The following is a 143843-nucleotide window of genomic DNA, read 5'->3' as shown; positions in this document are numbered from 1 at the left end:
ATTCTTATCTGGAATTTATACTCATGGATTTCTTCTTGACCAGTCACTTTTCTGTCAGCCCCTCATCCCTACAGATCCATGTTATTAGTTTCTTCACCTGACTTCACTCTTCAAAGATTGTCTTTTCCTTACTGATGGAATGCATACAGGTGATCACATCTTCCATATAGATGCTGAATCTTATAGAGAGCGTTGCTGTGCTCACAAAGGTTATGCTGAAGATATCTCTGAAGATTTCCCTTTATGAGTCCTGATGTCTAGGATGTTTGTAGAAAGCAAATGCAAGAAGCACCAACATGGCTAAAATAAATACATCTCAACATGCAAAGTCACAAAACACAGTTGTTTAAAGTCTACTCAATGGCACGTGATTTCTGAAACATCAAATCTTTGTAACCAAACCACTGCATTTCATCGTTGAAAAAGTTTCAATTACTTCCCTTGAAGTGTATTTCAATAACCATATTGAACATTTCCCTTGCTAAAGGTCTATCCATAACCTTACCTCTCTGCATTATGCTGTAATCTGTAAGCACATTAAAACATTATTCTACATGTCATCTAATATATTATGCACAAAAATGAAAGAGGCAAAGGTTTACCCTCATCAGTGGAGCCTCGAAGGAGCAGTTATAGTATAAACACATGTAATTCTTTAGACTCCCAGACAAAAAAGCCCAGTGCACTCCAAGCTTTAATTCTCAGTGCTATTGCTGTAGTTTTCAAGTCCATCAAGGAAATTGTTGCCTGAACCAGAAGTAATGAGCCACAAATAACATAAATCAATTATAACTTGTTTTGATGCAAAATACCTCTTATTCTACGATTTCAGTAAAAGTGATTCCATTAAGAACCCCAGCCAACGAGGAAGATTCAATGAGGTACTTTCTCTCAAAAATCAGTTATACTTGTGAAGAAAACTAGATGTGTGAAAAGTAAGCTAGAAGAATAAGGAATGTCTGCCATTGTGGGAGACCAGGGCTTTCTGCCATTCACAATTGTGTTGAGATTAGGAACTGCACTGCCAGCAGCATTATACCAGTTCTCAAGATGAGTGAAATGCAACACATTACATTTCAGTATAAAAATATATCCCTGCTTACCTAGAAAACAACCCCACACTCTTCGCAGGTTTTTGCAGATGACTTTAACTGTAGGTAGAGCAATTCAATTTAAGAGAGGATCTTGCTTACCACTTGGGTCTTCAGTAAATGTAGCTCCATTGACTTCATTTTCAGTAATCAGTTCACTAATGGTCCTCTAAAGTTAATGAATGGTTTTATTTGGGTTGGCTTGGTCTGCAGAGCTCAGTAATCAGTTCTGTATACCCCTGTGGGTAAGATCAAAGTCCTCTCTAGCCAAACAAAGAGTGATTAGGGCTTTGAGCATACAAATAAGCTTACTACAGTAGACATGAAGTCTCTTCCCATAATAGTTGTAGAACCTGGTCATGCATTTGGAATATTTGATAGTGCTCATGTAATCTGCTGCCAGTGGATGAAGTCAAATGTAAATCAAACACTTCCCCATTATGTATAACTTATTTGTAAATATTAGTAATCTAATTACTACCCACTTAATGGCATTAGAGCAGACTATTAGTCTTTGTATAAGGTATCTGTATAGGTATCAAGCAAATCTATTAGCTTTCTTTTTAAAGTGTTTGAAGAAATTAAATTCTTTCTTTGCCAAACATGGCAATCGATCACTGCTGCTCTCCAAAGGTCAGGAAAGATCCTGCTTCTGCCTCTGGCCACATCTCACTGTGCTGATGTGTTTCTGTGGCTGTGTTCCAGGCCCTCCTCAAGAAGGCTGCTCAGCAGGAACCCTCCCATAGCCTGCTTTCAAAAATATTTCACTTTATGTACTCAAAAATATCTTTTTAATATCTGAATAGAGTCAGAAAAAAAGAAAATGTGCATAAGAATTCCCCTTAGTGGTGGTTTTCTTTCAAAGAGCAAAAAACACATGCAATTATAATTCCACACAGAGCTACAGAAAGCTGAGCACCGAGTTGCATAAAACTCTATTTTACACATCCAGAGCATGAAGAGAACCCAAAAAGGAAAAGGACAGAAGAACAGAGGCTGAACTACCTAGCACACAGGCACCCAGAAGGTAGGAAAGTACCACTTCCTCTGGAATGGTCGATTGGTATGAATCCACAGAAAGCTTTCAGATTATTCAGTTACCTAGAGAGCCAGGTTTAATGCAGAGATGTTCTGCCCTGATGGAGAACTGGGAGATGACTCATCTTGCCTCTATACTATGAGCTGTTCGTTCTTCAACTGCAGGAAATACAATAAAAACTATGATGTCCAGATTGCTGACCTCACAAGAAGGAACATCCATGTAATAGCACCAAAAAGCTGCCAACATCTATTAAGGTAATTGTGTATAAGAGAGTAGCACAGTCCCCAATCCACACCAATTTTCCTTTCTGCTTGGGCTGTACAGGATAGCCTGCTTCACCTCATGCCCTGTCCAGTCATTGTACAACAAAAAACACCTGATCCTGGTAGAACAGTATGTTCCCTCTGTTCTACAGAACAACAACAGAATTCTGCGGAACAGTGGAACAACTCAGGGAAATTTTGGCCCAGCTTTTTTTTTAAACTAAATTCCCACAAATGTTCAGTCATTCGTAGCTGGTGCTGCATGCATCAGGATTCACAGGTCTTACTCTCCTTTTCCCAATATGCCCAAGGAATCCTCATCACTTTGGAAAGGCGCTTTCTCACTGTACATATGTTAGCATTATATGAAAGAAATAATTAGCATATCAAATGCTGGAGATCAATTAGCTGCCAAAGCACCAGTCTAGACACAAGCTCCTGACACTTGTAATAAAATCAAAGCCAAGCTGGCCGAATGCTGCTGCTAACACAGTATGGCTTCTCAGAGCAGCAGCAGTAAATGTTCATTCATTACCCTCTGCACCAGCAGTGCAGGAGCTGCTTATCGTCTGCTTCCATTTGCTGCTATTGTCGAGCCAAATGCTAAAGGAGTTCACAGTTACAGTGACGGTGCTTCCCCCATCTATGTCTACTGACTGTTCTTCCACCACAGCTCCTGCAGGTCCTCGTGCAGAGCCCAGGCACTGCTCCTCCAGACAGAGCTCCTGCAGACTGGGCTGCGCCTGGTGCGTGTCACAGCCCGGGTGCAGAAGTTCTGCTGCGTCCAAAACTCTTTGAGGTTTTGAAGGAGTCTGAAGAGGATTTAACTCGTGATGATGAAACAGGGCCAGAACATTGCACTGCACAAAGCAGAGATCAAATACGTTTGCCCTCAAAAGAAATATGAAAAACTGCGAGAGCTGTAATGCCGCGGTGAGTTGAGAACGAACAGCCGGAGGCAATACATGCCCAGAGAACGGCAGATGCAGCAGAACAGCAGCTGAGCACCTCATTCTGCAGTCTAAGTATGATGTATTTCTCAAGAGATTTCCCTATACATAAAAAAGAGATTTTTCTTTAAGTGTAATCAGATCAGAAATCAAATGTCTGCTCTGAATGCACCACATGGCTGCACACCAAATGCGATCTGACAGCAAAGACCCTCCACTCATCACTGACTGCTTTCTCCGAAAACCATCTTGCAGTTCTTCTTTCATCACCAGCTGCAGCGATGGCTCAAATACCCGCTGCCATTATCAAATGCCTGTCTGCAGATGCTATTTACAGCCACGCATTCAGGAAATGAAGGTGACTGTCTCTGACTGGAATTTCATCCACAGGTTAAAGCTCAGACCATTCAGGAGAGAAACTGCAGTCAATACATTCATTGAACATTGAAAATGGAAACACAGGTGAAAGCTGCAGCCTGCTTCCACTTGGTTACCTTGTGAGTGCTACAGAGTGTTCTCCAGCACATAGCATTTCTCTCTCACCTTTCCTCACTCCTCCCAAAGAATAATAAGGAGTCAGAAGCTTGGCACTGGCTTAACACTCCTTGTTCTGAGCTATATCCCAGCAGGTCACTGGTGACAGACAGCAAATACCAGTCAGCAGTGCTCGGCTGAAGCCCTTTTTGAAAAGGCCAGCCACACAAATTCACTACTTCGAGAAAACAATTCTGTTTTAACTCCTTATTGAAATGTCCAGTGCTCATCTTTTTGTTTTTAAATGGCATGCAGAGCAGGCATGTGTTCTGTCACATTCTGACACAGTACCAGGTGCTAACGGCTGTGCTGTGAAATACCAAGACAAGTCTTCTGCCACTGACAAACATGCACACTTTGGCAAAGCACACTGCAAGAGCTGCCCAAGAAAACCCAAACTTCACACAGTCTTTGTTCCCAGAACTTCACTTTGTGGTGTTTGATAGGTATTGTCTTTTCTGGTGGTAGGAAAGTGAGTGTTTCTCTCCTCAGTCATTAGCAGGACCCTTATAAAGGCCCTACAGCACTTTTTGCATGGAGTTCTGAAGGCTCCATAACTTCTGTTCCCTCCTGAGCTGTACCCACGTACAGTAAGGAGGACAAAGCAGAGGGAACAGAAGACTCTTACAGCAATGGCAGTCAGTGCCACAACACATATTCAATTATTGTTGGTTAGAAATATTGTAGAAGCGGAAAACAAAAAATGAAAGATGCTTCTTGGTTCCACAGGTACAGTTTAGACATTTTGAACAAAATAATGTCTGTCAAGAACAGAGAAACTCCTAAGCATCAGCACTGAGCTCATGCAGAACACTACAAATTGCTAAGGATGCTCTGAATATTCATTTGTGTTTAATCTGCAACATACGATGCTTTATGCTAGTAATTATATAAAACTAACAGCTACGAACATGAAGTCCTTCATAGTCTAGCACAGAGCACAGTACAATGTAACAGCGTAATCCATTTAAAAGCAACAAAACAAAAGATCATCCTCCCAAAAAGGCAGCACTCCCAGCGCAGCTGGAAGAAGCATTTATTATTGACACTCCCGAGGGCTTTTCATTCACATCTACCAACATGTTTACCATTTGGAATGAAGATGAATTAGCAAAGCAACACCCAAAGCTATTTTTTTTTTCTCCAAAGAATTTCAAACTTGGTAATCAAGGAAGCCACAGAGATGGGAGAACTTCAGTAAGGTGAGCTTGGAGCAGCCTGAGAGGAGCTGTGTCACTCTGATTTCTGGTTTTGGATACCTACCTGAGGTTAAGTGCTAAAGATACACTGCAGCTTGCCAAGGCGGGCTGCTGTGCCTTGCAACAGGAAAGCCACCACAAAGCATTTCACATCTTTCCACTTAGCCATAGCAGGCTGTTGTGTGAAAGACCTGTGCTCTGTATGTTGGTTTTCTGCCCAGAGAAGTTCATGCTACTTGGGTCAATATTCTGCATCTCGATCTCAAGCTACCATCAAAATGGCCTTGCCACAGTTACATTCCACTTAGCCATGAATCTCTACTTCCCATGCAATTTGATGCCGATCTTACAGCTCTCCAAATGCTTAGAGCTTCTTCTCTGTGCACAGCTCAACGCATCCAACTTAAGCAGCTCTACAATCCAGTTTGCAGAGGGGTCTGGATGTAGCTCAAGGTCAAGATACCCATCAGGACCGGCTGCCTAAGACTGGGTGCTTATTTTGATAATGCGTATTGCAGTAATAACCTGAGATCAGAAAACTCCTCTGAGAGCTGGAGGCTCAGATGCTATTTCCTCATTAGCTGGAAAGGCTGCACAGCGTGTTTCCTCCTGCCCAGGGGAGCCCGCAGGCTGCAGCAGCCCTGCAGGGCCAGCAGCCCCTAACCTTCCTGCACACTACTCATTCTGCTGCATGAAAGTGGATGAAGGACTTGTATGTGAAAGGGAAAAACAAACATGATGCTGCTATTCAGATAAATTATTGAATGGAAATCTAGGACTATTTCACCATTGGGTATTTATTGTGCACAGCCAAATTGCATGCCATTTAGCATCAGCTAGAGAAACAAAACAAATGTTAGAACCCAGCTCCAGCTATCACTGCATGATCAACATCCTGCCAATATACACTAAGAGATCTTTCTAATGTTGTAGAAACTTCTAATTTGTCAGCATTCTGCCTGCACACACACACACAGGCATTTACAAAACATGCTGAGCGGGTATGAGACAGGATTTGTTTACTGACTTATGCCTGAATAAAATGAAAGTACCTGCCCTGTCATGTTCTAGTGCTGATATACTTCAGACATAAAATAATAAATTCAGCCTTCATGCAGGGAAAAAACAATATGTAATAAGATATATTTCTCCAAATCTGATAAACAAAATCCCAGAGCATCTCTCAAAAAAGTCAGAGTTGCACTTTACAGATACCTGTGCTCCTGGCAAAATACCAAATTATACTTATCTAGGAAACAAGATCTGCACTAGGCATCAGGGACTGACTTGGAGATGTAACTGAAATACTTCCTCAGGAAAAAAACACAAAAGCAAGTAAAGGAAAGATAGGTTATAGAGAACACTGTGCTTGACTTCATTAGTGCTCAAAAACAATTCCCCTCCTCACACAAAAAAACCAATTTGCCTTGAATTGCTAGATGCTATCTGAAGGTGGCTGTAGCTCACATTCAATATAAGGGCTGAAGGTGTGGAACAAGGAGTCCTGACACAGCCATTATCCCCACAGTGACGTGGGTGAGCAGGAAGCAGCCAGGGGAGGCATTCAGGACACAAATCTCATCACCAGCATGCCATTACCAGCAGGCAAGCTGCAATGAAGGAGTGACCCGTGTCAGTGAACAGGGCCAGTACACAATGGTTTGCCCTGCACTGTGAGCTGGCAAAAAACTGCAACTGTGAGAGACAAGTTTTCACCTCGAGCCTGCTTCTGGCTTAGCAAACCTGGGTGCATTCCCATACATCAGAGCTGAGCAGACTTGGACTGGTCTTTGGAGCACTAGTTGTGCTCCTCTCCATGAGCATGGGCTTCCCCATGGACATGCTGTCCTTAAGTGTATACAAACATGGATATTCGTTCACTGGAGGAGAAAAGATAGCCTACACAGACACCATGCACTTTAAGTTAGAAAAAGTTCATTCCAGGGAATTAAAGAAAGAGGCTCACAGTGGCTCTGCTCATAGGTCACACTGCACAGAGATAAGGCAGCTCACAATGCTAAGATCATGGCTGCAGGGACTTAATTCAACATAACAGATCTGTCCATGAAAAAGTGTTCCCAGCCCACCTTCCCCAGTGGCAAAACCATTCCCCAGATGCTGCACCTCCATCTCCTGCAATAGAAAGGTGTACAATCACTTCAGGGTGGTGTAAACACCTTGGTAGATGCTAAACAACTAATACAAACCTGGACAGGCACAAATCCCAAGGGCAGGGTCTGGCTGGCTATCTGGGGGCCGCCAGGAGTTTATTTCCAACCTGGGGAACAAGCTATGAGCCAACAACTGAGGGAAGCACTCAGGTTAAAAGATTAAAGACAAGTTTAATTTAGAACACTTAAAATATCTTTGGAAGTAACTACATAAAACAGGACAGTGACAAATCAGAACATGGAAAGCAGCTTCTTTAGATATATTAAAAAGATTACAGCTTAATAAAGCTGAAGTAGTAAACAAAATAGGAATTTTAGCTCCTGTACCTGATTTAAGTAGTACTACAGATCCCTTATGCTGCATTATGCAAACACCTCTCCATTGATCTGACAAAGCAGATTAAACGTTTCCAAGTACTCCTCGAGCTGAAACTGAGGTCACACGTGATCCTATTCTCTGCAGCTCCAGTGGATACTGCGCTGCAATAAAGCAAAGCAGTGCAACACGGTGTGAACACAGGTACACGTTCACTGAGGTTGGATTGAGACATGATTGTTAGGTTTGGTGTTGGTCACAAGTTTCCAGCGATCCCACATCATCACACCTTTGTGAAAAGAAAACCCAGCCTCGAAACTTAGTGACTTCTGCGGCACAGAAACTTAAGAGGAAGATATCTTTGATATTAGACATCACCTGCATTTGCTGTGTCTAGCTCTGTGCAGGGAGTGAAGGTGGACAGGAGAGGGGAAAAGCATTTCTAAAGCCTGCAACCCTTACACGAGACTTCTGACGCTGATACAAATTACAGGTCTTCTAGCAGAGGACAAAGGGTTTAACACTCTAGAATAGCTTAAGGATCACATGCTGTGACTATAATTTGAAACTTCCTGCTGTACTCTCTCAGGACTGCTGAGCAGAGGTCACAGATCAATCCATTCAGGGTCCAGTTGCAGCCATTCTCACGTCTGGCACAATTACAGGTGCCAAGGTTTTAGCAGCTCTATATATAATATCCCTCACCAGCAAGGAAAGGTAGCTGATTTTCCAGCTCAGAGATTCTTATACTCATCTGCAAAAAAGAATACAGTACACCAAGATTTTGGTTTTTTAAACACATACTAAAACAAGGAGGACAGGAGGCGTGGGGAAGGTGGATGTTCTAGGGCAGCCAGAGAAGCCTGACATAGAGTGACAACCAGAACTGTTTTTCAAACCTGGGCTCCAAATGCCATTGATAATGCACAAGTACAATCAGATAAAACCAGTTTTCTTCCCTGTCCTCCACAGATTCACTGCCTACAGAAAGGCACCTGTAACTAAGACTAAGGCAGTAAAAAACTTCAACACTAATATATAAAATCTGTGAATCTATTAATATTCAAACTCACTCAAAACAATTCGGAAGAAACAGCACACTTTGCTCAGAGAGGCCAATTGAACACAGTGCTTTGCTGCATCCCCACTGGGTTGTTACAGCACCAAAGCAGCAGCAAGTTCCAAGCATGAGAGCACAGCTGCTGAACCCTCTGCCAATAATCCTTCCTTTTCAAACTTCCTAACACCAAACCCAATTCAGCTCTCTCAGCTGTTGCAGAATGGCACCGGGAGTTAACATCTCACACATGACTCCAGATACATTTTTTCCTGTTTAGCCAATTTCAAACAGCAGATATACTTCCCCTAGAATGAATCTATCGTGGAAAAGCCCATAGAACAAGAAAATACTGTTAAAATAGATTTTAATAATGTAACTTTTAATGCAATGACTCATCTATCCCAATATTGATTTTCAGTAAAATCATGCAATATAAAGATTATTACTTACTCTTAGAGAATTAATTATATTCAGGATTCAACAGGTTCTGGGGGAAGACAAGTCTTGTCAAATCAAGTACTCCTACCAACAATGACAGCAAATGTTAACATCTTTCTGAACATGTTTTAAGCTTTGAACTCTATCACACAAGCTTCAGCTTCTTGGAAACAGGGATACTCAACAGTTATGTAGCAATAAACTAACAGAAGAGACTTTCTTGATACTAAATTTCTTAAGTAATTATCAGTTATTTAGAGTAAAGAGCTGCCTGGAGAACTGATTCTCAGCTAGTGACACTAGCTAGTATTTTTTTTAACCATGATATAGAAGCTGGTAATGGTTACACAAAGAGCAAGGATAGATAGAATGGAATAGAGTGAAGATATGTAACTCACAGCACCACAGCTTACTTGGTAAACTGGTCTTGAAGTAAGCTGCTCTTCTACAGAGCCAATTACAAGGCTTATAAAACTGAAATTAAGCACCATAATCTGGGATGTGTAAAAAGAACCAAAGGAATTGTCTGCAGAAAATACCCAGATGTGAGCTCCCAATTCTCAAGTTGAACCACTAGCTGAAGTGTATGACCTGTATTTTCACAGGGAAACACATTACATGGTTATTATTCTAAGTGTTACTCTGCAAAATTCACGTGTAACAAGTGCTACAGAAATCATTTGTGCCGAGTTCCCCCCATGTAATCTTACAATATATTACATCAGTAATGATGCTCTGGCTGCCATTATTGACAGATTTGTAAATTGGAGTTCTCTTCTCAGTGCTTTTGCAATTCTAGCTTGGGTATCTGGAGTACAGCAGAAAAAAAAATCCATGGTAGACAGTTATGAACTTGTCAAATATCTCACGTTTGATTTAAAACAAAGCTGCAGCGGGTTTGATCAATGCTGTACTACGTTGGTCCTGGACACAATTATGAACAGCATCTCTGGCATTTATATAAATAAACCTTCACAGCTCAAGTAAACAAACCTGTAATAACAGAAGCTTGTGGGAACCAAATCAAAGCCAGCTTGCTTCACTGTATTTTATGGGCACACAGAGCTCATACATCACTCCTTTGTAAACACTCTGTTGGCCTTGATGCAGTGTGTCTCCTCGCAGTACAAAAATAAAACTCATTTTAATTATCACAAAGAGCAGCAGAAGGAAAAACAATGCTATTCATTAAGACTTCCTCAATTAATTCTTTAGGCAGTTGTTTGTTGTTTTAATGTTTTTTTTTTTTTTTAAATCCAGTTAAGCACAACAGCTCAATATAACTTATTCAATTTTGAGAAGAAAATGTTGCAAAAATTCTATCAAATTGAAGAGAATGCACAGCTTTCTTCTTCTGATGCATTTAATAGAATAAGTAGGAACAGATTAGAAGACCAAGGTACTGCAATTTGTAGTGGTAAACAGAGATGTTTGAAGAATTAGGGAAGAGAAACACTCTAAGTAAGCAATAAGTAAGTTGCAATATTTCCCATCAGAGATGATACCTGTAAGTACGACACTGCAGTCTCGTTTAATTCCTGGACACATGAAGTGCTGCGGCAATGTTCAAGAGGCAGAGCAGCATGTTCTCCATTTCCATTTTAGGAAAAGGCCAAAGGGATTTGCAGTCTCCAATGGCATCTCCAATTTTTCTAATTCTGTTAGCTGTGCTCTGCCAGCAGTGACATACAACACACGCACACTGACGAAGGTAAGAGACTGCTTGTGCAGTAACGCAGCGCACACAACAGGCCAGGTGTTTCCAGAGCATTTTCACAGCCTCACCACTTCCACCCAACGCCGCCTCACCTCTCGCTCCTGCTCAGCGTGTTTCCTGGATCTAAGGCAAAACACGGCTATTTTCTGCACAGTGCACAAAACGGTCTGCATAGCAGCACTGCCTATGGCTACGGAAGAGCATCTTTTCTAGGAGGAAAAGCATGCGGTTTAGATTTATTTTCTCTATAATTGCTTTGTAATGGTCAGTTTCATTAAGAATGCGTTTCTGATTCACTGGCATCATCGTCACTTGAACAAAGATGGGGTGAGGTGGAGAGGAGAGGACAAGGTAACAGCCCTCAGGTTCAGCGATGCTCCGCAGAGCTCAGCAGCCCAAGCAATGGCTGAGTGATGTGTTTGCTGGGTGCAGGAGCACATTTCCCACTCGCTGAGAAGCATGAAGCCTTGCAGCGTGTTTCACACACCCACTCTGCTGAAGGATATTTAAGAAATACTTCTACCGAGTTTTGAAAATAAAGTTCTTATACTCCATGATTACAGCAAAAGAAGGAATGAAAAAACATTTTAAGAAGTGAGTACTACAGCACACTTCCCACTCATTATCATTTTTCAAATTCTGTCGAGTTCCAGAAACGACTGCAGCATTTCTACCATCCAAGTGCTTCAAACTGACTCCTAGCGGCCTGCAACAAGCCGACAAGAGGAGACTCTGATGTGGTCTCCTGATAACAAAAATGATCTTCCACTCAAACAAAAACCAAGCTCCAGGACAGATATAATTACAGATGAAATGTGAATACCAAACCTCAAAGAGAAACCATCATCGAACTACAAAAAAAAAAATGGATTTGATTCTATCACAAAGGATTTTTTGAAGATAGCCAATAAATAACTCAAAATTGAAGAAGAAAAATCACAACAACCACTCATCTGAGGGTATCCCTACCCACAAGAAGCAATTTTTCAACAGAGATGAATAAAAACAGGCTGAGGCTCTATTAGAGGTACACTGAACGCTAACTCCTAGCAACAGAACTGTGGAGCAGATCATGGTTTTTACCAGGATCAGCTGGGATCTTCCAGCAGCCTGGTACTGCTCTGTTATTCTCCCAAGTAAACCAAGGTGCAGAGAACAAGGTAAGAAGTGCCAAACCCCACAGGAGAGGCAGGATGCTGTCTTGTGAGCTGTTTCATTTTAACAAGCAAACTGCAGTGTGCTGCCTTCCAGCTTCTCTTCCAAACAGCAGAGGCCTTCAGGAGCCTTCTGACTCTGAGCAGAGTTCATTGACACAACAGCTTTCATATTTTACAGGTATGAACAGCCAGCAATAGGCTTAATAATACAGAGTGTCTCACAACACTACTGTATTTTTACTGCAGGTGGGTATCTGGGGCTTAGATTGATGGGGTAGAATGGTTCCCCTTCACATATTATTTTCTTCATGCATTTCCACTTCATTACCACAGGGTAACATATGTCTAAAAAGCATCAATTCCTAAATTAAAGACAATGGCAACTGAAGAAATACTGTGTTTTGAGACTCCACACAAAAATTAGTACAGGACCATTTTGTTCCTATAACACAATCCTAAGAATTCGTAAACTCCAAAATCTTACCATTAGTTCCATTGATTACTGTGACTGATAAGGAAACTGTAACCAGTGAAAATACTCATCTCGTGGACTCATACAACCAATTCTGCATGGCATTAACCTCATGAAGAGATTCTAAACCACACACATTATCCCTCTGAGATTTACACTGCCATCATCTCTTACACCCACGTAAGATAAAGCAAGTACAAATCTGCCTCTCCCAATGCAGGCCATTTCATAATGCTGTATTAGAGAGGTGATTATTCTGTCCTCACATTTCATAACACTGTTTTCTTTGCAACCACTGAACACAAAGACAGATGTTTAGATTGAGAGGGACTGTGGAATCATGCAGCTTTTGTAATCCACAGCTGAAGTACAAGCGTTACATTCAATGAGCGCTTTGCAGTGCCATCATCATACCAGGACGTGAAGAAAATGGAATAATCGTGCTTTTAGGACATTGCTACCATTGGATGTTAAGGGATCTAAAAGCACTCAAAAAGAAGCTGATGTTCCTGTTCAGAGCTGCTAAGCCAACTGATTTTCTTTGCCTTTTGCTTGTAAGTGAATGCTCAGAGAGAGAAAAATAATCACTTTCCAGTCAAAACAACCAAAACATAAAACAAAATAGAATAAAAGTAACTCTTTGGGATGAAGCAGCTAGAACTGATGACATAGAGCTTCCTCCTATAGGGTCATCTGTAATGCAATAGTGCAATGGAAAGCACGGCAATGATAGCAAAGTGCTGTGCTCAAACAGCTCCAGAACTGCACAGAAGCAAGTATCATCTTCACAGCCCATATGATTAGACAAATGAATGGGAAAGAAGCAAATTAAAAAAATCTACTAGTTACTGATATATACGAATTGGCCAGAAGTCCATCACTGCAGAACACACTAAATTTATACTAGCTAAAACTGAGCATCACCTCGATGAACAGCACTACAGATGCTAACAGCAGAATGTTGTGCATGCCTCAGTGACATCTGAAAATTCAAATTCAGGCTCACAGAAACCAATAGCAGCTTTTGAATAAGTAAGCAATTTATATAGCTTTACAACACAAAATAAACAAGAGAACTTAAATCAGAAGTTGGATATTGGGAAAAACTGCTTTACAGAAAGGGCTGTTAAGCACTGGAATGGCTGCCCAGGGGGTGGCTGAGTCACCATCCCTGGACGTGGTGAACAACTGTTTGACATGGGGCATGATTGAGCAGAGGGCTGTTAGAGTTGGGTAGCACAGTCAGCTTCTGGTTGGACTTGATGACCCTTTAGGTCTTTTCCAACCTGAGCAGTTCCGTGATTCTATACAAATGATTAGAGGACACCATTTTCACCTAATATAAGATAGTACATTGTTATTTAGCATTCTATAAATATAGGATCCATTATGATATTTTGTTTCTATCCAAAAGAACAGATGTACATCATATGGTAGGCTTTGAGAGTAATGTGACAGATGCACACCAAAACTGAAAACCCATATGAATAAACATTGGACTGTACATTATTTCATATTCTAAGAATGACCTTCTTCCACCAAGTAAGATGTTTGGTCAAGAGATTTAATAGTAAACTAGTTGAACTATTAGAAATTCATTTGAAAGTCTCCCAAAAGCCTTTTTTACTGGTATTAGAAATAGGCGCAGGACTATCGGAATAAAACAGCAACAGACAAAATTTGAAAGACCCTCAGTTTCTTCCAATGGCATTGAAAGGACATTCTTCTTGGTAACTCACGTACTTTGCATAAGTAACTGCAGTGCAATTAACAGCAGTCCACTGCAACGTGGCTGCACGTCCATTTCACAGACACACAACAGAATGTCATGCAAACTAACACTTTCCTGCAACAGAGTGGAATTTAATGAATTGCAAAGCCTCATATTTGAAGCAGTAGTAATACACCTCAGAGAATAGTCTCATCTTAATGCTTGACAAGGTCTGCAAACAAAACAGCACTCCTCAAAATGAAAAATACGAAACTCTAAGCTTTTCACATGAAAATTATAATTCAGACTGAATTTTCCATTTAAGCAGAGATGTACCCCATGCAGCTGGGATAAGAGGGGGCACATACTGTCTTCTATCCAGTAATTCCACGTGCACCTCAGTCCCAGAGCAATGCAGGCCAGCTTTAGGCATACTTGACTGTATGTCAGTCCCCTAGCTGAAAGACCTCGCAGTTTATAATCACCTGTGCACAGCAGGACTCTAGCAAATGCTTTTAAGTAACTCCCCAGTCAAGCAATCCCCTGTTCTAATTCTATGTCTCCCCAGGATAGCCTTCCACAGGGAAATCCCCAAATACCTGATAGCACAGATTTCAACTAGCTTTGATCCAACAAAGTGCCTCAAAGCAGTAAGAGACAAAAAATAAAAAAGAAAAAAGGATTGCATGCTGTACTGCTATATTGAGCCAGGAGAGGATCCCAGTTTGATGAGCATAAATGCAGAGGAACTTCACTGAGGACAGGAAGCCAGGTCAGGGAATGTTGCTTTGTGGCTCTGTCCAATACAAAGCACAGCTGGATTTAAACAAACAAAGGGAAAACAACCACTGTGCAAAAAAACATTCAGCTCTTGTAAATCAGTACAGCTTCACTGAAGTCAACTGAGCTGTGAAAATTTACATCAGCTACAGATTTTCTCTAGTATGTAATGAACAGTGTTCTCTGCTCCCTCGGGTCTCAGCTCAGACTCTATACGAATACAATAGAATTTTTTTTTCCCCCAAAATGAATATCAACACAGTCTCTCAAGATACATACCTACATACCCTTAGCTATCCACTGCACACTGCCAAGACAGCTAAAAAAGCTTTAAAATGGAATTAAATGCTTTAAATGACAAATGAAAACATCAGCATGGATTTCTTACATAACCTAGAAAATCTCCCTCATTTTATTGCCAGTTAGTATAAAATACTAGAGAGAGAGAGAGAGAGAGAGAGAGAGTATATATACACTAAAAAAATACAACACTAAAAAAAGGTGTTTTTTTTTAATAGAGAGCAGATCTGAGGATAATATACAGTATGAATAACGTGGAAAAGGTTTGCAGACAAAACAGTTACTCCTCAAAATGAAAATACAAGACTCTAAGCTCTTCACATAAAAACTATAACTCACAGAGCTACACACTGAGACTGCTTTTAATGCATATAAAATACATGATTCACAACTACTGGAAAGACGTGCACATTTTTAGAAGTTCAGACACCTCTTCCTGGGCCACTGCAGGGAAGGAGAGGCCACTGCTCAATTTCAGACCCCATTTCAGGACACCATCACAAAAAGACCGAGTAGTTCCATGTGCAGTTAAAAACATTGAGAAAAATCAGCTTTTTTTTTTTAGATAATAACTTGAATCTAAGTAAGAACTTAAATAAGAATTTCATTTAATGGAAAACTGATGCTTTTCCTCTACTTCTGCTTCCATTACAACTCCTATTGAAACATTCCTATCCTATTGAAACATTACATAAGAGGCATCTCTCTTCCTAAGAAACAGAACCAAAGCAATACCAGCATCTTTTTTTGTAGAAAAGGGAGGAGATGAGGTGAATAGCATCCCATTAGAAAACTGATGGCATCAGTGCTTATGGGAACCATCATTACAGAACACCTTGCATCAGGACTACTAACTGTATCAGGACTAGTAATGTCGTGCTCCTCTCTGCTTGCTAGTGCAATTAGAGATGCTGGTGTTGATTTGTAAAGTCTGGGCAGAACGTCACAGTTTTTGGCACAGAAACCTCAAACTGGGAGCACTCTCTGACCCAAGCTAGTTATTTTCTCTTTCAGCATCAAGTCTGTCTCCTCAAAGTTTTGCATGAAATGGATTTAGGACTGGAGGCCAAAGTCGTGATAGCTGACAGCAGTGCAGTCATCTTACTGCATCTGTTAAAAATAGTGCTGGAAGAGAGCTGTTCTCACAACCAACACTTGTCACTTCGACACAACACTTTATTATGTGAAAATACTCACAGAATTTTTTTTTTTTTAAGTACATACAGAATCAAGTGGTATTTTCTTTAATTTCTTCTTCAAGAAGACAAAAAAGCATTTCTCAAAAGCACTGAGAAGTAATTTTATTCCCTTTTAAGAGCGCTTTCAAAGAAGGCGTTAACAGCTGATGTATTTCATTCCTCCTACACTCGTCTGTTTGTCTTCATCACCACGCTTTAAGGAAAAGCTGTTCCACTGTTTCCACTTGTGGGCTGTTATTTTTTTAGACTGACTGGTGTTGTCACATCCATTTCTCTGCGAATCACTCCATAAGGCCCTGCAACCTTTCATGCGTTTTCCTTCTTCTGTTCCTGTTACCCATAAAGTCTCTATCAGAACAATGATTCTGTTCCTCCCATTTCAACCCTCGTGCAGTCTTTCAATGATACAGTTCTAAAACGCTTCTCAGCTTGCATTCTAGATAAGGACTCTCACACACGCACTCACAGCAGCCACTGCTTCAAGAATTGCTGCTATGTGGGGTGCTTAGAAGCACTCAGCCTGGCCACAATTGCTGGTGACACACAGGTATTTCCTAATTATTTGGTGTGAAATCCAATGTCACTTCAACCTCCCACCAGCAAGTAAGCGCGCAACTTTAAAACATCTGTTTCCACATGCCCTCCTGCCTTCCACTATACAGAACTGCCTCCATGAGGAATTACTATCAGTTAGGCAAAAGAAAACAATGCAGAATTCAGGAGAGCCTGGAAACTAAAGCAATTAAGCTGAATGGCAAGGCCCACAGCAGCACTTCATTTAAGAGCATCTTTGCAGTAATACACCATCTGAATCAAGCTAAACAAAGATCTGATTGCAGTAGGTTTTACCAGCACACCAGTATTGCTGCGAGGCACATCCTACCTAGGAGTACAGTTCTTATTGCATTATTTCATTTGATCTGGTTCTGCTTTTGAAATAAGACAGTGCTGTCAGTGTGCACTTTCTATCACAACCATGACAATGATTTTTACTATCACTAAGCACTATAAAAAGCTCATGAAAAGTTTTCAGATGGGATAGAAGACACTGTTGAGAATCAGTGATTTGCATTCACTTTGTGGCTCTAACACAAAAGCTGTGCCATATTCAAGTCACTTTAAGTCTCATTAATTCTAGTGAAAATTCTCAATTGGGCTTCTGTGTAGGACATACAAGCACTTCCATTAAGAAACAGCAATTGCTTTTCCCTGCCTGTGTTTTTTCTAACTAGAAGTGCATTATCTACTTGAGCGGGCCTGAAATAAAACAAAGCTCTCCTCGAGTTGTTTCTTACCTGCCCTTTTTAAATGATAGGGAAGAGGGAATACCAACAGAATTATCTGAAGCCCTGGCAGCAGAAAGTGATCTTCCTTCCTGCATCACTTACCAACATACACAAGTTGCCTTTGCTTTTCACATTAGCCTGAGGCTTCTAATACATAGAAACCTGCTGCCTAAAAGGAACTTCACACTTAATAAGAATTCAAAGGTGTCTGAAGAGAATTGGCTCTTATTAACTACATAAGTCTGCAACTCAGACACTGTTCAGAGTTCTGTAAATGTAAGTACATATTTCACCACAGACATGTTCAGAGACGAACAGCAATATAAACAGGGTAATTCCCAGATGAACACATCTTTTTCTCAGAAAAGCCAGTTCTGGTTACTTTATTTCAATATACTTCATTTCTGGCCATGTTCTAGCAGCTTTTTTTTTTTTTTTAAATGGGAAAAGACACTTGAGAAGCAGCAGTAGCCTGAGAATAACAAAGATATTGCTTACATTTTTAACTAATGTCTGAAATCACAATTAGCATACAGACAGTACTGGTACAACATATTGTTTTGGATATTAATAGAACTACGTTTCCGTGCTTGCCTAAAAATAAAATGGAAGAAACTGAAAAGGGAAAAAAATTCCTTTCCTGCTCATATTATGGTTCCACATAATGGCTTGATCTGAGGATAATACACGCCATATCTTATCTCAAAAAAAAGAAAACTTAAGTATGAAGCTTCAGACAACTGCTGCCAATGGCAACAACTGTTGAGGTACGAATTGTTGAACAACTCTCACATTTAGGAACTCCTCACACAAAGTTCCTCTCAGAAACTCCAGGAAAAGCCTGTCATCTAGCACACTGAGCTGGTAGCTCTTCCCTTGGGGAAGCGCTCAGTCTGTCTTCATCTGCAGCAGACACAGCACCTCCACCCACAGCACGAGGCCGAGCACAGGAGGGCCGTGTAGGAAAGCAGCAGGATCAGCTGGGGACAGAAGGAATTCCACCAGGCTCTGCCCCTCCTGCACCCTCTTGGGGAACACGTCCTGCTCTGCCCACACCTCATGCACCACTGTGCCAAGCAGTGATGCTGAAGGAAAGAAGCACTGCCTCGGTCCCAAGTAATCGCTCCCACTCCTGTGCTTCTGGTCTCCCTTTGAGCTGACAGCCATCCCTGGAGCAGCAAAACACAGCCACACAACAGATTCTGAGCAATGAAATGATTCTGCTCCCTGAAATACAGGAGTTTTCACATTAACTGCTGCTAAGCGTTTGACAAGGAGAGCATCCCACCTGAGCCCAGGCATAAACAGATGCTGATGATATTTCATATCACCCATGAACAGGACCGCAAGGACGGCACAGGGACTGCTGAAGGGCTGTAGAGAGCAGAAGTCATCTCCAACAGTTTTACACAATAGGCAAATGTTGATAAACCAACAGAAAAATGACAACGTCAGAATTGTCAGCAGACCCGAAGAGCAGAAAATTACTTCCTCAGTAGACAAATCAATGCGTATATATAAATGGTCAACCCCAAATTTAGTTTTTGTGACTCTGTGGAATTAAGTTTTGCTGGTTATTATGACTGTTTAGCAGAACACATTAATAAAAATCATTTCCAGTACAGATCTATTCTGCTTCACAGACCACGACAAGCTGCCCATTTAAAGCTTTTACCCGTGGGGGGAAAACTTCCCGTTCAGCTTCAAGTCTACAGACTGTGATGACCCCCCTTCAGTCAGGAGCAAAGAACTGAGCCCATGCCTGAAAGGAGGAGCCTCCTCACATTCCTTAAGTCTGCTGTCAGAAGAATGAGCCTCAGAAAATCCATGACCTTAACATGGCTGGAATATTTTTCTTTTCTCTGGGAAAAAAAACTGAAAATTTACATTATCATTTGAGAATTACTTCTAAACCTGCAAACCAGACACCAGCTCATCAATCCGGTCCTTGAGAGCGACACTTGTGTTTGCATCACACACCTGGCAGGGCCCCATGCACCCGGACCACCTTACAGGACCAGCGCAGGCAGCAACTCCACAGCCATCTGAAAATAGCATGCCTCTACTGCTCATTTGAACATAATTAGCTACCAAAGCAAAATGTTGCTTCTCAAACAATCCAGTATAACACATGCATAACACCAAGAATGTAACAACATGGCAACCTCAACAAAATTGGAATCAACTGTTAATTAGCATTTCATTTAATGGAGATGAAAGCCAAAGCATTCTAAGAGGATACTGAACTTATTTTGGTCTGATAAAAATTACATTAAGCTATATATAACTGCATCAAATGGAATATTTAAGCTTTTTAACTTGAGCATTTTATGCATTAGTAATTCACTTAATTATTTTCTCTGGAGAACAAGTAGCATAATATCATGCTTATGCATGGGGAGTTACATGAACAAATCTTAAAGCATCAGGATAGCATTAGATACCCAGGAGCCTCACTTAAATCAATAAAAGCAAGAGGAAGGAGTGGGAAGGATGCTGCTTCCAGCTTATTTCACATCACTGTGTGCAGAGCAGGTATACAAGGAGTGCTGGACACCTAATGCCTTAACTTAATAAAAAATTAACCCAATCTATCTCACCACAACAAAAAATGAAAAGCCACTTATCTATCCCTGAAATGCATCTGCCAGCCCTCCTCCTCCATGATGACTGCTGCAATGAATTTGAGCTATTTAGGTCACGCTGCATTTCTACACAGTCACTAAGATCTTGGAAGAGTGGTGGGCACGAATCGGTAGAAGGAGTGACAGCACATCAGGAAGAAACCTGCCTAACTTCTCTCTGCAGACAGATGAATTAAGTGTCACCACTCTCCAACACATCACTTCACGAATCCAGCTACAGCATCCCTGCTTTAAAGTATTTTCTATTCTGTGGCCTATTTTTATAGCTCTGAATTTGATAGGGGAAATATTACATCTGGTATCAAGTAGTGCAGAGTGAAACTGCAATGGGAAAGAGCCATAAAATAAGCAGAAAAGGCAAGAAGAAAGGGAACGTAACTGCAGCTTGCTAAAAGCAGAAGCCGAATTTCTGTTAATTTTGTGCTTTTGCGACTGGTTTATTCTATAAGGCATTTTCATCTATTCTATTGGTAAAGTAGCTGTAGGAGGGCAGGAGAAACTGAAAATGAAAGAAAAAAAGAGGCAGATTCAATATTGGCACAGAAAAAAGAACTCTGAATTTGCAGTGCAGTTGATGCAAGGTGCGTTGGATCCTCCAGGCTGGGCAGGAGCTCCATCTCCAGCCCTCCAACTCCACGGCAGCCGTGGTAAAACCCAGATCGTGGTGTGAGGCACAGCAACATAGCATCAAACAGAATTCAATACAGCACTGTCCCAGTTCACACATTGCTGCTTTCTCAGTGAACTGTGCTGGTGGCCAGAACTAACTCAGAAGGAGAAACTAACTTCCAGCTCTCACGACTCTGAGAAACTCTGATGGACTGGAGCAAGCTGGATACTTCAAGTGGAATTCCTACCTAGCTGCTCGGTCTGCCTTTTTAACTGCTTTGTGCTGCTGCTGGAAGAGAGACTTGGGTTTGGCCCACAAACACAGAAAGAGTTAACAAAATCTTACGTGATTTCACATTAACCCGTTACCATAAATCAAACAGCACCAATTGTTGGCAGCATTTAGTAAGCTGAATATTTCTGAATATTTTGGGAAAAATATCCAGCTGCTAGCTGGTGAATCACCAAAACAAAGTGTTCATTTCTCTAGGAAGCTATCCATCAATACAAGCAGAGCGTGGATTGAAATCCTCGATCACACAGACCAGAGCACCTGGTCATTTGGACGTCATTGCCGACATGGCACCCAATGCTTGCCCTAAGATATTCATGTCCTGGAAAATTCCCCACAACCAGAAAAAAACCCAAATGATACAAACTATGCCTTTTTGCCTCTTTGCCTGCAGTTCTTGCAGTAGCTCCTTTCACCACAGTCATTAATGACCTCCTTGTCCATTTGCTACTGCACCGCCCATCTCTCGCCTTTTGTGTTCTGTGAGCACAGGGCTTGGACTTCGACTGCCAAGGATGCTTTTATCTTTTACACAGCATTTTTCCATGATGAATACATAGCCCACCATAACAAAGAGACTATTTCAGCTCTCTCCTTAGCTAGTCCTTGTCAAGTTGTCACAGTTGCACTGACTTTCATAGTTCTAATCTTACATGCATAACTTACAGTACTCGTTTTGCCTAAAGAATCATCCATGGGATATAGAGAGATCTAAAGCAGTCACACTCCCTGGAACACAGACCTTGTGGCAAAGGAGTTGTGCTGCAGAAAGGCTGTGGTGCTTTGTGTGATGCACAGCAAAGCTTGGCCAAAAGATGCAGGCTGTTAAGCAGCCATGAATCTCATAGCAAAGACGGAACAAAAGCAAGTGTACTGCATGCCTTCTTCCCCAGTTTGGGCAAGCAGTATTGTACAGGCCTTCTGTAAGAAGAAAAGAGCTTCAAAAGGTAATTCATCACGCATGTTATCATGTTATATTGTTACAGCCTTACAGCTGGAACCAAGCGATGGCCAGCATGGCAGCAGTTGGTGCATCCTGGAGCAAACCACCCAGAACAGGGTGGATTTGGGCCACCCCGCCTCACTTGGCCACAAGGCTAACAATTGTTCCTTGTGATACAGACCACAGGTTTCTACTTTCGTATAAGAAAGCTGAGCAGAAATGATGAAGATCACATCAAGCCCTTTCATGAAATCTACAGGAACTGTACTCACTTCAATGAAGATGGTTAATCAAGACCCAAAAATCCACTGTAACTTTCCTAACCATGCCATTTTCCCCATCCCAGTGCAATTGGAATTGTAGCAGTTTGACCCTGGATCTGCCACCTTTCAGACAACCAGATCGACAACCTTCTCCATCAAAATCTCCAATAAAGCCTTCAGCAGCCTAATCCAATCATCTTCCCATCTTTTGCCTCCAACCTTCTCCATTGCAGGAGAGGAGACAGACACCTATCACCAGCTGTGCAGACTGCTATGGGGACAGGCTCAGCACGTGCCACCAGGCTGTACAACTGCTCAACTATTCAGAACCAGGCCCACCACGTCGCCAGCTGTAAGGGTTGCTCCTGACATTTGTGTTGTTGAGCACCAGCCATCACTGCCCTCACATTTTCTAGAGGGCATTGCCAGCATTGCCACTAGCCAGTGGTATCTAGGAGCAAGGAGAGTGGGCAGGCAGTGCTGCATTCAGCTCCAGCAGCTTTCAGGAATAGCAACAGAACATAAGAGCAGAAGGTAGGCTCATAAAGAGTCCACGCAAAGAAGTTTCAGCATGACTCAATCAGAAAATATCCATGTATGACTTTGGAATAATCACAGTTTTTGTTACCAAAAAATAGAAACGGATTACTTTTTTTGGTATCAGTACAGCTTCTAAATATGTTAGCAGCAAAGTGATAAGTTACAGAAAGAACGTGATGGCATTTTGCTGGAGTTGTTATTAATAGCCTCCCCGGACATATTGCTGGTAATTCCCCCATTATAGCAAGACTGCATAAAAGAGGAGCATTGATGAGCTGCAAGTTTCTTTATAACGTGGAAACGCAGTTCCAGAATTTTTGCCAAAGTATGAGCAAATTCTAGCTGTAGGAAGGAAGAGGTGAGGACAGTACTGAAATGCAAGTTCTCTGAAAACACCCATAATGCTATTTTACACCTGGCATAATTTTAGTTCGTAGCACAGCAATGACATCACACCCCAACTGGGGCCTTCATTTCCACCCCACAACAAATGCTGCTTATCAAACCAAAGGAGAGCTATCAGCCTGCCAGCGTTATTCCCACCAGTGACGTGCACAAGCTCTGCTCAGCTGCAGCATCCACACCCGGCCTCAGGCAAAACCAGCTGATCCATTTGGAACAGAGCACACCTGTTCCCAGCTAATCCTCCATCTGACAAATTACAGCAGGAAGAATAATAAGTACGTCGCCATTTGAAACACCACGTTTTTGGTGTGACTCACCTTATAAAACCCTAGAACATAAACAGATTAGAAGTTTGCAGCAAGCTTCTCGCCAGGATGCTGGCTTGTTACTAGTGCTGACTTCCAGAACAAAGGCATCTTTAGATGTGAACAACATGAACTTCCTAGCAGCACTTACACTCTTAGGAGAGGAACCCAGCCAAGGCCGTGTATGAGCAATACAAAGACTGCTCCCTCTGCTTACTACCGATACCTACCTCGGTATGCTATGAGCCGCTCGGAGGAAGCGCTGAGCACAGATGATGCAAGTCGATTTGTTCCTCAGGCACAGCTCGCTCGCCATCTAATGGACGCAGCCCTGAATTGAAGCAAGCACGTCCACCTCCGGCAAGAGCCGAGCAGTCACAGGATGCCGGCAGTCACAGTTCTGCATTGAACATTTTGGCTAGGAGCAGATCAAGCTCAGCATTGCTAACAGCACCACCTGTTCAATTCCCCTGAACTCTAGATTTGTGTAGCCAAAAAAAATGCATTCTTTTCTACAATACATTCCTCCTAGTCTCCAAACATGAGCCACAAAGAAGAAATCAGGTTATAATTCATCTAATGTACAGCAAGAATAATTCATGAAGGGAGACAGCTGAGATACAAATCACAAACGTCCAGAGCATTCATCTCAAAGACAAAACCATCACCCCATTAACAGTCTGGAGGAGAGTTTATAACACGCCTTTGCAGCTCCTTCGATGCCTTTCCCCCATGAAGTACAGTGAATTACTTACAGGCTTAAATTAACTATTTGATTAAGCACTCTCCTTGATCAGAGAGCTCAGGATCTTACTGAATTGAACTGTAGGTCTGTTACGGCTCATGTGCTTTGAAATCATCTCAGGACAATGAACATTACGGAATAAAATGATTTTGCACTTGCTTGCATCAGTTTAAAAATAGAGCAACTCCATTTGACTAATGGAGCCACATCAGGCAGAGAGGTCCTGTTTTAAAAACTTCTGAATGACACTTTGTCAGTCTGACTCTGCTTTCCTATCAGCTGCACTGATGAAAATACTTGAAGAGCACATGCCAGCAGAGGACCAGAACATCTCGTGTTTAAGGATTTCAATTCAGAGACACACTATTCAAAAGACTGGGAAATATAACACAGATATCAACCAGAAAAAAAGGCTGATGTAATCACTTTAATTTCCTGTTCAGATGATTTTATTCCAATGAAATAACTCTAAATATGTCTTGGCTCCACCAAATAATGCACTGTGTAGATCTTTTTTTCTTAATTGAGTTAAATGCCTGCTAATGACCATGGGGAATGAAGCAGGCCACAGCTGGCTATATCATGCATATGCAATGGGTACTTAGCCACAATTTATGTAATTAGTTACAGTCATATTAAGCTGTTTAAAACACATGTTAAAGATCTAATGATGAGCTGACGTTAATGGGTCATCACAGCATATTTAAATAGTTTCCAAATAACATTTGCATAAGCTGCTGATATGCAAAGAGGACGCTTCAGAAAACAATTATTCATTAAAATCGGTAATATTTTTACGTAATAAATATTTACTCAAAGGAATATTTCCAAGCACGTGCTTTTTCAAGAGATATTTCAGTGGTGCAATTTTCTCATTACAATTTCAGAACTCTAGAAAGCTGACAAGTTAGTTAGGAATTTTTTTGTTGCTGTTACTCAAGTTCTGAAGCTTAAATGCCACAACTGGCCTCCTGCACAGGATAAATACAAGACGCACTCAGCATTAGTCCACAGCAGTTTTGCTAAGAAATCTAAGCAACTGCCTTTGGCCAGTGTGAAATCAACTGCAGGATTGTAGCCAAAAGCACAGACTTTGCAGAACTACACCCAGGAACAGAGGCTCAAGCAGCCTCGGCTCCTGCCTGGCCACCTGTGGGAGTCCACCATCACCTAACCCAGGTGAGGGTCAGATGCACAGACGCAGAACAATCCCAGCTCCCTCCACCCAGTGATCCAACCTGCCCAGACCCCTCTGCAGGGCCTTCCTACCCTCAGGCAGGTCAGTGTTTCCTCCCAGCTTGCTGCCATCTGCAGATCGTATCTCCTATAACACTGCAGCACATTCTCTTCGCTTGCTGAGTTGTTCCAGTCCTGGTCCTCAACCTTTGCTTCCTGGAGATTTTCAAAACTCAAAGTCTAGAGTAACCTAATGCTGAAATCAGCCCTACTGGGACAGAAGATTGGATCAGGTGAGCTACCAGGTTCCCTCCAGTCTAGGTGATTCCAGAGAGGCTTACTGCTTGGGCTGCAGTAAAAGGAGTTCAAAGACCACAGCATGGGCTCATCACCAAGAACAACCCCTTCTTCACCTCTGCTGGCTATTGAATTCATCTCATTAAAAGTAAGCTTCAAAAAAGTAATCAAATCATTTTAATTCCTATCAGTTCAGAAAGCTCAAGTGATAAATAACCACAGCTCGTCTCCTGCTCTGAACTCACCCCCACAGCAGCAGCAAGCACTCTTTAGAGCCTCTAAGAAACAATCCCAAATGCACAGATGTGAGCATTCAAATACAGCAGCACCCAAGTTCATGCTATTGATAAATCTAATAAAACAAACTCCTAATTGAAAAAAGTATCTCACTACATTCATCAGGAGCCCTTGTATGTATGTAGGCATCAAGCATAGAGATGTATTCACTGAGGTTTCCATTCTGAATGCTATTAAATATTCTGCCCTGATCAGACTAAAAACTGGAACGTTCCTAGAGGACTGCTGCACATAAGCTGAAATGCAAGAGCAACCTGAACTAATTTGCAAAAATGGGATCTCATTAAACCATTCTAAATTTTGGTTGTTTACAAACAGCTGTACTACTTCCAACAAACCAGTAACATAACACAATGCTGAACACAGCAGGAGATTGAGAGGCCTCTACTAAGAGAGCAAAACAAAAGCACTTGTATGAGAAGCTCAAGAAGATTGTTTTTTCCTGCATGAATTTGTAAATGTATGATTTATACCAAAGATCAGAATATTTGTAAGTTAAGAGCTGGATTTGTGTGCCAGGATTTAAGTTCTGCAGTCACAGTAAAACTACACAGAACTAAACTACATAGAACAATACTGCTGATAACTATGATTGCAACATTACATCAGCATTACATCGCAACAAAAAGGAAGTACAGAAAATGCTTCTGAGTGCTGTACACACAAAATCCAGGAGAAAAAAGAACACACCACTATGACAACACAAAAACATGAAAACGATTTTCCTTGCCATTGTTTCCAAACTAACAGCTAATTTCAAGGAGGATACGGGTCAGTAGGACACCCTCAGTAAATGTACACCTATTACTTCTGATGTTCATTTCAGAAGTAAGCACTGTTAGACCTCCTAGTTTAAGAGGAACAGCAGTCCTGCCATTTTCCACCCGTTAACATTTTCCCTGTTTTCTCTCAAGCATTTCTGGCCATTTGTATCTGTACAGAAACAAGTCAATAGAAGCAATTGCTGCCACGTTACGGATTCTTCCCAGATACCTACGCCTCAGCACTAAGGATATCCTTAGAATTGCCTCTCCTTGTTTTCTTCCCCCTTTTCTCCACCTCCCTCTACTTCATTCCACAATTCCACTATTCATTTAAGTCTCTATTTTCCTTGCTTTCATAATCTACTGCACTAAAATCTTACAGAAGATCACATAAAAGCACTGAAAATTGTTTGTACTTGAGGACAAGAAGCTAACATGAAAGGTCAAGAATAACAGAACACGATGTTCAGTAGCCCTTTAAGTTGTTATCTACATTTGCTTACAAAGTGAAAGGAACTTTAGAAATATACATTGTGAAATCCTCACAATGCTTGAGAGTGCATTAAATATCATAATAACACTTTTATCCTGCTCTGGTCTATATGAACTAATCCTTATCACTTCTTCCCAACACGCATTAAGTTCAGTAAATAGCAGCGTAAGCATTAATAAAATATGTGCTAGTGCAAAACGAACACACTAAAGCCCAGGTGATCTCCTACAGCTCCACAACATGCAGGGAAAATAAGAGAGATGCTCTGCCCCTTCCAGGAGCGACGCACTGCTGTCACTGCAAGCAGCAGGAAAGGAAAAGCCTTTCCACATCCTCCTCCAGGTACCCGCTCCCTGGAGTTGTCGTGTCAGCCTGCTAGGGAGGTACATCCTTTCACTCATTAGCATACATTAACGCAACAGTAACTGGGCAGTCTGTTTCCAGAGCTGTAAAAAACCTTTCATACATGGGGCTGGGAAACGCAGTGCGATCCTTCACCCTGTGCTCAAACAGCCACAGCACACCGTTTGTATGAGCAAACGCTACCTACCAGAAACACAGACTGCAGACTCGAGCCCAAAATAATTCACTGTAATTGCAAGACAACATTATAAACTGGACTATCACAGAAAGGCGATGAACACAATAAATACCAGAAGTATGCAAAGACTTTACCTGGGAGAGCGAAGTCTCACGAACCCCTCGGCCCAGCATCCCAGCGGTGCTCCAGATAACGCACTGCACACTCACTTTTTCCCTGGAAGGTAAGTTTTGGTTCTGAGCACATAAACGCCTCCACGCACTCAAAGGAATGTATTTTACAGCTCCCAAAGCCCGATACCCCCTCCCTCACCAGAGTCCAACACGGAGGGCTACGGTCCAAGTCCAGTTTCTGTTGCAGATCCCCTGCCATTTTATTGCTGCAATAAAGCGACGGGAACGGAGAGAGACATCCAACGTGCCAGTGTGCGGATCGCGCCCCACGTGCACAGTGCCGAGTTTTAAACACCCGACATTATCACATTCGCACGAAGTCCTTCCAGATAGCGCCGCCCGGCTTTCCTCCGCACCGTTCCCACGCGTCCCTCCCCGAGGAGAGCTGAGCGGGGCACGGCCGTGCTGGAACCGCGCGGAGCGGCACGAAGCCACAGGGCCACGCGGCTCCGACTCGGGACAAAACGTTCCCGCCCTTGGACCCGGTGAGCTCCCACACCTCACAGGCGGGGCTGCAGCCCGGCACAGAGGAAGGCATCCCCGCCCTCACAGCTCAGCCAGCACTGACTGACGTAACTTACAGAGCCTCCCCGTCACGGCCCTAAGGGTTTACCTATAACGGCACGGCCGCCTCTTTCAGGCCACGCTTCGGGACCAGAGCTCTCCGAAGCCCCCGACCTCGAGGCCGAGGAGGAGCGGCCAGAACTCCCGCCGGCGGCGGGCGGTGCCCCAGGTGGAGGTGCTCGCGCCGAGCCCCGCCCCGCCGCGTCACGGAGCTCCGGCCCGCCCCGCAGCGCTGCCCGGCTGGTTCCGCAAGTTTTTGACAGTTTGTGAGCGGCGCAGGGCGAAGTTGGGTCGGTTCCGGCGGTGCGGGTTTGCGGCCGAAGCGCTCCGCGGAGAACGAGGCTGTCCCCGCCGGCACCATGTCGCGGGACCCCGAGGAGGTGAACAAGCTGACGGAGAGCACGTACAAAGTGAGTGCGGCGCGGGCGGGGAGCGCCGCTTCGCCGCGGGACGGGGCGTCTCGCGGGACCGCCGGGCTGCTGCGGGCGGGGGAGGGGGAGCCTCTCCGCAGGGCAGAGCCGGCGGGGACCGAAGGGCAGGCTGGGCAGGGAGCGCGGAAAGGGAGTGAGCCTCTCCTTATCCTCGTTTCATGAGTAATCTCGCCCATCCCAGTGTGCCAGAGCCTGCCCGGCGATCGCTTCCGCGCCGTGAGCTCGGGGCGGTGGCACACGGGGCTGCGGCTGCAGGCTCAGGGCACGGCGGGCAGCGGGACCGCCTGCGTTCGGTGCCGCCCCGAGATCTCCAGAAAGGCTTCCTCAGGGGCGGCTGGGGGCTGGAGGTCGCGGTCCTTCGCCTGAGCTGCGCCCCGGGACGGGACGGCGCCCGGCAGGGCCTGAAGGCTGAGCGAAGGTGCCGGCCTGAGCCCAGGGCTGATCCCCGGCTCTGTGCGGACAAACCAGCGCCTGCTGGAGCGGGCAGCCCGCCTCGCGTCGGCAGGATTCTAAACTTTCTACGAATGCCGAGTTAATAGTAGAATGAGAAGTATTCTGTATGTTGGCAGCAGACACTTGGACTTTTCCTCCCCACAAACAGCCCGAGGCACGCGGATTTTAATCGGGCAAAATGCCCTTAGAAACCTGCCCGTCAAAATCCTACTTTTGGTTGCGTGGCAATTGCAGTCCAGGATCCAAAGTCTTTGTTCTGTGCGGTGCGTTGTGCCACGGAAAGCACTTAATTTTGCAAATGTATTTAATCATGCAAATGAACTTAGAGCTGCATTTGCAGCTTCGAGCCCAGAAGAAAGCTTTGTGGGGATTCATCTATTTTCCTGTTTACCAGACCTTAGTGGCTTACTATCAAATGTTTTCATATTTCTGAGGGTGTCGTTACGGTTTAAAGGTCTCCAAAAGCATTGACCAGAGTACTTTGCTGTTTTGTTGTCCTCCAACACACTAAAGTCAACTTTACTCTTTCGGGAAGTCCAGTTATACTGGGGCCGTGGTGTATTTTCTATTTCATTTCTCTGGACTCAGGGATCCAATTACTGCAAAATTACTTGAAGGAAAAAAAAAAAAGAAAAAAAAAAAGAAAAAAAAAGGATTCCTTGGCTATTAATGTTGTCCTCTAAAATGAGTGAAGGTCTTTTTAAACAATCTGCTGCTTTGTGATATCGGTTACATTCACGGCAAGGCCATAAGCAAACACACATTATATTTTTCTCAGGAAAGCAGGCTGTAAATACAGCCTGCAGAAGAGAAGCTGACTCCTCGGGGCTGTGCTGAAGGAGTGCCCTGCTCTGCCTGTTGGCTTCTAGAATGCAGCTAAAATAGTTTTACAGAGGAAAGAAAAATCTCCTGCTTGAGTGCTATAGAACAGCTTTTAAAGGAACAAAGAACTCTAAACGAACATCACCGTTTCCTAATACTCAGCACTTGCTTCCTCACAAGTATTCCCCTTCTTTCTTTGTTTATTTTTATTTTTATTATTTTTTAAACTAATTCAAAGGGATACTTAAGCAACCATCAAGAACACAGTAATGCAAAGTTCCTATTGAAGTGTGATGGAGTGTCCCCTGTGTGGGTATTTCGAGAGGTCTGGTATGTTGCATCACATAGCCAGTGCTCACAGGCCTGGAAACCCTTCTGCCCTGCCCTCATTACAACATGAAACTTTATCCAGGTAAGGTATGAAGGCTGTTTCAGGCAGAGAATATATCTGGGTCTATTTTAGAATAGTTACTTCTGTACGAAGATTAAAATCTGTAGAATAATTCACGAAGGCAGACAGAACTACCCTGTGTACTCATTGTCTGCTGTGACTACAGTTACACCTCCCTCACTCAGAGAAACGAACGCCTCTGTGCCGTGCTTCCTGCCCGCTGAGCATGCTCCGTGTTGTCCCATACAGTGGGTCACTGCTGCTGCACACTGTCCCAGCAGCACAGCACCAACAGCACCAGGCTCGTACCCGTAAAACCAGCGGCGGTATTTGTTTCTCCTACCAGTAAGAGGCCTTGGTCTGACAAAACCGGTTCAGTGTAGCGCATCCATGTGCCGCAGGACCAAAAGTGGGCTTTCAGCTTCTCAAAAAGATCAACCTGAAAAATAGCAGAAAATGAAATTGAGTGCCTGGCTTGGCGTGTTTGCCATTTCTTTTTTCTTACAATGATAATCCACCGGCTTTATTACATACACAGTAACCCATGTTATACGTAGCTCCAAAATACACCCACAGAAGGCATCGAGTGGCTAAAAGTAACGCCTTTGTATGTTTATCTTAGTCATCCTTTTTGTTGGCAACAACATGGGAAAGTGAATACCTCCACATTTTTTAGCTAACCTGACTGAATAAACAGCATAACCCACAAATATGTGCGCACACCAAAACGAAGGCTGACATTTACTCTTTATGTAATACCCGAAGAATCACTTTAGCGCACGATAGGAATGGCACGTGCCAAATGAAGCCCGAGGGCGCAGGGCAGTGAGTCAGGAGGAGCTGGGCGGGTTGCTGGGCACTGCCCTGCCCTGGGAGCCCCGGCACCGCCGTGCTGCTGGGGCATCGCGGCCTCCGCAGACGCGTCGCTCTGTGACCCGCGGTAGCGGCGCTCCTCGCTGTGTCACCGCACTGCATTTTCCCTGCTGCGTGGTGAGGAAGGCTGGCAGCGGGCGGTGACACGTGCAGAGCAGGGGAAAGGGGGCAGAGGATGGAAGTGCTGAGCTATGGGCCCGTTGTTCTGCCCGTGTGCTCCGAGGGCTGTGCCCAAAGCTGCCGTGTCAGCCCTCTGTGGTGAGCCTTCTGGAATTCTTGGTAATTCACAGGTGTTGATAACCTTGCATTTTAAAGACTTATTTCTCTACACGAATGTAAATTTTAGCCAGAAGTTTTCATTTCCACCCCAAGTGTGTGACTTGCTTGTTCCGTGGGGCACAGTGCTGTTCTGATTGAGCAGAGCCATGTAGAGCCGACTCGGTAAGCTTGCTTCATCGGGATGTTTCTGATCCACTCAGTTTAAAACCTTGACTTCCCCATTTCTGTGTTTAAAAAAGCCTTGCCATTCGACTGCCTTAGGAGAATTGCAGTTCACCCATGGCACGCTGCAGGGAAGGAGCTGCTTTGAATCACTGCAGTATAAATCCAAATTTGGGGGTAGAGGAGCCCCAGGAGGTCGTGTGTTTGTAAAGCCCAACTCCAGCTTAGCACAAATTATCTATCTTGACCTTACTTGTATTCTCTCCCGGGCAACATATTCATAAACTGGAATTATTTGTATTCAAAGCATACTGATGGGAGAGACATAAAGCTGACTAATAACTAGTCATAAGAATTGGCCTTTTTGAATGAACAGTCATCCTGATTTTCTCTCATTCTGCTAGACCTGTTTTAAAACAATATGAAGCTAATGTACGACTGAGGCGGCTTTACATGAGATGTGTTGAGTCCAGCCCTTTTGAAAGCTTTTTTTGTGGATTTCAACACCGAAAGCAGGGAATGAGATGTAATAATGTACAAAAGAGAGCACGTTATGATATGCTTTCTATAGGGCTTCCTGAATCTCCTCAAGAAGGTTTGCAGATTTAATGTAGCAACACAAAATACTTTAAAAAAAAAGCCGTCTTTTCTGAGTGAACAATATGAGCAACACTGTTGGTGTCTATGCAGAGGTTAGCTATGAATAGCTATGCGCTAGTCATACAATTAACATTAGACCGACTTTTCTGCGTTCATGTTGTGATTTTGGATTTCTAGCTGAATACATTGTTACCCACTCTTGGCAAAGTGGCTGCAGGATGTAAGCTTGAAACTCCAGCAGTCTGAGCATTGTTCAGCAGCGCCGTACCTGCTGAGCCATTGTGCTGCGAGGTGTGTCTTCATGTGAAAAGCAAAGCTGCACACTTACAGGAAGGCACTTTTACAATGGCTGTCATTTGTTTTGAAGATTAACGTTGTTTGTACGGCTATCAGAAACTGAGGAAGATACCATACTTATGCACAACTTGTGGAAATATAAAGCTTGCTCCTCTTCAGGCAGCTCCTTTCTGCCAGCTTGGTTAAAAAGCATTGGTTTCTTGTGGCAAAGAGCACACAGCAACTTTCATGTCAGATCATATGATGGCTCAGTGATGCCAGCAATCAGAATACATTCCTCTTCAGCTCTTTTTTCAGACAATTGTGCCAACTCTAATATTGGCTGCATAAGAAGATGTTTCCAGTTGCCCTGTTTAAAAGTGTTCCCCTTCATTTCCATTCATCCTAAATAATAGAAAGCTGTAGGATCTAATCACGTGCCTTCTGTTCTCTTCCAGTTAATTATTCTGTTCACGAGAGCTAGTGTGTCACTAGAATATAGGACACTATGTCAACAGTGAGGAGGCCTGGGCTGTGTTACTGCCTGTGCAGCCAGATGATGCCATGTGAACGACTTCCTCAGCTTTTTTTCTTATTTTGTCATGTCTAGTTGGGTTGAGACAGAGGTTTTGTTTCAGTGTCTCTGTGCACCTCGGCAGATAATAAGATTGTGAAGTTAGCTGACAATTAGGGCAATTTGAAGTTATTGGTTCTGTTGGGCAGAAATCCTTTGTTTCTCTGACTCTGCTTGTTTTCGGATCTGGCTGTGCTGTACGACCAGCAATACTGCCCTGGGGTTCAGCCCCCGTCATTTTTGTGACGTTTTCCTTAGTCAGACATCATTTGAAAATTAACATAAAAATTGATTTCTGAATAGCTTTTTTAACTGTGTAACTTCTGAAGTTCAACAAAATATTACAACCGTTTGAACTGATCATAGAATCATAGAATGGCCCGGGTTGAAAAGCTCTGGTGTAAAATATCTTGGCATTACCAATCTGCTGAACAGGGAGTTGCCAGGCTCCCTGTTCTGAAAAAGTGCTCTGGACATTGCAGCCTGGAATGGCACTGCTTTGAAGACAGCAGCACTCAGCTGTGTAAAGAGTGAGCTCTGGAAGCAAGGTCAGGTTTTGTTTGCTGTCAGAATCCAGCCTCTAGTAAGGACAAAACAATTGTCCTTCCCTGTATTCTTCTCTGTAATGCTGAGGAGAGGAAAAAAATCAACTAAAAATTATTTCATTAGATTGTTTCCAGTGGGGAGAGGGGAGAAAAGGTTTATGTCCGTCAAACACAAACCCTTAGGAGGAAAGAGCTGAGCCCTGTGCAGTGCTGGGAGGGCCAGCTAAGCATGCCCCATGTTAAACCAAGCAATTACCAGAGAAATTTCCATTGCAAAACTTTTCACTGATTCTGAGGCATTCGTGTCTAGAAACTGGTCAGATACTTCTGCTAACAACAAGCCACTGTGGCAGCACAGGGACTGAAAAACTTCCAGAGACCGCCTGGTCTAGTAGAGAAAAGGTCCTTGAGCTGTGTGCTTCCAGCCACCGAAGGCACGGAGCCACACGGCGTTTCTTCGTCGTTCCCAGCAGTTTCACACACAGAGCAGCTGCGATTGCGGAGCTGTGAGCTCTGCTGAGCCGAGCCGTGTTTCCGCAGTGCCGCCAATCTCTGCGCTATGACTGCCTGCCGTGTCTCAGTGCAGCTACTGAAAATAGATCTGCGGGGCTGGGCTGCAGGGCGGGGAGCTGCTGAGGGCATTCTTGCTGGGTTTTTTTCCACTTCCTCCTAAATGAGAACTAATGAGGCATGTGCAGTCACTGCTTGAAGTCTGAATTAGAAGATTTCAAGAACACTTGTATCTTAACCCCGGAATTATTAGGAGACTAATTCAAAAAATCAGTATGTGAAGGCCAGTAATCAGGACATTGCTATTAAAATAATGGGGTTGGTGGCAGCAAGGCTTCTGACTTCTTGCTGTGGGGGTGGGGCAAGGAAGGGCGGATCTGTCTTGCAGGAATATGATTTTCAATACCAGGTGGAGATTTGACGTGGCACTGGGATTCCTACCTGCTGTGTGTATGCACATTTTCCATGTACGCCCTTCTCCTCCCCTGGATCCTCGGAACACAGGGCTCTCTATCCTAAAACAGTTCCATGATTTGTCCATTCTATTCTCGTGATTCATCCGCTCCATGTGCCAGCAGACATCTTCCTTAGCATGCTGCTGGGAAGGAAAAGCAGAAAGGTGGTAAGAGGAAGAAACACCCTATAGAACAGAAGCACCCGGGGTTGGACCAGATGATCTCCAGAGGTCCATTCTGGCACAGCAGCACATTTCCAGTAGCCAGTTAAGCAGCTGGGATGGGAGAAGTGCTCCCAGATGCTGGAGCTTGGAAGTTGTCAGAATGGCCGTTGGCACTGTTGGCCCAACCTGAAACACACATTCCCAAACCATTTCTGGATGTGGTTTGTGAGTTAACACAGACCGAGGGCCTGGGGACAACAGGGAAGTTTGCTTGCAGTGATTGTGTTTGGATAGGTGGGAATTCAGTGGCTTATACAAGAAAGCAATTCCCATTGCTTTAAATTTGTACAAACAAAAGCGACGGAGCTAATTACTGGCACTGCATGTCCACTGCTGATGTCAATATATATTTATCAGCACCTAGCAGCTTTATAACCATTCACAGAATGACAACATATGTTGACAGAACAGCTCTCTAGCTGGGGGAAGCAACACTGTGGGCATTTAATCAATACTGAAGCCCTTCCTTAGGGGATGTTGTCCCTCAGTGCCGTCAGCCTGAGGTGTGTCAATCTGTAACATCATCCAGACCCAGCAATATTACACATGCAGGTGCCAATGAAATACGTAATGTGATTAGGAAGTAAATACTGAAAGCATTATTTCACATAAAGCTCACACCCGGAAAAAATCAGACAAAACCTTTTTTCATTCTAAAAGCATTCAGTACATGTAATTTTCATTGTTTCTTTTGCATTTTCCCCTTTCTGTACATTTCTGATGTGTTTTACTCAACCTGTCAAAACATTACTGGTGGAATCTGAAGCTCACTCTTTGCTTTGCTTTCTAACACTGACAGGAGTTCACCACGTATGGCCCTACAATCAAAACAGTGAAGTTCAATCTGAATGACCTCTCCAAAAATAAAACACGTGTGAAGGCATTCCTGTGCTTTCTGGTTCCACGCATGCAGTAAATAGAAATAATTACGTTCTGTTAGTTGAGGAACAGACAGCATCTTGATACTATTTCACTGGTTGTGTGTCTTATATTTCTTGTAAACAAAATGTTTGTTTTGAATTCCTCAAACTTGAAAGTCCTGCTGTGCGAATGGTGCCAGAGGGACAGGAGCTGTGCCATTACAAAGTGCCATAAGAGCAGCCAGAATGACAGGACGCCTTCTTGAAGGATCTCCTGATCTTACAAAACCCCAGAGTGATTCCATGGCTGCAGTTCTGTTAGGAAAGGTCTGGGAAAAGAAGGTCTAGAATCTTCAGAACCATTTTAAACAGGGCCACATTTTCACTGCATCTCTCCAAGAACTATGGCTCTCCTAATAAAAAGCAGCAGTTCCAAACCAGAGCAGAGAGAACTGCTTCCTTTAAATGCCACCTGTAACTTGGAGGACTTTGCAGTTTGTTTTGATGTGTTAAAACAAAACAAAAAAGTCTTCTTAGCCTTCTCTAATCAGGTATCTGGTTATTTTTCTTCTCCCCCTTTTCCCCACATTTATTTATATGGGGGGAAGGGGCTGCAGCGCTCAAATCTTGCACCGTTATCAGAAAATTCTTGTTACTCTCTGACTTCAGAAAACAATTAGTGGAGAACCCTTTTCTTCCACGGTTCTTTTTCCATCGCCTCTCATACAAGGAAGATCTATGCAAACTTTCCTTTCATACTCAGCATCCTTCTATGTTATAAACAACTGGATTCCTCTTGAGCCCCACTTAAGCCCAATTCTTCTAGACTTCGTTGACCATGAATGCTCCATTTCCATCCACCATGAACTCATTTCTCCCTCCAAGTCTTCTACTTGTCACCCACCCACAGACCTTTCAGACACATGCTGTGCATAACCAAGTGGCACTGAGACAAATGCTTTCCTCCACTGCTGACTTCCTTGGCTGTAACATGAACTTTCTGTTTCCTAGAATGTAATGGAACAATTCAATCCAGGACTGCGGAATTTAATAAATCTCGGGAAGAATTATGAGAAAGCTGTTAATGGTAAGTCTTCAGAATGTTCATTTCAGTAACAGCACTTAATTTTCATTTGATTAATTCTCATATTGGTTATGAGGTTTGTGTTTAAGCTTAAATTCCACACTGAACTTCATGCATTTATTAAAAAAAGGCACAAACATGTCTTTTTTTTTTTATTTGGGAGGGGAAATTGGGTTTTGGCTGAATTCAAGTGGTGTTCTGCAAAAGCTGCATCTCAAAGGCTTTCCACTGAGCTACTGCAAAAAACAAAACCAAACCAAACCAACAAACACGCCAATAACCCTGAACATAAAGTAACCATAAAGTAACCTGTACTAAAATTGTAATAGATCTAAAAAAGAATTCACATCCTTACTTCTGTTCCTCCTCCACTGCACACATTGCACTGCCCAAGTAAATAAGCTCATGAACAGAGGAATTTGAGCAGGCACGAGTTCCAGGAACGGATTAATTTTTCCTTCTGACCCAGCTCCATCTGAAGCTATCTTCCTACTGGAGTCAAAAATCAGAATCCATCCATGTGGATCTAAGGGCATTCATTATACACTTTCATTATTGATTTCTGAGAAGCTGTTTAGATAAAAAAAATGCTTTCCAAGCCTGGGCCCTAGATTCCCAAAGCTTGCACTGTAGGACCTGTTGGAGCTTGCTCTTCCTCACTTCCACAGACCTGTTGAGCTGCTTGATACCATATTAAAGCACTGTGAAATCTCCCCATTTTGCCTCCTTAAAGCCTGTGACGTGTCTTTCCCCTCTGTGTAAGGCAGTACTCTGAGAAATGTGATACTACAGAAGTCATGCATAGCCAAACAGACATTGAAATTTCTCTTCATGCAAATTTTAGACCAGACTTGAGGAAAAGATAAAAACCAAAGCCTGCTGGAGATGAAAATAAGGGAATGTTGATTTGTTTGCAGTAAAACCTAAGCTCATTCATTAGCAAATAAGTTTACCCATTATAAGCAGTACCAGAAATAGCAAGTTTTCATGTTGGGCTGAAAGTTACACCTGTTCTCGAGAGCAGCTACTTTTCATTCTTTTCCATTGATAAGTTATATCGCCTTTTTTTCCTTCCCTTTTTTAATTGGAATCAATTTATCATCAGTAATTCATGGTACAGCAGTGCACAGCAGTCCTGGAGAGAGGCTGATAGGTTTTATGGTCTCCCTCTTTGAGCCTAGTTGAGAAAGCAAATCTAGTATCAATGCTTCATTTTATGTAAGCGATTCCAACAGCTGCTGAGGAAGAGCTCTTGGGGCTCTCATACATGTTAGTATGAATCACATTTTCTTCCTTTCTTAGCACCTATGCTAGGAGATGAGATTGACTCGGGGCTATCTTGAGAAAACATTAGATAGGTGGAGTTGGAATGACATAAGCTCTTTGTGAATGCATGGAGCCCTATCAGCAGCAGCAGCAGCGCAGCTCTGTTCAGAAAGTTTGGACGTGGCATCCCTGAGAGAAGTTACTTTCATCCAATGTAACGGGGCTTCAGGAAGAACCATTTCATTTGGAAGAGTTGGTGGCTTCTCAGCAAACATGCTGTTGGGTAACCAAAAAGGCCACCTCTGCTAGTAAAAAGGTATCTAAAACACTTACATTGGCAATGCCATCCCTCCCCAGAAAAGGCTATTCTAAAGTCAACAGCCAGCATCTGCTTAGCTTGCACTCTGGGTAAAAAATTAACTACTATTCCCCCAAAATTTAAAGATATACTGCCATCAGTATTCTTCACTGCTATTTCCAGTAAAGCCTTGGCAGTTTTTTCCTCATAACGTCTTACATTTGTAGAATGCAGATCGTTTTTAGATACCATGGCCACACAAGGCAGGCACTGCATGGTGCAGGGGAACCTGTTTCTCACTGCTGTCCTCACTGGAGTTAGGGTCATGTTTTGTTCACTCTGGCAAAGCAAGCTTTGCTGTTTAAGTTGGCTATAACTAAGAAATGATTAACTGCAAATAATTGAATCCTCAGCGATATGTAATAAACACCTATTTTTTTTTTTCCTGTAAAGCTGGAATTGAACGATAAACAACAAAATTGTGGGATGGGGGGGAAATTGTCCTGGAGAGAGGAAAAAAAAAAGTGAGAGTCCAAGTGTGAATTCAGGTGTGTCCACCTGAATGGGAAAGCTGGAACTAAGTAACAGGCTGCAGCTTCAGTGCTTTGGAGCCCTGTCTTGCTGACACCTGGTTTCACAACTTAGCAGATAGCACAGGGACTTGAGTAAGTTTTCCCAACAGGAGGATTTCCTTTTTGGCATACTATGTGTCCTGGATTCTAATATTTCATAATGCCATAAATTAATGAAAGAAGAAAATATTTCAGTGTTTGTGTTTTGTTTTTTTCTCCCTTTAAGCTATGGTAGTGGCTGGAAGATCATACTACGACAGCCTTGCAAAGATTGGGGATATATCAGCGGATTCGCCTGTTTCCAAAGAGTTAGGTAAGTGGTTTTCTAATTATTTTTTTTTTTAAACTACATCAAAATACAAACTTTGTTTTGTTTTCCTGGTGACTTTTCATAAAAATGATGTAAAGTAGAGAGGTACTGGGAAAAGAGCATTGTACGTAGCCAGGTGGGATTACACTGCTTTAAAACACGTTATTTCTCAGGCCACTCACACCAGATCAATCAAGAACATCACTAGAAGTTCTCAGATACTAGATATTAATATTCTAGTTCAGTTTTTGAATGAGGAAATAGAGAGTCAAAGATGGATTAATTTTACATGAACACTGTAATGCTGTAACACAATGGGAAGCACAGCAATGACAGCAGGTCCTAGGCCACAGCAAGTGAAGGTTTGCTTAAATGCAACAATGCAACAGCTGTGGGCACAGGCATAAAGAAAGAAGCTGCTTACCTTCAGAAGGCCTCAGGTACGCAGGGAATTCCAGTGAGACCCTCACCTCCACTGCCAGCCCTTAAATGAGGGCGGGGAAGGGGTGGATCCTGGTTCCACCCTTCCATCACTCAGTGCATTGCATTGCATTGCATTGCATTGCATTGCATGCACCTGAGCTCCCTGGGCTGCCCTGCCTTCCCACCAGGTGCTCCATCACTGCTTCAGGCCACAACTCAGCATTTCTGCTATAAACAAGAATGTATTAAAAGTTCCATACTTTCCTGAGAATATATTCTGAATTTCTGAAAAATTTAGCACTTTGTTTTGTACTCCTTTAGCTAGCATTGAAATGATATTGCTCAGTCTACAAAAGTAAAACTGTCACCAAAGTATGAGTAATACTTCTGACAAAAATATAAGTACAAACTGAACTACAAAGAGGAAACGTTGCTTAAAGGCTTCATTTGCTTTTTGACAAAAATAACTGGATAAATTGTCCTTTTACTATGAGCAATCTGCACTTTCAGTTAAGGGTAATGTAGGACATTTTCAATGGTGTGACACTGGCCGCTTCCATTACTCTTAACTTTAAAGGATTGTTTTGAGTAATTTTCTTCTCAGTGTTTCTGCAGGTGATGTGAGGGACAGCCTCTCTTTGAGAGGTGACCACAGCTCTCTGTGCCTGCGTACATTTTTACCATTTGTTCTGAAACCACTTCTGGGAGACTGTTAACATTCTGTGTTCAGCATTGTTTGCTGTTCTGCCGCTCCCAGTGCAAAAGCAAACAGCCTCATGTAGCTTTCTGTGTTTGCTTTGCAAGCTGTTTACAGGAAACAGAGTTGCTGATTTCAAGCGGTAGAACAAAATCAAGAGCAAGTTAAAAGTATTAACCAGTCAACCTAATAAAAACATCAGGAAAAGCATAATTACAATTTCTGTAAGTTGGTAAAATCCATGCAAGTAATCTGTCTGTTGAGATCTGTTTGACTGTGAGATACTGTCTGCGTGTTTGAAAGCATCAGTGAGCAGAGATTAAATCTGTATCTTTCGTACTATGGGGCGACACAAAATTGTGCTTGAAAATTCATGTTGGGGGTTTTAATTATGTTCTCCATACAGCTATAATTCTTCCTAAGTATTTTGTGTTGAGAAAGTCATGCCTTCTCCAGGATCAGGCCTCTAAGACTGCATTTTCATCACCTATTTAAACTGTTACTGTGAGAAAAATCCAGACAGCAAGTCTAGATTTCTTCCTGCAGGCTCTCTGATAGAATACTTCATGTTAAGATAAAGGTGGGATAATGTGGGAGGCATCAGTGAGAGATCATTTACATTTTCTTAAGTGGAATGCTTTCATACTTGAGTACAAGCTGAGGTACCATTGTCTGGATTTCCAGTACTGAGGGCTTTGGACAGCCAGCAAATTTAAGTGTTTTAATTTGTGTAGTAAAAATTGAAACATCCAAAGTACAGAAACTAACACCTGAAGCTAATCTGTGTGAAAGCAAACAAACAAAAAGCCCCACGACTTACCTGTTCTGACCACAATTGGGATGCCTGGCTTGGGGATGGGAAGGCAAGGCTTTACAGTCATCAGAAATCCACAGTGCTGTTTTCTTACCTGTCACCTACAGCAGAAATGTGTCACGAATAATTTGCTGATCTGCTTTTTCTTCGGTTTTTAATATGGATTCTTCTTCCATTGACCCTGTGTTCCGCCCATCAGCCAGCAGCTACTCTTCAGCTGTAAAAGGAGCTATTAGAAGACTTGTCCCTTTTCCCCTTTCCCTGATAGCTAGCATAGCAACCTGTGTTTTTTGCAGATACACTTCTTATTAAAATCAGTCTTCAGAAGACTGAACAGGGCAATAAGGCAAGAATCAGTGTTTCAGCTCTTTCCTGTAGCAATGTCACCTTTAGTGGTGTCAGATGAAAAATAATGTATTATTCTAAATTGAGTTGTGTTGCATTAAAGTTCTTACACTTACTTATGAAAGCCTACGTGCCTAAGATGGCTAAAATACAGTAATCTTTGTAATTTATGAATAGTGCTTGCTGGAAGGTCATTTCCAGACATTCTAAAGTTCAAACCCAAACCTGCTGGGTGACCTACAGTAGGCTTACTGCCAGCGCTACGTAAAGATGTGTATCGAAACCACCACCAGTCCTTCCTTCTCATAAGGAAACACAGAACATGGTCTCCCTGTTAGCAGCAGTAAGAACAAGTGCTTTCTTCCGTAGAATGAGATTGGTGCAGAAGAAGGAGGCGAGAAGGAAATGGAAATCTGGATATTCCAGATATTCAAAACTTCGGTGCCATGTCTGTGTATTTCACACGCGGTGGAAAGCTCCCTGGAACACTGTAATACAGAATAACTTCATATGAGAAAGTAGAAGAATATATTGCATTCACAGCACAATTATTGTAAATAAAAGATAAGTTGCTCTAAATCCACTTTTTTTCCTAATTTTGAAATTCCCCAACTTTCTAAGCTTGTAGTCCTTCAGATTTAGCGACAAGAATTTAGGAACGTGACCTGAATGTACAGTTTGTCATTCTGCAGTGTGGAATTTCCGTATCTTGCTTTCCTAGACACCTATTTTAAATTACACCAGGAAGAAAAGTTAGGAAAAACGAAGCTGTACACTTAAAAACGCAGTTTTATACATTCAAATTGCAGCACATCACAACAGCACAATGGAACTCCTCGTTTCAGTAACGCATTGAAGGTAGATTCACATAAATACTTCAGTGCTGTATCAGTGCCAAAAGGACTAACTTCCCTCCTGCATCCCTGACCGTTTTTGTCTCACCTAAAACACGGGTTTGTGAGGTTTTGTCTAACAGAACATCACTGCTATTAACTGTAACAATCTATCTGTACAGCCTTCACTAGCTGAAGGAATCAGGAAGTTTTCCTGCACATTCATTGAATTCTTCTCATGTTTTCCCAGCTGTCCCCTTGTAGCTACAACAACTGGCAGGTGCTAAGCTCCTTCATAATACTTGGAGTGTAAAGTCCCGATTTGTTTATTGTGTGGCAACTGTACTGATAGCAATTACAATGTCACAGTTACACTGTGGGTCTGTGCATAGAGCTTGTTGCACAAGAACCAAGTGTGACGCTGCTTCTACAACAAAGCCAAATATGGAAGAAATAAATGTGTTGCACGGCATTGATCTGTGCAGCTGAATTGCAGACATCTGTGTTAAAAGGAACATCAGGGAGAGGAACGTCTTCTCTACTCCATCAAAACTGTTAGTTAAAAACTGCTCTGTGTCACAGGCTTATTATTTTCAGTCTCACTCACTTCAGACTTAACATAAAGATATGCTATAATATAAAGATAAAGCTCATCTGCACTTTGAAACTGTAGAATGGGGATTTTTTTTCTTTTTTTTTTTTCTTTTTTTTATTTTCAGGAGAAATTTTCTAGTTAAAAACCCCTGCAGGTGATTATTGAAACAAGTATTGGACAAAACGCTTCTCCTGCCTGGTGCTTGCCACGAGTCAGGGAGGGCTGAGGGCTGGGAGGGAACTTGTGATGGTGCTACCAGTAAATGGAAGGCCTGCTTGGCAGGGGAAGAGCCCAGAACTCGATATCCTGCTGGTGAACAAAGGGTGTGACTGTCCTTCAGGTCCAAAAGAACACGTCCACGTAACGCGAGTTTGCTCATAGGAAAAGTGGTGTGACTTCAAAGGTCTCCAAAACCTCATCATGCTGTAAAATATCCACTGTGAAGAGAGGTAGGAGTGCACTCAGCAATACAGTAATTACACATAATAATGCTACAGTGTGGAGAGGTGGGGAGGGGTTGTCTGTGTGCATTTCCTTCTCTTGAGGCTCCTTAGGCTTCTCATAGAGATGACTGCAGTCGCTGGGATAACGCATCCTAGTGTGAGCATCGCTGTCGACAGGGATTTGTTACTGAGTGGTGAATGTGCCCAGAGCTCACCACACAGTCAGCATTTCCTGTCCAGCTGCATGGACTGAAATCTAACAATCTTTTGATAACTGTTTTCTGGTTCTGCAAAGCAAAATAACAATAACTTGATAATGACAATCTATTATGAATGTAATTAAGTGAAATTAAATCTGTAGAGAGCACAGTTTGATTTCACTTATTTATTTTTAAATGATAACCATTTTACATTTGAAGCTCAAATAAACCCAGTGGACTTTTCTACTGTTTCTCCTTTCTAGCTGTAGAGATTTTCTATACAAGAAACAGTGAGCTTTAAGTGCCCATGCAAAATTATTTGGAATGCAATGAGAACATTTTTATTCTGTTAAAAGAAAATACATTCTTGGTGAAAAAAATGCTAAGCTGACCATAAGGTTACACCATCTTTCAAAAGCAGTGTCTTGCTGGTGTTTGGCACTCAGAACTTTTTCCTTCCTTATTAATAAGCAAAATGGACATCTGAGCCTGTACTTCTCTAAAGCTGGGAACAGCTATCCCTTCTACTTCTGTGACATGGCACTTAAGTGTTGCTCTCACTATTGACAAAGACAAGCAGGAGAACAGGAAATGTAATAGTTTAGGATAAATGAAGCTAGTTGTACTTAAAATAAAAATTAAAAAGTGGGTGAAAACTCATGGGCAGTGGAGAGAAAAGAGTTGTTGGCTTATTTAAGCAGATAAATTGACCCTTTCAGCTGGAATCCTGTTTCACTTGCCTTCGAAAGATGACACCTAGCACCCTGTCCTTCGCTGGCTGCTTTAATCTAAAGAAAGATCTGTCATCTTGTCCCACCTTACTGCATCACTGCCATCTCCTGGATAGCATAAATGTTCTACTTTCAGAAGAGACTGTTGGACAGAAAGCAAGTGAAGTGTGCCAGCAGCTACAGAACCTTTTTAGCACCTCATCTTGTGGAAACTTCTGGGAAACCAGCTTAGAGGTTGCAGCTGAAGCAGTTAGTAGGTCAGGCCAGCTTTTCCTATGGAGCATTAATGAAGTACAGTTATAATGTATTTATAATAAAATGGGATTGAAAAAAGGGACTGAATTCTTATATAACAAAAAGTGATTGAAAATGAAATACAAGGTGCTTTTCACTTCTTCAGGAGTGAGGTTCTGTATTTCCTAATTTTGTGATAACTTTGTTTCGGTGCTACACAGACCTCCAATCTGCCATAAGTAAGGTAGGAGAAGAGCAGCCAGCCTTTCTACACTGCTAGAGATGGAAACAGTAGCTGAGTTAGTGGAAACTTCTGCTATTCATAGTTCTACTTCCCAAGGTCATTTATAAGGTTAAATCAAGCTCAATGTTCACATTGAGAAGATTTTCCTCTAGAATTGGTACTGTGCCTTTTGATGTTCAGTATTCTGCATATAAACTTTTGATGAGTCTGCTGGAGGAAAGAAGGAAAATCAAACCTTCAATCTTTCATTCTTAAGCATGAGCTTCTCTGCAGTTCGTACGTTGCCCCACTGTCTGTCGCAGAGCTCCGTGTGTTCACTGATAGATCAGCTGTTCAGGTTCTCGCTGTGCCTCGTGCTGCATGACCTTCTGCAGCCTGAGACGGGCGCACGTGTCTGTACTGCTGCCCTCAATGCCCACCTGTGTGCGATGGCTCTGGGTTTTCATACAGCACATCCAAACAGTGCGTGTCATTGCAACCCCCTGAAAGACAAATCAGATATGCAGAATGAAGTGGGTGTGCACTTTCTTGATACCATCACGCTCTGCTTCAAGGGCCTAAGAAAATAGAGGGAAATATGACAAAGGGCGTGCTGGCTGTCCTGAAACAGTTACATATCACATGAGCTTCACACACAGCAGACATCTTTCATGTTGCAACAGAAACTCTGGAAAAGATGCCCTGAGTTTCACCTGTGTGTGCATGCAACGTTCACTTGATTGTGACTAGTGTTCAGAAAATAGTAATTAATTCCACAGTGGGGGAACTTGCATTCTGTGCACAGTAGGTGTGTGTTCCCTGGCAGCTCTCCTAACTTACCCAAACACAATGCCATCACTGCTGGTGAGGCTGGGCAGGCATGCAGCCATTCAGCTGATGTTAAGCAATCAGTTTTTCTTCACCATCTCCTCCCCCAGGTACATCTGTTGGGGAAAAAAAAAAAAGGAAGAAAAAAGACCTGCAAGCCTGTGTAGAGGGAAACCTAATCTTATTTGTCTTCTTCAGTAAGACAAACATATGGAAAATGGAAAACAAATGACAGTGTTGCAAAGAAAATCACATGGTGCATGTAACTAGCTTGTAAATCCCCTAACTGAAATTCTAGCTTTGTTTGTCTATACAGTAAGCTCTTACTAATTCATGATTTTTGAGAAAAGGATCAGTTGGAGATGACATTTACATTCTAAGGAGGAAAAAACCAGTTTCTCTTGGAATTCCACAGAAAAGCCTTTAACCAAAACGTTTCACTTTGGATACATGTTTGACACTGCTGATGGCAGCAGTTGCAGATGGCTGTGATTAACAAGGGCAGCAACTCCCTACCGGAATTGTATTCCATGGAGCACTCAGCGCAGCGCCTCACCTTTTCACCCTTATTTAGTACTGGAAACACATCAGGAGCCTCGTTTTGCAGCTGGATGACCCGTGCTTGTTGCAGTCCTGCTCAGACACAGGTGGCTCTGCTGCACCATGGCCCCGAACTGATCGGCCGAAGAGCAGCAGGGCCTCCAGTGTGCGAGTTCAGGCTTGTGCTTGTGTGCTCACTTATTTCCTTGCACCTGCCTGGAAAGGCCCACAAGCTGCCTGTTCAACACCACTGCAGCTCCAGTACCAGAAGCTGTTGTAATTAAGGCTTCCAGGGCCCCACGGAAGATCTGTCACCCTAATGCAGTCTGCTTCATACGTTTGGGTTAAAAAACAGCCTCTGTCAGTCCTTACAGATATTACGAATGGAGTAACAGGTGGAAAAACAAGTTTGCCATTTTTCATGCATTATTTATGTGGCATACACTATTCCTTTCCTTTTTTAATTAACATTAAAATTTAGTTACCATACTTACCAATCATCTGAAACTACGTAAATATTTCATGCTAATCGTCATCTGTTCAATGATACAGTAGGTTTAAAACAATTTAATCTCTGATTTTTTTTTCTTTGAGAGAATAAGATGATGAGAACAGGCTGGGAGAGAAAAGGGAAGGAGACCAGCAGGCTGGAAATTGCTAAAATGGAAAGTCACACCTCTCTTTAAAATAAGCTTTTCTTGTTCTGTTTAAATTGTAAAATAGGAGCATCACACCACAAACAAACTTAGAGGAACTGGAAATTCTCATAGTCTTGATAATTGCTCATGTATTCACTCATGATGCTGTTTGCCTTTGGCACAGAGGGAATGGGCTGTCAGTGTTAATGCTCATATTTGTACGTATTTGTTTGTCTGTGCTATATATGGACATACAAAGATGGATGTACTGCAATATAGCAAACACTTCAGGAAGCACAGAACCTGGTGTACAGCACTGACTCTCAAAGTAAAATGGTAAAAGGTACCTCCAGCAGAAGAAAGTATACCACAGCTAGAACACAGCCTGAGCACAACAGCTCTGGTCTCTTGCTAAAGAACTTTGGCCATGATGTAGCTGGAAAGAAATTATTCAACTGAATAAACACAGAGGCTGTAGGTCCTTCTTTTTTTTTTTTTTTCCTGCCTGATTTTAACATTGAGCAATTGGAATTTTTACTTTGGTCAAACGTACATGAAAAGCACGTGCATGGCTGGAACGTATTCCAGAGAGGAGCCGCACAGCAGCACAGGCAGTGGAGTCTAATGAGGAGGAGAAAGTAGAGCAGTATGAGCTCACTGCCACCTAACACCATTGGAGCTCAACTCTTAAAATTAGCAGCAGTGCCTTGTATAATCCTGTTTACTGCTTATTGGTTTTGTCTGGTCATGAAACCATGATGTTTAGGCATCTTCCAGGCTCTGAGGAACGCTGGAAGGTTTTCTCTTTTCCCTGTACCAATGAGACTTTAACATATCTAAAAACATTTTAAGTAATTGGAAGTAGTGTAACCTACTATGTCCAGGTGGGGAAAAACAGCCTATGAAACACAGCTATGGAGAAAGTGGGTCTTCTCAACAGTGAGCATTACCCTGGTTTGGGATTGTTCCCTAAGTGCTGTGGGTTGTGCAACCTTAGAAGAAAAACAGTGCTTTGAAAGCAACTTCATATCAAATGCTGGAATAGTTAAAGAGGTGCTAAAAGCGTGGCACTGTGTGTTCCGAGGGAAGAGGACTCAAAATGGCTCTGATCCCATGAAAACTACACCATATCTTTAACTGCATAACAGTGTGAGGTGCACTGACTGACCATGGCAGCTCCTATATAAGGAAAGGAGGTAAATCTGCAAGGTGAGGCATGAGCTTTGAATTTTACATGTCTAAATAATAGCAGAATGTTCCATTCCATTCTTCCTGATTCATGAACAGTATTATTTGGATTTCACTGTGTGCTACATGAATGCACAATATTTGGATAAAGGAGGCTTTGTTCATGTTAATCTATGTCTAATTTGTTTCAAGTGAATTAGTTTACTTACAATGCAGAAATATCTACTGCTCACAATTTTAGTGAGAACTTGGTAGATTTTGAAATGCAAATTGATCTGAGAGTCCCATTTAGAAACTGAAAATCTTCTTGCTTCTTTGTTTTATATATGGTAGCACAGAATTCTGCTCAGCAAAACATACCTATCCATTCAGAAGTGCTTCTTCTGGGTAGTGGGGGCCTACCACGTATAGCAGACTTCAAACACTCCATTATCCTCTGAACTCTCTTCCCTTTTGCTCTGCTGTAGGTTTGACTCCTCTTTTTCTTTTTTATTCTTCCTTCACCCTCTGCAGTCACCTTCATAACAAGCACTGACTGGTCGTGTGTCAGTGCCACTTTATAAAGCTCAGCACAGACAGATTTACTCCTTGCTGCTCGCTTCACATTCGCTCATGCAGTAAGGAAAGGCAGGCTTGACCTCGGCCTGTTGATCTATGTGCACAGGAGCATTAACTCCACAGGTTGTCTCCCCCCCCAAGTATTCCGGGCAAATTGCATTAGAAGCAGAGCAGTCAGTGGTTTGGAAACAACACACTGTTTTGCTTTTTCTTATTTTTTCATTTATATTAATTTCCATTAAGACTTTATGCCTTCTTTCAAGTATCTGCTGCACAATTCAATCCTGCAATAAATCTTTCCTACGAGGGAATGGTGAATTGAATGTACTTGAAGCTTAACAGATGTTTAGGTCGGTTATACTTGTGTTGCACTGTATTCTTCTGAGACTTCCCATTTCACCTCCTTTCAGGGCTAATGGCTTCCAATGACTCTGCTTCCAGCTCTTCTTAATCATCGCTGCCTTTATTCTGGGCAAAGGGCAACTGGGAAGAGAGAGCATCCTGACAGAAGTGGGAGCTCGTGATATGCCTGACCTGTCCTGTCTCCATGCTTAGCTGTGACTCAGCCTCTTGCTCTTGTTTAATACAAATAATTACATGGCTTCATCTTGAAGACGTGAGGTTATTAGACCTGCCCTGAATGCAAAATAGGACAGGAGATAAAGGAGTGATTCTAATGGAGCGCTTTGTTCCCAGGCATCTAGTGTCTTTCTAGTGAGACTTGACGTTTTTCCAGTGGCCTCCTCTAAAGATAAACAAAATCCTAACTATATTTCAAGTAGGTGATGAAACCAGTAATTTTATCAATTCATGTTTTAAACGTTGAAGTGATTTTCTTGGTAACTGCTAATATTTGCTTCTCTGACAAAACTGGACCAAGTTCCATTTTTGTTTCTATTTTGAACTAACTCTTCCTATCTTCTGTTCTGAAAAACAGACAGCATTCAGCATAAGCTAGAAAGACAAACAACCACTAAAATTGCTCAGTGTGAACAGCGAGATTGAACTGTAACTGCTGCAGAAGCTCTGTATTCTGGCCTTATAATGAAGATGCTTACTATCTCTTCTATTTTCAAGCGAGGCTTTCTGTTAGAAATCACTTTCCTTGTTTTTCATCTACTGTGAAGACAATTTTTCAGAGATGCAATGCTGTGTGTGGAGGAGTGTTGTGTATTTTGGGTTAGTGGTTCCTATTTATTCTTTCTACAAACAAAACCAACAGACCATTAATGGAATTCTAGCCTGTCTTGCTTTCTTAACAGAAAACACAGGGACAACAACCAACCTTGGGTAAGCCTAAAAACCTCCCTCAAGTTTCTAAGGCTTCAGCTTAAGGGATTGTTCTACTGTGCACTGAACCCACCTGAAACTGAAATAAATCCACCGTGCAATTTGACATCACCATCCATGGCCATATTTCAGGCTGCGGGTAAATTGCACAGCCCAGGTTCACCTGCTCTACATGAGAGGTGTTTGGTATATTTTTAAGGTCACTTTTCTTTTAAGGTGAGATGTTTTCCCAAAATACCCATCTGTAAGAAGTTGTTTCCTCTCTTCCCTGCATTGCAATACTGAGCTGATATTAACAGAACAGAACGTGTGCCTATGCACATCTATGAATACATTTTTAATTTCTAAAATAAATGTGGAAAAGTTAAATATATATTTCTACTGTTCCATCATACAAAGGTTTTGTATTTAGTGTGGGGGAACGCAAAGCAAAAAAAAAAAGGTATATTTGAAAGTGAAGTGCTGTAATAGTTGTGTTTATCATGAAGACTGGTGGTTTGGGTTTGTTAATTCACTGCATAACGTGATGCCTAAAGCTGGTTTGGTTTACAGTATGTCTGTCATAAGCTGGACTGAAGCAGTCTGTTATCATGCAGTCTAGTCATATTCTGTAGTGTATTTGCATGGTTGCTAGCTCTGGGGTTTGACAGTAAATGATGACAAGGTCGAGACTTGGTTACTGTGTATTAAGAGGTCTCATTAAACCTGATCATGAGCAGCCTTAATACATAGCAAAATATCTTTAATTGACGTGAGTAATACACTTGTCCTCACTTCAGGTAGTTTTCTTGACCTTTTTACAAACTGAATAATTACTAAGCACCACAGCCTGGCCCTCGCTGATGTCATTATTAGTCTAGAGACCTACTGTGTTTATTAGAGCTATTTTATAATTCGCAATTGTAATCAAAATCAACTTACTGTCCTGAAGTTGTTTGGTTCCCATCCCACTTGGATGCTGTGACGTGGAGGTCTGGGCTCATTTTACCTTTCCTGAGTTACACTTCCACAAAAACATTTCTCCTGCATAAATCTGAATCAGGAGGGCTGTCCAAACGTGGGTTATCGTTATTTTAAACTGGTGATAAAAGACCACGGCAGACGTCCACTTACAAAGCATTCTCTATTTAAAGAGAAGCATCTGACCTCTAATGTAAACTATAACTTAGATCTTAACAGGGCCATGCACTCACTGTGAGCTCTTTTCAAAGCATGAAAGAGGAGGCGAGGCGGGTGAGCTGCGCGCCCAGTGCCCCTGCGTTACTGGGAGCAGTGAAGAGATCCCAGTACAGAATGGGTTTTGTCTGACGTGCAGTGCATGGGGAGCCTTCGGTGAGGGGAGAAAGAAGATACGATGAGAGAAACGGTCACTGACATTTAAAAACAAGATGTGTTCCAGGGTGTGCAAAGAAAAGAATCCCGGAAAAAGAAGGAAATGTCGATTTCAAAGTTCTCTTCATCTCAGGATACGTTTGGGCAGTAGTCTTTGCAATAAAGGTTAAAAAAAAGGTGGCTAGTGTTCTACCCAAGTATTGAAAGCCGAACGCCTTGAAGGCTGCGGTCAGATGCAGTGTGAGACAGAAATAACAAGCCCTGAGCGCCAGGTTTTCCACCGCACGCTGCGGTGAATGGGCCGCTTCAGCGCCGCAGGGCAGGGCTGCGCTCAATGCCCGCCTTGTGGGCTGCCTGGGGCTGCCTGCCCGAGCAGCGCGCCGTGCTTTGGCAGCAGCTCCTCCCAGCACACATGGGCACGGAGTGCCTGTGCACCTCCTTAAAAAGCAGCAGTAACGCACAGGGCGATTTTCTGGTGGCCGTTCCAGCATTCACCACGAATGTTTATGAACTGCCAAACGGCTCTGTGTTCCGCGGATGTGAAGCCAAGCAAACTTCACAGTCTCACGTGGATTTTTTTCCCCAATTTCTTTTCACTGTATCACTACTTGGTGGCTCTTTTCCTTTTCACAAAACTCCTCTGATTTTGAAATGCCACTACAGTAAAAAACGTAACTTCTCAGTTGATTTGGGTGAAATAAGAACTACAGCCTAAATTGCACTCACTTCTGCAGCCTTACAAACAACCAGGTCGCTTACTGATGGCCATTACTTGAAATGTTTGTGTAACTACGCTGTATTTACTTTTCTACTGCATAGGAAATAATTACTGTAGTGACTCTCACTTCTCACAGTATTTACTTCTATATTTTTAATCACCAGCACCCTATCACTGTAGGTTGTTTGCATGGAACTTCCTATCCTGGTTTTAGTGCCCACTGCCTCTTCTGGGCATCATGAAAGTGCCTACCCCATCCACTTGACTCCCACCCACCAGATATGTGTAACCATCAGTAACGTTACCCTTCAGTCCTCTCTTCTCCAGGCTGAACTGCCCCAGGTCTGCCATCCTTTCTTCATAATGGAGATGCCCCAGGCACAGGGTTACCAGAACCCCAATGTACACCATGGAGGGATGGGTCTTGATGGCTGGGGAAATGTTGAGAAAGGAAAAGATAAGAAGTTCTGCCATTTATTTTATTTAGCTGAATTTGCTAAGGAAAGGAAGCTAAGAAATCTGCCTTTCCTGTCTATGAGTTAATGCCATACAGACAGGCTGTAATCCCTGATAAAACAGCATGAGAAATAAATCAGCATACGTATCAGACCTGCTTTAGCAGGTGTGCTGACAGTGAACTGCAGCGCCGATGCTGTGGTTAGTTAAACATTAAGGCCCAGTTTGCAGGCTGAGTGGACAGCAGTTGTTTGCACAGCAGCAGCTATCTCCAGCCTCCATGTCCTATGCCCCACATCGGCAAGAACAGTCTCTCACTGAATCAGTCACGTTACTTTGGGAGAAGGAAGGAGTTACTTTGCCTGTCACACCAAGTCTTGCCTTCACAATAACACGACTGATTATTTTCCTGTCATTTATGAGCTTCTTGGTTTGTTTGTGGCCAGATACACTTAATTATTTAAACTGCTGTGCTAAGAAACAGCAGGAAGTTTCCTATCTCTCTTAATATAGCTAACAAATGTATTAGTTACATGTATTTTATTGCTGCTTGTTAACCAGCTTCAGAACTATGAAAGAAAGAAATACGGTTGTGTGTTTCCCAACAGGCCAAGTTCTGGTAGAAATTTCAAGAACGCACAAGAAACTCAATGACAGTCTAGAGGAAAGTGTAAGTTCAACCATTTCCTAACCTACCTCAGCTTTTGAAATTAAAAACCACTTTTGCCGATTTTTAATAACCCTTAATTTATTTGCTTTAAAGTTTAAGAAATTTCATAAGGAAATTATATCTGAACTGGAGAGGAAAACAGACCTGGATGTAAAATACATGACCGTAAGTACATTCAGTTCTAATAAAAAAGGGCATCTTTTATTTATCGGTCGGTCCCCAGCAGTTTATTAATCACTGTTAGATCTGAGCTCTACTTAAACACGGCGCAAGCATTTGTGCTTATTTTGAGCTAAAATAGGAACCAGTGCATGACTTCATAGCATCCTTAACCCACAGCTGAGAAAAGCAGTTGGTTGCCTCATTTGACATGCATTAGCAATATCTATGGTAATGCTTTCTAGCTGCTTACACAAGCAGCATTGCGGAGCGCACTGAGATGTTTGTAAATGCTCTGATTGCAGGCAACTTTAAAGAGGTACCAAACCGAACACAGAAGTAAATTGGATTCCCTGGAGAAGTCTCAGGCTGAGCTGAAAAAAATCCGAAGGAAAAGCCAAGGAGCACGAAACATGATGAAATATGAGCATAAAGAAATGGAGGTCAGTGTATTGGCTCTTGGTTTGCTTTTTTCTTTTTTTAAGTTTATTTTGCATGAGAACTGGTCAGCAGAAAACACGAAGCTGTTGCAGGTCCTATCTGGGTCTTTCAAAGCTTGACTTCTGAAGCCTACAACAATTCTTGTGCACGCAGTGTAAATTCACAGCTGCCCAGCGCGTTGTTTGGCAAGTTAAACTAACTTCAAAGAATGCGTATTTTTGATTTCTCAGAGCTGTTGTACATTACAGGCACTCCTACAATAATTACTGCAGCTCAAATTAAATGCTGTCTGCGCTGCTGTACGCCTTCAGAGGCGTTACTTCAGCTTCAGGGTTTCTTAGATGGCCACTGCTTGGAGAGCGGCCTTAAAACACCTCAGGAGCTGCACCTTTGTGCAGCACTTTACTCAGCCACGTTGTGTAAACGCGGCAGTAATTTGCTACTAACGCGTTTCCCGACGAAGCCCTTCGACTGATTCATTGCCTTCGCTGCTGTTCTTACACAGCATTGCCATCTTGAGGCCAAATAAGAAAAGGCAAGGCGGTGCAGACAGAGGACTTGTTATTTCAAATGAAACGGAAACTATTTTCTGACACACAATGTTAGGTTACCTGTTATATTTTTTCCTCTCTATTTTTCTATTTTTTTTTCTTTAAATAAAGCTTTGTTTATAACGAGGCACGTAAACATAAATCACACCAGCTCTTACTTCTTACAGTGTGTTTTAACCCACATTCAGAACAGTTCATTTTTAATGTACCGGACTGAGAATTTAAGAATTAGCCTTTAAGCACATTTTAGCCACAAACTCTCATAAGCTCAGATAAATACATTTCAGTCTCTTTAGTAACTCATTTTTTCCTCTCTAAGATGAAGTATTGATTCATTACAGCTTTGTGAGAGTAAATATAACTGCTATAGAGCAGATGAAGGTAATCAGTCCAATTAGAGAACACCTGCGGCCTTAAAGTTGCTCAGTTGCTGCTGCTTTGAAGTCACATTCTTCTTTGCTACAGCATTTAATTTAGAAGATAGAATTATTTTTCTTGCTTTGCTTCATTGCCTACACACACACACAGAGTAGAATCATAAAATCATTTAGGTTGAAAAATACTCTTAAGACCATCAGGTGCAACCATCAGTGACCTACCAAGTCCAGCCCTACACCATGTGCCACGTCCACACATCTCTTCAGCTCCATAAACAGCAGCTCCACCAGTACCTGTGCAGATTGTCCAGGGAGGCCCAGGCACCATGAAAAAATTCCTCCTGACTTCTGAATCTCCTCTGGTGCTTCACACCCCAATACTGATTGCCTGTAATAGAATACATGTGTGTCTGATGAGATTGGAGAAGTCAGATGTGTGCATAAAGAGAGAATGACTTGGAAGCAGAGCCACTCCACCCCACCTTTCTGATAACTTTCTCTTTTTTTCTTTTTCTTGTCTTTTTGGAACACGCTTCAGTAACTGGATAGAGTATCAAATAAAACTCACAGGCTGTATGTGAATTATTTACCTTTTTCCCTTAGTATTTGGAAACCGTGAGCTCTCGACAGACTGACATTCAGAGATTTATTGCAGAAGGCTGTAGAGAAGCTCTACTTGAAGAAAAAAGAAGATTCTGCTTTCTAGTTGACAAGCACTGCAGTTTTACCCAGCACATGCACTTCTATCACGCTCAGGTTGGTGGCATGCATGTAAATAAAAATGAAGCTCCTGAAATCTAATCATATCAGAGATCTTAAAATCTCTCCTAGTATCTAGATGAGAGTGCCACAAATAGTTCAGATAGCACTGGGAACACTGCAGTGCCAGATGAGTGCTGTGATCTGCTTGTAGAGAATGTCTGCAATGTGATATTCTCATAAAGGTGCTGTTGCAAACGGTCAAAGGTTGCTATGACTTCTTAAAAAATCACACATTAAGAAGTTTGGTATTTCTAACACCTGGCCCTGAAAAAGGACCATCTCTTTCTTCTATATACTTCAAAGAGGTATTACTTAGCCTTGAACATGTTCGAAAAGACTTCCATTTCACTTCATTTACCATGTTCTAACAACAAAAATTAGCAAGTAGTTCTGTGTAATTTTATGCCAAACATATCTTTGATGAGAAACTCTTACATTTGGATGCAGTGTGCAGAATTCCTCAATGCCAAGCTGCCTGGGTGGCAGGAAATCTGTAGTGATGCCACCAAAGTTCCTGAAAAGGTCAAAATGATGATTGATGAAATAAGGACACCTGGTTCCACTCCAATATCAGGAACTCCGCAGCCTTCACCAATGATAGAGAGAAACACCGTGGTATGTCATTCCCTGATGTCATTCCCTCTGATTCTTATTACAGAATATTGAAATAGACATTAAATTCTCAATTCCCCTATTTGCACGTTGTGTTACCATTGGTTATTGAATTTCTAAATTCAATACCTCCAAAAGTTAAGTTAAGAAGTGTACTGATCTGTGCATGAGTGGGCTGTTTGTGAAAACTGGGCTTCCATAGCATTTCCACTAGTTGCTGTGCATCAGGGAACAGGATCCTTGCAAACTATTCTATCAGAAGTTTCATAGCAAGGTAGGCCCAGCAGAAAGGCCTTACATAGGTGTGATCTGGGAAAACCTGAGCATTGCTTTCTAGAGGTTATGTTGCAAACACAGGAAGTCGTGTCACCTCTCTATTAGGACAACATTTTTCTGATTCTAGATTGGAAACAACTTTTATGCTCACAATGAAAATGCATCAAAGGTGCCCCCTGCTCCTGTTGGCAGGGCGTACACCAGCCCACTTGTGGACATGTTTAACAATCCTGCCACGGGCCCAAAGGTGTCTCCTGAAAGAGCAACCAATGCAGCAGGTGAGTGGCATTTCACTGCAAGCCACGTGTGTGCAGGGGTGTGTTAACAACTCGGAATTCTCTTTGGGATTTTGTGACTACTACCAGGATTTGAATTCCAGGATATGTGGGGGAGTATAAAATGGTCTCTGCAGAGTGTTCATGTATCAGTTACCTAACAGGTGAAGTGCATGTCATAAGGAGGAAATAACTGTTCACAATGAAATGAAGCTACCTATCCTAAACTTTCACTTCCATCATCTGCCATGCATCCCTGGTTCGCACAGCTCAACTGTCTCTGTGCCCTCAATCCTACCAGAAGAATACACTCTATGATTTTGGACCAGATATCCACCATTATTTCTGTGCACACTAACAGACAAGAACATTGCAGTCTTGGTATGGTTTCCTTTAAGAGTGTACAGCAGCCAGGAAAAAATGCACGTGGGATAAAACAAGCTGTCCTGTACTTCTGAAATGTAAAATGCTGTTATTTTATTAGTATTTTATTAGTTTGTAAAATATGAGTCTTTGACTTACTCTGCTACAGGGAAAGAACTAAGCCTACATCACAACAAAACAAATGCAGTGCTAGAACAGCAATTCCAGCATTCCCTCCTTAAAACTGCCTTTAATGTGCATTATACTGGTCAAATAACACACATTTTTGAGACATCCTTTAAATCATCTTCTGGAAAACATCCCATACCTGCAGAGTGCCAAGTGTCTGCACTTCTCATTGATCCAGGTGAAGCTCAGTGCTGGACATGAGAACGAAATCAAATCTTGGGCTTGTTTTAAGAACAGAAAATTTTCAGAGTCTTTTGCAGCTGCTTCTGGTTAGCATTTCTTATGCCAAGCAGAAGAAAGCAAATTAACACTTACATAACTTTCTGTGTCTGTTGGTTCAATGTTGCTGTGGTAGCATGTGTGCATGTATACAAATACCAGTGTTATGAAGAACTCTGGTGATAAGAAACATTGGTAGATAACTGAGAGTCTACAACAGAACAAAGTCCCACAACTACACTTCAGTACTGCTTTACCAAACCTGCTTCTCCTGACAGCTAATTGTATTTTGTTAATATGGTTAATTTTGCTTTTAATTTTGCAGAGAATTCAGATGATGCCAGTTTGTCGCGCTCAACTTCAGTTGCCACAGGGCTGAATATAATGAAAAGGCAGAAAGTAAAGACGATCTTTCCGCACACAGCTGGAAATAACAAGACTTTACTTAGCTTTGCACAGGGAGACACCATCATACTTCTTGTATCTGAAGAAAAGGATGGCTGGCTTTATGGGGAACATGAGTCAACCAAAGTGTAAGGCAATCGGTTTATTACCCAATTTGAACATGAAGGAAAAGTGTCTCTAGCAGGAATTAGTACATGGTTTCCACTTTTTCTGCTGTCACTGACTGGGAACTTCTATCAGGTGAATCTCACCGCACGTATTTCAGGGAGATCTTGCATACTAGAACCCAGGCCTTTAAATATTACATCTTCTGGAGTCTGTTTTGTCCAGTGTTGACTTCTGAAAAATCTTTCCAATTTTATAACATATGAAATTGAAATCCTTTTCCATTACAGAAAAGGATGGTTTCCATCATCGTATACTAGACCACTAGAAGAAACAGAAGAAAAAGCCTTTGTTCCAGCGCCAAGGTAATATTTAGTATGGAATCTGCAAAAAATACCCAAATCTTCTTTCTTACATTCTTTCAAATGTATTAGAAATATTAGTTTTCTGCTTACACCATCAGTCGTTCAGCAACATGTAGAGGAAGTACCTCCTAACTGTCTGTACTGCCACACCTAGATCACATTGCCATGTGGCTACAGAGACCTAAGAACGACCATCACTCCAACTTTACAGTCCCACGGACTTCAGAGAGATCATATGCCTTAACTACACATTTTTGTTCTTTCCTGGGACGAAAGACAAGGGGGAAAGGTGTATTATGGAACTGAACATGTTACCTGCTGGGTTCTGTCTTGCAGCACTGCGCCGGTTAGAAGTATCAGTTCAGTCAATCTTGCAGAAAAAGCTGGTGTTGTCCTCCCACCACCAGACTATCTGGGTTCAACTCCAGATAAGAGAACAGAGTCTTCCAAAGGTACTGCTGCTAAAACACCAGCTGAGAAACCAGAAAGTGCAGGTCCGGTAAGTAACCAGTGCCATTAATCTGAATGTTCTGCTTACTCCTCTTGACCAACTTAACTGAGCTCTTCAATGAGCTCCTTGATACTGTTCTATACTCTTCAGTATGATTATGCTTTTCTGGTATCTCAGTCTACCTACAGGAGAAGGGTGACAAATTGTTTGGGGATATAATGAAGAGCACTAGAAGCGCCGTTCTGCACAGCAGAGAAATGGAATCTGTGAATCTTGAGAACACATTCTTATGGAAAGCAGTACTTTCAAATTAAGTGTCTGGGAACTTCTAAAATAATTATGAAGAAAGTCTATATTTTGACACACACATGGTTTTCATTTTTGGATAAGAAAAGCAATAAGCCTTAACAATTATATAATGTCAGATTTCTACCCAGGTTCATTTATTCTGACTATCTGTTGAGAGCTCTGGGGATCAACATGTCCTTCAAGTGTAATTACAATAGTTAAAAGGTGTATCAGCCTGTGAAAGCTGCCAGGCCAGCAGTACAGAGAGTTCTTTGCCCTGTCACAAGTAAGAGGTGACGTACTGTAGACCTCTAATGCCCCACACTGCCTTGGTGTCACCGTGCTGTGCTGCAGCCTGGCCTCAGGTGGCTCTCAAGAGTGGCCAGCCATGAGGACTTTCTTTCTGTAATGTTGGTTCAGGGGGGCTATGAATAAACTTAAGGCTTGTGGACTAACATTCCTGTTGTACTGAAAAACCAAGAGAAAGGTGAGTGATTTTGGCTGATAGGTGAGGATGGAATTAACTAGAACTGCTTGTTCATCCTGGAGGCTTACAGCCTTTCAGCCTTTTAGGAATGGAAGACAAATGCATTCAGGTCTCATAACTGTTGTTGAGGTTCCTCTTAACGTGTAGCAGATAGACATTCACTGTGACCCCTGATTCTTACCTGGTATACACAAGGAAGAGAATTGCACTCACACCACAGGATTTCACTCCAGAATTACTATTTACTTTCGTTCCCTTGGAAAGCCTCAGAATTTCCTTGTTCTCTCTGCTTCTGTGCAAGTCAACAGCCACCGCTCCGCTGCCAGGCCCGAGAATGCTTTGTATGCTGGAACATGTAGTCAAAAGTTCACTTTTGCTTTGAACCTAATTTGACACCTCCTAGAAGCAATGCAATTAGTTTGCCATTTGAAATACTTAAAATTAAATACTATTATACTCAAAGTTTTGTGGAAAAAAGGACAAGTTTAATGTTTGCCAAAGCCTCTACATCGTGCAGCAGGCTTGGCAGCCCGTTACAGCAGCTGAGTTCATGGCACCAAGCACTGCATCCTAAAGGAGCGCTGTGTCAGTGCCACGCTGCCATCTTCTGGGTAATCTCAAATTCACAAAAATCGAGGAAATCTCATCAGAAGTACAGTGCACACCGTAGCTGTAAAAGCATTTTCAGATCGTGCATTCAAACAAACACGACCATTTGATGACAACAAAATGCCAACAATACCTGTACAGTCATTCCTGTTCTCGCCACTCCCACGCAGCTGCTGCTGGTTAAACATGCAGGTGCTGCCAGGGCTCGCTGCTTTGCTTTCCTTTCACCATCGCTGCTCACAGAAGTCACAGGAGATGCCTTCATTCATACGCTGCACATCAACAGTCACGGAGCGCAGGAGGGTTTCTGTGGTGGTGGCACGGGGGGGTTTGGTTGTTTGGTGGGTGCTTGCATGCGTTGTTGGGTTTTTTGGCACTTCTGCAGCGTGCTACAGAAGCTGTATGGCAACACTTTGCTTCTGTCCTTCTTTTGGTTGCCAGTTTTCAGTGATGTTTGATATTTTTACCTATACAGCGCAGAACTTTTTGTAAGTGTAATTGGTGATCTTGGCAAAAAAAACAGAACTGACCCCCCTGGGGAAGAAGACCCCATTCTCTACACTGCATGCACACACAGCTGTCGGTGTCTGGATGTTCTCAGACCATTCTCTTCTGCCCACCTCCCACAGCTCAACTAAACTAGACGGCTATTAGTGCAAGTCACTGCATATTTCATTCTGCTCGAATGGAAGAGCCTCTTTTCTGTAGCAGCACAATGAGGAGATCACCTGGAGCACGTTCTGTTGTTTTTTTTAAATCTGTACCCGTATCCATTCTCTTACAGAAACCCAACATGAATGGCATTGTAAAACCACCCTTTCTAAGGTACGTTTTAAAGCTACTTATTCAATTATAGTTGTGTTGGTTTTCAGTTTGATGTACGTTATTGTATTGACTGTGAGGGGACCTGAGGATGTTTCTTCCTGAGCTGCTCTGACCACTGGCAGCAGCGTTAGCCCCACAGTGCCAGAAGTGCTGTGAGGGGAGCACAGACCCTCCCAGAGCAGCAGGTGCTTCTCCTGTGGTTTGGCACAGAGCAGGGGTTAAATCCAAACTTTCTGGAAGCCTTTTAAAGAACATCCAGAGCAAACCAGGCAGTAACTTACCAAACCTGGGACTGCTGTCAAGACAGCTCTCCTGTGTAAGGCTGTTTTAAACGCTCAGGCTGAGCTAGGAGTTGTGTAGAATCTGCTGGTGTGAAATTGTAATGTATTCTTCCAGCAATGCTCCTTGCAGCACAGCAAACCTCGCAGTAACTTTGTGCATTTCTTTTCAGTGGAGAAAATCCTTTTGCAACTGTGAAACTCAGACCAACAGTGACAAACGACAGATCAGCACCCATTATCCGATGAATAGATGACCCCTATAAATATTTCCTCCTTACAAACATCAATTGCAGTAATGACAATTGCTATCTAAACTTGTTCTAAAAATTATTTAAGTGTAATTACTGTAAAATAGAATCATACTGGTACGGATTTCTGATTTTTAAAAGCATTCCTTCTAATGAGGCTGTTGCTTTGGGCTATGATGGAGCAGCTCAGCTTGGTTCTACAGTACGCCTTCTGCAGGGGATGGAATTGTGGAGATCCTGGAGATTGTTTGGATGCTCCAGGCAATCTGACTAACGAAAAGATCACAGATCTGAGGACTTGGCATTTGTTGTTTGGAAATTGCCACAGTAAGCTGTAGAACGCAGGCCTTGCCTATGCCACTTACTCAATTAGAAAAAGCTGATTGATTTTTTTTTAATACAGCAATGTACCAACTGCCTTATTCCAGCGTAGAGATTTGTCTGTATACAGCAGCAACACATTATTTTGTTTAAAAAGACTTGTGGTTATAAATAAATATTTATCCTCTATGCATATGTAATGCTTTGCTTAATGGCAGATACAAGTTATAAAATGTTAACGTAAACCTATTTTAGGTCTCATATATTGTCAACATTCTTCAACAATATATATATTTTTAAACACACCATCAAGTTTCAGTCATATGAAAGTCTCACAGTACAAGTGCCATGCTTTTCCTTACACCACTACTACTGAAGTGGTTTGTTGCTCTGTTAATGCAGCCTTGTAAGGTTGGCTTTCTTGTGAAGGAGCCGAGCAGTGGCACAAATGGCAGCAGAACGCAGCATCTCACCGGGCAAAATATAACTGATACACCTAACTTCAGTCCCAGGTTGTGCCTCACTACAGGCTTTGATTTCCTGCATCAGATATAGCTTGCCTGAAGAACTCTCTTCCTACTGTAATAATCACCTTAGAAATGAGCCTCGCATCTTACAGCGTCTCTTCATTCTGCACAAGGTTGAGCACATTATGGCTGTACAGCACAGAGCTGCCTCCCAGCTGCTGTACAGCGTGTTTCTCTGACCTGTCCCAGTGCTCAGCCCTCACTCTTGGTCATCCCCACCTTCCATAAGCACAGCGCACACTCCTGCAGCATCCCAGGGCTGCTCCTATGGTGGCTGTGAGTGACAGAAAATGCCTTTGGTTACTGGGTGTGAAAAGCAGCACAGGAACCTGCTGGCTGCAGATCAGTGCCCCTCATTCCACCTCCTCCCCTTGCACTGCCCGCCAGGTTTGTTGGCCATGGAACCTTCTATGAGTGCCTCACAGCCACCTGCAAACACATCTCAAGGGCGTAACTCACACCTGAGCCAGAACATTAGAAAGGCAAGTCAAAGACCATAAGCCTCCAACAGTTCCTTATCAGAATGAAACAATGACATGCCTAAACCTTTATTCTTGGAACTGAGCAGTGCCTCAGCCTCTCTTCTTGGGTAAGCATTCCCTTCTGCAGCCAGAAACTATTGGTGGTGTAGAAACCACTGCTGCAGCAGGTAGGACTTGCTGCTGCAAACCCTTGGAGATAACACTTGTGCCCTCAGCAGCACCTGCCCTCACTAAACCAAGGCTCTGAGCAGCCTTCTGCAGATGGAAGATATGCTCACCCACACCTATTCCATGGTGGTAGCACAGACAGCATTCGCACCGCTTTCCTCAAAAGCCTGCAGATGAAGGGATCCACGTGGGGAGGCAAATACATCCCCTCACCTTACATGTACAACCCAAAAACACCACTATTTTCCATCCCTGTCTGTAGCTAGGATTATTAACTTCACTTGCATACTAAACACGTTATCAGACACGTTTGTCACATATTTAATAATCCAGCCACAAGTTGAGGATTGCAAAAGGAAAAGCAGTTTTATTTAGTTTTCAAGAGGTGCCACTAAACATGGAAAACAAGGTCGGTTTTCATGTTTTGCAATGCACATGCTCATAAAAGATTAAGTTTAAATTACATGCAAGAGACTAAATTTCTTCACACTTTACAAAACAGGTCTGAAGCAAATAAAATGATTGTACATGACATTTACATTAGAAAGAGTACGCTAACAGTTGTAGCTTCCATAGCACGTCCACGTTCAGCCCTCTTAGCCAAAAGCCGCCCCGCAATTTGGGCATCTTCGCTGCCTCAGTGCCAGACAGAACAGAATCCCAATTGGAAAGAACACAATGGCACACAGAACACCGAGGCAGGTGAAGGTGTCCTCCAACACGCCAACCCTGCAGAAATGGAAAACACACTGAGTCAAAGCCCCCCACTGCGTTTAACCCCAGGTTACCTCGTGATCTGACACTCAGTGAAACTCCCCTCCGTGCAGCAGAAGGAAGCGCGGTGCAAAGAGGAGGCTTCCCCCCTTTAAAAGGCTTTTCTGCTCACAGCTTGCAGCAGAAGGCTTTGAACTACACCACTTAAAGAAACCCAAGAAATTCTCGTGTGATAAGAGCAAGGACTGCAGATAAGACACGTGAAAGGTTTAATTCAAACCAGTATCTTAGTTCCAGACAGCAGCTATTTATCAACCACCACAGTCCTGGACTGCTCCAACAGATAGCCACTCAGAGCAGCCGTATTCATGGCAAACACTGCTTAATTCAAGTGCACTGAAGAACGCACACAGGTTGCCACCTGCTCACAGTTTGCCACCCACTACACAGGAATAACAGCTTAACATAAGAAATTGGAGCAGGTACAAGCAGTCAGAACCCAGAGGTGAGCAAAACACTTCAACAGGGAGGGCCCTCCTCTGACTGCCCACGACAGTGAAAGTCAACAGGAGCAGAGCTGAGTGACCTTGCAGTGCTCGCAATGCAGGCAAGGTGCCAAGGCCTGAGGGCTGTTTTTTCCCTACCCAGTGCTCACAGACCTTACTGCACAAGCAAACAGAGCGAAGGAAAGAAGATGCAGACTTTGAGACCATTCCCTTATTGCAATTGTTTAGAACTTCACATCTTGTTCAAACTTCAGTCTCATCTCCCTTTCCTAGCACTGTTCTGACACGGTGCAAGTTTTGCAGAATTCGTTCCAGTGATGTAGGTACCACTTTTGTTGCAAAGCTTCATAGCACTTCTTCCTCTTCAGACACTGGGAAGCACTTAACATCTCCTTCCAGTCCCTTTTAGCTGCTATTCTCATACCTCCATTACCAAATCACAAATCCAGATATCAACATCAGCTTAGAAGTCCAACTTAAACTTCCCATGATGCTGCCAAAGCCCATAAAGCCATCCTTCCTTCTCCAGGATGGCACCTCTGCTGTGCTCTATTCAGCACATGGTGCAGTCAGCACGTCATAGAGCACAGTGATTCTGGCTTGTCCCTCACAGATACTGTTGGTAATACAAGCACCAACAAACATGAACAAAGCACTTCATACGATTGCTGTGGTATCAGTATCTTGTTCTCCAGCTGAAACAAAGGTGCGTGTAAGAATGGGGCAGCACAGCCACGGCTCTGTAAATAGGTGTAAATAGTGTAAATTATCTTCTGCAAAAGCACAGGGCAGGCAGCACTGCTGAGACCTCCACAAAGGCTGCCGAGGCAGAAAGCTGCTCCAGCTTACTGCTGGGCTCCTGGATTTCATTCAGCTGCTCTTGCCATGAGTTGCTGACTGAAAGAATGAATCAACTTAAAGCGCAGAATCCCAATTCCATTTTTAATTCTTCTACTTAGAAGTTTTGACACTGACCATTAACTAGAGATGCAGCAGCAGCAACAAGAGCAGATTTCTTGGAGACAGGACAGCCTCTCATAGAGTTTGCTGGAGCTTTCTTCTGCAGCCAGGTTTGGCAACCCTGCTCTGTCCAGCTGATGCTGCAAATGGCTCCAATGGGGCTGATGAACATCATCACACAGCCCTTTTGTGCCTACAGCCTTGTTGACAAGAATGCCAGTAGGTTTATGAGGGTCTCAGAGAAGGCTTCATGCCTCCCCCACCCGGCACATAAAGCATTTCTACCCCTGCACTGCAAGTGCTGACAAACCACACCGTGTGCCAGCAGACAAAAAGGAGCCAGACCATCTCTGCTGCACTAACGCACCCTCAGTCTGGCACATCGGCCACTGACTCACAGCACTTGCCCTGCATCACCTCACAAAGTACAAGCACTGGAGGCGCTCAGCCTGTTCAGCAGTGCTCTTCAGTCTGCCCTGTGCTCTGCTACGACGAACTCCAGCCCAGGGTTCCCATCACACCACAGCACCAGCGGATGTTTCCCTTCCCCTCTCACCACAGAGAATTCCCCATTAGACTGAAATAGAGGCCAGAAGAACAGCCAGAGGGGCAGATGGTACAGCAGGAGAAAGAAATGTGGAAGGAGTCAACTCAAAAGTTACCAACAGAACAAGTCAGCACTGTCACAACTGGAAGAAAGGCAAATGCACTACAAAGGCAGATATTTTGCTGCATATACTCAGGATTATGAATGCTTTATCCAGACTTTTGTACGCAGATTTGGAAAGCTTCATCACCATTTCTTTGCTAGGGCACATCCAGACACTAGAACTGAACAGTTATGTTGTAAGTGACCCTCAAAATTAGACTGCAATTAAAGACTGTGCTGTGGTCAATTATTGTGTCTGGTATTTGTGGAAAAGCATGACATGCTGCACACCCCAAATAAATCAGTGGCAGAAGCCAGGGAATGTCAGATAAGGCTCTCTGTTTTCCTCTGCACAGTTAACCAGGTAACACACTGCATCAGCAGACAGGTACAGATGCAATGCAGACCTCTCTAAATAATTACAGATTTAGGCAGTTTTCAGTACTACAGATCCTTCCAAGAAAGGCAAAGCCCATTTCCAGGCCTTTCAATGACACAAAAAGCATTGCTTTGAAAAAGGCCCACCAAGCATGCAGCGCAGTACGTGGGGGCTACCAAATCCCTCCCTTGTCTTGCTATTACACTAACGGCAGCATTTCAGTTTGCACACACTGAGAATCCCCTTCCTAGAAGCATTCAGCTCTTGCTTTGTTAGTGTTTGTGTGTCTCTTCCTTGTCTGGCATGAATTTCATGCTAAGCTCCTGCCCTAGAGCCTACCTTTGTGACAAGTAAGTCAGTGCTCAGTGAAGAACACGAGCAGGCTCGCTGGGATTTGGCCTCAAGGAACACAGGCACTGGTTGAACATCAGAGGGCTCATCAGGTATTTCTGCTCAGCCCCACGGAGCTGCAAACCCAGCAGTGAGGACTGCTGTCCAACCTGTTACCGTCAGCCTGCAAGGAGCCGAGTCCTCCACTCAGCAGATGTCTCTGTCACTTTAAATAGAATTTACTTCAAACACTTCCCCCTGAACACGGGGATCTGGGAAGTACTCTTTGGTCACACTGAGTGCCAATTAAAAATAACGCAACTAATTGTGATCAGATCCACCGCCAGCAGCAGACCCAGGCCCTGAGGGACAGAGCAGCGGGGAGCACCGGCAGCACCAGCAGCACCAGCAGCAACTGCAGCCATGGCTTGGGATGCAGCAGAGGCACGATGTGCCCAACGTGCAGCACGGCACTGCACGGCGCCCAGCCACACCACAGCAGTCACTACACGAGCACTTTCTGGTCTGTGGGTTTGTGTCAGCACCTAATTTTAGATGAACGCTTATCCAATCACCGCCCCTGCTTAGGGAGTTACTAAATGGAGGAGGAGGAAAAGAACCTTTTATAAAGGAGAACATGAATATTTTAGTTTGTGCTCGTGTACCTCAGAGACGGGGTGATCAGAGTCCATATTCAAACTGTGGATTCATTAACGTAACCAAACATAAGTTTTGTTCTATGGCATAACCACATGTAAGCTGATTAGAAGTGCACCACTCCCCATCTAAAAGTGGAAAGGTTTATTTATACTGCAAGCAGTGTCTAGGATTTAAGCTACACTGCAGCTGCCAGCTCCATAAAGTAAGGTCAGTTATCCCCACTGACGAGCATTTATTGTCAAATTACTTCTCAGACAAATCTTTTCCTGAAATTAAGTCTCTAAGCATGGAGTCTCACGCTCAGGATCAGGGAGGCAACACTGAGATTTGCAAACTCAACACCAGTGCAATTTAATGTGGGCATTTTTAGACTTAAGGCTACATCACAGCATTTAAATGTATGCTTATCAGCATTTTTCATCCCTTATTAAGTGACAACCAACGGTCATCCCAATCAAAGGCAGCACTCCAGGTGCATGATCAGCACTGCAGGGCACGAAAAGAAACTACACTTCGCTGTCAGGACCCTGCAGCTGTCTCACACGCTGACCAGACCCATAAACAAATGCAGATCTCCGAGCAGTGTCCAATCCCAGCCACAGCGTTGGCGGAGTCTTTAACTTAAGATTTCAGTGGAGGCTGTCAGGTGACAAGCAGGAGAGATTTGCGTGCAACTTCCAAAGTTAACTGTGAATAGGAGAACAGAGACAGCTCCTCTTTGTGCCTATCCTACCCAATGCAGCAAGAGCAGTGAGGTTAAGCAGTTTCACCTGTGAGCAGCAGCAGCAGCAAGTGACAGTAATGCATGCCATTACTTCTGCAAGAGCTGCCAGCTCCTCCAGCCCCAGCTCATGCACACCAATGGTTTCTGATCTGTGTTTTCCCTCACTCACCTGCATACACATCCAAATTACTGCACCTCTGGATCCCTTTTCACCCAGCAAACAAGACCAGGCTCCTCCTCCTTGCCACAAGGACAGCCAGTTGTCAGAATACAGACACCCACACAAATGGGGACAGGAAGACACAGCTATCAGCTCTGAAACAGTGACTGGCTGGGACTTAGGGACCAGATTATTTTATATATTTTTAATTTCTTATTTAAAACAGTGGCTCTTAAGGGAATAGGTTTCTGCTGTACCTTGTTAGCTGCATAAAGCCTCATTTATTAAGAAAAGATGTGTTTTGATTATTTTCCAGAATTCAGTTCAAAACAGTAGCAGAAAAACCCTCAAGAAGTGCAAGAGCTATGCTGTTCTCACGTGGGACCCCTCTGAGGGGCTCAGCACCTCCCCTGCTGGCCTCAGGCAATGGGCTTCCAGCTAAGCACCGAGTGCCTCTACTCCAAGACAGGGACAAGGTTACAGCTACACTAGCCTAGCCAGTAACGCCAAGAGGCACTCGTGGCTTCTGCTCAAGTCTGCTCTGTCACAGTTTTCTTCTTAGCAGTCACATGCAGAAGTCACTGCTGAATTTCATGCCCTAACTGCTGCCATCAAATTACAGCACAGCAGGGAAGAACGCCCCGACGTTCCCGGCAGCAAACCTTCACAGAAAGCTGCACATTACAGAAGGGAGCTCCTTCCATTCTCACCACAGGCCCATCTTCTTTGTGGCACAAAGCAGCGCCACGAGATGCTGCACCATTACAGCTGCCCCTCTTCAGAGCAGCCTTTTAAAAGCTATTTCAAAGCTGCCTTTGCTCACAAGATTCCAAAGGATCTCCGCAGCACTTCAGCCTGCCGCCACAAACCAAAACCCACAGGTTTTCCTTAAGAGGGAACATCTGATCAATAGCTACATCCTTCTGCTTCCTGGGATATTCAGCTGACACATATTGTGCAATTATAAATGGAACGTTTAGTTAACATTTAAATAGATTGAACAACCACGGAAACCCTGTACCTGAAAGAGCTTCTACCAAATCACACACAGCACCTGTGATTGAAATAACCAAAGTGAAACCAGAAGACTGAGATTTTGAAGGAGTTTAGCACTGCAGTGCAATTTTCCTAGAATGTGCTCTGAGCAGCGATGCACCTAGTTGAATTTTAAAAACAAAACCAACAAAATCTCAGAATCTACTCCTTTATCAAGTCAGAACCAAACAAGCCAAGCCCCACAGTCTGGCAGGAAGAAGGCTCCAAGAGATGTGAGAATAAGTGAGGATTTATTCACAGCTGTCTCATTCTCCAATCCCAGTAATAATACTGAAAGTTCTGCTATCTGGAACCCACCATAACCCTTCTCAAGGAGGTGTTTTATAGCTGTCAGAAGACAAAACCACTACAATCCAGAAGCTATGTATTTTCCCCTCATCCTTTCCTTCAAACAACTGAGAACTCATTAAATAGGAACATCAAAACCCACCAGGGCCAACCACAGTTCTGCCCCAGGTTCTGGAAGAACCCCACTGCAAACTTCAGGAAAAGGAATGCTTTCACAGTTTTTAAATAGATTCATCTTCTGTCAAGCAACAGGAAAGCAAGTACCCCACTGCAGTTTGTAACCCCACCACCAAAAGACAGGGAAAAAGAAAATGGAGGCAACCTGAAGGGAAGCTGCTGAACTGCCATCTGCAAGCTAAAAAGACAATGACATGGCTGAACCTCAGGCTGTAATGACTCAAACTGTTCTTGGGAACATAAGATTTAGGGGGGTTGGACTCGATGATCTCTGGAGGTCCCTTCCAACCCCTACAATTCTGTGATTCTGTGAAGATAGTTCCTAGTTTCAAAGCCAGACTTCACCAATCCTTACGTGTCAGCTTCCTGCAGTAAAAGCGACAGCGTTCTGCACCTCAGTTTGATCCTCTGTACGTCAGGGCTGGGTTGGAGGAAGAGCTCACACTGGGCCAACAGCACTACAGCCAGCCCAGACTTCTGAATGACACAGACAGAACACGCAGCAAGGCTGAAGTCTGTAATTAGAAAGCAACGCTGACCAAGGATGAATGAGGATGATCTGTCTAATGAAGAACTACAGGCAAGAGGGACAGATCACAAGACAGGAGAGTCACCCCTCAGAGACACCAGTGCTTCAGAGAGTAAGCTGGTGTTTCAAAAGGCATTAACAGGGTGACCGGGGACACTGCCACCTACCTCCAGAGGAAACTTCTGAAGATGCTTGTACATATTCATTTCTCTTAATTCACAGGACAAGTGGAGCCTGAAGATCACCAGCTAGCCACCATAGGATGATACTTCCAAAGTCACCTGTGACTATGATGAGATGGCCTCTGTCCAAATAACAGAGCAGTACTGCTTGTTTCTCCTCACCAAACGTTTTACATCAGAAATGGTTTTTAGTTCAATCAGCACTATTCACATGCCATAGGGCAGAAGCCTGATTTTTCTGAGGGCATGAACTCTATCAGTGGGCTTTAGCTGTGTCAGTTACACTCTTGGCACAGCCACAACCAAAGAGTTTTCCTCATGTTCAAAAGCAGATGAATTTCTCTAATAACTGTGCACCAAATCAGAGGAGTAACAGAAAGGCTGCCTTCGTAGCTTAATAAAATTTTTTACACACCATTAACAGCTTTTTACGTTACCAATGCCCTCTCAGTATCCTTCTGTTCGGTGTGGCATTTAGAATGCATCTGCATGCTGCACTCTTCATAAAATAGGTTTCCAGGCCAAGAAACGAGCTAGAACTACATTCAAGGTCTTGAGGAGTCAAAGAGGATTTTGAGCTGTAAGAGAATAAGCCAGTGTAACCTTCCAGAACACCAAGCCTGCCTCTTCAGGATCCCGCTAACAGATGGAGCGGCACGCTTCCCACCAAATCCCACCAGCTTCTGCTGCAGCACCACAACATCAACTCCTTATCTAATCAGAACACAACCAAACAGTGCTTCTCTTCCCTCAGTATTATCACCGAGGCTTTGACTCCTCTAAATATCTGGGGAAAAGCATTGTGCAAAGGCTACGACACTGTCGTTACTCAGCGCTGGTCCTTGGGATTCCGACCAACAGCTCTCCAGCAGTGCTGAGAGCCCTGCAGTTGGAGCTGCTCAACACAGCGCCTCACAGGAGTGCCATGAACAGAACTCTGGCTGCCCCCAGCAGCACAAGGAGGATGACTGAAGAAAACTATTGAAATCAGGTCGCTTAAGAATGCCTTACAAATATTCAGACTCGCTCCTTTCCCCAGATTTGGCTAAAAGGACCCTAGGCACAGAAACTTTATTTGCAAATTACCCTTTCAAAAGAATCTCCTACAGCATCTCAGGATCACTACAAGAAAAATAAAGAAACCCTAAAGATACCAGCAGTCTACAACCCCGAGTCATCACAGAAGATACTCCCATATTCATTTTTTTCAGATTTCTTGGGTTTAGGGCAAGGTCTGCACAACCCACTGCCTGCCTTACCAAGCAAGGCATAACATCTCTTCTGTCTCCTGGCTGGGCACATAAACATCCAGCATTAGTGGAAGGACTCCAGCAGCAGGACTGACCACACTGCTCACAGCTCAGGCTACTTTCCCTCACTGTTTAAAACATACATCTTCTAGATTAAGAGCTCCAGCTGGCACCAGATTCTCAGCCTTAACTAGTGGGATTTCAGCAGGCAGGTGCTGACTCTCCAATGGACAGCAGTTTTAACAAAACCAAAAGGCATGTGACACAGCCTCTGCCATCACAGCCATCTCTATCACGTCTGTCACACTGAAACCTGATGCTGTTTAAGCTACTCCAACAAGTCTGCTTCCTACATGTTTTGAAGTGGACCAGACAGAAGGCTCAGACTTGCAGAAGATCACCTTTTCATAAGACACCAGAAGGGCAGTTCTGATACATTCTAACAGAAGCAGGACTCTGTGTTTGAGTTGGGGCTGGCCAGGCACATAAATGCCTCAGCTGCACCAGCAGCAACCAGGCTGCCTTCACCCATTAGTCAATATCCTGGGATGAGCAGAGCTGAGAAGTGCAAAGGAACCATGCAGACTCATAACACTACTGTTATGCCTGCCTTCTTCCTTTTCCTTTTTTCTTAGATCATTTCTTTTACGGCTGTTGATCTCTGAAGTTGTCCTTTTATTGCAATCCCAACCAATAGCTGACTGCTTTTTCTGGTTTTCACCACTTTGTCAGGTCAACACTTGGAACCACATCGATTACCCTTCCTTACTTCTACAGTAAAGGCACTTCTAAAGTAAGAGAACTTCCAAACTCAACAGTACTGATGCTCCCACTCAATACTGCCTGTTGCCCTGCTTGGCTCTGTGCAGCCTGGGCTGGGGAACGAGGAGATTCAGCGCAGGCACTGCTGGAGAACAGAAGTGCCACGGTCAGAAACCACAGCATTTCACAATGAAGTCACGCTCCTCACTTGCAGTGGTCACAAGTGCACCAGAAAGAACTTCCTGGCACCCCTTCTCCAGACAACCCAGCCTCTGCATCCATCACTGAACTTCCTTTTCATTAAGAACACAGCTTGCAGATCTTCCTCCTCCATACAGAACAGATTCACGTTTGCAAGAAGCCTATTGTATCAATTACAGCAGTCGTCTGGAGCCCACTAGGATGCATCGCATTAAAGCACTGCAAAACTTCAGTGCTTTTTTAGTTAGCTCCATTCTAATACACAAACAGAAAACCAAGCAATTATACAGACACTTCTCATCTCAAACATAAAACCCACGGCAGTTAATCTCTCAAGTGGAAGAGGGTTTTACCTGCAGGCGGGACAGCCTCCAACTACAACAACAGAGGTGGTGGCAGCAGGCTGCTGAATGATGGTGTATGTGCTCGAGTAGTTCGGCTGCGAGGCCGGTGGAGGAACAGCATAGCCTAAAATAAAAACCAGAGCTGAATCACTGCATGCAAGGCATGGGGGACAACAATAACTTGGTAGAAGGTATGGAAAGGGAACGCGGAATGAAGGCAGACGCGTCTTGGCAAAGCACTGTAGAAGTCCACCAAAATCAGGGCTGAAACAAAAGTATCAGCAAACGCAACAAGAAAACCACTTCATGAATCCAAGTATCTAGTACAATTTAACCATCTAAAAAGGGCATTAAGCTAATAATTAACTCTGAGTTTGGGTCAGCGCTGCTGGAACAGCAGGGAAAAACAGCTTGAACAAGTGAGGACTGTGGATTTCAGTTCTGGACGTCAAGTGTCAGCAACATCTCACTCCAGAAACAAAGCGGGGGACACAGAACAAACCCTGCTCTGGCTCCCAAAAGGTTATGGCTGCAGAAGTGGGAGGACAGCATAGCAGCAGAAGGGCAGCATGGCACAGAACGAAAATCCTTGCAGAAAATTCGCATTCTTAGTGAGCAAACGCGTTATCTGAACTGTAGTTAGAAGGTTACGTTATTACCACATTAACGCTAAGAACGAAGAAATTAGGGCTATCCGACGGGACGGGCAGGCGCAGCCACAAGTTGAGACGCACTTTCCCCAGCGCAATCTGTCCCGACTGAGGCGGCCCGGCTCGGACTCGTCCCGAACGGCGTTACCCACCGGCCGTTCCCCGGAGCTCGGTGCGGCAAAGCACGGCCGCCAGCCGCCCCACACCGCAGGAGGCCGCCACGAGGCGCGGTACGAGCCGCCCCGTGCCCGAGGGCTCCTCAGCGCCGCCCGCTCCTGCCGGGACTCGCCGACCCCGTGAGGAACCGAGCCGCAGCCCTCCAGAGGAACCGAAGGGGGCCCGAAAAAAACGACGCTAGGCAGGGCGCGTCGCGAGTCGCACCGGTCGTTTCCGCCCGCTCGTATTTCCGCGGAGAAGCCGCGCAGCCGCTCCCGGGCGCACGGAGCCGGCAGGCGGCACCGGCCACGGCCCGCGGCCCTTCCCGAGGCTCCCGGCCCCGCCGTGCCGCCCCCGCCTCGCACCCACCTGCGGCGGCCGCGGCGCCCGGGTAAGGGTACGGCGGGGGCGGCTGGAAGCCGGGCTGCGGGGCGGGGATGGCGCCGTAGTTGCTCTGCCCGTAGTCGTAGCCCGCGCCCGGCGCGGCGGGGCTGTAGGCGGGCGGCCGCTCCTGCAGCAGCGGCTTGCTGTCCATGCTGAGCGCGGAGCGGAGCGACGACCGCCGGCGGGGCGAGGAGGAAGCGGCGCCCTCGCCTCGGCGCCCAACTTGCCGGGCGCCGCCCTCCGCCCCGCCCGGGGGCGCCGGAGCTCGGCGGCAGCGGCGCGAGTTCCCCCGAGGCGGCGGCGCGGCGGGCGGGGGGAGGCGGAGCGGCCCCTGGCGGGCGGGCGGCCCCTGCCCTGCGCCGTGCGCCCCGCCGCGGGAGGGAGGGCGGGCGGCCCCGGCTGCCGAGCGCGCGGCCGGTCACAAGACTGCGCCCCACGTGACTCCGCTTCCCAGCGGCGCGGGTGACTCCGAGGCGCCGCCTTAAAGGGGCCGCGGCACGGAGCCGGGCGGGGCTCCTCCGTATGGCATCGGGTACCGAGCACCGGGTACCGGGCATCGGCCGCGCTCTGCCGGCACCTCCCGCCTACCGCGCGTCGCAGGGGCTCTTGCAGGAAAAGTGAAAAGCACAATTGCAATGCGATGCGGTGCGGTGCGGTGCGGCGCTTCCTCATCTAGGAAAAGACGCTTTCCCGAAACGAATGTCATGCAACGGGGAGAAATCCTCTTTGGAGATTTGGGAAGTGCCGCGGACGCGGGGAGGGGCTCTGAGCGCCGCCTCCCCCCTACGGGTGCTCACAGCCCGGCTCGGACATCAGCGCGGCGGAGTAACGTTGTCCCTCGTTCACGCAGCAACCTCACCGCTCTGCCGGGCACTGAAACCAACGCCTGGCCCAAATCCTTCTGGATTTTACAAAATATCCCTCGTTACCTCCTTACAGAACAGACGTCACTAATGTAACAACAGCCACTGAACGAAGCTCGGCCTCAGGCACCGCTGTACGCGAAGCCCCCGGGCACGGAGGTGCAGCGGAGCCGTCAGCAGGAGCCGGGAGCTGCCGGCCACGGCGCCCGACCTCACGTGGAACCCGACCTCACGTGGAAGTTCCAACACGAGGAAGCTGCTCTGCCTGTAAGCAGCATGTCATGGGAGCCGGGCTCCTTGCACAGCCATTCCTGCCACGCGGGCAGTCGGGCAGGGTCACAGGGCTGTAGTTCAGATCCAAGCCGTGCGAAATTCACAGAAAATACTCCTTAACTTCTTCTGATGCCCAGAAAATAGGTCTTGGTCTCATCCACTTAAAAAGACTTCTGGACTAATAACCACTAACTGTATCAGAAACATGGCTGCCCAAACCCCTGCAGAATGAAATTCTGATCATCAAATGGTGTTTTATAAATAAATTTCACTAAAATGCTCAAATCATCAGAATGGTGCTGGGAGCAGTGCTGCAAAGCGCCCAGTAACATGGCAGGCAGCTCTGCCCCATGGACACCGAGCCCGTGGAGTGGGGCATGGGGCACAGAGCAGGGCATGGGGCACAGAGCAGGGCACAGAGCTTGCTGTGTCCTCCACAGCCACCAGAAGCCCCCGGTCTGATCCCCATCAGCCTGCCCGCTCCCTGTGAGGGAGGCCTGCAATGAAGGACAGCTCTCCATCCTCCTGCACTATCTTTGGTATGCGCAATAATCAGAAATAGTTTTTCTTTGCAGGTCTCCTCGCGTGGCAGTGCGAACTGACAGTCGTGGAAGTTCTCGTCTGTCTCCTGAGATTTCTGACTCCCTTCAGAACGGCTTGGAACGTGGCATCAAAAGTGGACCTCTCCCTGCAAACCCCTGCACCGCAGCTCCCTGTTTGGCAGCGGGCCGCAGGAGGCCAAGCGGCACGTTGGGTGTCCTTCCCTCCCCTCCCCACACCCCGAGCTGTGCCAGGAAGGATCCCCTCGGTCTGATGCTCCAGACAAGGTGTTTACATTTAGGCTAAGCGCAACCCCACGTAAACGCCGTTCGTTCCAACCCGGCCGGCAACCGGCACCCAGCGCACGGAGCCGCCCTCTCCTGCCCCAGCCGCTTTCCCCGGGGAACGGAAGCCTCCCGCAGCCCCGCACAGGGCGCTGCCGTGACGCTGCCCGCCCACCGGCGGCGGGACGGCCATTGGGAGCGCGGCCGTCACCGCCCCGCGCCGCCGCGCTGCGGGGCCGCCGCGCCGGGCCGCGCCGGGGCGAAGCGGACTCCGTTCCGCAGAAGAGGAGCGGCAAGGCCGGCACAGGGCGGGTGAGCGGCGGGAGGGCGCGGAGCCCCGCGGGAAGGGAGCGGCGGACGGGGCGGCGCTGACAGCCGTGGGCGCGGGGCGGCTGCCCGGCCTCGGCGACGGCTCCGCCTCGGCCGCCCTGGGTCTCTCGGCGCTGCTCGTGCGACGCGTTCCGAGATCCGCGCGGATGCGCAGCGGCGAGCCCACGGCCGCGGTGCCGCCGTTAGAACGGCGACGCGCGCTCCTTCCCGATGAATTATCGTCGTCTGCGGCCGTCTCGCGGTCGAAGTCCCGCGGCGGGGCTCTCGGGCTGCGGGCGCTCGGCGGCAGCTGCCGGGCCGAACCGCAGGCGCGGAGCTGCGCGTGGAATTCTCCGTCTCGGTTCCGCCGCATTCATCGCGGCGGCCGTAGCCGTACTGACGGCAGCGCGGCTGAGCTGCGGGGGAGGCGGCGGGGGCCGGGGGCCGCCCCGGGAACGGCAGCAGCACCGCAGGCACCCGGCTTCGCCTGCAGCACGGCCCGCATACCTTCCGTTCCTCTGGGATTTCCCACAGTTCTCCTCCAAACACTCCGTCTCAAAATTTCAAAGGACGATACCCAGAAAGCCGTTTATTTCAGCTGCCTTGAATATCTTAATTCAGCTGTGTGAATTTTCGGAAGCATACAGGTTGTTTAAATGCACATCTCTGACTGAAAGAGCCCTGGCCATCAGCTTCACAGGGGCTCTTTTTAAAATACTGCTCTTCACATTTTTTCCACGTCATTTGACTGGGGCTGGCTCTGAGCAGAACGGAACCCGTTTTTCAAAGCCGACATTTCCATTGATCACCCCTTTTTGCCTTTCAGACATGGCCATGCCCAGTTCCCTTCTGTGGGCTGTTGACATTTTCGGGAGGGTTTACACTCTGCCTACAGTTGGCCAATACTGGGAGCTCTGTAAGGACGCACAGCTGGAATTCAAGCGGGTCTCTGCTGTCAAGCAGTGCTGCTGGGGAATAGCCTGCGACCATCAGGTGTACACCTACGTATTCTCGGGCGACGTTCCCATCAGATACCAGGAAGAAACCTATGAAAATCAGGTATGCGGTGTTATGGGTACTTCTGCCATCTACTCTTCAGAATGAAACAACAGTACATCCTTAGACCAGCTGTCCCTGCACGTTTTTCTCATCCTGTAAGTTGTGCTTCTGAGGAGCACAAACGTGCCAGGTACGTTACTCTTTCAGTGTTTTCATTCCCAAAGGAAAGTCTTTCCTAAAGCAACGGCAGCAGTGCTGCAGCACTCTGCACAGCGCTTCAGATGGGAGCTGATGAGCGCAGTGGGTGACAAGCACACATTCCCTGACAGAAACATCCAGTGTAACTTCCAGCCAACAAAAGCACATTATTCTTAAGAAAATACTATTTTTGTAATGTATCAGTGGATTATCTGATATGGGCACTGACTCTTCATTAAAGTCCATTTCCAGCTTTTTTGTATTAAAAATGTTATTAAGATGATCCTTTCCATGGAAGATACTTGGAAAGAATGTCTTTAAATTAGTATTTTAAAGAAAACTTCTCCGTTTTCTTTTTAACTTAACCAGAAATTATTTGAGAGACAAAACAGGAGGATTCTCTTCAATACATTTCACAGCTTTCTAAGGGGTAAAGGGAGAAATGTAAGCTGAGAACAGACGTTAACTTACCTACATAGGTGAAAATATAACAAACTAATTTAATACATAATTTAACACTTTTTAATTTAACTTTCCACTCCAGAATGTTCCTTCTCCATGGAAACACGTTGTTTAAGAAGTGCAAAACTTTAAAAGCTATTTGGTTTGTTACTGTAAACTTTTGTTTGTTGTAGCCTAAGAAAAATGGAAAACAGGATATTGGAAAATACAAAAAAGTTTTCTGCAAGAGCCAACAACAACAGAATTAAACTCCAGCAGCACCCTGACATGCAGGGCAGCATTACCTGACAAACCTCACCAGTGTTTCTATAATGGGCAACACTGTGGGGGAAAAAAAAAAGAATCACAGCTGTGCTGGTGAGAAGCCAAGCAAGTTATCTGTTCTGCAACTGATTAAAGCCAGATTTAGGAAAAAAAAATCCTCTTTGTAACATAAGGTACAAGAGCATTTCCTGATGTAGTTGTCTTGACGTGGTTTCTGGCATAGAAACAATGCTGTTTTCCTAGTGTAGGCAAGATGCTAATCATCTTTCTCCCATGAGTTACACCAGAAATCCCAGTGCCATCTACGCAGCAGTTATCCTAACACTGCAGTGTCACACATCACCAGTGCACTGCTAGCAGTAAGCTGCATCGCTGGGCATTCCTGTTTATGCAGCTGAAAGCTACTCGGCTGGGACCAGCACTGCAGCCCAGCAACCCTTCTGTGATACTTTAAAAAAGCTGCTTCCAAAGAACACGAACTGCAGTTGCAGCATCAACTCCTGCTCATCCACCCCAAGAACCAATCTCATTCTGATCTAGTCTGAAAATAAACCCATTGCTCATGATTCCGTTGGGGTTTGCAGATTCCACTGTGGCGATGGGACCTCAAGTAAAACATTTCCTTTATTTCCTGGCAGCGCTGGAATCCAGTCGGGGGCTTTTGTGAGAAATTACTGCCCAGTGACCGCTGGCAGTGGAGCGATGTGAGCGGGCTGAAGCATCAGCAGCTTGATAGCTTCACACTGCCTTCACCACACTGGGAGTGGGAGTCTGACTGGTATGTGGATGAAAATATTGGAGGGGAACCAACAGAGAAAGGGGTAGGTGAACAATACTGAAAAGAGATCTGTTCTGGGAACCCTTAGTCTGTAAGCTAGGAGGCATTTGTAGAAGTGGGAGAAAGGTCTGTGAAAATAGAAAGCACTTAACTTGCCATAGCTGCTTCTTTCTGGGAGATAGCTCAACTACAGCACAGCATGAGGAAGAATCTTGTTTGAAGGCTTCTTAAATTTATAGAAGTTGTTTTTTTTCCTTGCATTGGGCCATGAACTGCTGCCAGCTCGGTATCACTGCTTTTCATAATCATTATGAAGAAAGCAAAATGCTTTACTGTGTCTTGTTTGTTCTGTACATATCATGCAGAGGAATTAGGACATGATTCATAAATCCTTCATAGAATTAGCTGGTCTGTTTAATCAGGCTGTTGGGACATGCACAGAAACTTGTGCTGGGTTTGTAAGAATGACTGTGTGCAGAATTCCTCCAAGTAAAGATTTCGGGCTTTTCCTTGCTGCAGATTTTCATGAAAGAAAACTTCTGTTTGCAGGGCTGGACTTACGCCATAGACTTCCCCAGTACGTACACGAAGGATAAGAAATGGAATTCTTGTGTGAGACGCAGGAGGTGGATCAGATACAGGAGATACAAGTCACGGGATGTTTGGGCGAAGGTTCTGGAGATCTTTTTCATATTAACTGAAGTGATTTTTCTGAAATCACAAACTAATATCCCTGTGCTTATAGTTGATTATCGTTGCCCTCCAATTTGGACCTGGATTCCTTGATTTCCAGCCTTGTAATTTGTGTGAGCATAAATGGAAATTGGGATTTTCCATAGGAACCCGTGGCAGTAAGGTGCCACATTTCATGCTAATGCCATAGAGATGCTCAGCTCCTTTACAAATTTCAAACCAACTGTTTAAGTTACCTGGTTATTTCACAAAGCATTCTCTTTCAAGACAGTGCCTGTTTAGCATCATTTACCAGCTCTGTCCTTTATCTGTATGAATAACTGTTCTTTTAATAATTTCTGTTCCGTTCTGAGAACGTGCAGAAATTGTAGTTCATGATGTTCCAGCTCTCCAATTCAAAGAACATTTCCATGGAGTGTTCTGCAGCAGAAATTTCCTTAGCTGGGGGCTGAAACAATGACTCCGTGTTGCTCCAGCTGTTTCTCCACTCTGTATCTAGTAGCCTACAATGACAGGCAGAAGCTCCATGCCTCACCATTTTAGTAAACAATACTTAAAGCCATCCACACTGATCAAACTAAGCCGTCAGCCAGCTCACCAATTCACTGCAGCACTTTCCTTCTGTTCCCAACCATCCTACCCTTGCTTCAGATTGTGTCACACGATGACCCAGACCGGCTGCCAGACCCGTTCAATGACATCTCGACTGGAGGATGGGAAATCACCGATGAGCCTCCCGGCCGCTTATCAGTATGGGCAGTTTCTTTACAAGGAAGGGTGCGTGCATATTACATAAGTTTCCTAATTTGAATTACTACTGAAAAGGAATTAAATACTTTTAAAGCAAGACAGGTTTGTTATCATCTTACACTGGTAAGAAACTATGCTGTTTGTGCATCTGGCAGATGATCTAAGAACTGCTGACTGTAAGACTACATTGTTTGACAACCTGTACTCTAAATGGGGAGGCTTAGTATTTCCTATGGTTGCTGGGCTTTGGAAGCATTAAACCTCTATAAACAGCCGAGTCTTACAAACTTGGGCTGACTGGTCCTGAAAACTGCTCACTGTGGCACCACTTAACAAAGAGAAAGGCCTGCTCCTTAAAGTTCTCTAGAATTGGAGAGATTTGAGGTGCTGTTAGAGTTTCCTAACTTAGCAATGTGGAATCCAGCTCTGGAACATTATCATTTTCTATTGAAAACTATCCATCTTTTTTCTTTGTTTTTAGGCCATCCTAAAGTCTATCATCTTTTGCTCAGTGATGTAAAGATGGCTTCTTTCTTTCCATTATTGTTAGAGCTGAGTAGCCTTCTTTGTCTCTAAACAATTTCTATCTTGTGGTTTCATGAAGAACAACATTCTAACAGGTAGCCTGAGACTTTAAATCACGCTTCACTCTGCCTGGCAAAGTAGAAAATCTTGGTTAAATTGTTTAAAAAAAAAAAAAAAAAAAAAAAAAAAAAAAAAACCAACTTCCTATGCCTCAGACTCCCCAGTAATAAGTGACAAGCATCCCGCTCCTAAGGCTTACTTGACTGACATATAAGACACTTTCATTTCCCAAAGTGAAAGCTTCTGGAGGCAAAGTGTATTTCTAAAAATGCTGCTATGGCACTGAGCAGTTGTGTTTTGAGCATCCATATGCCCACTACACGCTGCTTTCTTTGTTTGATGCTCTTACACCCACTGGGGTCTCAAGATAAGCACGCAGGCAGTGCAAGCAGGCCAGCGGATGGACTGGATGTCTCTTGAGAGCTGCACAGAGAATGGAATTTTTACCCATATTGCAGCAAACTGTGCTCAGTGAAAGTGAGTTTGGGCTCTCATTCTAACAGGAACACATCTGTGCTGGATATTTGTTCCTCCTTGGTTGTTTTTTTTCTTTAAAACACACTGTGACAGACTGAAGTGTTGGTTTTGTTTTAAATCTTGAAATATACACAGAACTTACTGCAACAAGTCACGTGTCCAATCCAGATTCATTTCTATGATAAAAGCTAACCTGTGAAAACACCTCCTCCCTTAATAAATAAAGAAATAATCTTAAATAGCATAAAAATATTTTTAAGGGCCAGAGAGCAAACATGGAACAAAAAGAACAAAAAAGGTGCTTGTTAAAGAAGTGTTCTTTCCAGTCCATCAAGATGTCATCATGCTTGTCTCAACAGTTTCATTGTTGTAGTCACATTTTTCTTTCTTTTAAAACTTGCCTAGGTGTGGTACAGAGAAAATGTTTGCCATCACAATCCAGAAGGTTCCACGTGGTCCTTAATCAGCACTCCTGGTGAAGTTGCACAGATCAGCTGTGGGCCCTATGACCTCCTTTGGGCAACTCTGTGGGAAGGGCAAGCTATTGTGAGAGAAGGAATTGACAGGAATAACCCTCAAGGTATTTTATATTCACTGGGAAACTCCTTTGGTTTTTGTAGCGTTTAACAAGAAAAATCACATACAATGGCTTCTGTGTTTTATTTCTTGCAGGAATTTCCTGGAGCACTGTGGAGTCCCCAAGCTCTGAAAATGGGATCATGCACGTCTCTGTGGGTGTTGATGTGGTGTGGTGTGTCACAAAGGATCGGAAAGTAAGAGCTTAATGCCCTGGGCCTGTTTTTTTTACTTCCTTTTTGTATCTGCTTTTCTGAAATGGGCAAGTAACTTTCATAGGAAACACTGGTGATTTGGTCTTCCTATACCTACAGTTTGGGGAATTCCATTCCCTCTTGCTATAGGAATGCTCTCTGGTTTGTGATACACATAGTTGAGTGCAACTTGACAGATCTCTTGATATTGAATCTTCCCAGGGAAGAAAGTACGTTTGATGTCAAACACTAAGACACTGTAATACTTCTGGATCCCTTACTTTCACACTGTAACTTCCAGAACTTAAAGTTTCATAGAAGATAGGCAATGTGAATGAGATTCTTTCGTTGGCTGTATCCTTCATGGGCTTCCCATGATGTTATGTGACTGAAGCACAGGAACTGCTATAAGTCAAGACAGTCACACCACGATAGAGTAGCTCTTGCTTTAGACATGCATTTTGGGATAAACGAATGCCTAGTGGTTTAAAATAATTGAGTTACTCTGGATTAATGAGGCACTGTTTGTCAACTGTGCCATTGTACCCAACTGCATCCTGTCTGCTCCATGTGCCAATAAAGCCACTATATAAAAATAGAAAAGCTAATATGTTGTAAGGCTATAATGCAATGAAAAGCACAACAACAACAACAGTAAGAAAATCCTAGGCTGCAGCAAGTGAGGATACGCCCAAATGCAACAAACATGAACACAGAAATGGGGCAGGGGGGAAAAGCTGCTTGCCTTCAGAAGGCCTCAGGTATGCAGGGAGGATCTCCAAATGAGATCCCTTTGCCTCCACTGCCAGCCCTTAAATGAGGGCTGGGAAGGGGTGGATCCTGGTTCCACCCTTCCATCACTCAGTGCATTGCATTGCATTGCATTGCATGCACCTGAGCTCCCCTGGGCTGCCCTCCTTCCCACCAGGTGCTCCATCACTGCTTCAGGCCACGACTCAGCATTTCCACTACACGTTTTTCTTCAAATCTGCCCAAAACACTCAAATGCTGGGTCTGCCACACATTTCAACCAACAAGTTCTAACATAGCTGCTTGCCATTATAAGTCCAGATCCTAAATATAAACTTCCAGCTGGAAATTCTTCCAGGTACCCAGCCCACACACACTTTCTGATTGGTAAAAACTAATCTAAGAGTAGGCAATTTATAGAGCAGTATCTCTGAAAAGATCCCTCTGACAGCTCCTTCTATCGTCCCAGCTTCACAGGAATGCTATTTGGAAGTTGATATAGTCACCAACAAATAGCCTACAATTTACATGTAAGAGCAAATATTTTTCCAGGGGCTGAGAAACTGTAACTGTCCTAAGAATTATTTTATCTTCACCTGATTAAAACTGGTGCACTGAAGAAAGTAAATTTCACCTGTCAGCATGCCAGTACAGTACAGAAGGGGCAAACCTTAAACTTCAGTTGTTGTTGTTGCAGGTGTGGTTTAGAAGAGGTGTGAACTCACATAATCCATGTGGAACAAGCTGGATTGAAATGGTTGGAGAAATGATGATGGTGAACGTAGGCTTAAATAACCAGGTAAGATAGCTGTGTACAAGTTGTGAGGCTACGTGTGTTCACTGCACAGCCGGGGGCCATCAGCAATGCCCAAGAGGGTCCATGTGACTGAACTGCTAGGAAGCAATGCATGGCTTTGTTCTTCAGAAGATAGCAGTCAGCACATCGCCTGTGTGACACATTCATGTCTTCTTGTGATGGTACAGAATTTTGATATTGCAACTACAGCATCGGCAGTAAACAAGAACAGAAAGGGAAAATGCTGAGTTTGGCAGATTTTCACAGTGAATTTTCCAGTGCTGCACCTTTTCTGTAAACAGTACCCAGCTACATTCCATGCCGTTTCCTTCACCAAGCCCTTTCCTTCCCTAGGTCTGGGGAATTGGCTGTGATGACAGAACAATCTATTTTCGCCAAGGTGTCACGCCAAGTGAGCTCAGTGGGAAGATGTGGAAGGCAATTGTTTGTGGTCGAGAGAGTGACAGATCTCAGACGGGGAGCTCAACAAGTCTGCTCAGGTGCTTCGTAAAATACCTGATTGAGTCTGTACACGAGGAGCTTCAATGCTAGGAGATACTTTGGTACAGGCAGAGAGAAGCAGAGAAGGCATCTAACCATTATGTACACCAGAGAGCATTTACTTTTTTTGCCATTAAAATTAACAGTGGGCAGCAATTGCTGCTCTAAGAGCAGAAGCTGATGCTCCCACTTTGGAGCTCACTGCACGTTGGCAGTACAGAACATGTTTTACCAGGCTTTAGTATCCCTATGTGAGCCACTCTTTAATAAAATAAGACATTACCTGTGAAATACAACGAAGGAGTGCAAGCTCCACTTAGCATTACCCTTCTCAGTGTCACCATGTTTCTTTCTCAGGAGATGAAGGCAGTACCTCCCTGCTGGGTGCTGGCTGTTGGCTGTGCAAGATGCCAACACTGCACACTGCTGCTGGCATGCTGCAGAAGCTACCTGAGACATTGCTCTGAGTAGAAGCCCCCTCTAGCTGAGACAAAAATCACAAAATAATGGGCTTTTAAAAATCCTACTATTTCATATACAGAAAATGTGATGTTGCTTCAGTGTTTTCCTGAGAGTTGTAGGCAGCGAACACCCTTTTTTTCCCCCCCAAAAAATGAGTGGAATCTCCTCTCGTCTTTCAGTTTTACTGTACTGATCTGCCAGATTCATGTTACTCTTCTCTTAATGATAGTTTCCTACCTTTAAAAGAATCTACTGTATCTCTCCTAAAGCTGGAAGGCTGCGTTGATTTCTGTGGTCTTGGGCTTGTCTTACTTTACAGTATTTGAATTGTAGTTAATTAATTATCTATTTGTCCTTCAGTGCTGGCTGTTTCTTTACCGATGATATTCAGAACCACACAAACGCCATCATTCAGGGTGATGCAGACACTTCCTCGGACACAGAGCTCTCAAGCATACCCACAAACTTCAGCAGCACACCCCCAACGGGAGCAGCAGCCAGCAGCACAGGCAGCCAGGCAGCAGGAGCACCTGCCAGTGTGACTGTGGATCCTCTGGACTCTGATCAAGAAGCCCCTGCTGCTTCAGCAAATAACGAGAAAGCTCACCTTGAAAGCCGTAAATCCACAAATCCAAATCCTCCTGCAGAGCTGCAGTGGACAAACATTGACTTAAAGGAGGCCCACAGGCATGCAGTCCTCTCCATCAGCACCTTTGCAGAAACATCCAGCCTGTCTTCCCTGGGCATGTTCTCTGTGGGAGCTGAAGAACAGTACGGAGCTGATGAGCACCCACTGTGGGCCTGGGTGTCCGGGGGAGGCTGTCTTGTAGATCTGCACAGCCCACTGAAATGGTTCGCTGTTCCATCAGGTACAGTTCAGTCACTGCAGCAGACCATCATTTCCAGTTACGGCTAATCACACTCATTATAAAAATGATTTTTGTTGCTTGTTGTTTTGGTGCAAAACTTCTGGTAACACATTAGCTCAATGCAGTGTTTTGTTACACTCCGTGTCTGAAGATAGTGCTGCATGTTGGGATTGAGATACAAAAACGTAAAGGTGGTATTTTCTCTCAGCTTCTGTAAGAATTTGGTAAAAAAATAATCAGTGTGCTGGAAATGCAGCATCGGGCAGAACCCAAAACAGTGCTGAATAATAACTAAAGCAGTGAGAAAGGCTCTCATGAGAGAGGCAAATGCCACAACCTCTGACTGCCCTCTACCATCCGCAGTGAGACAAGGGTAAGACAGGAGTCACTGAGAGGCCCAGTAAACTGAGCCCCACTGATAACTGAATGAGGCTGGAACGCCGACTCTGGCAATAATGGAATATAACCACATCTTCAAAATAAGCCATGTACTGTGGCATCCCTGCGTTTTCTAATGGCATAACAATTAATGCATGGTACTTGCTAATTATCTCCAGTGAGTGACAAGTAGCAAAATCTTTTAGGCTGGACTGGCTCAGTCTGGTGTTCAAAGGAAAGTCAAGGATTCCTTTTTCACAGGACTGTATTCCAAGGTCACTGAAATGTACTGGTTTGGGTTCTGTTCCAGGTCTGTCGTCCTCTGCGCAGTCTCTTTCTCTGTCCATCACTCCAGCACAGACAGCAGCATGGCGAAAGCAAATCTTTCAGCAGCTCAGTGAAAGGACAAAGAGAGAACTGGAGAATTTCAGGCACTACGAACAGGCTGTTGAGCAGGTAAGCCATGAGGACGCCTACGTCTGTCTCCTGGGCACTTGGATGTAGCAATATTGGGTATCAACAATCCACTTCTGATGTACTGATCTGAATTTACTGTCAGCTTTCTATTCCCCTCTTTATTTTAGTCTGTGACAGCTCTCCTGCAGTACCACTGTCAAGGTTCCCTGTGGGAAACCAGCAGCTTAGCAAACACTGGCTAGCAGTTTTCACCTAAAAACATCAGCTCATCATTCTGTATAGGCATAAATACAGCACTGGTCAGCCATGGCTTAATATCCTGAAGAATCAAAGTCAGAAAAACATTTGCAGCCATGGAACACTGTAAGAATTATTCCACCACAATATGAGGATCTCTAATTGAAATAGTGACTCCCTGTTCCTCTGTGACCATTAGGTGATTAGTTAGCTTGCATCAATAAAGCAGTGACAATAGTATCAATAGCAGCACTGAAATGGCAGCCCTTCTCTTTGAAGTTCCCCCTTTTTAAGACTCCTCAGCTCTTTTCAGATTCATTCATGGTTTGAGCCTCTTCACAGCTAATTACTGAATGCCAGTTGCTAAGTCTGCAATTCATTGTTTAAAAACAGTTGGAGTCCAGAGTTTTAATTCAATTTTAAAAGATTATGTCAAAACCCCGGTAAGTGGGAGCAGAAACTGTGTTATAATAAGGGACACAATAGTATCAGTAACTGATTTACACATCATTTCAGTGCCTTTCTATACAGTTTTGTCTGTTTTCATTTTGTTTGTCCCTGACACTAATATACCCTGTGTCAGAATTAACAGATGTGATAAAGACCTGCAGCAGAGATTTCCTGTGCTCACAAGAAACAGTATTTGGGACAAGGAGTAGCCTTGCAGTTTCTTTACTTTGGAAAATTCGTGTTTGCATTACAGTCAGTTTGGGTTAAAACTGGGATGTTGCAATGGTGGAGAAACTGGAAGCCTCATAAATGGATGGATGTGCGAGTGGCACTCGAGCAGTTCACTGGGAGCGACGGAATGCGTGACAGCATCCTGTTCATCTACTACATGTTTCATGAGGAGAAAAAGGTGCGTTCAGCTTGAGACCTCAAAAGAATCACACATGGCAAAGAAAGATCCTGTGAAGGAAAAGAAGTGTTTTTAATTATAAATTATGACATGTTGTTTTGGGAATCAATTTGAAGGTATGCCAGGGTAATAGTGAGCCTGAAGCTGTTCTAAGCTAGAGCTATGTTAATTCTCTGTCAGAACGCCCCTTCAGCAAGCATCCACAGTGCTTAATCCATCAGCTTTGCACTAATTGGGATTTGCTCTGGAAGCTCAAAATGTTCCCAGCTGTGAGGAAAGAAACAAGCTTAGCTGGCCAGAGTCATGACAAGTAGGGATGATGCATACATGCAACAGAAATCAGAGGAGGCATAGGCCTGGAAATTGAGTTCCATGTTAGCAGCAGGATTCCTTCTGTACCAAGAACTGACTCTTTGCTGTACTTGTCAGGAGGCCTTGCTCATTGTCTTGAAGTGCAAGACTGCCGGCACTGAGGAAGGAATATCTTGAGTTTGTTCACCCTGGTCACATTCATTTTCTCTCTTCTTAGTATATTCATGTGTTCCTGAATGAAGTCACTATTATAGCTGAAGTTCTGAAGGAAGGCAAGCACTCCTTTGCCCTGTACACACCTGAAAGGACAAAGCAGCGATGGCCAATCTGCCTGGCAGCCACAACAGAGCAAGAAATGCATGACTGGGTAATTTGTGAATTCTTCATTTCAAGCTGACCGTCTTTGAGATAAGACATAAAAGCTAGTCTCTGAAATCTGAGCACTGCATTTACACTATCTGGGCCCCTTATGTATCTCCACAAATCAAGTATTTTAAAAGTCCTATTCAAATTTCTTCACAGGCAGCTGAGGCTTCCTGTCTCCTCTGCTGTGAATCTGCGGTTATCTGCCGTTCTCACTGAAGAAGAATCCTTCTGGTTCTCTGCCTTTTGTTTTTTAGCTGTCTCTGCTGACCATGTCTTGTTGTGAAAGCAGACGGATTCAAGGCCCTCCTTCTCACCAAGCCATTTGGTCAGTTAGCTGTAAAGGAGACATCTTCGTTAGCGAGCCAAGTCCTGAGCTGGAGGCTGGACCACAGCCGATGCCGTGCGATCAAATGTAAGAAGCTGTGCTTTTAGCATGGGCTGCCATCCTGCAAAATCTGTCTTCCATGTCCAGTCAGTGGCTTTGATGGGCTGCCATCTGTATCAGTGTCTGAGTCAGGAAATCTGAAGTTCTCAGTTCTCCCCAGTCACTGTAGCCCAGGAGCATCTCCTGTTTAGTTCTATTACGACTATGACAATACAGTTCTGCAAGCTCTCCAGGCACAAAGTAATCAGCCTCAGAACTGATGGGTTAAAGGCCAAACCTTCAGCTTAAATAGCCCTACATTTGAGTTATTTCACAAAGTGCCTTTCAGTAATAACGCTTCAGAAATACTGTAACCACTTTCCTTCAGGGTAGAGCTCCTTCAGCATCTGACAAATCACAAAGCAGATGTCCTCTTACACCTTACTTGGGGAGATCTGCAGTTTAGGCCATCTCCCTCCATTCCCGTAACTAAAGTACTCCTCTGTGGTTTCTTTACTTTCCCCATTCTTCTCCCGAGAATTACCACAGCTGACTGGCTGTATAAAGCCCACAAAAGGATTCATCTGCCAAGATTAAAAGTATAGGGAGAATTAAATCTGCCCTTTTTTTTTTTTTCTGATCTCCATAGCAGATATATGAAATATTTGTATTATTGATAGATAAAGGCAATTCTTAGAATTAAGAATCAGGATGAAGTTACAGCAGAGGCAGTGGATGGCTGCTAAGAAGTACAGATAGTAGCCAGACTGTTCTAACAAGCTCACAAAAGAAAACAAAACATAAGCTACAAAATAAAAGGGAAGCAATATAATTCAGAGCCTGACCATCCCCAGAGGAGACTGACAGGTTCCCTCCAGCAACTTTGCAGTAGTTGTTCAGAGGGAATGCTTTCAACTGGCAACTGCCTTCACTCACTGAATGAGCAGAGGTTAAACAAACAAGGAAATAAAGCTGCCATTTCCTCAGGATATGACAGAGTTGAGAGGGGTAAGAATACGTTCCTGATGGACGTGGTATGGGGTAAATGTAAAACGCTGTCACTTTTCTGGCAGGTTTTGGCGTCAAGTTGGAGGTCATCTTCGACTGGTAGAGTGCAATAACCGAGGCGTGGTGTGGGGCATAGGATACGATCACACCGTGTGGGTCTACACTGGTGGATATGGAGGGGGCTTCATTCAAGGTACGGTGACTGTTCTCCTGTGAGGTGCAGATTTCTTTCTTATCTTCCCAACTGAGTCAGCTGTTCATGCTGTCCTTCCTCTAGCTTTTCTAATATGTAGGGCTGTACAGGCAGCTGGGCACCCATTGGGAAGGATTTGGCACTGCAATTTGATATTGTCAGCTTGAGAGTAAGAAACAGAATCATCAAAAATACTACTGTGGCTAATGGAACTGAAAATGCAGAGTCTATGAGGTTTACCTTTCCTGTAATCCAAATGATTTATTTCCCATAGGACTGGCCAGCAGTGCTGATAACATTTATACGCAGTCGGATGTGAAATGTGTTTACATCTATGAGAACCAGCGGTGGAACCCAGTCACTGGATATAGCAGCAGGTTGTTTTCTTGATTTGCAGCAATTATTTAGTGTACTTTTTTACTCATGTCAAATGAAATGTCCCAGGGTTTGTTCTAGCTTTGTTAGCGCACAAAACCTTTCATTTCTTTCATTTCTTCATTATTAAGGGCAGTTTTTTCCTCTCCCCTTTGGAATTCTGTTGTAAATACTTTGCATTCTCTGTGCACGATGTCACTGCAGAGGCCTGCCCACAGACAGGTACATGTGGAGCGATGCGTCTGGGCTGCAGGAGTGCACCAAAGCCAGCACCAAGCCTCCTTCACCGCAGTGGTCTTGGGTAAATCTTGCTTTGAAAGTCTTTTCACAAAGAGGGCAAGGCTTAGCAAGTAGGATATGAAACTTGGGATCTGGTGACCTGGGTTTCTCTTGTGGGCTTGTCACAATGCTTAACCTTGGTTTCCTCATTTGTACAACAGTAGCAGTGCTCCATAGTCACAAGAACATTAAGAGCTGGGGGTTCTGGCTGTTTTGTTTGTCTTGTGGGAAACAGATGTCTGTTCAGGTTGTTTCATTCTTCAGGTGAATTAAAGAGACCTGGGAAATTCTGTGTGAATGTATATTGCAAGTAGTAGAAGATTTCTAGCAAGCATGCCAAAAGGTGGAAGGGGAAGTATTGAAATAGGTTGTTGTTATGACCCACTCGGTGCTTACTGTGCTTGTCATTGTCTCGTGGCAATAGGTGTCCGACTGGTACGTGGATTTCAGTACTTCGGGAGGAACTGATCGGGAAGGCTGGCAGTATGCAGCAGACTTTCCAGCGTAAGGAGATAACTTTTCCTGCTTTAAATCCTCACAGGCATCTTTTAAGTTCTTTTTCTCATTTGTTGTTTTGCACATTAACCACGCTTTATCAGGGACAAGCAAGCCTTGATTGCTCCTGTCCTATGGGGACAGTAACACTGAAATTTGCAGGGGAGGTAGGGCAGCAGGTCTGTCTGGTGGACAGAAGCACAGACAATGCTCTCAGGCTGCCACCGAGGTTGGAGATGCCCTGACATGCTCATGAACGTATATTCCAATCTGTTTTGGTAGGTCCTACCATGGCCACAAGACAATGAAAGACTTTGTCCGACGGAGGCGCTGGGCAAGGTGAGGAACTGAGATAGGAGCACAAGGTTTGGAGTTGAACGCTAACTGCTCCCATAGTCTCCTTTAACTACGAGGGGAGGAGTCATCACACAGTGAGCAAGAGTAATAGTAAGGAAACCTGCAGTGAATAACCCACCTCCAGTTGAGAAGCTCAGGGTCCATAGCATTATGGCTTTTATTTTAAGCAGATAGGCTATTCGGTTTTGGGGGATCTGTAGAAAAAAAGTCAGCTAGTGATTCTCTGTATCTGCTCTCAATATGGTAAATTATTAAGGAATAATGAGATCTAGGCATTCTAATTCACCTAAAACAACAGGAATATGTGCCATCTATAGTAACTGTTTTAACATATGACTCCCACATGCTGTGCACTAGGCCACAGATAATCCCAGCCCCATTTAAATCACAGTGCACCACATCCAGATAGAACCAGGAAAATAGCAGACTGCAATTATTATATTCTACTGAGAAGGAAGGTCTGTGCATTTACTGTTTTTCCAGCTTCCCTATGCTTTCTCTACTAGAATACCTAATAATATGCTAACAAGTGACTGTGATCTGACAATTATGCATTGTTCAGTTTGCTGCTGAGGCTGCAGAGTGTTTCAGCCTTTGTATGATATCTTAAGAGGCCCTGAAGCATCAAGCCACTGTTGTTCCAGGCTATGCAACCAACCAAAATCCATTTAATCAAAATATGGACTTGAAATAAATGAAGCAACTTGAGAAATATTCTTAAGCCTGAACAGTTCTTCCTGCTTTAACATTCAACTTAAAGCTGGAAACAGATAGGGAACAGCTCATGGCCGGATGCTGTTCTTCAGAACCGGAGGCAGAGGAATGCCCTGAGTTTTTTTGGGTATTTGTTCCACACACAAATATCTGTTGTGACCACAGAATTTAACATAGTTTCCCTAGCAGGCAGCACCACTGTGCTGCAGCTGCCTCAGAAAAATGCACCAGTCTCAGGATGACCCATCTGTAACTTAGAAACCTTTTCTCTGCTTACCTTAGAATGCTACATCTGCTTTCTAACAGTTGCCACCAAAAAATTAAGTTGTAAAGCAATTCCCCTAGCCAAGACACAGGAATGAACTGTGTGTGGAGCTCCTTGTACAGTGGGATTCTCAGCTGATTTCACCATTCAGCTGCTGTGCACTGATTTACAGCTAGGATGCAGGACAGCAAAAGCTGCCAACTCCTCTGACAGCCTTGGTTTTGTGCAGTGAAATCAGAACAGATGTAGTAAAGCCATTTTAAATTAAAACAAAAGAAACAACCAAAAATTCTTATTGTACCTATTTAACGAAAGGACCTGAGGACTGTTCACAGTGAAGTCAACAACGGACCAGGGAACAGATTCAGTTATAGAAAGTACGTACTTCTGATGGGTCTGGGGTTTTTTTACTTCAGAAAATGTAAGATAGTCACCAACGGGCCATGGCTGGAAGTGCCTCCTGTTACCCTGTGGGACATCTCCATAATTCCCAGTTCAGATGCAGATGATGAAGAATCAGTAGCACTGTGGGCAATCAGTGACAAAGGAGACGTGCTCTGCAGGCTTGGAGTGACACAGCAAAACCCAGCTGTAAGGCTCCCTGTTTATTTTTATTGCCTTGTTGATGTATTTAATGTAATTACCCACGTACATACACGCAGTCATGCAGTGCCCTCTCTCAAAGCACCTCATTTTTTTTCCCTTCGTGTCCCAGATTTCAAAGTCCTTCTCCTGTAACTGTGACCATTTTCTGCCCATGTTTCTTACCTCAGTTTGTGTCACGCTGCTTCCAGTAAGCTCTCCTGTCCTGGGTGATCTTTGAAGGTCCCTTCCACACAAACTCCCCTCCCCTCCCCTCCTCTCCTCTCCCCCATATATTTCTCTTCAGTAAGTGCTTTACTTCCACTTTCTGCACTGATAGCTTTGTTCCTTTTTTCCCCCATTGTTGATAATATTTACATCCCATTCAAGTAAACTGCCCTGGGACAGAATTTCCCTTAACTTTATGTGGCAATTAGATGCCACTGATATCAATGGGGTTTGCCCACTGGCTTTTTGTAACTCTGCTCAGTTAAAAGGGGGTGCTGGGATTCCTACAGGTGTGACTTTCCTGTGTACCGAGATGGAAGTACCGACACCTCACATCCAATAAAGCACACAGGAAGGAGCCAACAGTAGCAGCACCCCAGCAGGAGCACACCTTTCCTCATAAACGTGCTGAAGCAACAAATTAGGGCTTATGTGCACTAGCTTTGAACTATATTTGCAATTGGAAAAAAATGTAATATACATATATTGTATATGCATGCATCATACATGTAATATACGTCAGTATTTGGAAAAAATGTGCAAGAAGACAAGCATGTACAGGGATTATTCTTTTTCCTTCCTGCTGAGCCTGTTACAACTGCACACATCTGTATGACAGCACAACAGCAAGACGGGGAATTTGTACATGGCATCTGAAAACAGATTTTAACCTGTCGATTTGGGGGATTATTGGTCTGTATAACCAAAAAAGAGTAATTTGAGACAAGAAGTCAGTCTCTATCCCAGCCACTCAGAAACATGCAGGCCCTGAATTCCAGAGATTTTAACTGGAAAGGCCCTGGTAAAGTTCAATCAAACTATTCATTTCAAAGATGCAATCATCTTCAAAGATCAGGAACCTTGTTTCTGTTCAGTCTTTTTGGTTTTGGTTTTTAATTATTATTACTTAGAATATTTTTCACTGCTTAGGGACTCCCATTTGGTAATCATTAAAATAATTTATCAAGAAGTTTTTAACCAGTTCATCTCTGATTTGTCAGGGAACATCCTGGCTCCATGTGGGAACAGATCAGCCCTTCATTTCCATCTCGGTTGGAGCATTTTTCCAGGTGTGGGCTGTTGCTAGAGATGGTTCTGCCTTCTATCGGGGCTCAGTGTCTCCAAAGAAACCTGCAGGTGAGCTCTTGTACTTTTTTGGTACAATCTTCACCTTATATGTGATGCAAGCTCTACTACATTGCCATGAATAATCATAGCATCCTGCTCATTACAGAAGTCAATTGGCTTTTCACTTGGGTGATTTGGAAACGCAGTTTGTCTCCAAAAAGAAGTTGTGCAAATGCACTGAGTGCAACATCTTCCATGGCTCCCGTGCACAGCTGTGCATTTCCACTGCAGACATTTCCAAGAACTCTTATATGTGATCTTGTTTTCTCATTATTTTACTCTCCTATTTCTGACTTCTAGGTGACTGCTGGTACCACATTCCTTCACCTCAAAAACAAAAGTTAAAACAAGTCTCGGTAGGACGAACGTCAGTGTTTGTGTTGGATAAAAATGGTAAGGGTTTTCAAAATTATTTATCAATGTTGGAAAAAATAGATCAGTATACATCAGTCCAGGCCAAATCATCTGCTTGGACAGGTTGTTATTCCAAGAGGAACAGAATTTCTTACTAAAAGAGACGTGTTTTGCCATAGCTGGTAGCACCTTAAGCAACAACCCTCATCTGTTCCTCCATCCATGCTGTTTTTTGGAAAAAAGTCACAGAGGTGACTCTCAGGAGAGCTGCACACAAGGCTTTTGTGCCTGAAGCCCTAAAACAGAACTAAGAATACCTTCCTGCTGCTAAAGCCAGAAACAAGTAGCTGCACCATGAAGAAACAAGCCCTTCGCACCAGTCTCCTTCAGAGACCTTACTCTCATGTTCTACATCTCTAAACCGTAGTTCTTCATATAAATATTTTTCCTAAAGATTTTTTTCAAACCAGAACAGTGGCAGTTTTCCAGAAAAGCTATAGAGTAACCTCAGAAACACACATTCCAAAGTAGGGACCTTGCTGTAAAACATCAGTCAGAAACATCATGTGTGCCTGCTCTATGTGGAGCAAAACCCCAAGCTGCAACCAGGACCTTTTGTTCCCCAGGCAATCTGTGGTACCGGCAGGGCATCACGCCGAGCTACCCGCAAGGATCTGCTTGGGATCATGTCTCAAATAACATCCGTAAAATGTCTGTGGGGCCCCTGGACCAGGTGTGTATGAAGCTTCCTGGCACACCATCAGGTTATTAAAAATTATGCTCAACGTATTTTTGTAATCAAATGTTCTTTGGCATGGTTTTATTGCACACTATGATTATCTGAGTGACAGAACCCTGACAGCGTGACAGAACACGACAGTGAAGTAGTGATACAGCCATTCCTTCAAAAGCCCTGATGTTCTATTTCTCTAACATTTCTATGCATAACCTCTTTCCTGTCAAGCTGTACTCTGGCACTGTTTCCACTACAACCCAGCTATCCGGCTGGGTGTCTGAATTAGAGCAGTCTGGGCTGCCTGCGAACACAGTCAAGCAGGCTTAGATTTGCCATGTCTGGGAATTGCAGCGTGAAGAACAAATGCTGTTACTGCCTCTTTTTGCTTTCTTAAGGTCTGGGTGATAGCTGACAAAGTGCAAGGAAGTCACGGTCTGAGCTGTGGGACCGTCTGCCACCGCACTGGGGTTCAGCCGATGGAACCCAAGGGCCTGGCGTGGGACTACGGCATTGGGGTACGTGTGGGCACCATGCTGCACTGAGGGGGCTGTTTGGAGACAGGCAGCAAGCTGGTGAGCTAGCAAGGGCTTGCACACCCGCAGGAAATCAACTTGTGTGCTCCTGTTTCATTTCCTTTTTTAAATTAAATGTGATGGATCGCGCAGTTATAGCTGGAAGTCATTTATTTGGATTTTAAATAGGTAACTTGAAAGTTAAGAAGTCATGAATAAATGTTATAAAACCAGCGGTGCACGTACAGCAAATACTGTACTTGCAGGCTGATGTTTCTCTTTTTGTATTTATCGATCCTTCATAGGGTGGATGGGAACACATCACAGTCAGAGGAAACGCCAGCGAGGCGCCCAGGAGCAGCGCGCCCAACGCCTGCGAGAGCCCCACAGAGCCCATGGGGTCAGAAGGCAACGGAAGGAGAGGGAAAACAGAAGGTTCCAGAACGCCTCTGCTGGTCAGTGAAAGACAAGAGGTGGACAGAAATGCAGTTAATTGTTAAACTGCGTTTTGCAAACAAGCGGTAGTCAGTAGAATTTAAAAGGAAACTAAATGCTCATTGCCTGAGAGAAAAACACAACGTTCTTGTGCTACTGATGTATTTTACCAAACTGGAATTTGCAATGGAGTAATTTAAATACTGATTTCTTCTACTAGGTCGTGTGTAAAATGTGACTTCATAGAAGTAAGAGTTTTGTCAGGACAGGAAAGCACTGCAGCCAACCGTGTATCACTGACCCTTTTCCACAGCTGCTTCACATCCATACAAATGTGAAAGTCTTTGCATACAACCATAGCATTTCTCATTTTTTTTAGATTTCACAGTATATTTTAGAGGCATACTTGACAGAAACATCAATATAAGTGAATCTGAGGCAGTTCCAGTGACTTGCACTGTGAACGTAACTACATGACTATAAACATTTAGGCAGTCACAACTTTGCTCACCTCAGTCCTGCTTGTGTCAGCCTGTAGAGCTCCAGCCATGTTACTCCTGTTCCCATCAGGAAAACTGAACTTCATACAGCTCAGCTCACGATGCAGTTATCAGTAAGGGACAACTTCTGCCATCTTGGCACACAGTAAGTAATATCTTAATCAAGAGGTGGAATCACTGGTCTTTGCATGACTGTGTAGACAGCATGGCCTATTCAGTCTTGCTAAGACAGGCACGATCTCATGCTAAATTGTCCCAACAGCAATACATTTCCTCTCCACCTTAATTGGAACCCTGATAACTGGGGGACAGATGCCCACCTAATGATGCTGGAAGGGACCCAAAAGCAGAGAGGTGAGGCTATGCTCCAAAGAGCTGCAAGGTTTGCTCTCATACCGCAAGGAGAAGAGCAGGTCTTAAATAAGATTCTGACTTCACATTGGTAGGGATGCAAAATAAGTTCACTAGTCCCAAGGGACATTGCCACCATACACTACTGCAGATTCAGGAGGAGGCTGTGCTCTTTACTAAGTGATTGATTCATCCCTTTCTTACAAGTGACCACTTTTCATTCCCAGAAAAGCTTATTTTCCAGTCTTTTGCTTATCTTAGTTAAACTGTGACATAAAACTATTTGCAGTCTAACCCATGGAAGTGCTAAGAAAGCACAATGCCCCTGGCAGCAGTTTACAATCCTTTTCCCTGTGTGTGTGACTGTGTATGAAGTTATTTTTGTACAACAAGCAGCGTGATGTGGTCTCAGTACTGTATTTGTAGAACCAAAACTGAAGTTTGCAAGTGTTTAAAGAATATATTTGACATTCTAACGCCAAGGAAAGCACTGTTTCCAAGTCCAAATGTGAATGAAGAGTGAAGATGCTGAGTCTCAAAGCCTGCTGATCTTTCTGACTGTGATGATCTGTTCCATACCTGCATTGTAGAAGCACCATAAGTGACGTTTGCATAAATTACCATACACGGATTTTTGCATAACTTGCACGGTAGCTCATCCAAATAAAAACGTTACCATATACATTTTTAGACGATTGCTCGAATTATATTTTCTCTGCGACGCATAAAAAAGCTTTTCCTTTGGTAGCGTTCCCACGTCCAACCCAAACGGAGCCCAGCAGACTGCAGCGCAGCCCCGCAGCCCTTCACGCGCTCGCCGCGTTACATTCAGCCCGAACCACTGGCGCTGTGACGGGACGGATTTATCCACACCGCGCCGCAATCGTTACGGCCGGGCAGCTCCCAACGAGGCACCGCTCAGCAACTTTTCCAACGCGTTCCTCCCTTTGTCAAAGCAAGCCGGCAGCGACGCCAACGCCGGCTCTCCCTCGGAAGCATCCGGAGGAGACCGCGACAACACGCGCAGGCCTCCCCGTAACGCAGCGCACCGCCGGAAGGCCGCCCGCCCCGCACAACGCATGGCGCTCCTCGCGAGAAGACGAGCCCGCCAACGCCTCGCGGCCCCCAGCGCCGCCTCCCGCTCCTTCCCTACAAACGACGCCGCACCGAGTTCCCCGCCGATCTCCGCGGCGCCTCGCTCACCCCGGTGCAGAGCGGCTCCTCCCCGCCGCGAAGGTCCGGTCGCTCCGGTGGCGATGGGCGCCTTCTCACGGCCGGGAGCGCCCGCCTCAGAGCCGCGGCTGCGGAACGTCCTGTGGCCACGAGCGGCGGCGCGTTGTAGGCGCAGACGGCGGGAAAATCAGCCCGCACCACAGAACGGCAGCTTCTGCCGCGCGGCCGGCCCTTTCACAGAGCTTTGTACCGCAGTCCGGCCCTGCAGGCGCTGCGCTTCTGGCGTCGCAGCCGCATCCTCGCGCTCCCTCACAGCCGCTCTCCCATCCCGGCGCCCGGGAGGAAGCCGGGCTGCCCGCCCCGCAGCGCGGCACAACAGCCGCAGCACGAGGCTGCAGCAGGACGAGGGGCGGCAGAGCTGCTCGTCCTCCGCCCGTAATCCAAAACGCACAGGGGTTAAGGAGCGCGGCGTAGCAGAGGAGCGGCTGTTGCACGAATTAGGATCCAACAGCGTTCGGCAAATCAAATCCGCCAGAGGCCGGGTTCCGTCTGACACAGGCGCCCCGTACTGAGAGCAGAGCCGACCGAGGCGCGGGCGGTCCGTCGGGAGGTTGCAGAGCTGAGGAGGAAATCTCAGTAACAGAACTTCTCACGGCGAGGGGAAATGGATTTCTGTAGTGCGATCCTGCTGCAAGAGCTCCTGCTCTATTTATTATGCTTCACAGCACTAGAACCTAGCAGTAGCACAGAACGAATCCCCATCACGTTACAGGCTTTGTTAGCAAATAATTTGCAACTAATCATCGCCCAATGTAAGACTATATTGAAAGATTATGATTTTGTAAAAATGAATTATTTGTGCATCATTTAATATCCTTTACAAACAGCCCAGAAAGCTCCTTTACTCAGGAGAACTCACACTCTAAGGAAGTTCTGTAGGTGTTTACAACAACAGTATTTTTAGAAGCTGTCGTGCTTTGCAAGATTTGAAATCACACTGTGTATCTTAAGTACCACAATGCATGTCCAGGACACAATAAAACCAAAGTAACGTCTTCCATTGCCTTTAGTGAACTCCAGAGCTGATTCTGCACTCCAGATAAATACTTGGGGTTAGAGGCCAATTTCACATGCACTGCTCTGCTCATCCAGTCACACTACAGTCATAGCACAGGCAAGAACAAACTGCTGAACAGTTGGGAATCATGATGGTAGCACTGATAACCAACGAAGACAAGTGCATTCAGGCCTATCTAATTCACAGGAATTCAGGACTGGCTAATTCACAATCCCTCCTGGCAGTGCAAGCTCTGAAAATTCCTTGTAATTTATGATAACTCTTTATACATAGCATAAGCTCTGGCCATGACCATCACCTCTGTCTTTTTAAGAAAAAAAAGGGGGCAGAGGTTTTAAACAGATGATTCTTACATGCAGCTAAGTACCGTAAAGGAGGAATGAAGGTAGCAGCTAACTAGGTATTTTTGCTAAGGCTATGATCATCGTCCCCACGTTGCTGTTGATAATGCTGGTACAGTTTGGGCCCCCAGGACCCCCCCAACCCTTCTGCAGCTGGACAGTGTCCATTGGACATATTGAGTATAATGGAGGTCAACGATTTAATGTAATTCTTGGCCAGTGTGAGAGTCTCTATTTTGGAAAGTTTATTCTCAGCTCTCACATGAGGGATTACCTCCCGCAGGGCCTGGAATGCATTGTTGAGCTTGTGCATTCTCTGCCTCTCCCGCTCATTGCTTTCCAGTCTCCTCAGATGTCTGTCCTTACTGCTCCAAGGATGCTTGGCTCTGGCTGCAGCAATCTTGCTGCTCTCCTTGCTTCCCCCACTCCTCCTCTCTGTGTGCCGCAGGCATTTCACCAGTTCCTTTTTTCTCATTGCAGACTCCTCAGAAAAGGCTTCTTTATCAGCTGTATGCCTTTTCTTCTTCCCTTTGGCTTTGGCCTTCATGTTTCAGTAGATGTTCACCAGAACATTAAGTATTAGTGTGCTGCAAAAACATGATACCAATATCTTTAACTGTTGGACAGTTTAACTGGGAACAACTGTTCTGATGCTTTTTTTTTTTTAAACAAACTTATCTGATGGTAAGTTTATTTCTTCAGTGAGGTCTACTGGCTGCCAATCTAGAGATGTTTGCTTCAAAACCATGGATGTTACCAGTCAAGATGCCTTATGCAGATGAACTAAGGAGAAAATCCTTCTAACAGAGTACAGGTAATAAAGCAGCCATCTATCACCTCAGACTCTTGCAAAATACATTGGGGCATCAGACAGAACTTGCAAGCTGTTACTCAAAGCAGTTTCTCCAGCTGCTTTTTGTGGCGGTAGTGGAAAAATGTGTGTTTATAAGCAGTCCACTAGAGGGAAGCATGACCCAACTCACCTGGTAGCTCAAGCTGCTGTCCAGGAGCATGCTATCACCCAGGGCTTCTCTCCGTTCTGAGTCCCCACCGCACACACACAAGACAGCAGCCTCACAATCACTCTTCCTCAAACATCAACAATCAGTCACAATTTCCAAAAATAATTCCTTACATCTTCATCCATCCCATGCAGTCACACAAGGTATCCTCTTAACACATTTGTGCTGATCAATCTACGTAAAAGTGGTTTGAGGTTGGTGAGCCATTTAAAAGAACTGGCCACAGGTGCACAGCTGCCCAGCACAGGACATCACCCTTAACTGCAGCAGGTGCTGAGAAGCTCCCAGCTGCACCACAGCAACCACACCACTTCCTCTCTTGGTTCTTTACAGCTGTATGTTCAGCTGCTGGGCACTGACAGTGGCTCAGTTCCCTGTCCATGTGGGTATCCTGGCCATCCCTAGGGTTCCTTACTAGCTAGGAGTCAAGCTTTACCAGAAAGGACAAGAATTCACAGAGCAGCTTGGGAAGGTAGCATCTAGGTGCCAAATGCCCACAGGACAGTTCCAAAAAACTTGTCGTGGCAGCTTAGAAGGAGCAATAGGTTTACAAAAGTATCATGAGAAAGAAAATGGGACTAAAGCCAAGCACTGGGTTTTATTCAGGACTTCTAGTTTAGCTCACTTAGCAGAAAAGTGCAACTGAAGGACATAAAAGTGAAAACAGGACAGAGGACACCGGTCAACTTCCACCCCTCCCTCTCCCCCCCAGCACAGTAAGTGCTGTTAGAGCAGAGAAATGAGCAGCTGCTCTCAAAAAGGATAATAGCCTGCAAGAATCAGGGAAGGGGTTCATAGAAGCAGCCAGAAAATAAAACTGGGAGGACAGCCCAGGAGGAAGGAAGCTTCAGCAAGGTGAGAGAGGAAGCAATGAAGTCCTACAAACTGCAGGTGAGGGTGAGCAGATAGGATGAGGTGGGATTAAGAGGGCACTCAGCTGGCTAAGCTTTGCTTTCAGACTGCAGTACACTGCAGTAACTCCCTGAGAAAGTGCCATGTGGAGCCACAGCCAGAGAGATGGCATGGGAGCAGAGGAAGAAGAGGAGACAGAAGAGCTCAGGGGGAGAAGAGTAGGGTATTCAAGAGCAAACAGAGGAGAACCACCACCAAATATCAGCAAGTCTGCACCCATCCCTCAGGGCTGGCATTACTTTTCTGCGACTTACCACTGTCATCAGCTGTGGAGAAGGACCTAGAGCCCAAAGGGGGACATGGCAGAGACCCGCAAGAAGCCAGGAGTAGCAGCAGCATCCATGGCAGCAGCCAGGGCACTGCCTGCCCTCAGGGCTGGGCCAGGGTCCACCAACAGAGATGCCTGGGAACGAGGAGCTTGTGAGGGACACAGGACCCTCACACGAAGCACAGCCCACAGGACACGCTGTTGGAAGTCTGCCCAGCAGGCGCTGCAACAATTGAGGAGGCAGCAGCAGCCCCACTGCCCTCCTCGTCACAGCTGGCTGCCTGCGACACGTGGCATTAGCAGTGTGGGCGGCCCCGGGGCCACAGCCCTGCAGCTGCCAGCAGTGTGCAACCTCAGCCCTGCCAGCACTCCAATGCTACGTGCTGGGTTTGGGCAGCACATGAAGGAGCACTGCCACAGTCTGCTTCTTCCCACGGAGGGAAAGTGGTGGGCAGGCAGCAGGGAACACAAGGCTGCCCGTTTGGGCTGGTCACGGGGCTTACGGGGCCAACAGTGCTACAGCAACATGGGCAGCATATAGAGGCACTGCTGCAGGCTGATGAGTGCATAAACAACTTGTCTCTGCAGGAGGAATGACTGCCAGACTTACTTCAGCAGGTGGGATGTCCTCAGGCGGAGAAGGAAAAGCCCATCCTAGTTCTGTGTTCTGCCACGGGCTGCGCAGGTTACCGCACCGCCTGTGCCACAAAGGCACTAAGAGCACTTCCATCCCCTGCAAGGAGGCTGCTGCTGGTAAAGATGCAGGAGCTCAGATTTTTTCAGTAAGTACATAAGACAGACAGTTAGTGCCATGGGAGCTTCCACACCTGTTCTCAATAATGACCGCTGTCTTGGTCAAATTTTAGCCCACTAGTTATATTTTAGCTAACGAAGTCAAGTCATCTTGGTGACAATTTCTTGTTCCCAGGACTCACACCAGCTGTTAGGTGGATGCAGGGGCTTGCACACCAGCTTCCAGTAACTACTTCACATTGCTGTGTGTCAGCATGATCTCAACAGGCGAGGAAGAGAAACAGTTCTTTTCTCCTCAGGGAGGGCCGGGCTGAGAGTCTGAATCTCACGTGAAAGAAACTACTAAAACATGTAAGTACTGCATTTACCTGGGGATCTTAAGTCAATTCAGCACATGCATTTAGATTGAAGCACAACTTCTACAAATCAATTCAAAACATTGTGAGGGAACAGCACCATTCACTTGTTTTCTGAAAGATACCTGTGAGTTCTTCCTATACATATTCAATTCTAGGATTAAAAGAAATGAATATACACATGTATTTAATTACACTGTTTCTAACTTGAGCGCTGCTTCTCTACTGACAATACGCACATGTTACCTGAAGTTGAAGCAAGGGTGAAACAGAAATAATTAAGGGTGGTATTATTTAATGTAGACTCATCTCCTGTGAGCTGTGAACTGTGGCTTTGAAGCTTTGGTACAATTCTCAGCCTCTGGATGCTAACACTGACAGTAGCCAGCTATGCTATACTGTGGACCAGAACCATTACTGGCATCTGTTTAAGAACGAACAAACAGACAAGGAGATTATAAATATATAACTATTTTATTTTTAATATTAAATATTTTTAAATTACAAGCAATTTATTGAATCACACTATGCATGATAATCAATATACAGTAGAAATTACAATTTAAAAATGTACACAATTTAAAGACATTTTGACCTGAAATTCATTAACTATGATATATTGCCATAAACCTCATACCTGTATTAAATTACAATAGGAAAACCTCATACCTATGGTTTTGTTACATAGTTTCTCATTTACAAATAGAATTAAACATATATACACACACATCAGTACCATTTGTCATTTAAGTTACACCTACAACTGTGCAAGTTCGAACAATTTCATAAACAAAACTAACTGTAAGTCATATTCAAGTTTCTGAAAAACAGGCTGCTGGTTTTACAAATACTTATTCTCAGTAAGTTTCTATGATGTTCGACTCCCCTCTACGCTTTTTCCAGTCTTGTACCGAAGCCATTAACACATAAGGATATTTCTGTATGACTTAAAGCTGAAGTAATTTTGTACACTCCGTTCTTAGTTAAGGCTATTTCTTATAAGGCTAATAAATTTTAATCCCACCAACTCACCACCTTTCATCAACCCCAACAAAAATAGCCATTCACCAACACCTGACAACGCCGACACACAGCGCTTCATCAAGTCCTTCACCAACCAGCCTCCTGGCGAAGGAAGCTTTGCGTGCAACATAAAAATCTGCTAAAAATACTGATAAAAAGAATGAGGCTTAAATGGCTTTCATTAGTGCATCAACAAGGATATGAAACATGCTGAACTCGACCCTTCCCACGAGCATGGCACTGCCACGAGCGGTTAGACATGCCACGTCCCTGCAGACAGGGATCTGGGAGAGGACAGGCCTTTCCATTAAGACTAAACACACTTCCCACGTTGTTGGCTTCTTACTACAGATCCTCATTTTTATTTTTGTAAATAAACTTCCTTAGGTGGGAAAAACATCAGGTTTCATAAATAACTTCAGCAGCCAAATTGAGACAATGTCTTTGGATAAAAGTATCGTACTAGGGAGGGAATTAAAATTTCAGCAGTCTGAAAAGAGATACATCTACTTCCGAAACTGAAACCATGCTCAAGTAGCTAGTGCAAGAATTTCATACAGTTTTAAGAATGATTCGTAACACAGCACCTCATTAAACACAATTTGTGGAATTACCAGTTCATCTTCGCTGTGCCACTGAGTGCTAGGTGGATATATTGCAGTATTGCTAATAGTTGACCAAATGTTTACTGTAATTTTATTTGTCCAAAAAAGACCCTTAGGATTATTGCCATCTAGCCTTCTGGATTACTGAAATAAACCCACGACTTAACTGAGGTGAGTCAACTTCACATGTTTCTCTCCTCTTTGTGTAGCTGAAAAGGACATTGCTTAATATCATACATATCCCAGCCCATTTGGAAAAAGTGCTCCTTTGGCAATTTGCTAGCAATTCGTCCCTTTGCACTAAGGGGTGAACTTTCAATCCCTACGTAAGATTTTCTTTAACCTCTGGTGAAGAACAGACATTGTATTTCCCTCAAACCAAGGGAATTCCTGCTGGAAGGCTGCACATGTGAGAAACAGCTGAGTTTCCAGAATTTTAAGGACCAAAGCGCACAACCAAATTTTAACATTGTGGAATACAAGCTTGTACTTCACTTTGGACCATACTCTAAGTCAAGCCATTCAAAATTAAGGCTGAACTCCAGGTCTGACACAGTCATTTTTCACCTCCCAGGGCAGATAAAACCACACACCATCTGCAGACTGCTTACAGAGCTTCATACTTAGTTCTGAATTTTCACACTTCAGAGTGTGAGAATTATTGAACCTCGATGTGATACCTTAATCTAGTTGTATCGAGGAGTTTAATATTGAAATTGTGGAATTTCTAAGCAATAATATGTGCACGAAGTCAATTATCTGTCTCTTAACATATCCCAAGCAGCTCACAGCTTCCTTAAGCCCTTCGCACTGAAGCACAATTCTTACCAGCTCTGAACCTGAGTGTCTCATCAAAAAAGTTCTCACCAACACATTGGCAATTTTAATAACTTGACAGAACTAAGTTGCTCCCTTTTGGTTGGTGTGGAAGCCAGTCGGGCCAAGGGCTGGACAGTGCTGGAAAGAAGCAATTAACATATTCCTTTTCATTGAAAAAAACCAAAATGCATACAGAAGTATAAGACACCAACTTCACAGATCTGTAAATATCCAGTCCTCCTGCACTTCAGAGGACAAATGCTTTCAGGTGACTGGATCTGAACACAGAGCACTACCACCACCATTATACTGAAGCCCTGCCCAAAAAAAGCCACTAAAATACAATGTAATTTAAAGCCAGGTAAACTGTTCCTGTCAGTGTTTCCTACAGATCTGCAGCTGCATAAGGCATTCCAAGAGGCCAGGGATTTGTTTCTCAAATTTACTCACTTTGCAATAGCAATTAAGGGGTTTTTTTTCCCCAAGCAATTTAAAGAATTTAACTAAATGCACAGGAAAGCATGAGGGTTCAAGAACCACGCTGTATTCCTTTCCCTACAGGCAGCTTCAGAGTAAACTTTACTATACAACATCTTTGGGTATGCATTTCAAGATGTACCATGGAGCCCTGCAGATATGTGACAGTAAGTCTGGCCTCACAAAGGGTGTAGAACTGGCTATTAACCATTAGTGTAATTCTTAATTGTCGGAACATCACTGAGAGGTAGATCTACCACAGGCCTCTGAATGGTAGCCCCAGTCTGCAGTCAGCAGAAGAGAGCTTCAAAATTCACAGAATGTACAACTGAAGGGCCAAACATGCCTGAAATCCAGTCTGTTTAAATCAGTCTTTTTTAGAAGATTCATAATTCCCAGTTTTGTACAGTCAATTTTGTTTCTTCTCTCTCCAAGGCAGAAAGTTGTAGTGCCAACTGGAAGGCCCTTAAGTGTGACACAGTCAGATGGAATTACAGTTCAAGCAGTCAGTAGGATCGTATTCAGGAATCGAGACATTATCTTTCATCTACAAATTCCAGAGTACATCATATACACTATTCCAGTTTCCTATAAAACATGAACACTAACAATCTCTAATCATCATTTAGAAATGGTACTGAATATAAGATTTCAGCAAATCTAACACTCGGAAGTTATGTACGTTTTACAAGTACCGTGCATAGCAAAGGCTACAAAAAGGACAAATCAAACTGGGTAACTGGGCCAATTCAACTTGTCTTATATTCCTCGAAAGATTTAACATTTTGATTCTGTACATCATCAGGAAATAGAGGAAGAATAATCCATAGTGCAATTGTAATAAGCAAAGTAACACGTAGTGATATCTTTTAAATAAATATGGCTCACTACTGATCAACTATCATTCATACAGTTCCAGCGACACAGCCACCTGTTGCACAGGACAGTTATGCACAATTCTACAACAGGTGTATGTTCAAACATAATGAACTACATGGAAAAATATAAAAAGAATACTATACAATCTCATACATAAGCCAGACTGTAGTGTAATTGCTTAACTCGTCTCTTAAGTTATCTGAAAAATACTTCAAGTACTTGAAAACAGCGGCAGAATCATCTTTCAGTAATGAAAAGCAAAATTGCACTGATTTAAAAATACATTACAAAGTTAAATACACATTCAAATTAATGTCCTGATTTAACATTGCTTTCAGTGTTTACTTTTATTTCTTAGGGCTTCTTGATTACCTGTGTCTCTCCAGGAGATCCAGAGTTCACACAAACAAGTTTCAGACACAGTCTGTGCGTCCTGTGTATGAAGTCCCAGAAAGTTTTCAACTATTTTAATCTTTTTCTCCATCTTCACTGCTTCCTGTTGGCAGAGGGAAGGTGCAGTGAGATCCCAGCACACCCATCACTGCTCTGCGAGACTTTTCCCACACCCTGCCATGCTGCTATCGCACACTCCTCTGTACTGGCTTATCTTTCCCTGAAGCTTTCAACTACTGTAACGCTGAGCTCACAGATGCATGTGCACTGCTGAAATCACACCACTCAGTGTCACTTCTCAGGGCAGCGCAGGATTTCCAAAATCTCTGATCTCAGTAAGTTACTGAGCTGCCAACATTATCTAACCAGTAAGCATGAAACAAGAACAATACAGAACTATGTAACTGATTACATTTTTACACTGATCATCAGAAACACTCAGCAATCATTAGTACTTTTATAATGCAATATTTTATCTAGATTAATAATACGCTGAACTGATTCAAGTTTGCCCTTTTTTCCCCCCTCTAAGTTGTCAAAAATGCATTCAAGCTTTAAAAAGCTTTTTGTCACATACAAGAAAGCTTCTGTTAATAGATTAGGTACTGGAACAGGCTGCCTAGAGAGGCTGTGGATGCCCCATCCTTGGAGGTGTTCAAGGCCAGGTTGGATGGGGCCCTGGGCAGCCTGGTTTAGCATTAAACGTGGAGGTTGGTGGCCCTGCATGCAGCAGGGAGGTTGGAGATTCATGAACCTTGAGGTCCCTTCCAACCCTGGCCATTCTGTGATTCTGTGATCCTGCTACTACTCAACAAACTGAACTGATTTGTTTAGCTTTCTGAACTATTCTACTCAGCTTTAGAAAAGACACCGCAATTCTTGAGAGAACATCAGAAATGCAGTTTCTAGAAAGCAACACATCAAAACTGTGAAACAGGCTTGGACAACTGTAGACAAATTCCTCATCCTGTGCAATACAATAAAACAACCCATGACAAGGCAATAACAGGAATTATTAATTATATTTATTAATTGGTAGCTTCAAAATAACAATTTTAACTAAATCACTTACCTCCTTGCTCTATATCTGAATCTGTAAGATGCGTAAGGGAAAAGCTTGCCATGTTTGCAGGAGAAATAGAGAATCTGGAGTAAGGGGATGAATGTGACCAGTTCTGTTCGAGAGTCCGGGCAGGAGGAGGCGGAGAGAAGTACTTGGACTGAAGAGGTGGTTTAGAGCTAATAAGGCTATTAGCTGCCTTTGATATAAAGGATGGCTCTGGGGAGGAGAAGTCATCGTCCCATTCAAAACCACCACCTTGGTGTAAAAAACAAAGGAAACAAGAGAAAAAGAAGCAGTTTACAGTACTGTAAAAGTCACATGATCTTAAAAGCAAGTCCCTGGAAGACTGCATTAGGTCAAAACAAACCTACTGTGCCTTCTCAGACAAGACCAAGTCGTAAGAAACAACACAGAATTACAGAGGATGCCAGTGAATTCTGGAAGCAAAATTCAAACTTGGGAGGCTTTTCTACATACCACACAAAAGCATAATACTGACTTCAGAACACCAACTCTATCATGTAAAACCATATAACACTATGCTCAGCAATAAAACAGAGGAGAGGAGTATGGGAAGTTAGTCATCTTTTGCCTAGGAACTGGCTAGGCACCTGTACACGAGAGCTGGTGAATGATTCTGCACCACTTTTCTTTCTTCTTCTACATCTCCTTGTTTGTTAAACATATTTTTTTTCCTCTCAACTCACAGATTTCCTTGCTTTTAATCTTCCTCTCCTCCCATCCCACTGGGAGAGAGCAAGTGGCTGTGTGCCCACCTGCCTTCCCACACGTCGACCCGCAGCATGCATACACTCACAGGACAGAGCCTGGAGAGAATAAAGGTCACAAACAGAGCACACTGACAGTCATCAAGACTGCAGAGAGGAGTGCAGCACCTCCCCAGATGCAAAACTCAGCTTCAGAACCCTGAGGTTCAAATCTTGCACTCATACCTACATTCTGACAACATCCAGCTGCTAAAGCAAATTATTTGTACAAGCACTCTAACGAAGCCAAGAAGTGTTGATGTGCTGCAACATCCAGACCAAATGGATAAAAACAGCCTCTTGAGCCAACCCTGCTGGGGTTTAGTCGGGGGGGGAGGTCACAAAGACAACTTACCTGCAGTTTGATCTGGGAGGAGAGGGGAGGGAAGGGGGTCACAAGGACTTCTTATCTGCAGTTCTGCAGTTCGGTTGCCTCTTGAGACACATCAGCAGATAAGCACTATTAACTCCCAAGCTTTGGTAAACAGTAACATTACTGTCCAAGCCTAGCTGAAGTATTTGCTTCAGATGTGGAACTGAAGCCAGTACAGTACAGTGTACTCATCAAACTATGTATTTCAAGTGACAGCTCATTAAAACTACGCAAAGCACTCTCAACCTGTGCTGCACATAAACATTTTCAAGTACCTTCTTCATCTGTTGAGCTTTCTGAATTTGTAAATCTGTTGAAGTAACTAAAACCCGAAGATGGAGCAGGAGTGCTGTGAGAGCCTTCGCCGTTCAAGTCTGCCACACGGTTTCCCAATTCCTTGGTTGGTGTTTCCTAACACAAACAAAACAGGTTTAACCCTTTTGTACACGCAATGTATCCATGCAGTTAGATGCCAGCTTTCCAAAACTTCTCATTTCCCTTTCAAATCTACCATTGAACAGAATGGCCTGCAAGCTCTTAGTTATAACCACGCAACAGAACTCTGAGTTCACTTCAAGCATATACACATACTTCCATTTTCTAAACAAGTTTTATCAACTCAATGCTAAAATGCATGCAGAAGTGACTATTTCAACATCATTTACAGTTAAAACATTTCATCTCCAATTGAACAGATATGGCTCCTTTATCAGCCACACACAGGCTGATATTGGTTTGGGTTTTTTTCCTGCTTTAAAGCAGCCTACAGCCCTGCCTCCCAGCATTTTTTGTTGGCTTGCTTGTTCATTTTTGTACTCCTTACTTCTAATTCAGGATGAAGAGGCTAATGCTGCACGACTGGTACGTGAAGCAGCCAACATGTTAGAAATTACAGGAAAGGTTCATAGTTCAACAACTGAGCAGTTTAATACATCTTATTTTTATCTTCCCCTTACAGTAGGATTATTACTCTACAGAACACAAAGAAATAAATACCACCTGTTTCCCACTGCAGGTGACGACTCCTGGCAGTTACACACATCACCACCAGCATTTGCAAAGCCTGACAACTTGACTGTTCTTTTAGACTCACTGTACTGATGGAAACTGATACAACAGGATTGTATTTTAATGTTGTAGCAACTGCACAAGATTAAGAATTGATCGAGCAAATGGGAAACAAATCTAACCTCGGGGTGCACAAGCACATCAGTGTTATTTTATTGAATCTGAACAACACTGTATTAATAAAAAGTAGTATTGTCATCTAACTACTTCCCTCACCTTTTGATTATAGCTTAAGGCAAATTGTTTTGTGCTAACTAAGGCAAGATCCAGTGTTTTTACCTGTTAATAAACACATTCAAACTTAAGTCCTCATACTCCATTAACAGGTAGTCTACTTCCATAAAGCCACAACATTCCAGGAAATAAAATTACTAACAAAATCTAGTCCATAATATGCTGTCTCACACACCCAATTTAAGCACAGTCTTACAAGCATCAGTGATACATGACTAAAACCAAGTTTAAATCTAGTGCATACAACCAGGGTTCAAAAAGCACCGGAAGTTTAGGACTTGGTAAGCAACCCTGTGCAAAGCAAAACTGCATCTGCAGTCACTGCAGCCATTCTATTGCCAGCATAAAACTGCACCTCAGCAGGAAGAAGTTTCTTTACACAAAGGAAGAAGAACCAACATCACAAACAAGATCCAAGAAAATCAACTTGTAATAGCGAGCCCACAAGTATTATTGATCTATTCTCCCACTTCATGTTTAAAACAACCTTTTACTTCTCATTACAAAACAGATACCTGATCAAACAGATAGACCGTGACATCATCAAAGAACGTTACAGCTTTCTTCTCGTTTTTCCAGTGCTCAGGTTGCCTTTCATGAAGAGGTTTGGGAAGTTTCAGTAAGCTTCTCAGATGTTTTCCATCATCCTTGTCAGTAAGGATCTCAGGAACTTGGTGAACAGTCTCATCCTCACTGTCAGAACTCAGGCTGTGCATGTGGAAAGTCCTCATGTCATCCTCAGAATCACTGTTTTCATCTTCCTCATCTGCATCATCACCGTCTTCTAAATCAAGCATGCCAGAAACATCAAGCTTGCCAAGGTATTTTCCTTCAATATCCGGCTCTTTCAGCTTTTGTCCTTCATTATGGTAGAAGGGCTTCTCACTATTACTGGAATCTAAAGAATTGTGTATGTTATGCACAGCCTTAAAGTCTCTGTGTGAAAGAAGTTCTGACGTGTTGGTGCCAACGCAAGAGACACTTTTACGGCAAGTCTCAGAGGGCTTTATTTCATCCCTCACATCATCTCCCACTGATATGTCCAGGGAATTCAGAGCTGCCTCAGTCCACTCCTCAGGACACCCCTGCACCCTTACACCCAGCTCTTGCATCTCTATCTTACGATTCAATTCAGGTTCTGTATTCTGAATACTGGTATCCTGGTAATTCCTTACATTGTGCTTTTGCGGTCTCTCTTCCAAACAGTGATCCTTCTCACTCTTATTCTCTCCTCTATTTGAAGAAGCACCACACGCAGTCTCCCTTGATAGATTTACAGTCTCTTCTGCTTTTTTGTCTGGCTCGGAATCATTATCAGAGAAATAGGCAGAGTCTCTATATGAATTTTGATTTGATAATGGAGTTACTTCGAAGTTGCTGTTCACTGCATCTAAGCAAGGTGCTGCTTCTGAAACAATGATGACTGGATTAGAAGGCAGATCACTGACACTGCTGTCACTGACCGCACACTGAGCGGTATCCCCATTGGAAGCATCCTCAACAATCACATGGGAAGTCCATTCCGGAGACTCCAGATTCTCTGTTTCATAGCCGCTGTCAGCAGGCTTATCAGGAGGCAAAAGTTTTTGAGGACTTTGAGCCTGTAAAGATTCCAAAACTTCAATTACATCTAAAGAATCCAAAGAATCAGGCGTCTCTAAGACTTGGTCGACAGTTTCCCTAGGAGATGGGCTGTCTTCCAAAAGGCTGTCCTGACTTGCGCAGTCTGAAGCACCAACAGAAATTAAGGTCACCTCTTCTGGAACATCCTTACAGTTCTCAAAATCACTTGATGTTTCTTGCCTTCCTTCTAACAAATCTTCATCTTTTTTGAATATGGGAGACTTACACTGCAAGTTTCTTTCTGCACCTTCCTGATCCCATTTTTCCCTAGTAAGAGCTATTTCATCAGACTCGGAAAGCATTCCCTGTTTTTTTTGTGTATCACACTGATCTGCTTCAGCAGCACTGCTATAAGATGAATTCTTTCCAACATTATTATTTTTTGCATTATTGGACAGCTGTTGAAAGAAAGTATCAGTGTTACAGAACAAGGCTTGGTTGACTTCCACATTTGGAAGTTTCCCCTCATCCTTCAAATAAGCAAGACTCGTATCTTTATCGTGCAACTTACGCACTGCAGGTGGACTGGAGGATGCCGCTGTGTCTCCGCTAGTGTGAGACCGAGAATTCGTATCTTTATCCACTGCTACTGGGTTCAAGTTTTCGTCTTTCACAGTTCCAGAGTTTTCACGTATTAAGGAAAAGACCTGCACATTTTCAGCCAATACAGGCGCAGGCTCTACAGAGCTCCTACTTGAGGTTTCTAATACACTTTGTAGAACAGCTTCTGTTTTTTGCCCGAAATCACTGCTGGTTTTATTAGACAGTACCCCTGTGAGTAAGTTTTTCTCTTGAAGAAACAAGAAGTTATCAGAAAGTTCTTCTAAAGTTACCAACTCAGACTGGCTAGAGATGTTTTCACATACAGAAACTGTTTTGTTTTCAAAAGCATGACTAGAATGCTCTTTCTCACCAAAACCTGTGACATTTGTAATGTCCGTGTTTGAGTTTGAAACGGTTGGTTTAAAGTCGTTAGGAAAATTATTTGTTTCAGCAAAACCAAGTATTTTTTTATTTGTTAATTCTTCTGATCTCTCAATGTCATTAAATATATTTTGGAAAGGACTTTCTGGACTACCGGTAGCAGGCAAAAATTCCTCTTTGGGATCTGTATTGTAGTGGAAGAAGTCCCCATCAGTGCTAGATTCTTCAACATCGAGATCCCTGAGAACCATGAAATGAGAACTTTTTTCTTGTACAGCTTCTTGATCCACTTCTGTAGTCAGTACAACTGATTGGTTATCGAAATTCATGCTGCAGCCACTACCTTTTTCCTCTAACTGGATATAGTAGTCGTTCCCAACTGAGAGTTTGTGTGCGTCAAACACAGGTAACACCCCAGGAACAGCTAGCGATGCTTCCTGACCACTTCCATCCTGTGCTCCTGGCCCTTGCTCTGAAAGGGACCTCTCAAAAACCTCCACTGGATAGAAAATACTCGTGTACGCCATTGCTTCATCAGGATTCACGTGACCACACTCATCAAAATGATCGTGTTTAGCTGCCTCCCAGATATATTCAAAGCTGAGACCCTGGCTTGTTTCAGTTACAGTAAGAACTTCCTCCATCTCATGGCCAAGTCTATCTCCCGTGAAGTGATCTAGGATCGGAAATGCAGAATTATTTGTTTCTCTATTTGAGGTGTTTGGCTTGAGAGCGTTCCACTGCTGTTCAAAATCAATCTCCGAGTCCCTTTGGCTCTGCATGCGAAGGTAAGTTAGAAGTCTGTGCACTTCTTCTGCTGTTGGTCTCTTCTCTGGAGGTAGCCAGCAGAATTGCAGAACTTCATACCTATGCAAACAAGAAACGTGTTTCAACAGTTTCCACGTAGAAAGCAATTTACAGTAATCAGATCATTAATGAACTAAAGAGCAAAACACATTACTGACAGGAATTTGAATCTACAGCAATTCCTCTCATTTTTCCCTGCTGTTTCTTTGTCAGTAACTTGCCATAATTTCAATACACTTCTAAGAGAAATGGCTAATACAAAACATCTCCACCAGCTATAAAAAGAAGTTTAAAAAGTTGAAGTTTACCATCTATCAGAGTATGGCTGCTCCAGACGCGGCTTAAAAAGTTTAACCTGCTTCTCCTTTATGACATGGGTTAAGACCTCTCTGTCGGAGAAGTCTGAGTAAGGCTGAGCAGCATTCTCAAACAGCTCCCATAACGTCACACCCAGGGACCTGGAAAAGAGCAGCAGAATGACGGTACGTCCCAAGAACTATTTTAAAATTGCTGTAAGAAAACAAGTACTACATAAACAATTCACAAAAACCACCAAACACCACTCTCCTATTGGCTCAACAGGAATGTCAGAATCCGTTAACTCATTTTAATTGCATTTGATGGAAAGCTAGAAGCTCTTTGAAAGCAGTGCCAAGGAAGGTATTGAAACACAGAAGCTGCAAACGAGTGATCTGTGGAAGAAACTCTTGCATATTAAAAAAAGTAACCTTATGGTTAGTACAACAGCAGGAAAGAAAATCTTTAGTCAAGAATTGCAGTCACAAGTTCGATCACTAGAAAGCAGATCTGTGTCAGTCTTCTTTACACTACATTTTTGAAGCTGCAGAACTGGGAAGTGCTGTATTTGCTCAGTGCTACATGCTACATTAACCATATTTTCAGTGACTAAAGTTGATCCCAATTACCATAGAACTACTCGGTTCAGAAGAGGTCTCTGGAAGTAATCTAGTAGCAACTTGAACAAAGCAGTTCTGTATAAAAGGCATTAAAATTTGGAATGCTTAAGGCCCTGGCTGCTGGTAGTTCAGATTAAGAATACAATCCAAGGAACTTTGCTTGAGGAATGCAAGAAAAAGTACTAAGATCATTTGTACACATCTTTCTATAAACCTAGGTTTACATTAAAAATAAAGCAATTTATTATCAATATCCTTGAATACAAATGTTTTCAAGAACTGTCAGCCCAAGCCACAAATTCCATCCCTCAAATTTCCTTGGAATTGAAGGGGAACTCGATGACTTAAAAAAAATTCCTCATCAAGACTTTCTCCAGTCCCTCTGTAGCTCTTTGGTAACAGAGGCAGCTAACTGCAGCCCTCAAACATTACACCACGAAACATTTCTACCAATTAAACTTAGTTGAGTTCTAGTGGGATCAACGTCAGTGCGTTTTCAGATCACCTGCAGCTATTATATATTAATGCAAAAATTATTCACTACTTCCTTCCTTCACAAACTCTCAAATACATTTGTCAAACAGAGCAACTTTTTATTAATGTTTTTTTTCTGCTTTCTTAATCTGGTTGTTCTCACAGCACGTTTCTAAGCTGCTTTCCAAAGCAAGATGAAGTTTCAGATTTGTAGAGATTATCCTACTGTACATTTGATAAAGCCAACAAGCAGTGTACTTGGTCAACACTCAATTTAACTTTAAACATCATTTATTTCTTCATATAATCTTCAAAAATCTATTCCAAAATCTAACACTAAAATCATTTTTAAATTTGCTACATACCATATGTTACTGTATTTATTTTGCTCTGCTGATAACAGTTTGTCTTGAAAACTCGTTACTAACTCAGGTGCGGTCCAGCGGAGAGGAACAAGTTTCTTCCCATCTGTCTCAATATAATCTTCCTATAGTATTGAAGGAAAAACAACTGAAAAAACATTGAATCTACTCCCAGAACCTGACAAACTTTTCCTTAGCCTGGTTTTATGTGATCACTGTGTGCAAAATGGGAACTGAAATAAATCCCATTTTACCCAAGTAGCAGAGAAAGTGCTACAGAAGAAGCAGCACTCACTGCACAATAAAACCCAACACCAACTTCTTGTTTAGGATCTGCTACTCAAAACTTTTCAATGCATGCTTTTCATTTTTCACATTCTCAGTATTTTTAAGCATTTAAAACACTTCCTTTAAATGTCATTGCATTTTCTTTTCTTGAAATGTCAAAGTGAATTTTTGCATAACACCTGCCATTACCATTTTAGGACTACTGCACATTAACATACAAACACATACATTTAACCTTAACGAGCAGTTTCTATAAGCTCCACTTCTGGAAAAATCATCTATTCTGCTGCATGAGGCTTGCTACAGCTCTCTGCCAGCTATACCCTGAACATCCAATAACCAAAGAAAAATCTACTACCAAATCACAACCTTAAAACATTCTCGTTATGACCTCACGCTTTCAAACCCTTACAAAGAATTGGTAGGTGACCAGAGTAACTTACCTTGTACCTACTGAATCCTATACCATAATCTCCTACTTTGACATTTAAATCAGACGTAAGAAAGCAATTTCGTAAGGCCAAGTCGCTGCAAAAGCAAGCAAATAAATAGTGAGTCTTCAACCCAAAGAGAGACCAACGGGTTAAAAAAAAGGAATGCTTTAGAGGAGTCGGGCCAGAACTTGGAGTATCAGATGAAAAAAACCATCCTCCAAAGGTAACCAGTTACACACAGGTACATGCTACAAGAGAAGCAGCAGGATGCACCCAGTAACCAGCCACGTGGGGAGATTCATTTAAAAACTGCAATTTTGAGCCAAACTAAATGTGATGATGGTTACTTTTACATACAAAGCCTAAAATATTAGAAAGCGACTTCAAATCAATAGTAGGTTACATTGGCATGATTAAACTACTGCAGGCTAAGACTAAAGTATCAGTTTAAAAGCCTGACAGAATTCACACTGTCCTTTACAAATGAAGTCCAGGATGTCACCTGTGGTGGTAAAGGATCCTTGTAGAAGCCCAGACTATGTCACAAATACATGCAACCACTGCATTCTGCTTATTCTACAATGCAGATCACGCAGGACTGTCACAGACTGGAACAACGTCAGCCCCATTCAGCCCACCTGTCACTGCACGCCTACCAGTTTCACTGTCAGAAGCAAAGGTTACCAACAACTCACAGCAGGTTTAAATACCTACCAACTTACAATATGACACTAAGCAACTAGTGCTATGTTACCTTCACAGCTAAATTCCTCTGAATAACAGTCATGCATTACGTTTGAACAAGAACTGTGTGTCTGACAAAGACCATCAGAAGTACTCGTGCATTTCATAGAAGCTCCTTTAATAATCAAATCCAAGTTCCTTTGGTAAAGGAAACAAAAGGCTCTTGAAAACACACTTGCAGTTTCTGCCACAACCCAGACCACAACCACTCTCAGCCAGCAGTGCTGCTGGAACAACATGAAGCTGCCTCAGCCCACCATGCAAACTCAGAAATCAGTGCAAGTGTAATGGAAGTGCACCACAAGAACTCTACCACTGCTTCTGTGTGCATTAAAAGCAAAATACCCCCAGTGCATGCTCTGGAAACCACACGATCTCTTTACTTAAAGGAAGAAGGAATTATTTTTCCTTCTAGAATCACTGCGTTTCACAGGACAGAAGCCCTGTGTAAGCTTGAAGCACACCCCAAAGCTCTTCAGTTTATTTCACACTACTTAAATAAATATCCTAAGAGAACAGAAATACATCTTCAGCTGCTTGAATTTACCACTAACAACAAAATCACTGATGCTGGAGCTTTACCACTTACTCTGACAGCATCAGGATAGTGCTGCTAGAAGTAAACATTTACAATGATACTTTTGCAGATCCACAGAATAATTCATCAACTTTAAGTGTATTTAACTGAAAATGCCTTGATAGAATGCAATACCTACAAAGCCACACTGCTGCAGTACAAGGAACAGCCATCAGTCAGTGTAGTAGGCACAACTGGTACGACCTTCAAGTCCTTTGCAGCGGTTAATTAAGACGTTTAACAATGCTCAATTTTGTTGCTGTTTTATGCCGTCACTTTAAGAATGAAGTTTAATAGTTTCCCCTAAACAGCACAGTGTGCACTGACAAGCTCTAGCACAAGTCCTTGATTTGCTTATAGAGATGATGGAAGTGGTATTTCTGACCAAGAACCGACTGACCCAGCAACCACCACCACCAGGAAACAAAGCTGTGACACTAATGGTTCCAGGTAAGGCACATTTGGGGAGCAACTACTCCAATACTTGAGTCACTCCAAGTCTACAGGGGATGCGTTCCAGCTCCTTCATGTGTCTTTAACCACGAACCCCGGCATAAGTCAGAGCAGTTAGTTTCATAAACAGATTTTTTTCAGACCTCTTACAACTACTGCGTTGTTCCCCAGTAACTGCACCATCTTTAACTACAAGTCAAGAAATTCTGGATTTCTCTCCCCAGTCACTGAAACGAATATTCTCTCTGCTTATGGTCTCTACCAATTCTGACTAGCTCCATTTCTGAAGATCGAGAGGCTGCATGAACAGTGATTTAGTGAGAGATACCCTGCTTCAGATTTTTTCATTTTATCTCAGCTTCTCTCTTACTACATCAAGAAAGCAGCGACTTTCATGTTTAGTATCAAAGCTAATATGCTACCAAAAAGTTCTATTTTGCTGTAAGCCATCAAAGTACAGTCAGACTTATCAAAATTCTAATTACACCCTTCCTTCCCAATAAAAGTTATTTAACTTGTCTAAGAATTAATCAAACCATTGTGTCTTCTGCACTGGCTTTGCAGAAAGCTGTGCTGTACGGGCTGCAGAGCTCAAAGGCAGGTGGGGCTGTACAACCACACCAACCAGCACCGCCTTCATGACTTACAGCACACAAATATGGACAAAACACAGTCTTGAGCACATGCTTGTTTCAGTGAAAATATCCATATGAATTCTGAAGCACATCCTAAGTAATTTATTTGGAAAACATACCTATGCACAAAATTATGTTTATGCATTACAGCAAGTCCAGCAGCAATCTCACATGCCATTCTCTGTAGCAGCATGATTTGTGAATCTCCTCTAATGTGGTCCTGCTCATTGCAGATATAAGTTTTCAGGTCACCCTGTAAAAGACATTGAAAATACTGATCAGTGCTGTGCATTGAGTGAATCTCAAAAGTATTTAATGAAAAGCCACCTAACAACAAAGCTTTATCAGTCAACAAGGCTAGCGCTAGATACAAACACATCTGTGCTTAATAAAGAATCTCAAGTTTCCCATCACCACCAGGATACCTAGGGAAGTTATCCAAGGCAGATGGTACATCCTTTTAAGGGTTTTTAAATCACATTATTTAGTAATTAACAGCTAGATTACCACAAAAAAACCATAACTGTCAAACAGTAATACCTTCCAGTACAAATATGAGGAGCTTCTATTTTTAAACAGGCTAAGTCAAAATTGCAAGTGCTCCCATTCAGCAAAGCTGACTGGAATACACAGGGGGATGGGAGGGAGAGGCAACAGTTTCCGCCATTGCTGGCTCATCAAAACTGCAGGGATAAAAGAGCACAGTAATACAGCCCACTCCCATCAAGCAAATGGCTTCAGAAGGCATTTTTGTTTTAGAAGAAAATGAATTGTATGGAAGCTGCACAATACATTCCATCAACTTATTTCATTGGTGTAACATCGTGACTGGGCTCTAACTGCGCGAGTCACCTGTGTCTCAGCTTGGACTTGGAGGGAGAGTGAAAGGAGGTCTTGAGGGTGTACAGACAAGGCAGCAGTCTATGCACTGCCTAAAATGTGCTTCTTTACAGAAGAGCAAAAATCACTACGCTTAAGTATTTAAACACGTGTAAGCACACATCCGCCTTTCCACCTTGCTGGAGCAGAGCTCAGGACTCCCAAATGAGCAGAGTCCATAACAGATCCCCTATCCCACAGCACAACACACCCAATGTCAGCCCTAGGTGGCAGCACGCTGCTGAGGAAAGGCAAACTATCAGTTGGGAAACTGTCCTCACTATTAGAACAGCAACTGCCTGCTTACAGGTTGTCCCAGTTGGATTAAGCTCCTGGGATGCCTCTAGGTGCACAAATGAATTACTTTTTAATTTTTAAATGCATTAGTAGCAGCAGTGCTGTGTGGCATCCCCTCGTTAGTAAATAATTCATGTAGACACACATTCTTATAGGAAATACAACTTGCAATCTAACATCTCAAATCATATCTGTTGTTTTCCCCATCCTATTTAGAGCAACATTCAAGGGTAAAATACAGAATTGCTTTTTGGTATTGGTTTAAGATAATACTTATGCCAAACTTGGGGGATACTGATGAATACCTTCAAGTGCTGGACTGCCACCCGGATGGAGCTGCACAGGCTGGAAGAAGGGCTCCTGTACCTCCTGGTCTGCAATGCTGCTTCGAGCAGGAAGCTGAACTGGAGAGCTCCTGATGTTCCCTTCCAGCCTGAATTATCCTACACCTCCCTGCCTACCAGCAGACAGCAGCAATGCAACAACAATATTATATGAGCCACAAAACAGCCCTTCATTGGACAGAGGTTTTTAATGCAGTAAACTTCAAAGTTTACATATTTGAGTAAATACTGCTATGCAAAATTCCCTGCTCAGATACCTAAATCACACTTCAGGAAGGCTCCACTTGTTCTGCCACTGCCTCCTCTCTTTTCTCTTGGGAATCAATGAAGAACTAGATTATACTTTTCCTTCCAACCCCTCTCAGTTCTAGCCAGGATCAGTTCAGCCTTCTCTGTAAAGCAGCCCACAACATACTGAGACTTATTCCTACCACCGCCCAACCACTAGAAGCCAGGGACATCATTTATCTGCAATATTCTTCTGTGGCTTTCCAGGCTGTGCAAGTCCACAAGGACACCCAAACAGCTGATGTGACTCTTCAAACCAGCAGGTACTGACAGGAAGAGTTTGAGAAGTGTAAAGAAGTTGCCAAACTGTGCCCACACAACACTCCCTACCAGCTGGAAAGCTACCTGCCAAGCCACACAACACCACATAATTAAGAGAATGAAAATATTACTTCTGCCTCTCTACTCCTCCAACATTGCTCCATTGCATACGTACCTGTAATGACTGCTGTTAAAATATTTGAAAGTGGTGTACACTATACATCCTTTACATCCTTAGAAAGTTGTTACAGTACATGTAAGTTTAAGCAATATTAAGCAGTTCTCAGAACAAGAAGTCTTTGGACCCAACAGACATGATTTCTGATGCTGCCACAATCTATCAACCCTCCATTTTTCTCTAGTGATTATTAAGCAGATTGTTGAACTCTGGGTAAGTTTTCGTTGCAAAGTTGGGTTTTTTTTATTATTATTATTATTATTTGAGAACAATGCTTTCAAGTGGCAGTAATCAGAAAGGCCAAACAAAAGAGAACTACTGCAGGCAGGCACCTCCCAGTAACAGCACCCCTGAAGCAAGCTACTGGCATTCTGGGCAAAAGCTGCATGCTGCTGATCTCATCTGCCCGGGGAATTGTAAAATATTTCTTCAAGAACCATTAGACAGGCAAATCAGCCTCAGCATATACGTGCTACCTCCACATTTGAATAACTTTCCCTTACTCATAAATTATGTCCACTCATTAGAGGAGTTGCTGTGCTGACAGAATGCTGGCCATGCATGACCAAGTAATATATGAAAGTTAATAAGCCAGCTACCACTATTTTTAACCTGGCTCCTTTCTACAGCCTTTGATAGCTGGCTAGTAAGACAGCACTAACACACTAAGCAACCTAATGCAGGATCTTTGAAGAACTTGTTATTTCTTCTGATAATTGTCAATTAACAAAGTTAAACAACTGTAATACAGATGAAGAAAAATTAAGACTTAAGCCTTTCAATCATGTATGCACAACTGCCTGCATGCTTCTTGCTCAGCTCTTTAAAACAAAGGATGCAGAGCAGCTTGGATTACAGCACAGAACATGCTAAAAGCTAGCAAATGTAGCTACTGTGTATACAACCAGGCTGTCCTGAGGAACAGAAATACCTTGAGGAGCTTTTATGGCCAAGAAAACAAGTAACTGAGCTGAAGCGCATTCAGTGCTGCTACCATAGCAGTCAGCTCTATCTGCACTGCAGCTTCCAGTGCTTCTGATCATCCTTCTGGTGTCAAGGACCCTGGGAGCTGCTATACTCAACAGGGCTACCTGAGCAGCAGAGCCAACATCAAGAGGCCCCATAAAGGCTACAGATCCATACAGGAGAAGTTGCAAAAAGGAGAGATTCTATGATATCCAGTGATTTTGAAGGAGCATGAAGAAATCGGCCTATAGACACAGTTCTGAACAGCAGACACTTCTCATTACTCAGCATACCAACTTGCAAAGAAAAATCTGCATGCCTGGAAGAACCTCAAAGAGCTTGACATCTGAAGAGAACTTCCTATACAATCCAGCCGACACATTCACTACCTTTATACTAAGCCATCTCAATCATATCAAGTACCATAGATCAAAGCAGTTTTTTTGTGGTTGTGTAAGTACACACAGCACCAGTAACACCAGGTGAAGAGCTTTAGCACAGCACTATACTGCAACCAGAAGAACAGCACATCTGCCATCCTTATTCTTTGAACAGCGCGCAGCCAGCAGACGCTGGAACCTTCAGCCAACCTCAACAGCCTCCTTTCTTACAGCCTTCCAACTGCACAGCTTCATACTGGCCCATTTTGGAAGCACCTCCACACTCACTGGACTGCCCAACTTCAGGGAAAAAAAAGCTACAGAAAAACCTCTCACCTCTGGTAAGATCACTTACTAGAGCCCTGAAAAATCCAAGTAACTGCCATCCCAATCACAATAATAAAAGCAGCTTTTAGAGTATAGCCCACTGAAAATAAAAAAGAATTATCATCAAACAACTGTCTACAAAGGCAAACTACCTATCTTTTAATTCCAAACTGTGCTGTCTGCCTTCCTGCACATCCCTCCCTCCATCACATCTCTCATCTCCCAGCACTTCAGTACTGCTCCCTCCCACAGAGGCCCAAACACCACTACAGAAGTCAGTGATAGAGATAACTGAGCTAACACTGCACTCACCAAAATCTATTATACAGCTATTTTAAGTGAGCTCCACCTGGCCTGCCCAGCCCTGTGTATTTGTGCACACAGTGAATAAAGCACCATCATCTCCAGCAGATACTCAGTTCTGCTAAGTATGAACACTTCAGGTGAGCCAGGCTTTCAGTATGGAAGTCACATACAACACACTACAACACAGAATACTCCAAAAAACAAGTTTTGGTTCTCTCTGAATAGAGTAAGCAAGACATCGATTCTCCATTTCACTGACATCCAGCTACACACAAATGTACAGAGCTGCCGTTCGGGCTGTCAGGCTTACTGCCCCTAGTTAAAGTGAAAACCTATTTTATCTCCTTAAGTCAAATCCTTTCCAGATTACTCTGCAGGATCATGACAATTTTTGGCACTAATCATCAGGCAAACCAAGATTTTTTTAAAATATATACTTAAAGTATGGCAATCTTCACAAGTGACTCCAAATTCAAAATCAGATTAAATCATGTAAACATTTAAAATCATGGCAGTAGTTAAATCTGGTTAAATATTTAGATGTGTGTCTACTAACAAGCCTTATATTCTTTTTAAAAGTCCTTTTAAAAGAAACTACAGCTTGAGTGCCAACTTAAAATCAGTACAAAGTATTCCATTCCTGCACACTGAAAAAAACAAACACTGTCTGCTTCACCTTCAGCACACACTTTGGAGACCAAAACCTAACAATTCACCCTGATCAACCATTCCAGTTATTTCTCCCATAAGAAAAAAAAAAAGATTTTATCAGCATTTCTGTCTCATTGGTTCACCCAGCCCATAAAATACCATTATTTAAGGCCACAGATTGATGTTTTTACAAGAAAACTCAAAGTTCGTGCCCCCAGTGATTTAAAATGCCTGAGGCATGCAGTGCAACTAGAGCCCTGTTTGTATGCCTCAACTTAAAGAGAAGCTCTGTAGTGGCAAAGCAGGTGAAGGACCACACTGAATTTTATAAATACAAGCTCTTTTCTTCTCAAGGACTTAGAAACACACGTAGTCACCTCTGAGACCATTTCTGCCTTAACATTTTTCAACTTGGCGTTCAATATTTAGACTACAAACGCTAAAAGCAGCTATTGAGCCTATTTTCAGGCCGCCACCTGCAGCTCCGAGCGGTTTGTCTGTTTTGTTTTTAATACTGTGCTGCGCTACAATAAAGCCATTCAGGTTCCACCGCCACGTCCAAATTTTAGTTTGTGAGGTGAAGAACAGGCACAGCCCCCAGGTCCCACTCACACTGCATCCCCTTCGTCACAAAGCTCGTGCAAATCCCAGCACGTGCCCAGGAACAACGTGACTGAGCAGGATGTTTGTGCAGTTCCCCCTCCCATCTCCAGTGGCCTTTGCAGCAGCAAGAGCAGCATAGAAAGCAATGAGCCCACCCTCACTGCGCTCTTAGCTCTTCTAAGGTGTCCAGGAAGCAGTGCGAGGTAGATGCCAACGTTGGGAAGGAAGGGAAAGAAAAGGACAAGAAAGTAGGAATGCAAGTGAAAAGAACATAGTAGCAGAAAGGATCAGTAAGAGCTCAGGATGACACTGAAAACTCCAACTACTGGAGTACAGTCGTTACAGATTCTGGAAATCAACACAACATCCAATTTTAGCTGCATGGCACAAGTAAAATTTGGGCACTCTGGAGGGGGAAAAGGCAGGAGGAAGGAAATCCTTCCAGTTTCTTCAATTAATATTTGCTTAGGAGTCATATTTATGGCATGTTAAAGTTTCACAGACAGCAAACAAAATTTAGTACATAAGCTTAGGACGTGACTGAGCATGTGTGTGACACTGGACTGCAATAGGAAGTGTTGTTCTACGACCTCCTTTCACCTCCAGGCTCCCTGTTACATGACACAGGTAGGCACAAGAGACTAATAAACTCGTCAGCAAAGAAAAAACAGATCAGCTAGTTCCTTCCTAAGAACATTCTGCAAGAACCCATGATTTCTATGATAAATAAAAAGAAATCTAAAAAACTGCACTTCTGCCATTTGCCCCTGAAGCAAAAAAGTGTTTTCTGAAATTCTGGTTATTTGAAAAAAATTCCCTGAAGGAAAAGTAAGAATACTTCTGTGACTAAATACATGACATAATATTTACACTAACAGAAAAACAGCAGCAGCCTTCTGTACAAGTGCACTTACCAAGTCACAGAACTCAAAAACCAGGAGATAAGGAATGGCTTCCACACATTGCCCAATACACTGGAGAACATTTGGATGCTGAAGAATGCTGCAGTGAAAACACAGTTGAAGTCAGAAAGGCTACAGTATTCATTATTTTCAGTATAACATAACACACTGAAACCTCAACTGCAAGTTTCAATACAGAACTGGAGGCAGCATGAACAGAAGGTGCAAGCATCCAAAGACAGATTCTCTTTGCACCTTTATATCCACTCTGTACTGTGGCAGCAAATCACTGAAAGAGGCTGAAATGTGCAGGATAGCAAAACCACAAAACCAACACTGCCACAAACAAGTCACTCCTCTGCTCCCACCCCCAGCATTCCCTCATACTAAAACTAAATGTTCATGCACTATGCTTAAGGAACTGATCTGGCTAAAAGCTAAACCTTTCTGTTAGCCAGGGTAGTTCCCAGACAGATCAGTTTCCTCTTCTAACTTTCATAAAAAGCACTCGTGCCAATGCAGCAGAAGGCATGAGATTTCATCTTCTGACAGCTGCCAACAATTTAAGCCCAAATGCAAACTAACTAGGGCAAGAGAAAGAACTGAGAGAAGAAAGCTCTCCATCACCCTCATTTGTAGCACATTTAGGCAAGATAAGCCACACCTTAAGGAATGCATGATACTCCTTTCTCTATTCCACTCATCCACAGAGCTCTCTGGAGGACTCTCGTCATTTCCAAAACATAAGAAGAGAAATTACCCTCCCTTTAGCATGCACCAAACTCCTCTCTAGTAGGTAAAGACTCAATTTCAGGAAGCAAATCGTACAGAAATCTTCCAACCATAACACACAAGGAAGAGAACACCAAGCACTACTATTCTGTTAGCATTTTCTTTCAGACTAACCATTCCTGAGCTGTGGAGTACTACTGGACAGAAGTTAATGCCATTCTGAGTGCTTTATTTCTGCACTGCAAGCTTTGGGAGCAGAATTCGTTTTAGCACTATGCTGTATTTAATTTTTTTGAATATGGAAACTTCAAAAACTTTATGTACACATGGTAACACAACACACTGCCAGTTCTACCTCTAACAGGAAATCCAAGCACAAGACTTAAAGCTCAGTTCTTAGAAGCAAGTACTTAGACATAGGGTTGGTTTGCAACACCAGGATTTTTCTGAACAGCTGCAGCAGAATATCTGATAAACCAACGTGTTTTCCAGTCATGAACAAATAACTACCAACCATTTAAGCAAAGAACTCATTATCTAAGCAAACTCAAATCTTGTTCATTTTGGATCACTTGTATTTCACACCTTAGAGACAAGAATTTAATTTGTAAGAAAGGGCAAGCAGAGAAATAAAACTTAAGAACCTGTGTAACTCATAAGCAGTAGCATGAAGTGCTTGTGGTAACCAAGTTACAGAATATTACTTACTAGTATGGCTCTCCACTTCTTAAAAACTGCTCTTGCTCCTTGAGACCCGCACTTGCTTTTAGCTCCTTCACTATCACTCGTGCCACACTACTGCCTGTGTAGATTTCTCCAAGCAGAACCTGAAAAATTATAATCACTGTGCCTTTAATCAGAGGCCAAAAAAATGAGTTTCTCTACAAAAAGAAACAAGAGCTAAAAACATATTGCAACACAGATTTTCTGGCTTGTCAATGCATGTAGATGTCCATACTTCATAAATCCTGACAACTCATTACCCATTCATTTTCAGAAGACACCCTTTCTTGCGAAGAGCATTTATTTACTTAAGACTTTTTCTGGAAAGCATTGGCAGTAACAGAATGCATGAATTCAATTCGATGGAAGTGAGATCTGTAGATACTAAATGGCTTTGTAAGAAGCTACGGGTAAATTAAAGCAGTAATAATCACAGCTAAAAAGTACGTGCAAGCAAACCTCATTTCTTATGCTATTACTTTGAAGGAAATACACTAGTCTAGTTACTTTGGACTATAATTCTAACTGCAGTACAATATTAGAAACTTCTCACCTTTCCAAACCAGCCATTTCCAATTTCCTGGATGTAGTTTAGACTCTGACGTGCAACTTGAGACTTTGATCCATCTGTCATACACAACAGAGAAAGGTTAGACACACCAAACCACTCAGATTGTCAGTTATCCAACAGTGGAGGAAACAATACAAGCTCTTACAATATTTATTCCCAATGATACGCACACTTTCAGGCTGAGCACCAAAACAGACACAGGCAAGAGTGAAGGTAACGTTGTGACAGTAGTGCTGGGGAGAAACTTCTCAGCTTCTAAACCACTTGCACTACAGAACCCCACTGCCACCACAGACTATCCTTACACACACACACCTTTCTAACACGTTCAGTAAGAAAGTTGAATTGCAATCCCAACATCATAGACCATAGCTGGGCAAAGCAAATAACCCACCCAGAAAGGTTACCTATGGAAACAGAATAAAAACTAAAACACTCACTGCTTCTACATTTGAACAGTTAAGTTAGGGTGACCGTTTTAAGAGAATAGGTTAGACTGCTTTATTCTTCAGCCCAGCTGCCCTACTTACAGCTATCATCTGGAAGGAGGACACTTTCTGACTAAAAATAATGTACATAAAGAACAGAGGCAGAGGACAGAGAACAAGGCAAAAAATCCTGGCAGAGGATGGACAGCAACAATGGCAGACTGTACCATAGAAGAGATTCAGCAGTATTTACCTCTCTGCTAATTAGCTAGAAATACCAATAAAGAGACTTAGTCTCTTTTTCCTTTTTTAAACAGAAATTGTCTTAAGGAATACATTCCCAAAATTGTTTCACATAAGCAAAATAAAATGTCCTCTTAGCATTACCACATCTACAGCATGAGAAGCTCACAGTGACACTAAGAAAGTGATGCAGCCCACACAGTAGCACTGCTGTCAAGTAAGAGATTTACTCTTGCTTCCATTTAAGGCTAATGGATAAAATCCAATGACAACTCAGCCATGAAGAGAACTACTACAGAGCAGTAGTAACATCCCAGAGCAACTTCAACCCCTGATGTGACACGTAAAGCAAGGAGTCTAAGCTGATTCAAGCCACACTCATTCTGTTCAGCCACCCTGCAAAGCACCCGCTCCAAGGTAAAGCACAGAGATTTCATCCTATACCCCAGATAAATTTACTCAGTTCACATCTGTAACAGTCAAACCTGTACAGCAGGAAGTCGAGCACAATCAGCTACACAGTGTTACAGAATAAATTCCCTACTTCTCTTTTCTCAGTGTAAAATTTATCTTACCTGCACGAGATGGAAACTGGGATGGAGTTGGTAAAGCAATACTGGGAACTGAAAGAGTAAAAACTTCTGCTGGAGACTGAACAGACGGAGTATCTTCTGCTGGGGGCGCGAAATCTATTTCATCATCAAAGTTATCTTCAAATTCCTGAAATAAAAATCTCAGTAATTAAGCTTACATTTGGCTTAAAGTTAGCATTGCATTTCTTCTGGTTTCCTATCTGAACCCACAAACCAGACTACAACAAAGTAACCGGCTGCAGGTGAAAACAAACTAGGACCCAATTCAAAGGGCTTCATTTTAAGGACAATAATCTGGTAACATGAAAAGGAACCTAAAAACCTGAAAAACTGTAAATCACCAACGTTTAAAGGAATTGCACTGCCTCTGAACACACAGTGCCAAGGAGGCTCACATCATTACTAAGTGACAAGCCTTTTTTTTTTTATTATTTCCTTTTCTTACTTTCGATTTATTACTGACTTAAAGACAACACTTGATGCTTACATTTCTTTATCAAAAATAACTTAGGTTTTTCAGGGCTTTTCCTTATTCACTTTTTTCCATATATACATTTTAAGATATATTTCTAGAAAAAGAGCCACACAAATTTATGAACACCAGTAACTGATGTTCCAGAAGAAACTGCTCTCTGCTAATAAATTCAGTATGTTTACTACACTGGATATGCATCTTCAATATCACCTGAGAGGAATATCTTAAACCCTATCACCAGACTAAAAGTAAATTAAAAGAAAAAACAAGCCCAAAAAGGGTTCTTTGTAGTAAAACTGTCTCAAGCCTACACTTTCACTATTGATCCTAATAGACAGTAATGATATTGACAAGGCCGGGACGCTGACTGCAGCACAGACTGAGTGCTCATACAGTCACAGCACTATGCCCAGTGTTCAGACAGCTGGATATTCAGAAGAGAACACATACAGTGAGGCAGAAAACACCAGAATGCAGCTGCCAATATCATGTGCATGAACATTTCTAACTTGAAGTCCTACCTTGAAATCAATCTCTGGGTCTTTGCAGCAGGAGACACAGTTTGCAAGCAGTACCACCAGGACTACCAGAGCACAGACAGACAGAATGGCAAAAGATGAGGAAACTTCAGCTGCCGCTCCTTGTCCTGGAAACAAGCACGTATGTAGTATTACAGAAGTACCTCTGGGGTCAGAAGGTGCTGCTCCCAAATATCCTACCCACCTGCCACGGGTTTCAGCTTAGCTCTGTGGAAAGGATGAACGAAAAAGCAAAGGGAAGGGGCCAACCCTCCTGTGCACAGCTGCACACAGCTCGGCCGCCTGCCCAGCACACAGACGGCACAAAGATCACCTTTGAATGAGATGGTTCATTAAGACGGAAGGCACCCAAGCTTCCAAGAATGCAGGGAAAACATTCATACACAACACTTAAAAAAAAAGCTTTAATGTAAAAAAAATGCTAATTATCATGGGCAAGTTCCTGCAACACTTATAGAATAGCATTTTATGACTCACACAACTCAGTGCTGCTTACCAAGAATTACAGAATCCATCTCTATTTGGATAAGCTTTGAAGGCACTGTTATAGTCATTAAGAAGTGGTTTTTTTTAATTTGCACTTTTTAAAAAGATGAATGCAAAATTAAATATGAAATGATGACAACCTATAATTGAAGTAATTTATTTTTTTATAAGTGAAGCTATTTTAATGTCTTGCATAAATACATATTCAATGATGGGAGTAACTGGTTGAGCACAGGCAGCACAGTTTGACACAGTGCTGAATGATCTGCAGTCAAACCTGGTACCTGTGCAAGTAGATGAAGACACAGAAAAAGCAGCAATGATAATTGATGCAGGCACCCTCAGGATCAGGCATAGGCATGAGAACACACCTCAGTACCAACCAGCAAGCTTCGGAAGGGGAGGGAATAAGGCTTTCATACCAAGCCCAACTCAAAGCAATGTGTATAGCTCAGGATTCTGGATACCTTCAGTCGACTTTCTTCATAGGACAGCAGACTCATCTGCCAAACACGGCAACTAAGCCAACAAGTTGGTTTCTTGCCTGCTTTAATTCATTCTTTGCCCAGATCCGCAGCAAACCCCCAACCCCTCCCCCAGGCACAGCAGCACCAGCCCACAGGAGCAGGACAGGACCAGCAGCACTGCCTGCCTGCAGCAGGGACAGCCCTGCCCTTCTTCCCTCACCAGTTACCAGAAGTCACTGAGCACAAGCCTGGCCTCTCCCAAATTTGCTTCAGTGGGATTCATCAATTAAAGTCTCACATCTTCATGAAACTGGGCTTTAAGTAAAGAAGTGACAGCACCACACCGCACATTTCTAAGCTTGGGGGACAAACAAGTTGTACATGACAAACATCACAGAGCACACTGACAAAAGACACTCACTGCCAGGAGAAAGGCAGAGCACACCACACATGAAGCATCTTAGGGCACAGCCAACTTCAAGGCAGCATCTGATTTTCAGCTTTCAGCACAGTAGTTGCTATGCGACCAGAGCCCCGCTGCAGAAGGCAGAGGCTCTCCTCTCAGGAGCAGCCGCGGCAATGGCAGCTCTCACTGATCACTGCAGCTATTCCCAGCACCAATCCAGATGACAGCACTCGCTGACACTGACTCTTCAACACCACCAAACTACATCAGGAACCACGATGTTACTTTACGACTCCAAGTCAGAGCAGAGCACCTTTACAGCACCAAGGAATGACCGTCAGTGCTCTGCTCCCCTGCTACCTCCATGGCACCTGTTAAACGACACCACACTTACTTGTGCTATTCATAGATACTAATGCAACCAGATTAAACATACAAACCTCACTACATCAGTGTTGTATTACAAGCATGAGTTCAAAAGCTCCCCTTTTCCTAAATAATGCTGTCATTCTCTTCTGTGCTAGCTATTAGCTTGTAAAGGGCCGGGTGGGAGTGGAGAACGCTTCCCAAGTCACATTCAGAATGCCATCTTTTCCCACTAAGGGTCTTTCCTACATCTGCTCACTCTGTGACGTCTGCAGGGCTGCTGCACAAAACCAACACGGACAACCCAGCCTAGGAAGGCCCAGAGGTGAAGGTCTAAGACTAAAACAAAGGCCTGCTGCAAACAATCCTACACGCACCCATTGTGCAACCCAGTCAGGATGACACCATAAATGCTCAACATGCATTACAACTCCTTTATTTCACCAAAAAAACTTCATCTGCTAATTTCATCAGGACCTGCATTCCATTCATCCCAACTTTTTCTGCTATGCTCCATTTAACAGCCAAGCCAAACAACAGCACTGTCTTTGAGAAGGTTTCAGCAGACATTTGTACAGCGCTCAGCCATGCGATGCCACATTACAGTGGACTTTACAATGAATCAGAATTGCATCAAATCACCACTAATCCTCAATTGAAACACAACAAGAGCAAACAAAAGTTTTGAAGGACTGTTACTTACATTTCAGACCGCTTTTTGAAAGGTAACAAGGTAAATCTTAGGAGGGGAGGCACTTAACAGGCCTCCTTTTTCCAATCAGCCATTCCATTTGAATGGCCATTACCAATACAGCAGGAAGGAACATTCCCAAGACTCAGATGGCTTTCATTGACTTGATGCCCTCAGCACAATGCCAGCACCTTCAGGAAATCTAAAACTGCTTGCAAATGTCTGAATTAATTCAGATGATTCCTTCATTGAGCAAACTGCAAAGAACTGACGCACACAACCCCCCTTGCAGAGTATTAGGCAGGCTCCCACCTGACATATGGACATCTTGGCTTTCAGATTTTCAGTGTGTTGCCATTCAAAGAAAAGCCAAAAGTTTGAAAGCAATAAAAATGACACTGAACAAAAAGTGGAGAATTCTACTACCTGAAGGGAGTTATTTCAAAATCCTCCTCCTCTCGGCATGCTGTTATTATCCTTGTCTCAGATAAGGCAAAGTCTGCATAGCTAACCAAAGTAACCTTTGCTATGGATGACATGACAAACACCTCTTTAGACAGAAACACTTTATCACCTGATTTTCTTTTCCCTTCCTCCTTATACCTGCAGAAAATGCCAATAGCCACCCAGGAAAAGGAGCTCTTACCAACCTCAGGAGCACCACGCAAAGTACTGACACACACACTTGTGCTTTGTCTTTCTGAAGACAAGAGGCAGCAATTAGTTGTTTGTCAGAAAGGAATTCCTGCCTAAACCTGAATTGCCTTCCATGGCCTCAATCAGTCTCACACTTTGTCAAAAATAAGAGGACAAAAAATTCATCAGTAGTGGAAAAAAAAACCGCACACAAGTTATTCAGCTACTTACTGGATCCTTATAGACAGGAATTGAAACGCTTCAACCCCCTCAACTGAACTCAGCCATGACAATCCCAGTTCTCACCCTACAACATTATAGGTCCTCCATGGGAGGAGCAGGCAGGGTGAAAGCCTGGGACACGTGCACAGCCACTGCTTTGGAAAAACCACCAGCTCTTCTCCACATCAGCTCATCTCCAGAGACAAGGACAACAAAGACAGCAAACGGCAACTTTCTGCTGACCTGTTCCCAGGAGACAAACCAAATCTTTGCCCTCCCTCCTAAAGCCCCACAAACAGAAGCCAGTTTCACAGCTACAGGTGTTCTGTGGACACGTAACCCTGACATCATCATGTCCTGTGCATGCATTCAAGAAGAATTATCGGCTGCTTCATTTCACAACTGGGTATGTACCAGCAATTCTTGGCAAACAATCTCAATCCTCCTATTTGTCCCTAAAAAGACTAGAAGCCTCTCTTACAACCTATATCAATGTTTTTTCTAACCATTCTATCCCATGCCCCTCCTAAATACTTCTACACTGTGCTTCAAGTGAGCTTCTTTAGCTGCTCACATTCACTGTGAAGTCAGGACTGGCAGAGGTTACACATCCCAAGGCAGGAGCATCTGCAGTAACACTGGATTCCCACAAAATCCAGCATCCTCCAAATACCACGGCTCCAATCTCCACCTTCTTCTCAACACCTGCCCTGCCCACCTCAGCACTGCCGATCAGGCATCAAGTTTAAAACCACGAGCTCAGGGCCAGCTTTACCCTGCTGTCCTTAATCCATTGCCCAACAAGTCCTCCCTGATGTCAAAGAACTGCCCACAAAACAGCACACTGCTCCAATTTAATAAGGATTAGCTAAGGGCTGGGAATGGCTGGGAAGTGGTCAGAGAACAAGACTGGTTTGAAGTTGCAGTGTTAAAGTTTCCAACCTGCAGAAGGCAAGATCTTCAGGTGAAAAACAGATCAGTTCAATCATAGCATATGCTGTGCTTTCATGGTAATGTGTCTGGAAAATCTGGGTAACTAATTATACTGCAAAGGTAATACACGGATGTTAAGTGTATATATATATATATATACACACACATATGTACACATTTATATTTACACTACTGCCGCTAGATGTTGGTTCTTACAGTTAATTCCTGTCCAATACAGTGCAATCTCACGTGCTACACCTTCCCTTCAATTGAGGCTGCAGATTCGTTCTTTTTTTTTCCCCAAACCAAAGCAGACCACAATCATTTAAAGCATGAGAAGATTACCTATCATGGTATCTCAAATCATCAGAAGTACCTGTAGCATGAAACCAAAATATCAGTATCTCTTCCTCCCACCACTTATAGGTACATAAACTAATACACTGCTTTTGAAGAGACAAATTAATTATGCAAGGAATTTATACACGCAACCTTCATTGGTGGTATTTTTGGGAACCTTGATCTTGCAGCTGATGCTGTAAGCTCTCAAGTAAGACTTGGGTAAGGTACACAGGAAAGAAGGCAAGCACCAGCATTTTGCCCCAAGAGCTCCTTCACCCCAATTTCTCATTCCCATTCACAGCTGAAGAATCTCTAGGAAGAAGAACAGCCCATGGGATAAAAGTCTGATCTGTGAGAACAGGATCTGCTCTGCTGAAAGCCAATACCTGAAAGTCTACTATCCAACTTTCCTACCACTCTCATAACAGAGAAATCTCAGGGTACAAAAGTAACCCTGAAACACTTCACACTGCTGCTGAATCACTGCAGCACCTCTAAGGAAACTTCTCTGAGAGCAGCGTTGGAGAACGTGCCGCTTTGGACCAGCACCTCACCCCAGAACCAAATACAGAATACAGCTCCCTGAGACGTCCCGCTTCCTCACCACTCTGCCCAAGCAGTGCCAGGCCCAACACCTCCTTACTACAAGTTATGCTTAAACTACACAGGCAGGCTGCAACAGCTCTCATGACACGCTTCCAACAGCTCCAACTATAAAGCTGTGTCTTTTATAACTGCCGTACAACAAAAACACAACAACAGAAGTGACAAACCTATTGCAAATTGTATCCAGCACCATATCAAGCTCCAGATACAAGGCATGCACACTAAACAGCTAGGCAGGTCCAAAGCCAAACCCCAAACACCTCTGGCGCTCCACACACTGTACATCTACTGCAGAAATAGTTCGAATGAGATCAGAGAACAAAGGAGCCCTCTAGGAGGACTGCGTTAGCTGTAGCCAACTGTGGACCCTTACAGGCAGAGAAAGCAGACCCCGCTCTCGTTGTTGTGAGAACAACGCCTCACACGGGACATTCCTGCAGGCCAAGAGTCAGGGCTGGCTTCTCACTTCACAAACAGTCACAAAGTCATAGGGAGAAACAAAAGAGAAAAGGCAACCTAGCAGCTCTAGCTGGACAATTAGTAGGTACTTGGATCAGAAGTTAGAACAAGAGATAAAGGGATAGGTAAACATATTTAATTCTTGAAAGCAAGAAGAAAGGTGAAATGACAGACCACTCCCAAGAAAACTGCATCATGATTAAAACCCCTGTACAAGCAAGACTTTTCTCAGCTTCAAGTGATCTGACTCTCTACTTTGCATATGATTCGAAATTTGCTTCTGTCTGCATGCACGGCAGTCACACACACTGCGTGCAATACCAAACCACAGGCTACAAACAGAAGCAGGCCTCGCTCTGACAGAACTCCCAGTAAACATCAAGCCAAAGCAGCTCAAAAGCAACAATTTTCCCAAGACTAGGAACTAGAGAACTCAGGCACCAGCCCTGCTGCCTCCGTCCAGCTGAGCAGACTGCAATCATCACAAATGTAAAACTGAACACACCTGTGAAAAATGCTACCACCTATTCAAGTTATACGGGAAAATAAGAATAGTTTTGAGCCCCCGTTCCTTTGCATTTGCAAGGACTTCATACAGCAGAGACGACAGAAGCGCCTCCTCTGACATTAACATACATACCCTTGATTCCAACTCCCAGGTTTCTGGAGAGGCAGCTGAATTAAGGTCAAGTATGAAAATCCAAGTCAAAAAGAGAGAGAGAGAGCACCTGAATTAGAATGCAAAGCTTTAGTGCAGCAAAGCAGAAGTGTCAGATTATGATGCAGTATGTTTGTCTGCAAAAATTACCGCTGAAGAGCATTTCTCAAATACCCTTCCTTCAGCCACACAATGCTAAAAGTGATAATCATCTTGGCCTGATGCACTCGGGTAGCACACCTAATGCTCCACAGGCTCAGAACAGCTGAAGTACTTCATTCTCCCAGTTGCTCTAACCTGGAGCAGGTCAGGTCGTGTGGTCCCTCAGAGGTGGGAGTCAGCTAGACCTGTCCTCAGCTCTCACCTCTAGCAGGTCAGCCCTCATATTCACAACAGTCACAGCACATCCCAGTACCCTCCCTTCCCATTCAGTGAATAAATTAAGTCCCTCTGTTTCTAGCTAGCAGCATCTTCAACATCTTGCTTTTCCTATTTTCTACAGTAATTGCTATGGACCACACCAGGGGAACAATAAAAGCCTTCCTTCCTCTACCACCTCTTTTTTTTTTTCTAGCACATTTGGAAATACAGCCTCAAACATGAGAGACAAATATAGAACACACCATCAGGGCACACCTTCATCTGCAAACACTGTGAAGCCATACTTAAAAGCATGAGCTGCATCATTCATCTTGATGAAGACACTGGGAACACGACAATTCCACAGACTCTGTCTGCTGCAATTCCACAGTAGTTCCACAAAATGGAACGTTTTTGAACAAGGAATTCAAGCCAGTCTTGCTAGAACCTGCCATTGCCATCCTGCTTCCTAACTGCCTTCTCAAAAGAGAAATCTCTTCATTATGGGCATATGCCAGGAACCGTTCCACAGAGGTCACTACAAGCACCTCACACACACCTCCTTTCCTCCTTTTTCTGCTGACCACCATCTCTCCAGCACAGTGCTCAAGGCTGGACAGATCAAAATGATTCTCCACCATCAGAGAAGCAGCCCTTCCTGCAAGGTGCACAACTGGGAGATTGTGAAATAACTCCAAAACCCATTACTTATTAAGAAAAGCCCATTCAATTATTCCTAACTTTACAACTCTCATGCATGAGGCTGTGTGCAGTGGTGAGCTGAAAGAGCTGCCAAGGCCTAAAAGCAGAGTCCATAATTTATTCCAAAAGTCACCAATGACCGCCAGTCTCAACATAGGAAATCAAAACAATTTCCCGTGGGATACACAAGGGAAAAAGTCACAATAAGCAAAGGCTGTTTCAAAAGAGCGATTTGCTTAGCATGACTTTCCATTCTGACAGGTCAGGTTTGTGACAGCATCACAAAAGTTACCTCCACATCTCTGAGCTTTGTAGGATACATGGCGTAGTTTTGATAGCAGAGGAACTTTCATTAAAAAAAAAAAAAAAAAAAGCTGGGTCACTTTGAGAACACTTGGTGCCCACACTGACACCTGCCTTGAAACAGAAAAGCTAACAACATTTCAGGAAAGGAACAGACATCAAAAAGGAAAAGATTGCCGCCCAGAACTCCGCCGTCCTAACTCATGGCCTGATGATAAGTCAGCGTCACTGGGAAATTTTTCACATATTTCATAAATGAGAAAACTGTCACCAAGCCTCAAAGAAAATACAAGTTTGACCAAGGGCTTCCCAGTGCTTTCATTTTTCCCAGAACTTTACTGTAGAAGGACCAACCTCAAGGAAGGCTGACAGAAGCAGTAACTCATGAACAACTCTGAAGTTTCCACGGGAAGAAAATAAATGGGGAAAAACGTAGGTCCAAAGCAAAGCAACTGTGGGATCCACACCCTGTTTTGCTACTTCCCGTGGCACAGCAGCCAAAGCGCTGAGCTTCACTGCTCCCCCTCGCACTTACTGCCATGCCTGCCCTGCTGCTCCGTGCTGCACCACCACAACCGAACCTCAGCGCAAACCTGAGCCGAGCTCAGCAGAATTCCCAATACAATTTTATGTTCCGAAGCACCAATAGAGCACAAAGAAATAACTGAGGCGACTGCTACCTATCAGAACGAACAAACCTTCCTGCGGCAATCGGTGAGATCGGGAGAACACAGCGGCCGTGCGCGTCTTAAGATGAACAGGAAGATACGGGCCCGAAGGCGGCCAGCATTACCAAACGCAGAGCCGAGCAGCCGGGACCGCATTCCCACCGAGGAAAGCGCCGCCCGCGGCCCGGGCACGGAGCCCCGCTGCGACTCACGGGCGGAACGGGGGAAAGTACACCGAGATCGCACGGCTCACACAGCCGGCCGCTATAGAAGAGCCGCGCGGTGCAGAACGAGCGATCCCGGGAGCCGCAGCCGCCCGAAGCAGGGCAGCGCGGCCACGGCCACGGCACGGCCGCGCCCCGCAGCCCCCGCGCCCGGGCCGCCCCCGCCGCGAAGCCTCCCGCGCCTCACCTGCGCCCGCCGGCGGAAGCGGGGCGGCCCCGCCGCTCCCCAGGAGCAGCGACAGCAGGACGGCGAGCCCGGCCGGGCCGACCCCCCGCCTCCGGGCCGCCGGGCCGAGCCCCTCGTGCCGCCGCATGTCCTCCGCCGCCGGCCCGCGGCTCAGCGCCGATCGAGGGGCTGGAGGCTCTCAGCGTCTCCGAGGAGCTCCTGCGGCAGCCGCTGTCCCCCACCTCCACGGCGCGGCCCCCCGCGGCATCGGCGTCCGCACTCCACTCACACGGCCCCTCCGGCCGTCGCCGCCGCCGCCATCTTCCGGGCTACCTGACCGAGAGGGGCGGGCGCTTCGCCGACCGACGGCCGGCCGCGCCAATCGACGCGCGCGACGCGCTTGGGGGGCGGGACCGCTGGTCGGGACGGAGCCGATCCGAGATTGACGTCCAGATCAGCCAATCGCGCCGTACGGGTCGAGTCGGGCCGGGCGCGGGCTGCGGCGCAAGAACGGTGCGGAGCGCTCGGCAATCGACGCGCACGAGCGACGCCGAGGGGGGGCGGGGCTTGCCACGGACTGAAGGAGCCCCGCACCAATCGGCCGGCAGCGCGGGCCCGGGGGCGGGGCAGCGGGAGGAGGCTGTCTGAGCCGTGCGCGGGACGGAGTGCGGCGCTGCCGGGTTGGCTGTGCGGGGTGCCGTGCGTCCGACGCGAGGACGCTGGCTGCGTTACCCAATGACCTGCATTTTCTGATGTGTTCGAATTAGCTTCCCTTCCACCAGAAATATCTGAGTTCAATCATAATGTGGGAGACGATCTTCCTTTGTTTTAGCCCGCTCCTGCTAATGCGTTGTGCTGCTCACTCCGTAAAAGCATCAAGTAGCAATAAGCAGCTCAGAGGTGCTCCTTGCCTGCTGGCCCTACACGTTTCGGACTGGAAGGCCCCTTGCCTTTCACATCAGCGCAGTGTGCCATGCATGACACATCATTATTGTTGTTTTTCTCAGGCACAAATAGATAATATCTCAGTTCAGATAGTCTTCTGCAGAAGACTGGTGACAAGCATGCAGCCAGCTCTTTACCTATCTCTACTCATCTACTGGAAACTTCGAAGACAAGTTTTTTGCTTCTTGGCTCTACTCAGCCTTCCTGCTGAGGTGGATGTCGGGACTGCAGCCACTGGTTTGCACCATGGCCACTATTTCCAGTGATGGTTACCCAGCCTCGCTGTGTTGTTGTGGGCACATCTCAGCTCTAAGACAGTTCTGACACCAGCTTCATGCAAATTCCACAAGCAGCTACAGACCGAAAGCTTAAAACTTCATTTGTGGCCTGTCAGCAGGTTTGCAGCATAAGGGTGTTCTCATTTCAACAGCGAGAACAATTCAGTGCATTTTAAACACAGCAGACCGCCTCATTTCAGAGCCCGCCCTATCCTAATTGAATGCTAAGCCTTTGATGTAATTTACTGATAACACAACATGTTGTAATACCATCTGGGAAGTTACTGTATCATTAAAGGACTTGTCAGAGCACTATTCTGTAATGACGGTACACGTAAGGTGAGCTGTGAATTAGTCACTGGCGGAATAAGAAGCTATATAACCAGCCCTTCAATTCCCTGTTCTGCATTACTCACAGGTACTGCTGAGCTCCAAACACCCCATGAGCATCCTAAACTCAGCGACACAAAGCCTGATCTCCGACAGCCTGTTACCATTCCCCCATCTGCAGCTTAACATTTGCAGCAGCTCTCGGATACTAATGGGATGAGCAACCCGCCAACAAGTAATGCAAAAGGTGCTCACACAGAAAATATATTTACTTAAATAAAACAAAACTCTTCCTGTACACAAGATGGGATGTATTACCACATCACAGCCTCATGTTTCTTGATTATGCGCTGTTAGCACTGCCAAATTACTGGAGCTGCTGTTCTGTGTGGGAGGTGTTAAAACCTTTTTTTAGACAGAGATAATTGGATCAACTAAAGGATGTTGATGGTTTTATTCTCAGTCGATGTTCTTAAATATTTTTGCTAACATCATTGGTGCAGAAGGAATACTGTCTAGCAGACTGAGCAAGTTGCCAGAGGGTGTTAGAGGTCTTCACCATAGCTGTGAATAAAGCCCCGAAAGATTCACAACTTCCTTACTGTGAAACAGAACTGAGCACCAGCCACACAGCTGAGAACAGAATGAAGCCTTTACTGCAGCTCTGTGCCCTAAGTGTGGTGGTTGGTTTCCTTATACACCAACATCAAGACATGCTCTGCCCCCCAGAAAAAAAAAAAAAAACAACCTCTCATTCCATCATACAATACATTTTCCTTTGGTGCCACTGCTCTCTTTTTATACTTAACAGCAATGTGCTCCTCTGCCTGTAAACAGAGCCTTAAATGAATGTCACTAACTTAAACCTGCACTTTCAGGTAGAAGAGACCAAGTAGAGTTCCTACATAACCAAAGGCATCCTCCTCTGTTCACTGCTGTTCCAATACTCCAGCCCACAACATGATTTTATATAGCTCCCAAGGAAAGGCGGGTTTAAAATGATGAGTAATTTGCTTATTTCAGTCAAATATTTTCCCCTCGTTCTGTAACTGTCACTCTCAAATGGGTAGAGCAGAACTCCCCGCTTCCTCCCACAAATGCTTCAGTTTGCTTATGGAGAGACAAACTCCTGAGAAATACAGCCAGGTGTATTCTGAATCACTGACCCCAAATTCCCTTTATATGAGTTTATGTGTTAAATAGTGGCCCAGCAGCTCCTGTCATAATCCACAGAACTGCATTCTTCTCAGGAAATATTTCAGAACCAGATGTCCTGGGAGGTGCGGTCACGTTTTCATTCTGTAGACTGGGGAGCACCCACAGGAGCTCCAGGGCCCTGATGGGGAATGGCACTGCCTGCTTTGCCTTCAGACAGGTGGAATGTGAAGAGGTCTTAACATGCAGACCTGAAGGTAGATCACAGTTTTAAATAGATATTAGTAGAATTATTTAAAAGTCTTTTATTTACTTCTGTTATTAAATTCATTTCCCTCTCATCCATTGAACCATCCTATGGAATCAATGTCATTAATCAAATGGATTTTTGTGGAAGAGTAGTTAAATACTTAATCAAAATGCCATATGAAGTGCTAATATCAGAAAAAACTTCTTATCAACAGGATTTCCTTCTGACTTAATTGAAATACAGCCATGGGTGCACTAATTGCTTTCCCCAGGCATTACTCTCAGATGCTACTGGCAGCCAAGACACCAATTCTGCCAATTCTCGAACTCTTTTCTTTATGCCACTGACAACTGTCTAATGCTGGACCAAATCACATCTGTGATGATATATTCATGCTTTAAAGCTTCCTCTACAAATTTGTCTGTAAGACAAAAATAGGAGACGTAGCTGAGTTGTTTCCATTAATGCAAAAAGAAATGCAAAACGATGACCTTTGTGTAAAGGTGCTGTACAACCTTTATAACCATATTGGAAATTGCTTGTCGTTGTCTTCTACTTATTCTTTCCTACTTATTTTTAGCAAACATTAAGTCGTGTGCTCCACTAAATTTTGCTCCAGATGTGGCAAAACAGTACAGAACAGAATGAGAAACTATTTAGCTAAATGAGCGCCTACTGCAGTACTGGTCTAAATATACATTCTATGATTCAAAGAAGAAAGCAAAACAGAGAGAATATTTTCACAAATAGACAAAGCAAAATGCAACAAATCAAACGAGGCTTCAAGTCAGCCTTTCATGCAGTACTTTCATAATGGCAATAGCTGTGGAAGCTGCTCAGCAACTCCACCTGTCTGAGATGACTCAAACAAGCAGGCGTTGCTGCTCACAGCGTGGTCTGCTTTTACTCTGTAGGTGTCACACAACAAGAACTGCACTGCTGGAAAGGAGGGATCCAGCAACATTTTAGCCAAAGTGCAAGAGTTTGGTAGAACTGCCTACTGATTGCAGAACTGCTGCCTCACGACCAGATAAAGGAAACCATAAGGACCTGAGATACGAAGGAAAGCGTGGTTTGTTCAAACAGTGTGGGAGAAGAAGGGATCCACCTTGTGCAGGAATGCCAATGCTTTGCAGTCCTTTTTATTCTTATTCTAACCAATGCTGCCTTCCAGAACATGACGAAAATTCAATCTAAAGATCGAAAGCCACTCAAAATTTAAGGGGAATCACTTTTTTTCTTTTCAGCGCTACACGCAATGGCAAAAGAATGTCCTGTTTCAGTGCAGTAAATCCCACAAGTTACACTACCAGTGTAAACTGAGAAAAACTATCAGAAGAGATGGAAACTGCATGAGAAAACAGTTACCAGAGCCTTTGCTAAAATGTTAATTCTTCAGTAAGTATACGCTACCAGATGTCAGCAATTCTGAGCATCTCCATGCTTTTAGAATACAGTAGATGACGTATGTGCTCCAAGACATCAGCAAACATTGCAGTCCTATCCACCTGAAACCTCCTCTTAACACAGGAGCAGACAAGAAATTTTACACGTTAGGAAAACCACCTTTCTATAACATCATGAACCAGACAAACACTGAGCACATAAAACACAATTTGATTTTTGTTGCCAGCATGTACCACCAGCACACAGCTGGAACGCTGCCCAGCAAGCCGACAACTTCTGCATTAACCTTGTGTGATCAGAGCTCAGGTTATCTATTTATAAAACATACCCCAGGTGTTGCCTACAGTGGGATATGACAGGAAGCTGCAGCTAACGGAGCTTCTCTCCTTGTGATGCAGCCCAGGTGCTCAAGCTAGTGCTCTCAATTAAGAACTCAGAGAGCCTGGCATCTGGAGTAGAAAGACAACAGACATGAATGTCACCATTTCCCAGGGGTCAAGGATTAACCATGGCTTGCACCTGCTCTGTTTACTGCTGAGCTGGTATTTCAGAAGAAAGATTATCACTAATACCCTTTCATTGGTTACATTTCACAGTTTATTCATCCTGCGCAATAAGGGCCCCTTTTTAATTTGACCCAAATATAATCTGCATCCCACCTCATATAAGCCTGTAGACACATTTATTTTAGCCAAAGGCATGTCTCAAAAATGCTGAATCACTCAGTGTAGGTAACAGAAAATGTTATTTTTATCAAGCACATTAATACAACTCATCACATTCCTCCACACTGCAAATTCTCCTGCCTTGTATCAACATCTCCCACTGCTCTTTGTACATGAGCTGAAACATCAGTGGGCC

The 143843-nt window shown here is 43.8% G+C and overlaps 4 protein-coding genes and 2 long non-coding RNA genes across 7 annotated transcripts; 2 read left to right on the top strand and 4 right to left on the bottom strand.

The window, feature by feature from the left end:
- Positions 1–28988: 28988 nt before the first annotated feature.
- On the top strand, positions 28989–62283 carry BAIAP2L1 (BAR/IMD domain containing adaptor protein 2 like 1). Its single transcript, XM_042863989.1, has 14 exons — positions 28989–29148; positions 37205–37280; positions 39640–39726; positions 53418–53479; positions 53573–53644; positions 53944–54081; positions 55611–55763; positions 56217–56384; positions 56785–56935; positions 58029–58236; positions 58504–58578; positions 58915–59077; positions 61198–61238; positions 61690–62283. The coding sequence occupies exons 1-14, from the start codon at positions 29098–29100 to the stop codon at positions 61763–61765; spliced, it is 1521 nt and encodes a 506-aa protein (XP_042719923.1). The 5' UTR covers positions 28989–29097; the 3' UTR covers positions 61766–62283.
- On the bottom strand, positions 34238–42459 carry LOC122175943. The gene is made up of 3 exons (XR_006177580.1): positions 41752–42459; positions 35096–35249; positions 34238–34856 (listed from the first exon to the last, which is right to left on the bottom strand). It is a non-coding gene; the product is annotated as an uncharacterized LOC122175943 (long non-coding RNA).
- Positions 44299–59134, bottom strand: LOC122175942. Its single transcript, XR_006177579.1, has 5 exons — positions 58894–59134; positions 55230–55395; positions 52659–52784; positions 46102–46205; positions 44299–45764 (listed from the first exon to the last, which is right to left on the bottom strand). It is a non-coding gene; the product is annotated as an uncharacterized LOC122175942 (long non-coding RNA).
- Positions 62284–63605: 1322 nt separating the features above from the next.
- Positions 63606–74492, bottom strand: BRI3 (brain protein I3). The gene is made up of 3 exons (XM_042863991.1): positions 74312–74492; positions 73146–73260; positions 63606–63994 (listed from the first exon to the last, which is right to left on the bottom strand). Exons 1-3 carry the CDS (start codon positions 74475–74477, stop codon positions 63862–63864), a joined length of 414 nt encoding a protein of 137 aa, XP_042719925.1. The 5' UTR covers positions 74478–74492; the 3' UTR covers positions 63606–63861.
- Positions 74493–76524: 2032 nt separating this feature from the next.
- Positions 76525–98084, top strand: TECPR1 (tectonin beta-propeller repeat containing 1). Of its 2 annotated transcripts, XM_042863987.1 has the most exons (25): positions 76525–76598; positions 77422–77654; positions 79157–79339; positions 79846–79968; positions 80641–80766; positions 82207–82381; positions 82474–82574; positions 84019–84120; positions 84472–84617; positions 85441–85949; positions 86638–86783; positions 87685–87840; positions 88370–88519; positions 88773–88930; positions 89956–90083; positions 90358–90460; positions 90663–90759; positions 91162–91241; positions 91515–91571; positions 92985–93159; positions 94380–94515; positions 94807–94899; positions 95487–95593; positions 95992–96111; positions 96414–98084. In XM_042863987.1, exons 2-25 carry the CDS (start codon positions 77424–77426, stop codon positions 96606–96608), a joined length of 3597 nt encoding a protein of 1198 aa, XP_042719921.1. In that variant the 5' UTR covers positions 76525–76598; positions 77422–77423; the 3' UTR covers positions 96609–98084. The 2 variants fall into 2 exon arrangements, with proteins under 2 accessions (XP_042719921.1, XP_042719922.1); XM_042863988.1 differs by lacking the exons at positions 92985–93159; positions 95992–96111; positions 96414–98084 and having other exon boundaries at positions 95487–95578.
- Positions 98085–103752: 5668 nt separating this feature from the next.
- On the bottom strand, positions 103753–138765 carry LMTK2 (lemur tyrosine kinase 2). The gene is made up of 14 exons (XM_042864473.1): positions 138639–138765; positions 129905–130029; positions 128891–129035; positions 127627–127700; positions 127059–127177; positions 125631–125718; positions 119356–119489; positions 116837–116921; positions 116109–116230; positions 114661–114810; positions 111514–114412; positions 109972–110107; positions 108566–108811; positions 103753–107596 (listed from the first exon to the last, which is right to left on the bottom strand). Exons 1-14 carry the CDS (start codon positions 138763–138765, stop codon positions 107568–107570), a joined length of 4479 nt encoding a protein of 1492 aa, XP_042720407.1. The 3' UTR covers positions 103753–107567.
- Between the last annotated feature and the right edge of the window lie 5078 nt (positions 138766–143843).

Source organism: Lagopus leucura, unplaced genomic scaffold (assembly GCF_019238085.1).
Source record: "Lagopus leucura isolate 7727_CA_CO unplaced genomic scaffold, USGS_WTPT01 Super-Scaffold_760, whole genome shotgun sequence".
NCBI lineage: Eukaryota > Metazoa > Chordata > Aves > Galliformes > Phasianidae > Lagopus > Lagopus leucura.
Note: the sequence above shows the minus strand (reverse complement) of the source record. Positions and strands in the feature narration are given on the sequence as shown.

What these genes read in the sequence shown, in the direction of transcription:
- BAIAP2L1 (XM_042863989.1), top strand. Translation starts at nt 29,098, where the DNA reads ATGTCGCGGGACCCCGAGGAGGTGAACAAGCTGACGGAGAGCACGTAC. An exon ending in TGCACTTCTATCACGCTCAG is followed by an intron (nt 55,764 to 56,216) that starts GTTGGTGGCATG and finishes ATTTGGATGCAG; the next exon opens with TGTGCAGAATTCCTCAATGC. An exon ending in AACCAGAAAGTGCAGGTCCG is followed by an intron (nt 59,078 to 61,197) that starts GTAAGTAACCAG and finishes ATTCTCTTACAG; the next exon opens with AAACCCAACATGAATGGCAT.
- BRI3 (XM_042863991.1), bottom strand. Translation starts at nt 74,477, where the DNA reads ATGGACAGCAAGCCGCTGCTGCAGGAGCGGCCGCCCGCCTACAGCCCC. An exon ending in GGGCGCCGCGGCCGCCGCAG is followed by an intron (nt 73,261 to 74,311) that starts GTGGGTGCGAGG and finishes TTTTTATTTTAG; the next exon opens with GCTATGCTGTTCCTCCACCG. An exon ending in GGAGGCTGTCCCGCCTGCAG is followed by an intron (nt 63,995 to 73,145) that starts GTAAAACCCTCT and finishes CCATTTCTGCAG; the next exon opens with GGTTGGCGTGTTGGAGGACA.
- TECPR1 (XM_042863987.1), top strand. Translation starts at nt 77,424, where the DNA reads ATGGCCATGCCCAGTTCCCTTCTGTGGGCTGTTGACATTTTCGGGAGG. An exon ending in GTCACTGGATATAGCAGCAG is followed by an intron (nt 90,461 to 90,662) that starts GTTGTTTTCTTG and finishes ATGTCACTGCAG; the next exon opens with AGGCCTGCCCACAGACAGGT. An exon ending in TATGCAGCAGACTTTCCAGC is followed by an intron (nt 91,242 to 91,514) that starts GTAAGGAGATAA and finishes CTGTTTTGGTAG; the next exon opens with GTCCTACCATGGCCACAAGA.
- LMTK2 (XM_042864473.1), bottom strand. Translation starts at nt 138,765, where the DNA reads ATGCGGCGGCACGAGGGGCTCGGCCCGGCGGCCCGGAGGCGGGGGGTC. An exon ending in AAACATAATTTTGTGCATAG is followed by an intron (nt 116,922 to 119,355) that starts GTATGTTTTCCA and finishes TTGCTTTTGCAG; the next exon opens with CGACTTGGCCTTACGAAATT. An exon ending in AAGCTCAACAGATGAAGAAG is followed by an intron (nt 108,812 to 109,971) that starts GTACTTGAAAAT and finishes TTTTACACCAAG; the next exon opens with GTGGTGGTTTTGAATGGGAC.